The sequence below is a fragment of the Rhea pennata genome, chromosome 4, assembly GCF_028389875.1.
Source record: "Rhea pennata isolate bPtePen1 chromosome 4, bPtePen1.pri, whole genome shotgun sequence".
NCBI lineage: Eukaryota > Metazoa > Chordata > Aves > Rheiformes > Rheidae > Rhea > Rhea pennata.
Window position 1 is genome coordinate 15,669,909 of NC_084666.1, and position 144,179 is coordinate 15,814,087.

Here is a 144,179-nt window from a genome sequence, read left to right on the forward strand (position 1 = left end):
ATGGTAATTGTCCGTCATTATGGGTGAAACGCGATCTATCACAACAACTGGAACATGTCTGGGCGCTAGCAAAAATAATTTGAATGATTAGCGATCATTATGGATGTCAAGCAGCGTCCATTAAGTTGTATGAAGAAATTATCCTTGACGTGCGAAATCAAACTACAAATACACAGGCCTGGCATTGAGGAGACCCTCCCTGCTGGGCCGCGGGGAGGCCGGGAGCAGCCCGGCGGGCGCTGGCAGGGCCCCGGCCGGGTCCTGCCGCGGAGAGGCGCCGAGGCGGCCGCGCTCGCCGGGTCGGGGCGGCCGCGCTCCCGCCGCCCCCGCCGGGGCCAGGGCCGAGCCCAGGGCCGGCGGGGCCCCGCGCACGGAGAGGGTCGGGACGGAGGCGAGGCAGGGGCGCTTTGTCGCTCAGAAGCGTTTTGGCTCAGAAAGGCAGGCGAGGAATAGGGAAGTGCGCTGGATGCGGCGTGTCCCGTGCAGCTCCCAGGTACCTTCCAGAGGAAAGAGGCAAGGAAGGAAACGATGGGTCCTGGACCTCATAGGAGGCGTCCTGGAAAGTGTCGTCTTCCAGGGAACGGCTCCATCCCCCGTGGCTGCTGCAGTCCTTGGCAGGAGCGGGCGCCCGGAGCCCCGCTCGCTGCGCAGCGCAGTGCAGCGCCCGCAGCCTGTGCCGCCGCGCTCACTGCACCGCGCCCGCCTCACCCCACGGCCCTGCCACCGCTCTGGAAACGACAATCTTTCCGAGACGAGATCAGTTTACAAACATTTTCCACTTTTGCAAAGGCTGATTTTTTTTTCCCCTGAGATAAAATATCTTCCCCCGCTCCTTTTTAAGTCCTCCCCTTAAGGCTAGGGTGAGCGATAGGATTATAGGATTTCTTTCTGCACACTCTCCCTTCGGTTCTAACGTTTCTTCAGCAAAATCTTTTGCTCACACCGCAATCAAAACTGGATATTTAAGTAACTTTGGGAATTATTTGATAAAACTATGCTATGCTGATCTCCCGGGCCATAGTCTGCCACGGGCATTTAAGCAGAAATCCCCAAGGTCCTCAAATCCACAGTGCAGACTTAGTTTTTTAAAGTGATGCACAAAAGCTGTTTCCTAAGAGCGAGGGAAAACGGTCGAGTCTTCTAGACGTTTTCTTAAATCTCAGAATTCGGGCAAATCTAAGACAATTAAAGGCACCTTCAGAGACACTTGACAAAATGACAGGCTGCACCCCAGCAGAGTCGTGTTTAAAACCAGGAAAATTAAGGCATATCTTATTTTCTTGCCTCTACTGCTGGGGGGGGGGAGGGAGTAAAATGTCCGTAGATGTTTCCCGTTTGTGTTTATTGTTTACTCTTAACTGGAAAAGAAGAACCACGAATCATCGTTATTTTTTATTGTTAGCTATGGCTAAAATATTTCTTTGCCCTGTTCAGTTTTAAGTTCCGTGCAACAGTGCAGAGCAGAGATGCAACACCGTCACTTCGGTAAATCTGTTCAAGACATCCGCCAAGGAGGAAAACGGATCCGCGGCTTCTTCGCGGTGCATTTCGAGAAGTGCACCCCGCCGTCTGCCCTGCCTCGGGGTGCAGTTCCTACAAGCATCCTGCGGCCACGGTCACTTTTCGCTCGCATTTGCCAAAAGATAAATCCCCGACACAATCTGCCTCTCGTTTTGCTTCTAGCTGTCACAAGCAGCAGAGCCCGCACAAACCTCGCCGTGAAAGCCAGGCTCACCCGGCAGTGAGCCGAATTCCCTTCCCTTCCCCCTTTTAAGTGTAACACGGCGCAGGTCCGAGAGCAATGTGTATTTTCCCCTACCCTGGGGAAAAGCAAGGGCGTCTCGCCATCGGCCGGCTTTAACGGGGAGCTGAACATAGATGCCGAGCAAGGCTGTCAAAGCGAAATCTCCCGTCAGAGCTAAAAGGCAGGGTTAGCTCTGAAACAGCAGAGAGCTGAAACGGTGCTTTTCTGAGCCGCTTGTAAGATTTGCTTTCCCCATAGGGCAATTTAGGGAACGAAGCAGGAGCCTGTGCCCCGAGCAGCGGGCTCCCCCGGCGCCCCTCCGCCCGCCCCGCTGCCGGTGCCCGCTCCCCGCACGGATGCCCTCTAGCCCCGAGGAGCTGAAAACCAGCCCCGTGCTTGCTTTTCCAATCTTTCTACCGTTTTCCAGCTCGGATTTTGTGTGCGATGAGAACCCGTTTTATGGCTGTTCTTGCCACGTCTGAACCACTGCTTTGATTTTCAGTCGGCCGTTTATGAAAAAGCTGCGTGCAGCGCTTTCAGCTCGATGTCTCAAAAAAAAAAAAAAAAAAAAAAAAAAAAAAAAAAAAAAAGCCTTGTTTGCAATACAGAAAACCCTATTACACTATTACACTGATTTATATTTTATTAACTTTGTCCTTAGTCTGGCGGGAGGGACCCCACTCACCAGTCCCGGTGGTCACTTGCACCCTTTCTGTAACGAGCAGGTAGTCACGGCAGGCACCACCCGCCTGCGCCCTAGCAGCAGGGCAACCCCTCCGCAGCCCGTCGCCTGACGGCTCCCAGAGCCGAGCTGTTGCGGGAGAGCAGGCATTTTCCCGGGCTCTGCTCAGATGCATTTACGTTTAGCAGAGGATCCGTTGCCGTGTGCCAGCAGTGTGTTTCGGGAGCCCAAGCGCCAGCCTCTCTGCCAGTGAGTCAGATTTTAAGCAAAAAGCCCCGGGCGCACCTGAGAGCCCAGCGTCAGCGTAACCCGGAGCTCTGCAGCCACCGCTGCCCGGTGTTACTCCCAAGCATGGCAGGAGTGCCCCGACAACTGCGATAACCGCCAGGATCGCTAGTGACCGGCTTTGTGGCTAAGGTGTCTCCCCTCTCCAGCACAGAGCTGGGGCCCTGCTCACCGCCAGGGAAGGAGGCAGGGGTGGCTCTTCAGCCGTCCCCGAGGGCTCTGGGCAGCTCACTGCTCCCAGCCCCGCAAGAGCAAAACTCCTTTGCTCTCAGCAGCGGTTTTCCCTCGCCCCTGCCCCGGGACCCGGCTGAGATCTGGGCAGAGTGGCGTTTGCAGCAGCACACGGGCGGGAGAGTGCAGCCGTCGGCCGCGGTCTGCACCGGGCTGCGGCCAGCCCACGGCCACGATTGCCTCCCGGGAGGGCCGGGCATGAACTCGCTCTCCCGCTCAGCTCTGCGGGCCTCCCTCCTGCGGGAGCGTGCCGATTAACATAACTCTCCCCTCCTTCTAAAAAAAATGAATGATGATACATAGAGTGTTAAAAAAGCACAAGTCTCGCTCGCAGGTGGGATCCCCCATGCCCCGCTCCCGTGTTCCGGCAGGGCAGCGGGCTGCAGCTCCGCGCAGGCTGCCGTGCACGGAGCTGCCCGGGACCGGAGGAAAAACGCGGCCGCCCCCGGAGGCGCCTTTCGGTGCGCAGGGCCTTGCGGACGGCGGTGCCGGCCTCGCCGTCGGGCCGCGGGGGCCGCGGGCCGCCTCGCAGGGCAGCGGCCCGGGCACGGCCTCCGCACCCGCCGGAAAGCCCAGCTCCGCCGCGGGACTCAGCAGGGAAATAGTTAATGGCCTTCTCACTGCTTCGTGCTGCTGCTCACCGCAGCAGCACACCACGCTAAGGCAGAGCCCACTTTTGGGGGGCTTTCGGGCAGGCAAGGGTTCGCCAGGACTGGCAGCGGGCGCAGACCCAGGATGCGGCCGGGGCCGAAGGAGGTGCCTCCATTTTTTTTTTCTTTTTTTTTTTTTTTTTTTTCCGTCGTGGTGGAAAAACTCAAGTTCGGGGCTGCCTCGCTGGAGCCACTGCTGCCATGGCATGGGGCTCTCCTGGCGCGGACTGTTCAGCTTTTCCGCGTCAGCCTGCCCCGACAGGGCAGCAGCTCGCCGTTGCCCGCAGCCCGGGCCCCCCACACCCAGGCAGGCCCCCCCGCACCCCGGCAGGCGCCAGGCTGCCCGTGCCCCTCGCTCAGCCGCGCTCCCAGCGCTTCCCGGCCCCGCGTTTGGCTCCCGAGCCCTCCCCGCGGAGCTGTGTCCTCCAGACGGCCTTGGTGCTGCGGACGGGAAACACCCGGTGATTCCTCCCGTCTGTCGGCAGAGGGGCCGGAGGCCGCCTCGGAACCCCGCGTGGGGAGGTCGGGTCGGGCGGGGGGGGGGCCACGGGCCTTCCCATGCCCCCGGCGGGCGGCGCGGGGCCGTCCTCGGGGCGGGAGGAGCGGAGCGGGAAAGCGCCGGCCCGAGCCGCTCGCCTGCCGGGGGAGAGGGCACCGACCTCCGCGCCACCTTTGCTCCCCGCTCCGCGGAGACTCGAGGGGCCGCGCAGGTGCCGCGCTGCCAGGGCGGGCGCGGGCGCGGGGCTGGGCGTGGGGGCGGCGGCGCGGCACCGCGCTCCGCGCTGCGCGCCGGGGCAGGTCTGCTCCGCGCAGGGCAGCTTGTGCCCCAGAGCTGCTCTTTTTTTTCCTGGGGAAGCACCGCTAATTCCTACCCGAGAAGCCCAGTGTGCGTGCGTGGTGGTGAGGGGGAAAATCTGCGTGGTTTCCTGTTTTATTGCCCTGTGAGCGAGCGGGAGGTATCTAAATATAGGCAGGCTGCTGGCTGCAGAGTTAGCCTCTACGCCTCTGCGAGTGTTTAATACACAAACACAAGCGCCTATGGAGACATATGCAAAGATATACACAATTTACATTATATTTCAACAATCGAATTTCTCGTAGCTGCGGTAGTTCTCTCTCTGTCTTTTATTATTATTGCGAGTCTTTTTTACTTCTTTAAAAATGTAACTTGTCAATGGCCGGATGGAAATTCATTCCCACGGGTTCTCTACGTATTCGAGATTTGGAAAGGAGACCGACGCTGGGGTGTATCATTAGGAAGATTATTTTCATTTTGCAGCTGTGGACGTGCTGATGAGCTGAATGTGTGTTCAGAGAGGGTTAGGGGAATGGAGAAAGGATGCTGGGGTCCAAATTTTTCTGTCAACTTAAACGGTGAAAATCCAAAATAATTTCTTTGACCTTGATACAATCACACAGAATTTACTGGGTATTTTGTCGGGTAAGAAAAGACAAAAAGTCATGGTGTTTACTTTATATTTTAAAATATAAAGATATCAATAAAAAACAGGAAAACAAATACCCCCAAACTCCTGTAAATTTGCATTACAATTATCAATTTATTTTTTCCGATGTAAAATAGCGACATTTCCCAAATATCAGATTTTGTCATTATCAAACGAAAACACTCACGATATTTAAACATTCGATATTAAAAATGGTTCTAACTTCTCAGTAACTCACTAGTGTCATCTTTTTCAGCAATTGCTGTCTTGAGTAAAATGCATCTTAGTTTCTCAGGATTCAAAGAAAAATAGTTTGACACTTTATCCTGCGTTTGTGTTATAACCCAAAGAATAAAGCCCCGGGGAAGGTCTCATGATCGACGCTTTCTTTTCATATCAGGCCATTTCCTACAGCGCTACATCCATCAGCAAGCACGAACAAAAATAGTAAAACGCGGTGACCAACAGGAAAAAGAAGACTTCGAAATAATCCTCTCCCTAGATCATGGAGCGCAACAGCAACAACAGCCAGCTTCACCGAAAGCAGCTCCCTTCATGCAGCCTCCCCATCCCTGCCGGGGCCAAACCTTCCGCTGCTGTAAATTGTCCCAGTTCATCGGAGTCATTGAAGTCAGCGTCCCTCGGGTTGCAATCTAAACTATTTTGGGATGGACACGGGGGTGCAGGCAGAGAAAAAGCCCCGGGGGCAAGAAGAGGAGCAAACAGTCCTTTCTGCGGGGTAGCACCTTCACAAGTGCCTAGAGGGCTTAGTCCTTTGAGCTAAAACTTTTATTTTCCCAGGAGGGAAGTGATCGGAAAGGCGGAAGAAAATATCTAACGGGTGGAGGAGAGGAAGAAAAAAAAAAAAAAAAAAAAAAGGTTTCAGGATCGACCCTAAGAAATGTCATTCCTCCCTGCATCGGCCAAGATCGTCGCTAAAACGCACCCTCCCCCTGGCTTCAAACCCACCGGGACGGCGAGATCTTGAGTGCGCTCCTTTCGCGAGTGAGATTGTCAGCACGCCTGGAGTAATAAAAACAAAAACAAAACAAGCCCCGAGATGCCAGGAGGACTGACGGCTTTGGAAGCAGACAGCTCACCCCGAGCCGCCGGTGGGGCCGGGCATTGCCCCCCGGGAGCCATTCACCCGTTCCGGAGCCGGCGGGCGGGCGCAAAGCGGCCGGGGGGACCGTGCCCGGAGCGGGGGAGATGCCCTCGCAGGGCAAGCGGCCGCAGCCCCAGCACGGCTTTCCCGAGCCGCGGGAGAGCGGCGTGGCGTGGCGTGGCGTGGCGACCAGGGTGGGCCGGGGCAGAGGGGGCGGACGAGGACGCAGCTCGGCGGCCTCGTGCAGAGGGGCGCAAGGACGGCGGCACAGGCTGCCCGCGGCTGGCCGGGGACGAGGCTCTCGGCGCCGCTAGCAGCACCGCCTTCCTTTGCTCGGTTTCCATCGGCGGAAAGTCCGCGCGACCCCGCGGGGCAAGGGGTGGCGGGAGAGAGGCGGCAGCACCCGGGCGAGGCGGCTGCCTGCAAGCGGGGTCGCGGAGCGCTTAACCGGCGCGGCGCACCGCGGAGCAGGGCCGCGGCCGGGCCCGAGCCTCCCCGGCGGCTGCCGCGCTCGCACAGCGGCCCCGCGGCCTCCCCGCACCGGGCCCCGGCAGCGGCTCCCGCAGGCCGGGCAGAAACCAGCGGCGGGGCCGTGCGGCCGCCACCGCGCAGGAGGCCCAGGTTTGCTGCGGAGACTGAAGGCGGTTCACTTGCAGGCGGGAGGCTGCCCCAAGCGGCTGCTGCAGCTCTGCTTGGATGCAAACGGCTTTGGCCGTTTCGCTGAGGGCCGGGAAGCCCCCGCCGGGGCGACCCCCAGCTCCGCGCCCGGGGCCTCCGCCGCGGGCCCCAGCGCCCGGGGCCTCCGCTGTCCCGACTCCGGCAGAGAGGAAACGAACGGCCGAGCCAGGCACGCTCCCCGGGAGCGGACAAGGCTTTTGACCGCGGAGCGGTCTGTGAAAGTGAACTTAGGCCGGGGGCAGCGGCTGGACCGCCTGTCCCGGCTCGCCTACGCGAAAAGCCCCTTTTCTGTTCCTCTGCTGCGCAGAGGCTCTCCCGGCCGCGCCACCTCCTCAGCGTAACTGCAGCAGCTGTGAGAGAAACCCACGGCTCCTTCTCCGCAGCGGCAGGAACCGTCCGTACCCTGAACACACATTATCGAGTACCTCCTACCACCACCGGCCCGAACATTCAGCTCCGGTCCCTGGGCCCCCTCTGCCGCCGCGGGGCCGAGCCGCGCCGGTGCCGCCCGGTGCCGCGGCGCGGGGAGCAGCGGGCGAGGCGGCGGCAAGCGCAGCGGGCCCCGCGGCGGGGGCTCCCCGCCGCCGCCGCCGGCCACGGCCTGAGCTCCGCGGCAGGAGGAGTCGCTGGGGAAATCCGTGTCAGCTCTTAGAAACGACACAAGCGTCGGAGCTAGGTGTTAAACTAACGTTTATAAATTAAAAAAAAAAAAAAAAAAAAGTACAGCGAGTAGCTTACAAACATTCACAATTCATTTGAAGTAAATAATCTAATTGAGTGCACAGTGCCGTTAAAAGAGAAAGGGAGAAAAAAAAAGTGATGAGTTAACTTGAAAAAGAGTCTGTAATTACATTGCTGAGCAGATCAGAAATCCCGCCCCAAAGGAGAGATCTCAGAAAAACTGTAGAAGGCACTGATGGCATTAAAATTCCCTATTACATCGATTTCTTAAAAAGCCTGACTAGAAATATTCACATTGAATATAAAAATAATAACAACAACAACTTTAATACAACTGGAAAGTGCGAAAAATCTGTAACTCCTCCCTCCCCCAACACGGAAAGATCTCAGGAAAGAGAAAAAAGAAGTCTTGAGTTTTGATACAAGTCTCACCCTTTTGTGACATATTTATCCTTTGCCAGGGATCATGGTGTACAGGAATAACATGGACAACAAGAGCAGGGGGGATCTGAAAGAGGCTTCCTTACATTCAGCACCATACAAGGCACACTTAGTTTACAACGAGTTGGAAGAGCAAGGACTCAGACGTCAAAAATAATCTTCCTTACAATCCACCGAGGGAGTCCTTGATCTCCTCTTCTGAGTTGCTTTTGGTTTGTTTTTCCTTTTCTCTCCTTTTTTTTTTTCCTCTCTCTCTCTCCCACATAAGATCGTGTCTCTACCAATCCGAAGCGAAACGAAACAGACAAACAAAAAGTCTACACCAAATACACCGACAGCATGGATACCATGAACTAGTTGTGCCGAACTGCAAGCGTCCTCGGCTGGTGGGGTGGGGTGGGAGCCGCAGGGGGGGGCTGGCCAAGCAGTCCTACGCTGGAAGAGGAGCGGGTGAGGAATCATCCAAATAATATTAATAATAAAAATAACAATAAAATAATAATAAATACTGTCCAAGGCAGCGGCGGTGCCGGATCTGCGGAGCTGGAGGGGCGACAGAGGGGAGCTTGGTCTCCTGGCTGCCAGTGTGTGTGTGGGGGGGGGGAGGAAAGCGTGTGGGGGGGGGCCTGTCACTGGGTGCCGGCGGCTGCGGCGCAGGTGGACAGAGCCCACCCGGGCAGGCAGTAGTAGGGGTAGTAGTAGGAGGGCTGCAGGGAGAGCAGCGAGGGCGGCCGCAGCACCTCGCCGGGGTGATACTGTCTCTGGTCGTCGCGCACCAGCACCTTGACGGCCACCTTCTTGGCGGCGGGGGCGGCGGCCAGCAGGTCGGCGGCCATCTGCCGCCGCTTGGTCTTGTAGCGCCGGTTCTGGAACCAGATCTTCACCTGCGTCTCGGTGAGCTTCAGCGAGGCGGCCAGGTCGGCCCGCTCGGGCCCCGACAGGTACCGCTGGTGGTTGAAGCGCCGCTCCAGCTCGAAGACCTGCGCGTGGGAAAAGGCCGCGCGGGAGCGCTTCTTCCGCGGCTTCGGGGCCGCCGCCTCCTCCTCCCCCGACAGCAGCTTCCCGCACTTGCCCGCGCCGTCCTCCTCCTCCGGCGGGCTGCGATCTGCGGGCAGGGCGAGAGCACGGCGGTCACGGCGGGCAGCCACCGGCACCCCCCGCCCGCGGCCCCGCGGCGCGCCCGGAGCCGCCGCCGGCCGCCGCCCGAAGGAGCGGGGCTGCCGAGGGGCCTTTCCCGCTCCCTTTAGCGGAGTCCCGGCTGGCCGCCCAACGTCTGCCGGGGCCCCGGGCCCCGCGCACGGGGAGGCTCGGCGGGGGCCGGCGGAGAGCCGCGGCCGCCGGTGCCCCTCGCTCGGCGCGGCGCTCCCGCCCCCCCCCCCCACCCGCGGCGCGGAGGCTCCGCGGGCGCAAGCGGCCGGGGCCGCCCCTACCTGAGACGGCGGCCGACATCTCGCTGTCGCTGAGGCCGGCGGCGTCCCGCTCCGCCGGCTCCCTGGGCTGCGGGGCCGGCCGCACCCCGGCCGCGGCCGCGGCCTCGGCGGGGCGGGCGCTGCCGCCGGCGCCCTCCTCCTCGGAGCGCCGCTCGCCCTCGGGGTCCTCGCTGAGCGCCGAGTCCGAGTCCCAGCCCGCCGGCGGGCGGGCGGCGGCGGCGGCGCGGGCGGCGGCGGGCGAGGGGAGCCGCGGGCCGTCGGCGGGCGCCGCCGCGCCGCAGAGCCGCCAGCCGCTGGCTCCCGCCGGGGGCGGCGGCCGCGCCGCCGAGAGCCGGGCGCGCTCCTCCTTCTTGTTGAGGATCGCCTGGATGGAGAAGGGCGTCAGGGCGCTGCCGCCGCGGACGGCCATGGGCCCGGCGGCGGCGGCCCCGCTCCAGCAGCAGCGAGCGCGCCGCGCCTTCAGCTCGGCGACCGCATCGCCGCCTGCTGCCGCAGCCGCCGCAGCCGCGCCGCTGCGCGGCCCTTCCCTGCCGCCGCGGGGGGCAGCCCGTCTGCGCCGCGCCCGGCCCGCGCGCCCATAGGGCCGGGGCCGCCGCCGCCGCCGCCGCCGCGCGCTCCGCCGGGCGCCGCCGCGGGTCGCTGCCGCCGCCCCGCTCTGTCCCGCCCCGCCGCCGCCGCCGCCTTTTCTGCGGCCGCGGCGCCGATCCTCGCCTCGCCGCGCGGCCCCGGCCCCGCGCCGTCCCATTGGGCAGGCCGCGCGCGGGGCGCCCGCTGATTGGCCCCGCCGCCGCGGGGCTGCGCGCGGCGCGCCGAGCGGGGGCGCCTTAACCCCTGGCGGCCCGCGCCGCCCCCGCGCCGGGCGCCGCGCCGCCGGGGCCGCCCGTGCGCGCAGCGCAGCGCGGCGCTGCTCGCCAGGGCTGCGGGCGGCCGGGTGCCCCGCTGCCGCCGCGGCCGGGCCCGGCGAGCGCTGCCTCCGGAAGGGGGGCGCGCGGGGCGGGCAACCGCGCCGGGGAGCGCGAACAGTGCGCCTGGTGCGTGCCCCGCGAGGAAGAGCCCCGCGGCACTGTTCGCCTCGCCGTCTTCCGGGGCCGTCAGCCGCGCCGCAGTGAGGGCTGCGTGCGCTCCGCAGCTTTGCGTTGCGGGGAGAAGCTCCCAGGCTTCTGGCTGCTCGCTTTATATGTGTAATTCCAAATATCGTCAGCTATTTTCTAAAATGAGCTTTTTACGACTTCGTTTGTTTAAAAATTACGGTCTTTTCACATTAGTTACAGTCTCTGGCCAGTGGGACTTTTAAAGTCCGTTTCATGATGGCAGCTTTTCCCAGATAAAAGACTGCGCTTCTTTTCGAAACAATTCTTCCCCTGAAAGAAAGCGGTTCTAAACAAGAACCTTTTGGAAACTATTACGTGCACGTAAAATTGTATAAATGCAGCTTATTGCGAAAACAACACTGTGTCCCAAACATGATCCTTTTCTTTATTTCCACCATTACCGACATGCTGATGAAATAACCGAAGACTATCAGCGAGGGAGGGTATTAAGCATGGACCTAAAAAATGAAATGCCAGCACTTTATGACCTTGATTTCTTGGTGCTGGGGAGACGAGGCACCGTGGATAGAGCATATCAAAGTGACACCCGCTTCCCCCGGGCTCGGCTTCGCTCTGTGACACAAATACATATGGTTTTACATTAACCTGCTGCCTTGGAGGCATGGATCCACCTTCAACGTTTCCTTACTTGATCGAGCAGACATCAGCGTCTGTTTGCAGTCGACGACGAAGCCACGGTAATTGATTATCAACGACTCTGGCACGAAAGAAAGGTTTTCAAACATCATTCTTACCAGAAAATAAATGAATAAAATAAATAAGCCTGCTTTGATACACAGCATGAAGCCGAAGAGCATCTTTGCTTGATTCAACGAGAACAGGACTTATCTTTTTGAGCAAGTTCAGCCCGTTTTAACAAGCTTCCTTGGGCTCATTTATTATCTCATTTTTTTCCCCATCCAGGGATTTCTCCATCGGTTTTGACATGCGAGACATCGGTGCAACGAAACACTCAGGAAACATCCAACGGGGTTTTTTTCTTAAAGCGATTGGGGAGGGGGGGCGTAAGGGGCGCTGGGGAACCTGCGTGCGGGACGTGCAGGAAGGGTGCCCTATGCGGGCGGTTCAGGGGGTGCTGAGCAACCGCGCTCTGAAACCGGGGCTGTGTCCGCAGCTGCGGGGGTGGCAGGGAGGAAGGGGCAGCGCTGCTCAGGCGCGGCGGAGCCGCGGCTTTCCGCAGCGCTGCGCGCGGCGTCGCGGGCTCCGCTCAGGTGAAGCCGCGGTGCCGAGAGCTGGAGCCGCGCGGGCGGCTCCGCGGGGCTGCGGGGAGGCGAGAGGAGCAGGAGGAGCAGCTCCTTCTGCTCCAGCTTGCCCCCGAGCTCAGGCAGTTTCCAGCCCACGAAGTCCGTGAGGTACACGGCTGCGCGTCCAAGCTCTTGGAAATACCTGCGGTTAGTTCACAATGGCTGTAATTCTTGTTTGCTAATTTAGCAAGCCTGCCTCGCAGCCGCCCCCGTTTGTATTTTCCTTTCTTTTTCTCCTTTGTGTGTGTGTGTGTGCGCGCGCGTGTGTGTTAATCTCCCCTCTACACTCACACACACAGAGGCCTCCGTATCCTGGGTCGATCTCTGCGCTCTCTTCCCGACCAGAAAACAAGCGTTTGGAGGAGGAAATGAGTGGGGAGGAGAGCGAGCAGCAGCGGCGTAAGGCGCAGGCAGCGGCGGAGGGAGCGGGGAGGCCGCCGGGGCCGGGGCCGGGTGGTCCCGGGGCCGCGAGCCGCCCGCTGGCCCCACCGCAGCCCCCGAGGAGGGTCGGGCGGCGGCACGGGGGGCGGGGGGGGGGGGAAGCGGCGGCCCCGGCAGTGCTCCGCACGCACCGCCCGGCCTGGAGGGCTCCGAGCCGCCCTCAGCCTGGAAGCTGCGGGGCAAAACCGCAGGGCGAGGGCTCCCCGCCCGGCAGAGGCTCCGCGAGGGCCCGGCGCGGCCCCGCCGTGCGGCAGCGCGTCCCGCCGCCGCCGCGGGCGGGCGCGGAGCTGCCCTCTGAGTGCGAGAGCGGAAACTGGACGTAAATCCTCCCCGCGGGAGCAGGCTGGAGCGCTGCGGCCGCTGCCGCGCAGCCCGGGCAGCGTGAGAAACGGGCTCGTCCGCGGCGCGACGGCTTCCACCTCTCCCCCATCCGTGGTACGGGCTCGCCGCTCCCCCCTGCTCTGCCCCAGCCTCTGCCAACGATAAACACGCATGCGGCCGGAGCCGCCGCCTTACAGATGGGATCGTTAGCCAGAGCGAAACCGCGCTGTAATGGAGAAAAAAAAACAAGCCCTGCCATGCCGCGTAATTACATCCCCGTGGGCACTCCGCTGCGGACCCCCGGCGCCCCCTCCAGCACCTCATCCTGTACCCTACCGAGGAGTCCGGCTTGCCTGCCCCCTCACCCTGTCTTTTCAGACCTCTCCGGGAAGTGCGGGAAAAAAAACATTTGATTTCGCAGTGGAATGGGAAGCGCCGCCGCGGAGCCCGGCCGGCCCGGCCGGCAGACGGGCTGCCCCACCTAGAGGCGTTTCTGCGGCACTGCCCGGCGTCGGGCTCCGTCGGGCACGGGGCGTTTCTGCGGCACTGCCCGGCGTCGGGCTCCGTCGGGCACCGGGCGTTTCTGCGGCGCTGCCCGGCGTCGGGCTCCGTCGGGCACCGGGCGTTTCTGCGGCACTGCCCGGCGTCGGGCTCCGTCGGGCACCGGGCGTTTCTGCGGCGCTGCCCGGCGTCGGGCTCCGTCGGGCACGGGGCGTTTCTGCGGCACTGCCCAGCGTCGGGCTCCGTCGGGCACCGGGCGTTTCTGCGGCACTGCCCGGCGTCGGGCTCCGTCGGGCACGGGGCGTTTCTGCGGCGCTGCCCGGCGTCGGGCTCCGTCGGGCACGGGGCGTTTCTGCGGCGCTGCCCGGCGTCGGGCTCCGTCGGGCACCGGGCGTTTCTGCGGCACTGCCAAGTCAAAGTACCACTTACCCACATGAAGAAGACAAATGTCGCAGAACTGTTAAAAAGAGACTTTGTAAAGAGCGCGTGCAATATGGTGGTGTATAAAGAAAGCTAGATGGTTCTCTGGATGGGAGCAGCCCAAGCTGGGAAAAGGCAATGCTACAGCCTTTCTTCCAGAGGAGAATTTGCCCAACTGGCAAATTAATTAGGGATGTGGCCCACTGTGTCCCAGCTCTTGGGCACTCCTGGAGCCAGGCCAGCCAGAGGAAGGAGTCTCACTTCCGTCCCGGCTATCTTTTCCAGCTCCAAGGGAGGCCACGCTGTTTCGCAGCCAAGGGCTACCCCATGTTGAGGCCCTCTGAACAGCAGTTCCCAAACTGTGCATGGGAGCAGTACCTATGCCATGCCTAATCAAAGGTGAGTTTTTTTTCCTACACAGAAGCGCTCTCCCCAGACTTGTCCCTTGTTTGTCTCCTTTCTAGAATCTCCTGCAAGGTCCCATAGGGGCTTAAGTAGAAGATGGCAACAGTACAAGCAGAGCTGCCCCCTGCAAAGATTTTTCAGCCTCTGGGACCTTGTCAGTGCTGGGGAAGATCTGGTTCGTGGTTTTTACTTTGGCTGTGCTCCTCTTCAGACTGCAGCAAGGTAATGTAGAAGTGTTTTGGACAACTCACTGATTTCAAAAGAAAATTGCAGGTTATCTTCTTTTCAGGAAGATTTATTTTTATTTCTTAAGTAATACCTGATTTCCAAGTGAATGTCACCTTAGCTACAGGGTAGGTCACGTTTGTACACCTCTAAAACAAGTTCCAGGAAGGATTGCTCCTTGTGCTTCAGGGAGATGCTGCATAAGTAACTGCTGCAACAGTCAGCCTTCAGGTTGTTTCCTGTGATCAATGCCAGGATCCTGTGTCATTGCTGAGACATCAATTGTAAGGTATCCCTCCTTCAGTGAGAGAAGGATATATCTCCTACAATTATGATAACTGTTTTAATGATTTTTAGAATCCAAGTTGTTAAACCTGAGGAACATGCAAATATAATGCTGATAATGAGAATTTTAATCTTACTGACTTAAGAAAATCTTACTAAATCAGCTCAGTAGGTTTTAATAGCTGGCATGCCATCTCCTTCTTTGCTCATATACCTGATATGGGAAAAACCTGTATTCTTTTAAGGCTGGGAGACTCAAACACAAATATTTCTGTAGTAGTTTACAACCAAGAAAGAAACATCTGAAGCTTACTGGTTATGTGTGTATGGGATGACCCAGTTTGACCCAGCTTTAGTGCTCAGAGCTGCTGTTTCGGGGTGGGGGGGGAGAGGGAAGAAAGAAAGTCTTCTTCTTGGTGCTTCATCTTTGCAACAAAAAGAGAAAGCCTGGTATGCAGAGTACCAAGAAAGAAAACAAAACTACCAGCATTTCATTTTCAGCATTGCATGGCAATATTTGTCTCATATTATTGCTATTTGACCCTGAAAAAAAGAAGAAATACAAATTACCTATTTAAAATCACCAAGCTCCCAACAGAAAGGGAGATGTATATTCATTTCTCAGCTGAGTGCTTCAGAGGCCACTAGCTGCAGACATACTGAGAGCCTTGTTTTCCGCTGTATTCAGGCAAGATGATCATTTGAAATAAATCTCCTCTTTGATTCTTTCCCTACTTATTACTACATTTTCTACTACTCAAGTAAATGGTATCTTCCTTACTTTCTGAGATATTTTTCTGTAGTACAGAAATAAAACTTTGAGAAGATTAACCTGACATACTAATAAAAAGCAATATAGCATATTCAAAGGGCCACATGGATTTTGTAATCATTAATTAAAGCTTTTCCATTTTTCTGTGAAATAACTATTCTGATATTTAGCTCCTGTGCTTAGCTTTTCATCTGTTTCAAGCCCCTTTAAAAGGAAAGAGAGTATACTATTTATTTGCACTTTTTAATAGGAAAATTGAAATAGAAACAGATTCAGTGACTTGTGCCAAAGTCATTTATGTGTGAGAGTCACTCATGCAGACCAGCTCTCAGTATCTGGTCTATCTACTAACTCTGAACTCCCTCCTATAATTTGCTAGAACATTTTAATGAGCAGTCACTACATTATAGTAGATGCATTGCCATGTGCAAGTGCCTAGGCTCCTGAGAGTGCTCCTAATAGCGATTAATCCTTTGGTGTTTACTGGGCACTAGTAAACATGGACACTAGTCCATATTTCCTTTACCATTGCTCTTTTGCTCCTCAATGTATAATTAAGTAATAACCCTCCCTTTTTTTGGGGGGGGGGGAGGAAATAGTTGAGTTCACTTTTCACCTATGACAGACTAATTGGGTAATTAAATCAATGATTATGTTGGGGCAATTGCTTATATGTTCTTATTGCTTCTGACATGTATATAAACCTGTTTTCCTCTCAGGACACTGGAATTGTTTGCATTTATAAGGTGCTTTCAAATCTTTATGTGAAAGCCATATCTTTATTGTTAGTAGGTCAGTAGTCATCTTATGTGATTTTTTTCTTTCTACTATTCATATCAGGAATAGACATGCATCAGAGGTAATATCTGAGAGTGTTTGGAGTATATCCTTTGTAAATTCATGTATAAATTTTATCCCCAGAATTCAGAAACTTCAGGATTTGGTGTCAATGGCTCATTCATATCATATCATTTTAGCACTGCATAGGAAGTCTAAACTATGGAGAAGGGAAGGAATTAGGGCACAGAATTTTCTGAGCAGTTTTTTAGGCAATTTCTTCTGCATAGTGCTGACTTTTGTTGTACTTCCTCTGAGAAGCAGATCAGGCTCAGAAATCTGGACTCCAGTACTGGAAGCAGGTGCCTCAAACATTATGTGTTGCTGAAATGAGAACTGTGGTACATAAGTCCTGTTTTGGATCCTGGCCTACATGATTAACTTCCTACATCTGAAGCAAAATCAGAGGCGTCATTTCATGAGGTAATTGTATGGGGTGGCTTGTCTAGTTAATGAACAACCTGTTAGTCAGGCCAAGCCAGAGCTGCCCGTTGGACCACCTCTGGACCCAAGTGCACTGAATTACTGCCTGGCAGTAAAAATTGTATGACTTCTTTTCTGGAGAGAGAGCTACAATTTCCTAATAAGTTAACAGCATCTTTTGCTACTAATACTAGCTGTTAAACTCAGGCAAAGGGAAGACCACAGGGAGCCGTGATGCTTCATGGCACTTGTGTCCTGGTGCAGCCCTTCATGAACAGCAGTCACCTTTCGTTCAGACTCTGCTGGTGGCAGTGGCTGAGTTAATAATTCATCTCACTGTGAATTGAGAAGACAGGCAGGTGGGCTGTGTTGGACCTAGGGTCCCTCTGGAGTCCCAAACTGTCACCATGCATCTGCAGTACCCAATCCTAGGAGAAGCACCTATGAGTGGGTGAATTGTGTTCAGGAATTGCATCTATCTCTCTGCTCACCACAGACAGGGTAGATTGAGCATTGCACTTTTTGGTGGCTCATTTCCCAGAAGGGATTCTGGCCTCTCCAAGAGCTTTTTTATGCCACTGGTAGAAAACAAGACACCCAACTCTGTACATGTTCAGTGTTATGGACAGTGGTGTCAGCACCAGCTTGTCCTCTCTGGTTGTCTTATGTGGTCATAGAAGAAGTGACAAGCAGAAGAGGAAGGAGACTTCTGCAGGACAGAGAACAAGAGCCATCAGGCACGACCAGTCTGGGCCATACTGGTGAGGAATAACTGGGGCCATGTTCTCTGCTCTGGCTGTGTCACAGCATTGGCCTTGTTGCAATCCCCAATCATACCCCAATAACCTGAGGTGGAGCAACGAAGCCGAGCTGTTTGAGCACAGAGACCTTGGATCCAGTGTTTGGGTTATGAAATTGGGGCAATTAGCAGGTTCGCTGTGTGAGTTGTTTCCACTGGCAGTGATTTTGTATGAACAGTGACTGCATATTTCATTCAAACACAGCTTTTACATTAGATCACTAATTCTTTTGGCTGGTGCAGTGAGAAGACAAATACTTACATAAACTTTACAAATTAGTGGCTCTGCTTTGTCCAGTCCATATGAAGAGTTAATTAACTGCCTGAAGATTAACAAACATGACATGAATCATCTGCAGGCAATGCAGATATTGTTCATATTTTTTGTATGTATCCTAAAGAATAAAGAGAGACTTAAAACATATCAATTATGGATGACTGCAAATATGCATGACATCTAGTCCTTATGACACTGAATCTCTCCTCTCAAGATTCTCTGCATTTATTACTTCGTGTTTCACAGCCTAAATTTAAATTTTCTGTGCTATAGATTGTCTTCTACTGAGCATTTTTATGATATTGAGGGACCACAGCTTGAGGGGGGAATATCTCAGGATATTACTGTTGTGGAAAAAGCTATTTCTATAATTTATTGGCCAGACACATTTTTAGGTTTACCTATCAGAAAAAAATAATCCCTAAGGCATGTGATAAAGAATAAAAAAGTGTAAGATAACAGAAGCAGTTTGCATCCTATGCATTGCATGAATGAAAGTATGTGAGATGGTTTAGGAAGAGTCCCCAGCATTAAAAAAGTCCTGTGACTAAGAGGAAAACTCTTGAGATGCAAGAGGACCTAGACATGCACGTAGACAAAGTGTCACTTGTGAATCTCATGGGAAAACAAGAAGGCTCTTCTATTTCTCTGGAAGGTTTTTCACACCAAGAGGCCACAGAAATCTTCCTGAGTGTAAAATGGGGAAGACAGAGGGGTGCTGGCTAGAAGGAGGCTTTAGTAATACTTTCAAGATGGAAAGCTGTGATTTCATTCAACAGGGTTAGGTTATTGTTGGCAGGAGGTAGAACAGAATGAAGGCTTTCTGCTTCTACTGGTTGGGAAAGAAGGTAGCATGTGTTGTGGCATTTTGGTGCTTTATAGTATCGTCTGATTTTCCTTTTTTAAAGCTGATTGAAAAGCTCCCCACTTTTCTCTACGCTCCGTATTCCAGTCTCATTTAGGACTATTTAGATTGCTGCCTGTAGGAAGTATCAAAACCTCATCTTCTGTGAACTATCAATGCTGCTATCAACCGTCCTTCTGTATCTCTGGAAGACTTGTGATGTGCTTATATTTCTTTCACGCAGTGCATACTTTGTGTAACACATCTGTATCAATGGAAATCTTTGGACAAGGGTTACGCAGTGGAATATGTTCACACAGTCCCTATGCTATTTTGCATTACATGTGCTCTTTTATCAGGAAATATAGTTCTTAACAAAGCACAGTGTTATGCTTTATAGCTCCAAAGTATGGATTTCAGTATGGATTTAAAAGGATGGAAAATCTTCTACAAATATGCGACAAAATCCTTGTAATCTAACCTCCTTGTACTATCACTATGATTGTCTGCTTGAACGTCCTGAAGAGGAATGCAATATATACACATTGACCAGGCCTGCCATGTTAAAGGTTGTACCTCTGACTTTCCCATGGTTATCATGAGGGGAAAAGAAGTCTTCCAAGGGAAAAGGACCTTTGCATATAATATTCAATTCACAGAGTTAATTCAGCGATTTCAGTGGATAACTGAAATAAGCAGTTAACTGTAATAAGCTTCTCCAGCCATAAGGTATGCTGACTTTGAAGCACTGAAAACTGTTGACAAATTGTAGAAGAAAGGCAGAACACCATCTGTGAAGACCAGCACTGACAGGCCTGGAGAGGAGAGCTGAAGGCAGGACAGGCTGTGGGAGGCTGCTGCAGAAGCCCGGGCGTGGAAGTACCTTCCACCTGCTAACTCCAAATGCCTTTTTCCTCTCTCTGCATTTGGCCAGAGGTGCTACTACATCTCACAGAGCTACTTTCTAATATATGTTGAGTACAGAGAAGCAGGTCTGGGCAGATCACGTAACTACTTTGGTATAAAGTAACAGCTGTTTTTATGGAGAGCGTATTAAATGTCAGAATACCTAGATGAGCTAGCAAGATTGTTTCAGTTCGGGGAAGACAAGACCACCAGCAGTGGAGCTGAAAAGTAGCTTGTCTTCCACAAATCAAAGTCACGGCTGGAATCTGTGTATTGCTCCAATAGCAGTAGTCCTTTGGACATGGTTTACAATGGTGATAATTCTCATGAACATCACAGTGACATAAGCCTGCATTTAACAAAGTCCTTTTGAAAAAAGTATTGACTTTGAGCCCCATGACAAGACCATCTTACAAAAATACTGAGATGTTATTTGCTGTAGCTTGCTATGCATGTGTACAAAGCTAGCTTTGATATATATTGCTTGTGCACCCCTTATTACACTTTCTAGCAGCTAGACCCTAAGTGACATGTAGAAGTCACTTGTGCATTTTCTGCAAGACACAACGAGAATCTTTGATGATTTCTGTCAAGGATTGGCTGTACTTTTCCCTATTCGCTTTTCACCTGCTGGCTCAGCTAGCACTGAGTGTTGACTCCAACTCAATTCCTGCATGCAGCATCCTGGGAATCTGAAAGGTGATTCTGGTCGATCAGAATCAAATGCACGAACCAAGGAGATGGCTAATGAAAAAGTGATTATAATTGCTCTGCCTGATATTTTCACAACAAGAGTAACATAAAGGAGGCCTCTTAACCTGTATCTAACTTTATTGGATGCAAGTCCATAGACCAAAGATTCAAGGCATGTTAGCTGTGACTGACCTAGTCAGCATTCCCTAAAGCCTCAGTATCTTGCTGAGCCAAACAACTCTGAGTCTCTTTTTCTCTTTTAAAGAACTGAGGCATAGAGGAAGAACTTCTGTGCAGGCTTTACCTAAGCAGTGCAGAACATCTATTGCCTGCTTTATATGTTACCTAAGCACATCATGTTTATGAATATTGCTCTGTGGTCTGCAGACTTTTTGGTGATCACATGCCTTCTCCTTCAGTTACATCGCCACTCCTGAAGGATATATGGATCTAAAGGTGTTCTGCTTATGTGGTGTTTGGGATCTTACTGAAGCCCAGCTACTCTCAACTCAGGTAACTGCTAAAATTGCTGGTTGGAAAGTTGACAATAGTTGTTCCAGTTTTCCAGAGAAAAGCCCAGTCAGGCCAGCTGCCTGATCCCAATTTTAATCTTAGAAGAAATGTACTAATGTTTGATAAGTAATACAGTCTTCTTTGATTTCTCTTTTGGAATAAAGACTGGCTTCAGTGAAATCAGAGAGGTTTGATTTTTGGGTTTGATTTGTGATGGAACCTATCACCTCTTTGGGCAAGGTTAAAGGGCTTCCAAGGATTTCAGTAGTAGGTTGCAGCACTCTGAGTAATATGATGACAAAGCTGTCCAGCTGAGAGTGGGTATGAGTTTCTGCCACTTTAATGCAGAGTCACCATGGTGTTTGCCAATGAAATTGAGGCCAAGAGGTCAGTGTTGTCTATTACTAGCTGTTGTCTATTAGTAGTGCCTCTAAATAGTAGAAGATACAGTATGAGTGAGCACTTCTGCTTGTTTTGTATAAATATGGATAGAGTTAGGCCTCTTTAAAATTTGTGGGCTTCACAAAGCCCTTCCACTCAGGCTGCCCACTCAAGGGAGCAGTTAAATGTCTCTTCCCATAAAAACTGGAAAAAAAATAGAGGCCATCCACAGAAGTTGTTCATCATGTGAAGAAGATTGACTTCTTGGCGTGGAAGGAAAATAGAGCAGAAAGAAAGTGTTTTGAAGAAAGAGAAGAAGGACTATGGCAGAAGGAGAGATCAGGACTTGTCTACTCTAAGAACACGCAACAAATTGATAAATGAAAAAAAAAAAAAAAACCAAGAGGGAAGAGGAAAGGAAGGGAAAACAAAGAGCTGAGAGGCTCTGAGAGGGAACCTGTGAGAGAGAGACAGTGGGGCTGGGATGGGAACAAATGAACATTTAGTTGAGAGAGACAGGTCAGATGGGAAGTGAGGACAGAGGGAATCAGATGGGCAAAGTACTAGGAACCAGGAGCTGGAAAATGAGAGAACTGGGAAAGTCTGGATGGGAAATTGTGATTAGAATAGGCAGTTTCTATTAAACTTCCAAATCTAATTTGTTACATTTAAAAATCATCTTAAATGCATTGGTCCTCAAGAAATTTGTTCTGGCTATGAACATAGACCCATATTATATAGAGTCTGCTGTACCTATATATGAATCTATAAACATAACACTAGATGGATCTAGGCTTATGCATTGTATGTTATATTGTATATTTACTTTTTTATAGATGTAAATAGACGTAAGTAGATGTAAATAGACATTTCTGCTGAAGCTGGTGACATTTTGCTTGTGAGTTGTGACCTGCCAGCTGCGGCAGCGCAGGAGCTGGCTGCAGGGCAGGGTGTTGAGGCAGTGGTGGCCTCAGGCTCGTTGCAGCCCACTGCTCCTTGCTCCTCGGCGATGTCCTTGCCTCTGGCCTGAACTCACCATGCACACCTCAGGAGCGGGCTGCTTCCACCTGTGTGTGCATGTGTGTGTGCGCATGTGCGCACACTGCATTACCTGGCAGGCACAAATTGCCATCTAGTGGCTATTCTAGGACATTTGTGCACGGAAAAACGAATTTTCTAACCAACCTGCAACCCAGCAACTGCTTTTCTATTGAATTTGTCTCCAAAAGGCCATAAACCACTGAGCATCTTGCCCAGAAACAAAGAATATAGTTAGTGCATGTAATAATGCATATACTTCTCTTTCTGTAGCATATACATGATTTGAACAAAATTTGACCTATTGATCATAGCCTTGCTATGATTTGCAATCAGACAAGTCACTCATCCAGGTTTTAGGCTATCATTCACCATTAGGATAAGGCTGAGTGTGAAACTCCTGAGCACTACGCATAGCATGACACCTCTTCTCAGCATCGGGTTGGGCCACGGAGAGGGCTCGCTGGTGGCCTTCTGGAAGTGGCTAGCCTCAGGCACAGAGGCTGCTCCGGGAATCAGTACAGACTTTATCCTACTATATTTGTTGCTGCTGCAACACCAGATCCAGCAAGCCTGCCTTAGAAGTAAAAAATTCACAAAACAACCTGAATGGGACCTCACATCTGCTGGCAATATCTGGCTCTATTACTGGCAAAACAGCGACACTTTGAAGCAGATCAGCAGGACCAGGATTTTCACTTCAGGCTCATAATGATTCTGGCCTCTGATAGATTATTGCAATATACTTAGTGTTTCTCATTATATTGTGGTATATCCACCCTTGCCAGATCCCAACCAGACCAAGAGTCAGTATTTTAGTTGTTGGGCAAACATACAGCAAATCTTGGTCTTAGAGGTATGTTGCACTTTGGCTCCACACCATCTTTCACACTCGGTAAACTAAAGTTGAGGAGCTGGTTGCTGAAGAACCCTTTCGAGTCTGACACCCTTGAGGGGAAAAACAAGTAATTGAAATACTTTCCTTTCCTAAAAGCTATCAGTCACTTTTCCATTCTTTCCTTTCTTACAAAGAAAAGAGGTGATAAAAGCTGAGAAAAAAAAACTTCAGAGAGGTGTCAAAAAAGAGACCAAAGGAGTGAGAGCTGGGAAAAATGCTGTGCTCACTAGCATTATCTTTGAGCAATCCAATTATCTCAAGAAATCAAAGTGGCAAATCCCAAGAGAAGAGCTAAGTGAACTTAGATGGAAAATCTTGAAGTGAAATTAAAAAAACAAAAACAAAAACAAAAAGGAAGCATCGTACCATTTTCTTAAAACAGAGACTCTTTTGAAGGGACAGAAGAATTTTCCTTCTCTGTCTCATAGGGTGTCTCAGTACTAGACATGCAGTAGTGTTTGCTTGCTTTGTGTTCACTTACAACAAATTACTCCATTTTGGATATTGCTGCTATAGAGTATAATCATAGTAGCAAATACTATCTAAGCGTACTTTAAGTACTTGGTACTTACTCTTGGATCCTATGGCTGATGTCAAAAGCAAAACTTTCCTACTTCTGAAAATAAAACAATATGAGCGATTCTATTGGCAATTTATAACATTAACTGGATGGTGTTTTGTTCATGCAAGAAAAATGGAGCTAGCAATATGTCCACAACAGTGACGCTTTGTGAATGTATTACATGGCACAGGTGCCCTCCTCCTTCCTTGGCTATTCTTGGTCTGTTAGCTCCAGGCTAACGTGAACTAATATATATCTGCAAAAGCTTGGCTGCAGGACAAAAATCCCAGGATTTTGTAAGAAAAAAGAGATTAAGAAAAAAAATTAAAAATATTTTTGTTTTTCAAAGATAGAAAAGCAAAAAAAAAAAAAAAAAAAACACTAGATTAAATAAAATGAAAGTCTTCAAGGAGGTGATGGGTTGATGAAAAGACGTGGTCATACAGAAAGTAAAAGGCATAAATTGCAACAGATGCATTTAAGATCAGGAAAAAAGGATTTAAAATCTAATTAAAGGCAAAAGTTAGATGGCATGGGAAATCACCACCACTGGGCATCTTTAGGAATTGGTTAGACATTGTATTTTGGAATAACCTCACTGTTACTGCCTGCCAAGAGTCCAGCTCCACGCAGCTGACTTCCAGAAGCAGCAGGGAGTGACTTGATAAAGACCACCCCCTCTCCCCCAGCCAATTACCTCCTAAGTGGAGAAGTGCAGCTTGTGGCTGTCTGTCTGTCCAGTGCCCCGCTTAAGTCTTACCTTCAGACCCACTGGAGCAGCGGGGGAGACCTCCCCGCCACGGAGTCCGGGAGTGGGGCAGCGATGGTGGCCGATGCCAGACCGGACGTCAGGCAACCCCACTGCTCCACTGCTGTTCAACGGAGGAGGCCCACGGCTACCCAGGAGGGAGCAGGAGGTGGGGGAGTGCAACCTCTGAGCGCCTTCCCGGGGCCCGAGCAGCCGGGTACGCCTGCCGGGGAGGCTGCTGCCTTCTGCTCGCGCGCCAGCTCCCCGTCCCTGCCGCGCGGAGGTGCTCCGCTTCTGGGGACGAACTGGCTTCTCTCCACGGAGCGGGCGCCAGGCTCCAGTTTTACTTTGATTCAAGCTTTCCAGAGAGAATATTTCCTATGTACACAAGACTGAAGCTTGAGGGCAGAACAGAGTTCTAAGTTCAAAATTAGTTGAAAGAAGTTTTAGCATTGGTTTAAAAATTTTTTTTAATGGCCTCATATTGCCTGTTTACTTAGCCTGAAAAATCCTGGCTGAATAGAGTTAAATAAGCAATATATTACTGAGCAATTCTTAGCTCTTGTTTATATAAAAAGAGCAGAGTGAAACTATCATTGTCTCAAAAGAAAGTCACGTTCCAGATCTCTGCTTGCTTTGGGCACTGAGACAGGAATGACTGTTTAATTTTAATATTTTTAAAGTTTATGTACTGGAATTGGCGCTCCATGCATTTGAGCACTGGCTGATTTGATCTTCTATGTATTCCTTTTTATTCATTCATCTTAATAAATGTTGGCATACAAATCGTATAGCATGTGCACATCACTGTAAAATTTAGAAAAGGAAGCAATGTAATTGAAGGGTTAAGTTGTCCAGCCAACAAGAAGACTGATGGCTTTGACATTTTTCTGTTATTCTCAATTACATCCTCAGTACGTGACACACGTGAACCAGTTCCTGTGCTCACTGGTTATGTGATCAGGCATGGGAAATGCGTTTAAAAATGGCTCAATATCTGCCCTTTCCTTTCATGTGGTTTTCCAGTGAGGAGGGGCCCAAATTACCCTGAAATACGTGTTAGAGCTTTCTATAGTACAGCTCTAATTCAGTTTGGTCCTGTTCCCACTGGCTGATCGCAGTAGGTAAGACGGCACTGTGGGCGCGAGCCTTAGCTGGCGCTGTATACAGCAGCGTTCCTCCATGATTAAAAGCCCCAGTGGAGCTCAACATGTGTGCAGCAAAAGCGTCATCTCCAAACTGAAGTCACGCTCGATAAAAAGGCCTACGCTTCCCCAGCGGAAATCATACTTATTTTCAATGTATTTTGTTATACCAGAGATCATGGCTCTCGGACAGCTTTTCTGCGTTACAGTTAGTTTGCCAATAAGAGACGTTGATGGTGAAGACACAGACGCACGTCAACAGTGCATATGGGGCCTATGTTCACCGGTGTTTGGGGTATCATGTAAGTGCCTGCGAATACTAAATAAATGAAAGAAAAGCTAAGCTAACAGCAACTCCAAGGTGACAAATTACAGCTATCTTTCCAAGTAAACACATTCTAATAATTTTGCTGTTGAAATTTACTTTCTATCTCTACCCTCTAGTCTACATCTGATTTACTCATTGTATCCCATACAGCACAAGTTCCTTTCATACTGTGCCAATAGAGCTCTAGATCTTAATGCCAGCAGGGATCAGTAAAATAACCTAGAACGTCTCCTGCCTAGTCCAGGCCATCAACTACATCTCTTCTCATTTCTACATCAAGGCCTTATCTCAAGGTTGCAGTTTTCACAAGTGGTTTGTGAGCTGCTGAAAAACATAGTACACCAAAAAGTCAGAATCGCGCTGCTGCTGCTCCTATCATATCTTTCCCTTTCAAATGTCAGTATTTCTTGCTGCCAATGCAAAACAAATACCCAAAATAAACAATTAAACCTTACTGTTAGTAATGCTTTCTTTTTATTAACGTTTTTATTAATAACTTTCACAAAAGCTGCTTCCAACATAGGAAAACTGAGCGGCCCTGAACTAGACTGCATCTCCAGAAAACAGCAAAGGAAGCATTTCCACAGAGCGGAGACTAGAGAAACAAGACATCTGTGCTTAAAGGAGGCTATATGTTTGTGTGTGCTAATATGTGTAACATTGTGATAGCTTCCTCTGAGGTAGATACCCACAAGGATTCACAACCCCTAGGCAAGTATCCTGCACAATGTATGGTGAAAAAGCCAGGAAGAATGGGATTCACATTGGCCAACCAGCTGCCTGAGGAGATGGCTAAACTGGCCGAATAAACCTTTGAAGATTGCTTAGCATCTAATTCAGGGTTGAAGGAGCTGCCTCACTCTGTTCAAGGTCACAGACGTGAAGCCTACTTTGGAGTTAAATGTCTTTCTGACAAACATTGAGGGAGATGGTGGTGAATACTTGCCCCTAACAACCATTTACTCAATATCCTAAAAAGTGGAACAGTCTTCTGGAGCACTGACACTGACAGTGAGACCTGGTCCCCGGTTCCAGCTTCACAAGTACTGACTTGTTGTGGGATGTGAAACATCTTAACAGGAGAGAGAACCGTACCCTCCTTAGAATACCCTACAGCCTCACCTTCCTGAGACCCGTGGGATCAGGCCTCCTTGCCATGCTCTAACCACAGCATAAAAGAAGAACGGCTTTCCTTCTTTGTTTCTTTGGAAGAAATGTTTGGTTTCTTTAAGGCCAACAAAGATCTATTTATAGTGAAGCCTAAGCAGAGGGTAGGTATCATCTTCCAGCACTATATGCTTGTCCTTAAAGAACTAATCCTGGGTGTTTCCTGCAGGCCAGTGCTGCCAGCTTCCAACACAGCTTGCTGAGCTTTGTGGATTGCATCTTAGGCACTTGAGTCTCCCAATGCATCATATAGGAAGCTTAGATACTACACTTATATTCCTAACTTCTTTAGGGAGAAAGACAGCTTAAATTCAGATGTTTCAACACTAGATCCAGTTTCATCTTCGATCATGGCCCTAGCCTTTACACCAGTTTTAAATTTGGGACTTAAGTTCCTAATTAACCCTGAAAAATCTTGTCTCAAATCAGAATGTGAAGCATCACACTAAGGGAAAACCCACTGCATGTTCTGTAAGTCATTCAGCAGAACCCACATTATAGATGGTCTAAATTTACCTGGCTTCAGCTTTCAACAACTGTATGATCTCTTCTTGGTACAAAGGATTAAAAAAAAAAAAAAAAAAAAAAAAAAATTGCACTTCCTGATCCAGCAGCCTTTGTGACTGTACAACTATTAACACTAGCATGGAAGAAAGCGCTGGCCAAGAGGCAGAAGAGGAGAGTAGATGGAAGTTCCTTTGTAGTGGCAGCCTGAACTACTCTGATCGTGAAACCACACCCTAAGTTAATTGTGCACTCAGTTCCAAAAATCCATTCCTGTCCTACTAAAATATGGCCATTTCAAACCATATTTTTCTTCCCCAGTTGTTTGGCACAAGCGTTATGTTTCTAGCTTTTAAATACAGCTATCTAGGGACTCCCAGCGAGACATTTATTTTTATTATGTTTTTCTTATGGACTTTATTCACAAAGCCTGTAAGGGTAAGAGCTAAAAACTGAGATATGAAAAGGTTTTAAATCAGAAATAGCCTTTAGAGGAATTTTGGTGAAACATCAGAATCTGAAACAAGGACTAGAACACAGATAGCTTCCTTGGTGTTTAAACCCTTGCATGGTAGTAGATAAGAACACCCTGCTTGAAACAAATCCAGAATTTTTGAGAAGCTGATGGAGGTAATAGAGTGCGACATACATAGCTGGGACAATGACTCTATTAGAAGAAGCAAGCACAGTATCTTTAAGAAGTTGCCAAAACCTGCAGATGTCTGACATTGGCCATTTGCTCTGAACTGAAGTCACAAACAAGTGAAATAGATGGAGGGCTGCTGAAGTCCTGAAGATAAGAGGTTTTGACTTGGTTTTTGAAATGACTGAGTAGCCATTGTTAAGAAGCCCCAAGACATCAAGAGGTTTTGGCATATGAATGTGCAATCATCTCCCTTTGTTAGGCCATATTAAATCTTAAAAATGAAAACATTTCACATGGAACCACTTTGTTTGATGGGAAAGGAACCAAAACTGACCAGTTAAATTAACTCTTTACAGTATAAATAGGCATAGCTCCAAGGAAATGAGACATTGCTGTGGAAGGAAAGTTGGCATTCACTCCACATTCTGGCTTCAAAGCAGTGATGCTCTCAGTATAAAACAGAGGTCCCACTACTTCTTCAGAAAGCAGTGAAAAAATCTGGAATGGCAGATACTCTTTCTCCTAGCGCGGAATGAACTACGCGTACCAGAATATGAGCACTTCTAATATTGACACCTGAGCCTGTATTGGACTTGCATCTGTTGACTGCAGGCAGCTAATGCAAGCACTCTTGCTCCTGACAACCAGGACTGCTCGCAGCTCTGGATTGCAAAGTTTTATAGGACAAGTTTGGACTGAGAAAGCTCAGGAAAGCATTCAGACTCTGAGTGACCAGACTGTTCTCATTAGTAACCACTGGAGATGACTAAGGAGACAGAGCTTAGTCCTGACTGTCACCACAAGCTACTGAAACAAAGTGGCTGTGAAGAGGGTAAATACAATCTGTACTGTAGGGGGAGAGGAAGAGAGGGAAGTATAAATTACGACCCTGTACAAGGTCATGTAGGGCTTCCTTGGGAAACACCTAAGCAAACCTACTACTCAATCCAGGCATTAAAAAAAAATAAAAATCAGAACAAATACAGAAAAGGGCTTGAAATATTATCAAGAGTCTGGATAACACACCAATAAAAACAAACAAAAAACTCCCACCTAACCAACACAGCTTGGCTTGTTTAGCCTTACAGAGTAAAGGCTGAGAGGAAACCTACAATTTTAAGCTATTTTACTGCTAATATATGAGGTATAGGGAAAAAAGAAAAATAATCACCTCATCCTATAACTGCATATCAAAAATAGATATACATTAGTATTTGTAATATATAGGTATATATTAGGAATATGCTAGCAAAGTTAAGTTGAAAAATAAAAGGAGTTAATTGCCAGAGCAAAGAGGTTTTCTTTTTTAAGCTTTTAGACTAAAGTTTGCTTAGGAAACAAGCTATAGTGTGTGCAACTGTAGAGTGTACTGGACCAAGTAAATGGTTGCTCCTTTCCCCTCTGCTTATACACCTGAAGTATAAGCACCTGTATAAAATGTAAAGACTTTAAAGAAATACTAATCATGTAAACCACTGCTTATAGATGCAGCCCCAACTAAACATAATTGTAAAAACAAGTTTCACAACAGTACAATTAAAAAATAATAAAATATGGCAACTCAGATTTTTGGCAAACATTTTATATTTTTTATATAAAAAAATCTCAGTAAGAAACCAAGCAGAGTATCTGCTGGATATCTGCCTTACAAGAATTTCAAAAAAAAAAAAAAAAAAAAAAAAAAAAAAAAAAAAAAAAAAAAGTTAAGGAAAACTCCAGCCCCCCCAGAATCCTTTTTAATTATAAACCAGAATATGAACAAAACACTTAAAATAATCTCAGATTGTTTGGCAACTCATCACATCATTACAAGAGACACATTTGATCATAAGAAAAGTTTAACTTTATGTACAACTTCACTTGAACATTTGTTCTTACCAGAGTTAATATACATTAAAAAAAGATTCTGGCAATAATACCAGGTTCTATTTTTTTTTTTTTTTTTTTAATACCTGTGTATAAAATGTAACATAAAATGCTGAAGCTCTACAGTTAGGAGAAGTGACATTTGACTTCAACGGATCCCTCTTTGTTGAAAAAGGTGAATACTGAAAAAACAGGTGTTCAGTTGCAAAATAAAACAGTTTGTTTCATTTCAGAGTAGTGTTGGCTGACTGTTAAGTAAACATAACCTAATACTATTTATTTCTTGAGGCTGGTAGTAAATTCACAAATGAAAATATAATCTAGTAAGATTACATTTTGTATTTTATTCTTTGTCACAAATGTGAACAGAAAGGAGCCAAATTCCTTTCACTATGCTAAACTACTTTAATGCATGCGAAAAAATACTTTACCAACTGTCTGAGCATATTTTAGAGAACTTTAGGTTTTTAGATAGCCCTGGGGGTGCAGAGGGAAGTTTCCTACTGACGTCTGCATAGAATGTAAAATATATAATTAAAAAAACCTAAGGTATATACTAAAGTTTACAGACCAATGCTTTCCATAAAATAAATAAAATGTCCATCATTGATTAGATTCATACACAGAGTAAAATACAACCTATTTTTACAAGTTTATATACAAAGTATATTAGTAGGCCCAGGGGTACCTCATGGGTTGGAAGCATCTGTGTTAGAGAGTCACATTGGGAAACCCCAACTTCCAAGTCAGTGATAAAATATATAACTACTTTGTTTTTCATTCAGATACAAAGTAAACTTATTTTTCATCCGAAATAAATGTACATAATATTCTGTATAAACAATAGTTTATAAAGCTGTTTAAAATGTAACTTAAAGGTACTGCATCTGTTAACTTAGAGCTCTGAAACAAGCACGTGCAAATCCCTTTGCTTTAAAAAAAATAGAAGCACAGATGTTTCTTTCTTTAAACTTTTCCACGGATAGTACTTGCTGGTAAAGATTATCGTTTTGCTTTCTTTATTGGTGTCTCCTCTGTTTTCTGCTGGCCTTTTCTGCGTACCAGTGTTGGGCTGCCTTCCCTTTTACGCTTGGTAGACTGCACCTTTAATCTAGAAAGAATTATTATTATTATTATTTTTAATAATAGTGGGACCTGGAAAATATAAAAAGGGTGATAGACCTGGTGATAATTCTGTTCAGAGGATGGAACATAGCTGTCCATCTCCAATGAATCACTCGGACACACTATTTCAAAACTTACCACTAAGACAACATACAGCTGCACAGACCCTAGGGAGACCATACACACTCCCATCATATCTTAGCAGAGTAATACATAATAATTCAGTATGTTGGAAAGTGCTCCAAATGTAGGAGTTGGGACTTGGGCCCTTCCTCTTTCTTATCCTTTTGGGATGACTTCTGGATTAGGACAGAATATAATGAATCGTCTTGAGGACACAAGAATAGAAATAACAACTTAAGTCCCCCATGAACAAGAGGGAATAAAGGGCAGATACCACGTACTCTTATCTCCATTTAGACATCCGCATATAAGCCCATTAAATTTCAGCTGCAACTAAGTACAAGTGTAGCTTAAATTCCTGGCCATTTTCATAACCACGGTAAACAATTTACATCAGGTGAACAGCTGATCAGTGCACGTTACACGGCTGTCACACTTCCTGTACGGCAATGTTTGAAAACATTGCCACGTTTCAGCGTGAAGGACAGCTAAGTGTAAAATTTTGGCATACAATCACTCTTACAGGTAAACTACATGACGGATAACAACTGTGCATCACATTAATTACTCGTTTATATAGTGATCCCAGCCTCAAAAATTAAAAATGTACTAGGGAAGGAAGGAAAGGGAAATATTTTCAAAACTTGATACGAGGACTCTCAAAGCTTCTCTTATCAGCTGATCTTGAAAATGTCTTTGAAGTATCTGAATTACGACATCATATGTTGCTTTAACCTGAACTACAACTGCTCTCTCTACAATTCAGGAAAGAATTGCAGCTCAGGTTAAAGTACTGCATGACAGCATTTTCAGATTCTCCCAAGAGCTTTCCAAGGATGAGGGAAAAAAAAAGCCCCAACTCTAATCTTCCAAATATTAAAGAATCAGAATGGAGGGGGGGGACATAAGAAAATCATTCAAGAGCTTGTATATATCACAAAAGAACAGAACAGAGCAAAATTAGACTGCCATTCAGATTTTGAAGCAGTGTATTATACATAAAGGAGAAAGGATCAATGTAGTGGCATCCAAAACAAACAATAAAAGTGGCTTTAACTTTCATACTTACTGTGTCAATGGAGGAGATTTATTCATTTTTGTATCACTTGGAGATCTTTTCTTTCCTGCTAACTTCTGTTGTTTTCTAGGAGAAACTGAACTTGGACTGCTGCCTTTAGAGGCTGCACGCGTGGTTGGCTTGCTGGGCTGCTTTCTGTAACACAAAAGAATGATGAATGTATATAGAAAAAATACTTTTACCAAATCACTTTCTTCACACATTTCAAGTGCAGAAAATTAGGACTATACAGTATTTGCAACAAATAAATAAAAAGTTACCAAAAAAACCCCCAACATCTGCATGTTGAGGATTCTTATGCTCAAGACAACATCCAAAGCAGAGCTATGTACTTGCATACCAAACATAGAATAATAAAAAAAAACTTACTAACAATATTTAACTAATATTTAACTAGATAAAACCCCTAGTTCCAAATTTGCAATAATTCTGGTATCTAAATGCTCATGTTAAAAATATATGTAGCTTGGAGTACCAGCAGAACAACAAAAGTAGTAATGGAGAACAGATTGCTGAAGAACAGGGAATTTGCTTGTTTTATTGTAAAGGAAGAACTCATACTAGCTTCAGTAACCATCAATTCAGACACATGAAAAACTAGTTACTGGCAATCAACTTCATAGCTCACAAATCAGCCTAATTAGGTCAGAAGAACCAGTAATTCAGCAATGCTAAAGATGAAGAGGCAGCCCCTTCCACATGGAATTATCCAAGAATACTATTAAAAATGCAAAATGTTTGCAGCATTTTAAGATAAAAATGCTTTGCTGCAGTCAGAACTAGCAAAATAATGGAAATCTTATTCACAAAGCTAAGAAATTAAACTATAATTAAAAAAAGTAGATGTTTCTGTAAGTACCATGAAAACACTAGTATTTATGTTTTTATTACAGTTTTAGAGTTAACATATGTTAAGACAACAGAAGGTCACTTTGCCTTTACTACTTTGTAGACAATAAATCTATGGATTTATTGGAGAATTTCCAAATACTAAATAATCTAGGTGAGATTCATTCTACTTCAGTTTGGCCAGAGAAGGCTAGGCCCACTGCTATAATCTGAGGAAGAAATTCAACTCAATAAACATTGTTTGAGAGGGAAATTTAACCCAGTTGGGCAAGAAAAAAAAATCCAGAACAGGAATTAGGAAAACAGAGTCTAGCTAAGCATTGATAAGAAGTATACATGTGCTATAGGTTAAGCATCAGCTCAACTTCTCTTCACCTCTGAAATCAGTGGAGTAAAACTTATACCCAAGAGAAAAGCAAGCTTGTCAAATATATTTAAGGTGAGTGACCCTACTCTTCAAGGGAATAGAAAAAGTATACTTGAGTTCATCAGCATAGTGTTATTCTACTGAAAGATCACAGTTACAAGCTTTACCAGAATTGGAATCTGCTGCAGAATTTTGACTGCCAGAGCTAATACCTATAGGAATTTCATGCGAGACATGCTGCACAGCCTGCAACCTCCTTGGAATCCAATCTAGGCTCTGACAGAAAAAGGAAAGAGTTGTGACATTTCAAGTGAGGAGCCTACTTGAATTCCCACTTCAGCAATTTTTTAGACTGTGACAGCAGATCCATCTTAAGGCCTCTTTGCACAAACACAATGGTGTAAGGAAGTCTTAGTGCCTGTACAAAATTATTTCTAAGTGTGACGTTTCTTTTGTGGGTAGATTCTCCCAGTAAAGATAACCTCTCCACAGAAAGTCATAAATAGATAAACCTATAAAGCCAAAGTGAAACAGATATGTTTAAAACCTAAAGTTGTATTTAATACATGAACATAAACCTTTATAGATTTATATTTAATCATAAGACTATATAACTACTTTCTGATTCAGCTCTAAAATTATGAAGTCAACCATGTACTACCTTGTCAATAGTGCTTTAATTAAGTCCACAAAGACTAAAATACAGTCTGAGGAAAGAAGTAAATCTAGTGAGCATCCGAAGTCTTCATCTAAATGAAGACTACAATTTACAGAAACCTAGTAAAAGAACATAAAACGAAGCCGAGATTCCAATTCTATCCTGGAAGGCAGCAACACAGACTAAGACTTCACAAAGCTCTTATCTTTGTCTCAAAGGCAAGAGGATGACTTCTGCTATACTTCAGTTTGCCTACAAAATTGCAGACACATGCCAAGGGAGATGAAGAATGGCCTCCCAAAAGCCAGGCTATTCTTGGTAACATACTGATTTTTTTTTTGAGCTTGCTGGTCACCAAGATATTGATGAATTTCTCCAGTATTGCAGATGCATGGACTTAAGTAACATTTGGAAAAGAAACTAACATTGGAAACTATTTCTCTGCCTTGTTCCAAGCCAAAATACAAAACGGAGACTGTCAAGGAATCAATTAGAGGCCTCCTTTTACCTACCAGAACTAAAATCTCTTAGGTGCAAATTTTGAGACCTCACTAGGATGAAGATTGCCAACAAGATCAATTCTTACCTTCTGACATATTCAAGTGTGTCTTTTGAGACCCTAACAGCTTCACATCTCCCAGTCATCTTGACTCAAGGTAGAACACTGTCTCTTCTGGCTCTTAATATGACAGTATCCATTATTAGAATTAGGCTATCTTCTGTAATACTGAAGACCTGACCTCCAATTCTTAATGGAGCTTTCTGTTCTTCATGATCAAAAGAAACAAGAGCATTTTCCCCCTTATTATGAAACTTCCCTTTGTGCCTCTTCATCCGTAGAAGACTGTTACCAGAATTAGAACCAAAACTATCTGGAAAGCTCTCATCAACAATAAATAAAAAGAAAAAAAAAATCTAACCCCATCATAACACTCAACTGTGAGCTGTTATGAAGCCTAAGCATATTCAAATCAACCATTTTCTTGGATACAAAAACTGATCGAATGGCCTGGGAAGAACTAGTTTGCAAGAGTGTTACCCCTGGAGCAACCAGAATCAATTTGTTTCTTCTCCTTCGCACAAGCAATGCCTTCTTGTCATCCCCCAAAGCTCCTGAATTTTTGAGGAAGTTTTGAGGGATTAAGTAAGATTTTCACTTAATTCATGTTTACAGCAATCATGCAAGGCAAAATATAACCTAGAATGTTTAACCTTCTTAACTATGTCATCTGACACCACTAAAATCATTTTAAGCACTATCTCTGATTAACCAATCATCTGTACAACAGGAAACCTGTGTTCCTGCTCAATATAGCCACACTCCTAAAATCTAAGTGTTTTGGGAACACAGTCCAAACTACTACCCATTATTATTGCCAGTTACCTAGAGGGGAAAGTCCCAAGATTCACTGAAGAAACAGAATTTGCTTATATTGTTTACAAGAAATATTTTTCAATGTACAACTCTTCCCCTCACCTGGAAGAGGGGAATTCTTAATTTGTACACAGATTACATTTGTAAATTTTGAAATGTTTCTCTGTTGTTGTCCTTTTCTCACCTACTGCTGAGCAGTGCAAGTGCAGTACACAGCACAATTGTTTAAAAGCTTGACTCTATATACTAAAGTCATACTAAGTGTTCCATATATCATTGCTCAAACTATGACATAAAGCTGATAGTTAGAGAGGATAAGCTTTTCTTGGCCACTAAGCAACAAGACTATGGAGGCAAGTACACTAGAAACTTAAATCTGTTGGTTACCCCTTCTGGCAATCCAATGCCAGAATAGTTGATTCAGGTGCTAGTAAGCAGTCTTTGCTATTCAGCACTTCTTCGCCCCGCAGATCTGCAAAAAGCTAATGTATCTTACACACTTCCTTAATGTGGAGAAGGAACGTACATTTAATGTGAGAGTTCGTTTATAAACCTTGTACTTGTAGCAAACTAGTATGATTTTTAGTACTTACTTGACAGCTTTGAATGATTTCTTTTTAAGTGTTATCAAATTATTTTTTCCTTTAAATTCCCACCCCCCAAAACAAAAAAATATCCCCCACATAAGAATTGAGAGCAACATGGGAAAAAACTGCCAGCAGTGTCTCTGAATGGTTACCTTTGAGTCTCTAATCTTGTGGCTGATCTAGTTGTGGCTCCAGAACACGTCTCATCATCTTCCTCACCATCTTCTTCCTCACCTTCCTCCTGCTCTTTTATTTCTTGTTCAGCAGATGTTAGTTTCCGACGCTTTCTTTCTGGCTCCAGTGTTTCTGTACATGTAAAATTTTACACGTGCTATGATTTTCCCAAAGCCCTCCAAAAGGATATAGACACTTTGTTCAGAAAAGGTATTCTGTTCACAGATCCCATTTTAAGTAAGTAATTTTCCATTTCCTTTATGCTTCGATATTTTTAATTCACACTTGTTTGACTTAATCTAGCTAACACATTTGCAATGGTTTACTTATGCAGCTCATAGCCAGAATTCATAGAAAATTCATGAGGGTTTATAGAAGCATCTGGGATGTAGCAATTCTGACATGAGATTATAGCAATTTACACATATTTACATAATATTTACACTAGCTGTAACTCAATGATTTTTCCTCAAGAAAGGAAAATTGAATAAAGCTTATCTTGTTACTATTAGCATACAGAAAGGCACAGTAAAATCTTATTCTGTTAGGAGTAGTGTAATTTCATGTTTTTACCAGTTTCCTCTAACTGAGCCAGAAAACGTCTAGGCTTTCTTCCCCTTTTACGCACAACATTCTCTGCCTTCCTGGCTTCATCTTCCTGAAGAAATAAAATGGAAGCAAGTAAGGCAAGACCAATTAATAGAAGACAGACACTTTTCATTAAATACGCTTACAAACTTAAAATGTTCACACTTACATTTGCTGTTTCTTTTGTATTAGATGACTCTTTACCTAAAGAAAAAAGAACAAAACTTAAATCTGAATTTCAGATCTTTTGCTAATCAGTTTAAAAAGGAGTTCTTTCAAACTGTCAACTCTTCACAAACATGACAGACACTCAAAAAACATTTAAAGTCTTTATCTAAATTAGAATCTGGCTTTGATGTATTTTGTTATATACAGAGACAGCACAAGCTAATGATTTAATCATTTTTAAGTAATAACATGACTAACACCATATTTATTACATTGTAGCATATGTTGTTTTATTTTAATGGAAAAGCCAAAGTCAGTTAATTACCTGTTTTGAAAACTGTCAACTAATTATGGAATCACAGAAATATTTAACTTGAAAGGGGCCTCTGGAAGTCATCTAGTCCAACCTCCTTTTCAAAGCAGGGCTAAATTCAACATTGAATCATACTGTTCAAGATCTTTTTCAATCAAATTCTGAGAGTCTCCAAAAGTAGAGATTCGACAGTGCCTCTGGGCAACCTGTTCTAGTGCTTAACTACTTCCATGGTGAAACAGCAAGATGGCAGTACCTCAAAAAGGCTCAAAAAAAACAAAAAACAAAAAAAAAAAAACAAACAAAAAAAACCAAACAAACAAACAAAAAAACCTGCCTAATACTTGGCCTGCAAATTACGGCATGTGACTTCTGTTGAAGTCATATACCCCCTCAAGCTGCTATTAACCTCTTTAGTCTGACATCCACAGATAATTATTATGCCATGTGACTTCTGATTCTCAATCCAGTACTTCTGGCAGACTGGCTTGGGTATTTTAAAATACATTTTATGAACCCTTTCACCCATGCTGTCTCAGCTTGGTCTTTCCCTATGGCTGATGCTTATCACTTTGACTCTGACTAACTCTATGATGAGAAAAAATCACTTTTTAAAAACTTTTTGATGTCTGACAACTGGCATTATCCGCAGTACCATAAAGATAAAAATCCGTAGCAGTAGCAGGACAGAAGCAACCTAAACAAAAGTAGACATTTGTGCTTTTTTCTTCCTGTCATAAAACTGCTGCCTATTTTTGCTATTTGAAAGCTACAAGGACAGGCAAACTCTGAACCATTACTGATTTTCTGCTAGAACATAGAAGGATATGTTAGTACAATGGACCAAAAACAGACCGCAAAGAATAAAATATTCTAAAATTCACACAGAGCTATCTTTCTGGTTGTTAAAATTAAGGGAAAAAACATTACATGAGTAAATGAAACAATAAAATACAAAGACAAGCAACTAATTCAATAAAGAAATGCAATAAAATGTAGGCCTGTCAACTGTATAAAATATTTTACCTTAAATCTAATTAACACAAGTTTACTAATTCTGTCATGTGCCAAAATAAACAAAGATTTTAAAGTACTTGTCTTTTGAAAATTCACAGCAAAATGTTTTGTGGCTTAAAAATAATGCATGCAAGTATAGCACATGCCTTCTTAAAATGTACAACACTCTCCTTAGGAAGTGCAAATGTAGTACTTTTGCCTCAACATATGAAATGAAAATAATTATCATAAATCATAAATTGCCTTTAAAATCTTACTAATTTTACAACAGTAAGCACTGATTAGTGTAATATGATTTTAGTTTCAGGTTCAGTGTCAGTTGCTTCTACTTATTCAGGGAGAATTTAGCAGAAAAGGCCTGTTCCAGTGCTGAGTTTACACCAGAGGAAGTGTTATGGAAAGATGCTGTGAGAAAGCAGTTGTCTTTAGCTGCATGAGTTGTAGTGAATTAATTTCTCTCTGCTTACCGTTCTGTATGCCAATCTGTCTCTATCACAAACCCTCGTGCAGAACACCCCAAAATTACCAGAATGAGTGAACTACACAGAGGGATTTCACTTTGTTTTTTGTTCTCTGCCAGGGATTTTCACACCCTTTGCTCACATGAATGCTAACAAAGTGTTTCATGAGATATTCCGCTCACACTCTTCACAGTATCGCTGTGACGTAACAGCCTTTTACCTAGAAAACTAAATATTATGTAACATATTAAATTAACCTTTAAATAAACAGTCAAGTGTCTGTCCTCTTTAATAAAAAGCAACGCAGAATGTACTTTTACACCTTTCCTCACATTCTTGCCTGTTCATTTTGCAGTTGATAGAAACCAAGCACTACACAATCAGCCAGCTGTCCACAGACCATAACTCTGAAGTGTATGGATTAAAGTTGACATTTAACAAATGCAAAGAAAATAGGAAATAGTCCATATGTGCAATGCAGCCAGAATAACGTCTCTGTAGAAGCATAAGCTTTTGGAAACTCCTGAAGGTTTGTTTCTTTCAGATTTTATTGCATGTTTTGTTGCATGTTGAATGTTTTTCTTCATTCCTAAACCAATTTTTTTAAACCTTCTTTTCAGGTTTATCTGCTTCCCGAAAGGATTTTAAAATAGGTTATGAATGGCCATAATTAAGACGACACATCTCTAAACAACCAGCACAGATTCAGACACCATACTTGTGGAAAATTTACTATTAAAAATTCAAAGTGACCTCTTTGACCTCTAACAAATCATAGAGGTCTGAACAGAAGAAATATAAGAATATTTGATCTTTCTATTTAATTTTTGTTTAAAGCATCCAAATTACATTTCTAAGCAAAGTGATCATCTTCTAAGGATCTTACAGTTGCCATGAAAGGGGAAAGAAATATCCCCTCAGGCTGCTACTAACTTCTTTAGTTTCACATCCACAGACAACAAAATTAAACGAAGGAAAACTAGAAGAAAAAAAATTATCTACATGTATTTTAGAATTTTTAACATAACCATGATTTTGATGTTTACTATATGAAAGGAAACAAGCAAAAAATGGATTACAGTCACTAGCAGCCAAGAACCAGTTTGACAAGGTACCCACCTGCTTCTGTGCTGTTCTGCCATGTGCCTATCCACACACTCAAATGTCTAGGTACATTCTTCAATATATTGTTTAGCTCTTAAAAGATACAGTAGCACTGGTGAAATGTATTCTTACCAAGCTGCTACCTTCTTGAAGGAAAACCTTAGCAGGAATTAGGGACAAACCTTCACTGTTTACTCATAGGCTTTCACAAGGTTATAATATTGACTATCAGAGATGACACTTAGGAAGGACCCATTGGCTTTTCTTGAAAACTCTCTTACATTTCTCCCACCATTTCTCTGACTTGTTAAAGCCAATAGTCAATTTGCTTACCTGTTTGAGGAGATTTTCCTTTACCCACAAAGGCAGGAGACTGCTGCTGGAATTAAAACAAAGATTTTTTTTTTTTTTTTTTTTTAAGAAAGAAACCCCCCCCAAAATGCATCACTGTATTAATTAATGCAGAAAATTGCTTCTATTCATATCGAAACATATCTCCAAGTCCAAGAAACTAGAATATTCTAATCAGCATGCAGAAAGTTTATATCTCCATTCTTGAATTAATGGTAGCCTGCATTTCTTTCTATTTGTGGTAAAAATTTGGAACTTTACTATAACACTAAGCAAAAAGCAGTTTTGGTCAAATGAATTTCTGACAACAATTCTCAATTACATAAATAAAAATTTAGTACATTCACTTTCTGCAAATCTGTATGTGTTATTACATAATTTTGATCAACAGAATTTTGTATTTACCCATAATACAGAAAAAGTGGTGTATAACTATATGATCTCCTATGACAACTATAAATATATAAAAACAGTTGCTTTCATTACTTAAAAGGACTGTACTAGGATGTCTAAGCATCCTTATAATTTCTGGAGGACGGCTAAAAAAGCCTCTTCTGGAGCCAGCCTGTAACTGACTGACAAATCTGTCAAAGCCATCACCAGAGGTACTAGACCTTTGAAATGGTCAAATCGGAGCAAGAAGATTCAGCTCCTGTTCTGAGCGTCTAGATAAATCTATTTCAGAAGGGACTTTAAAATTAGTTTTAATTCTTATTTGAAAGAAAGTCAACATTTCACATTATATTTCATAGAATTCCTGAGAGAAGAACTTCTACCAGAATAAATCCAACTACTTCTATTTCCCAAACATTTCTGATTCAGCATACACTGCATGCACTGTAATGCAACTGGATTGCAAAAATCCTTTCAGCAGAACACTTCCTTGGCAGTGAATGCACTTCATGTGGATTAGAAAATTAAGATATCGCTGATATTTAAAAAGACAGAGGTATACTTTAGGAATATTTGCTATCAGCATGCCTCTTGTCTTCTGAATGAACGGCATAAACTGCAATATAGACAATACAACTATATTACAAAATATTCTCTTTTACAGATACTATGAGCTACTGTTAGGTTAGGCCCAGCTGAGAAACAAAATTCTCAGTTTCTTTGAACTAAGTCACCCTTGATCTTCAGGCCAAAACGACCCTCCACACAAATTAAGAGACGTGTGTATGCAATCAGAATTCCATCCTGTATACAAGTATATTACTAGACCTTGTATCATTTGCATTAAATAAGTATTGCTACGTTCACTTCAGTCAAGCTATTTGCCATAATCAGACTTTAAATAAACTCTGTTAGCAAAATAGGCTATATGTTAGAAAACATGGAACTCAGTAACAAAAGACACTTTCTATAGTTTTTGTATGCTTAGTCTGAACTCAGATTTTTCCGTAAGTGATAAACAGAGAAACAGCTCTTGAATTACCAAGTTTAAATTTACCCCCAAAATAAAGGCACTTACATTCCCAGTGCTCGTATCAGCTTTTGATTCCCCACCTGAGGGAAGAAATACAAATTAAGAATTTGAAAGGTGACCATTTTCATTATTTGCCCATACACGTATTATGAAATACTTACCACCAGGCTGTACAGCTTCAAGGGGATATTTACGAGGCCTTCCCCTTTTCCGTTTCACTACTATAGGTTGATTTTCCTATGAAAAGGAAAGGACAAAAAAAAAAAAAAAAAAAAAAAAAAAAAAAAAAAAAACACGAGTAAATACAATTGATAGTTAGCATGGATTTCTGTTTGAACAACATAATACAAAGAATGGAATAGTAGCAGAAGTAGTGCTTGTTTGTTTTAAAATATAGATGCGCTAGGCTTCACAGGGAGAGATACTGATTTTTATGTCATCCATTCTTAGAGCTGAGAAAAAAAGAAAAACTACAGAATATATAGACTGTAGCTGGCCTCAGGTACATGGCAATGCCCGAGAACATAATGCTTTTTCCCACGCAGTAACAGTATCTCTTAGTCTAACAAATGATACTGTCTTGCCTACGAATCCTACTGTATTTTTTCCACTCTCATGAGAGCTCCAAACTTTGCATCTTGGCAATCCTTTTTACAGTGTCATATAACGTAGGCTGCATTTCACAACAGTTGAGGAAGTGCTTATTTCAGCACCTTAATTATCCCATTACTCAGATCAGTGAAGTTCTCCATAGGAGCAAGGCCTTTAGTAGAAAATGTCCCTTATTTTCAAGTTTAAGCTTTGAAGGCAACCTGTAAGTGATTAAATTGGTCAGATCCTCAGATCACAAAAATCTTTGGTAATAGATTCCTTCCTTCTATTTGTAAGGAAAGCAGGTTAACTTCTCACTCAAAATTTAGTGAAGTCCAATGAAATTTCTTTCCCCCATGGATCTCAGTGACTCAAACCTGAAGTGAACAAATGTTGCAATTTACTCTGTAAATTTTAAAAGGTCTTTTCCTATCCCCCCCCCCCTTTTTTTTTCCTCTAAAAGCCAAATGATGCAACTAAATGTCTTTATGAACACTAAGTCATTTCTGGAGCCAAGCAACTATTTTTATCTTTTTGGGTTCAGAAAGTATTTTACATAGACCACTGCAGAATATACTACTGATATGACTAAATAGATGATACAAAAGGTTTTAACATTTTTGAGTAGTAGTATTTTTGTAAAGCCTTGAGCAGTTGAAGTATCAGAACTCAGACATACTGCTGTTCTGAAACAGACCCTGACTGATACACTTTTAGAGCATAAATATTACTTTCTGAGAAAATAAAGGAAAAAGATGTGATCAACTGTGTTAAGAACAGAGGTATTTAAAATTACTCATAGGGATTTCAGGGGCAGTCTTGGTACTGATTACTTTGGAACATGAAGTAATGTAATTGAAGCACATATTAAATGAAGTTCTTTACATCAATGTCTCTTTAGATTACTTTTTAGTATTTAAATGCAGGAAGAGAGTACTTCTAGTTCAATAATCAACCACCAATGGCTTATATTGTGAGTTTATACTTTGTGAGAGAGAATTACATGAATGTTTGTTACTTCACAGTGCCAACAGACACAAATTTTCACGGCTATTTTTGTTTTGGTAAAGTTTTATTACTGTTGTCAACAAAAACAGAAAGACAAAAGTACTTTTTTCACTGTGAACCTGCATTATCTCAGTTAGTTAACTGAAGACCACTTACCTCTACAGAGCTTGCATTTGATTCTAGATTCTGCTTTGCCTTTTCAGACACTTCCTGCTTGATGATGAATTCACCTGCATGCATATACAGAGAGAAAAAAAACCCTCAACATTGTAAATCTTTATTTTAGACAATGGAAGAGGTACATGAATCTTGGCACTACTTTAAAAGCATTATTTCATTCAACGGTCCAAAATGCAGCTCCCTTAAAACACCCAGACTAAAAACTTGATTTGCCTTGCACCAATACATTGAATTGCCAGCATACTTCACTGTCATAGTCATGGACTTCAAATTTAAGGTAAAAACAACAGCTTTAAGGCATGACTCATCATAAAACGGCAAGATAAAGACAAACCACTATTTCATTCTCTCCCACGTTCCATAAAACAGGAAGCTGAAGATGCACTCAAAATCAAACAATGTACAAAGATGTATTGCAAAACACTTTGATTGGTCAACAGGCTCACTGAAGAGACAAAACTATTAGTAGGGCAACTGATATTAGAAAAGAGACTCATCTTATTCACATGAAAATAGACTAATGTCAAATTAAAGTCAACATATTCAGGACATGCCATTTCTACTTATTTGTTTTAGTGCAATTAATGAGTCATCTACAACAGTGAAACCTGCACTTTTTCCTGAGTGGTTTCCCTATAGAAGCAAAAAGTACTGCTTTTAAAGGTGAGCACATCACAGTTCTTCCAAGGAAGGCCTTATCTTATTTGTGGTCAGAGTTGGAAGGTGATCTTCTCATCATGTGCCCTGACTGTGCTATTCTCCAGCCAACTGTTTATTTCTGATGGGCTGCCCTACCCAGGCCACATATTGAAGCTACAATAACAAAGGTGGTATCAGTGTACTCCTCCTCTCAGTCAGACTACCACACGCAAGAACATCAATGTTACTCTCACTGGTAAAGGACCTAAGAATAATGCATTATTTGATAGACGTAACAGAGCAGAAAACAACTACAGAATATAGGCAAATATGTGATTAGGACTGAGATTCTTGTTTTGTTCTCTCAGAATCATTCAAATTAGAATATTAGCATTCAGCACAGATTCAGGAAATTGCCCTGAAAAATTCATTTTCATTACCTTTTTCTTCCACATCACTTTTAGGAGATGTACATTTTGCATCAATTCCTTCAGACACTTCTGCAGTATCACCTAGAATAGCTTCCTGCATTATTTTGAAATAAAAAAGAAAAGAGCACTTTACTACAAATGAGAAATCATTGTTGAGTACTTACACTAAAAAAAGAAAGTACACAGTTTTTAATTCATCAAGATCTAGTAATATCTCTTAAAAATCCTGACGCTGAGCACCTTCATCAAAATCAATAGATGAGATAATTCAAAATATCCTGCATTCAATCCTACAAGGAACATCTATTTTTCCTTGAATTCTGTTTTACATGGAAAGGGATCATTGCAAACCCAGAACTCAAGTAAAGTCTGATACCCTGTAGCAGAGCTCTGATCAGTATAGCCCTGAGGTTCTGAACTTGTAACTATGATGCAAATTTGTCCCATGTATCTCACAGGGACCTGGCTGCTATACAGATGTTATGCACATTTTTTTTTAATCGATTCCCCTTGAAAAGTCATTTTCTAGTCACAGTAGTTTTATATTCAAAGCAACATAAAAGTAACTTAATGATGAAAATGTCTCCCAAAATAACTTACTATAGAAGTAAAAACTTGAGATTTCAGTATTATTTGTGTTACAGTTACACACATTAAGTAAAACCAACATACCTTGATATTATTAGGTTTTGTTTTGGAACACTGACTTTGTTCATCATATTTTCTAACATCCTGAGCAATCATTTGGTTGCCTGAAAAAACAAATAGTTTGAATTTTAAAAAGTGCCTCCTGCATTTTTCTAAGCTTGATCCTATTGTATATCAGTGCATCGCTAGCATGATTCAAAAGATTTTTTAAAATAGTACCTTATTTACAAAATAGAAACATTTACATTAACAGCAAGTTATGTCAAACTCTTTTGAAGAAACGCAATAGTTATAAAAAAGAATTCTATAATTCCTTTGTTTGTCATGCATGACCTTAAAATTGAAATTTGAGAGATACTATATAAAGAAATCAAATATCAACCACAACTGCAACCCAACAACAAAAAGCAGTTAACGCTATATACAACACAATAGCAAACACTGCATGACTTTAATTAGTCTCTTCATGAAATCAACATTCTTAGAAGCAGAAGAATCAAAGAAACAACATTATCAATTAGTCTAACATAATCTTCATCTTTACTATTCCAGTGCTGAAGAGAGTAAAGCAAAAAGTTTTAGTAAAAGTTTGGGCTGCAATTGAGAGCAGGCCTTACATAGTAACAAATTTAATTATTGCACAGAAAAGAGGTGCATGTTGTCATTTAGATATTTTGTTAACATAATTTTTATAAGATTGACTATATAGTATCTAAGTTTTTGACAAATGTATGAAGTGAAATATTAAAAAATATTCTGGAAAGAACAGTTTTTTGGAGTATGGAATTACCCCTCCATTCTTTCCTCTGTATAGTATTTTTTGGCTAAATGGATTGATTTTTGTTTTTCAGCAGAAAAACTTTAAACAGATATGGGTAGATATGTACCACCTACATTTTTCTTTATCCGCTATTCCTGAAGATTTAGATTTCATTTCTCTACTTTTATGTTGTTCAGTTTTCTGGTGATCCATGTTTTCCACCTAGACATAAAATACAGAGAACAATAACTCTATCTTCATTTTTCTCATAAAGATTACAGAAACAGAATGGAGAAAGTTTTTCCTACTTGCTACTTTCAAATACAACATGCATTAAAATGAAAATCAGTAGTTAATAGAAAAAGGAATTTGTTCTTACTATCAGACAAAATCATGAAAAAACTTCTAGACTTCTAGCAAACTCAGAATTTCTAACTGCTGTTTTTAATGAAAAAGAAGCACTCAGTTTTATTTAGGCACCCTACTATACACTTTAAAAGCAATAGAGCACAGCAATTTATTTAAACTATTTCTGGATTTAAAAGAACAACACTTTCCTGTGACCAAAAAACAGTTTAACATAGTACAGAGAAAAGTAATTTGTGTTAAGAAAGCAACACAAAAACAAAACAAAAACCTAAAACCCACACACATTTGTATTGTTTCTCCATGTTCTTGTGAGATCACAGTGGATTGCATTAAAAGAACAGCTTTCTAGTCCTGATCAAAGCCTCAAGTACAGTCCCTCTTTTTGTCCTCTATTCTTGAAGACAACAAAACAACAATTTTGAAATAGTCATATCATACAATACAAGATGATGTATTTACTGGCAAATTCAAAAGAATAATTAGACATCAACCAACACAGCTGCACAATCTCAACATATATAGGCTCTGCATATACAAGGAATAACATTTTGCCTTAGAGAATATTTAATGTAAATAGAAATGCAAGTAAGAAAAGCAGCATAACTTAGTAAGTAAATATAAAAACAAGAACTTACGCGTATGGTTTCTTTTTCTAGAGAAATGTTCCTCTGCTGTAAGTCTTAAAAAAAAAAAAAAAAAAAAAAAAAAAAAAAAAATCAAATAAGCTCAGCAAAAGCAAGTATCACATACTTCATCTCTCTGAAATCATGTAACTTACTTTTGATATTGCAAACTAGAAGCAGCCAAGCACCATCTTCTCCATACTGCTATTTAAACAATAAAAATAAAGAGTATGGATTTCTAAAGTGTAGAAGAGATGATAATCATTTAATGGCTAAAATATAGACAATCATTAGGCTAGGATCTTTGAGATATATTATAATTTTCAAATTTCAAACACAGGATAGTTCTAGCATTTGAATAGGTCAGAATTTTATCCGTAAATTAAAGTCGCTAACTGAGATGCTAGATCACAGGATAAAAAAAAGTAGACTACACTGTAACATGAGGCTTGGCAGAGAATTCAAGTTTGCCTAATTCTGGTAGCAAGACTTGGAGCTGATGCAATGCATATACAGAAGCTGTCTGATAGCTTCTGATACTGTTTTCTAAGCTCAGCTCTGATAAAGCAGAGTTTTAGCCTTCTGTGTCACAAAAACATAGAAAAATAATTCTTCATAAATAATAGAAACTGATGGGTTCTCCGTGCTTTCGGAAAATTGCAAACTTTTCAAAGTCATTTCATATAGGTACAAAAAGAGAGAAAGAAAATCCTTTAGAAAGCTGTTCCATGAGACGGTTTTATGACACTTAAAATTTGATCCATAAAAGATAATGAATTAGTCTTTTCATTTAAAAAGGAAACAACAATAATACTAAACTACTTAAACATTCCAAGTATGTAATAAGAATGTACGTCTATGATCCAGTAAAAACAAACTATATATTTTATATAATTTGTAGTTCATTTCTGAAATTTACATGTTTTAAAAACATTTTTTCACAGTTATACACCCTGGTTGCAAAAAATCTTTCAATTTTTAAAGTAGTGTCAAATGAAGAGCTAGATCCTACCCACTCAAACAGCAATGATATGTTTACATTCCAAGGAATCTTGGACTACTAAACTACTGTGTCTGCTGTTCATACTTATGACAGGACACACATTTGTCTTTTAAACAACTTCCTTTTACGTATGTTGAAATGTGTATATGTATTTATATATACATATACATATATTTATATATTAAAAAAAGAGATCATTGAATGGTGAGGGAGAAGAAACTCTACCAAGAGAAACAAAGCGTTATTCTTCAATGTGTATCATATCCAACATGATTTACACAATAAATGGATTTTTGTTAAACATTTTACAAAAACAAGATTATCACAGCTAATTCAGTCTGGACATCTTAAAAAGTTAATTATTGTCTGTCTTGGTGACTGAGTGATCTGAAGTGGCTGAGTTTTTTTTAAGGCACTTCCAAGAAACCTCATGGTAAAGAAAAACTTGTTACAGTTTTGGATTTGCTGTCCTGAAGATCACATTCTTCAAATCCATTCTCAGAGTCTGTATTTTCTTTCAAGCAAAGCATGTCTCTTACCACTTACATGAGCACATTACAACATTAAACTAGGTATGCAAATTCAACCTACCTCAAAGAAAAAAAAAGAAAAAAAAGAAAAAAGTAAAATCACATTCTAAAATTATGCCTGTGCTTGTAACTTACCTTACTGCCAAGTTCTGTCTTTTGTTCAGTGAATACTTATTTCAGTATACTCGTCTAAATAATTTAAAAGTAAGCTTTACATCTCAGTGTGGCCCTTGCTGGCATTTATGCATTCAGCTGCAGACTTCCCATAGGAGGAAATGTGTCTTTAACCTCTTTGGACTACATATACAGCAGTATTGCTGATATCTCATGGAATTCACTTCAGTTTTGCTTGTTACTCCATTAACTGAAGATTAACTCTCATCTGGTACTGCTATAAACATCTTTGTAAAGCATCTGGAGCACAAAATCCATCAAGATGGGAACAAAGTAGGAGTTAGTTCCTGCTTTAACAGGAAAGCCAAACAACTGCAACACATTCTAAAGTAATGTATTTTTAGGGAGACAGGGATTGTTTTTCCCCTTTGTAGACTAATTTCATATCTTTAAAAGGAATTACTGAGCACAGAGACAATCTGACTAATTAAGATTTCTAGTTAGGTGATTACCTACTTATACATGCTCTTCAAACGGCCAGAAGCACTTTCATCTTCTGAAGCCAAGACCACAAAAAAACAAAAAAACCCCAAAAAACTCTGAAGACTCAGTGACTTAGTCATACAGTACTTACTGTTGTCAAATCCTTGAAGGGCCTGTCACAACACCAGAAACAAGAATGTTCTAAGTTTAGAAAAAAGAAAGTCGTTCTCTTGGGAAGTTTCTGTATCTTGTCAGAACACATTTCTTTCTATTTATTGATTTTAGATAGAATGTTAGCAGTTTTTTTTTTTTTTTTTTTATGAAAGCACTGAACACTTCCGACTCTTCTTTCAATATAATATATTGAAAGAGAAGGAGGACCTCTCCCCAACCAAATCCACACGAGTCCATTAAGGTTTCAAGAAGGCTTCTGGCTGACTTTGCATCAACCCGTCTAGACATAGTATATATTAAATCTACAAAGAAACTCATGAGCAATAATCAAAGCAGTATGAAAATGTAAACTGCTATCTACCTTTTTGAAACTCTTTAGTATGAAGATTCACATACACTTCTTCACTTCTTGGACTTTCAGGCTGTTGTAGCTACATGAAAATGAAAGGAGACAAAAATATTGTAGATATCCAAAGTGGAAGTATGTCTCACTCCCCTTCCTCATGTAAAGGAAAATGTTATCTTATCACAAGGCTTTTACAAAAAAAGCCTTCAAAGTTCTCTAATTTGATAGCAATACAAATATTAGTATAGAACTCTGCAAGACTCACATTACTGCCAAATAATGCACTGCCATGAGCTTGATCTTAGAGTTAAAACTGATGGAGTAACAATAGGTAAGTTTAACAAGGAGATTTGAAGAGAATTCAGGTTGCAGATATTACGGATGCATAGATAGCACACCTAGCCTCATATAGCAGAAAATATAGATCTGGATATTGTAAACTCTGAGAAGTACCACATGAACATGGCTCTGCTGACTTCAGGACCAGCTTAGGCTGGCAAACAACACAGCCATTTACATGAATTCAAATCAATAAATCCCATCAAACAAAAGCTGACTTGTTTTTTTTTTTGCCAAAGTGCAATCCCTAGTACCAAAACCATGGTTCACAAATACTCGACTGGTCTGCCTGGGAGCAGGGGGCCAATAGCCTGGGCCAGATCCAAAGGTGATAATTTGAGTGTCTCTGAACCACATTCCCCCTCAAAGAGATTATTACGTGGGTTTGGCAGGATATGCATGTGGACCACCTCCTGCATCTGAATGAATTAACCCTTCTGGACCTCCTGGCCATCACAGCACAGGTACAAATGGACAGGCTCAACTTCAGCTGAATATTAGTCTCCAGTGCCTTCATCCAGGGTGCCTTAGTCTTTTGTTACTACAGATAATGGACTGCAGTTATCGGAGTGCAAAACTACAGCAAGTCTTCTTCAAATGCACACAGAACGGTTGAATCTAAAGACTGGCATAGAAGTGACAAAACAGAATGAACAGCAGCGGACATTCACTATTTCAGAAGACCAAACTCATGACTATTAATTGTGAAAAGCATACATGACTTTTTACAAGTACTGTCACAAGCAGCATATTGACAGTATGACTAATTTTAAAAAAGCAAACTTGGATATTATGGTCATGGAAGGGACATGGCTGAAAGAGGTAATTGGTTATATCACTGAGTAACAGGGACAGTCTATACAATTTAAACACTAACTACTTAGAAAAAATGCAGTTAAATATTCTGAAAAAAAATCAAACCTTTGAAGGTTTCTAAGTTCAAATGCAGTTCTTGTTGCACACAAATCAAAAGGTACAGTAAGAAACCCTAAAAAGATGTATAATCATACAAGAAAGTATAATCAAAACTTATAAAATAATATAAATACCTCTTCAGTTCCCAAGTTGGTTTCAAATTCTAGTTCTTCTGCCAAGTTTGGTAATGCTGCATTATTGCCTAATTAAATAAAAATGTTAGAATTATTGTTACATAATATTTATCTCATGCTACAGTAGGATGCTATTTGTTAGTAGCATCTATGAACAAGATACATGAGTTTAATCCTTTCCTCTATGCAATAGATACAATAGCATATCTCTCTGCAGTATAGCAGTTCAAAAAACAACCTGGTTTCTGCAGAAACACAAGTAATTTTATGTTTTCCTTGAGTACAGAAGTGCTGTAAAATATGGGCTAACAAAATTTACCATGGCTTATTTATGTCTTCTGACTTTAACAAGTGGAATGTATTTTTTCTTGTTTCTCTTTAAAAACACTAAAAGATTTCCTGTCAGAATTTCAAACAGTAAGTGATATCTGTATTAATAAATGCATAGTTAAGAGTTAATACAAGGAATAACATTTTAAAGTGAGAATTATACCTAAAGCCATATCTAAATGCATAACCACTCAAACTACCTGATTTCTGTAAGGACTGAAAGCTCAGTAGCTCCTGTTACTGCCAAAGATAGTTGTTCTATAAAATCTTGAACCTTACTTGTTTTATTTCATAAGGGAACAGCAGTATACTTATAATGTCTGAAAAACAGGCCATGCAGATGATATTCTGTTATAACTTCCACAGCCTTTTTAGGCACCTATTTCAGAAGCTGAAATAATTAAGCTGTGGTTACAGTCCACAAAATTACCTAATCTAAAATTGCCTAACCTACTATTGCCACTGGCATTCACAAAAGCTATATCAAAAGATGACATGATATTTAAATGTGGTAGTTTACATTTTCATGGCTCATGTTTGCCCATGTTGAACAATGTTGTTCAGTATGCATACAAGTTTGCTAGTTCACCATCTTCTCCTGACCTAAAAAATCGCAAAATTCCTAAAATCCCCAAATCTGCAGAGCGAGCTTTCTCCTTCCAGGTAACAATAAAAGCAACTAGATATCTTTGTAAATCTGGACCTAAATTCACATTACAAGATTTTAGTATATTTTTTGAAACAATGGCAATGACAAGGACACAAGAGGGAGAAAAAGTTTTGAAGTAGTACTTGATCAGCATAATTCAATTTTCTTTGGTTTAAATGAATATAATTGGATTTCTCTATTACCTCTTTTACAATTCATTTTCTCCAAAATCTATAATGAAGTCATAATTCTGAATTCTTTATGGCATCTACAGTGTTATTTCATAAGTTTGGAGCTTTAATTACTCTGGATGATCAAAGAGGAGGAAGACTGGAAATAGCAGGATGTTTATTGCACAGTATTTTAGGGATTAGCAATTGTGGAAGTTCATTTCACATTAGCTTCTAGAAAAACTGACATAGAAATAAAACATGATTAGTGTTGTATATTACTACAACTTAAGTTTTAGGTTTAAAATAGATACCTAAACCACTGCTTTTGCTAAGTATTCATTCACTTAGTATAACTTTCTGATTCTTTTAGTAACATGAAGCAGAACTCCATTTCAAGTGTATCCACATGATAAATTCAGCTAAGTGAGTGAATAAGACCATTAAACAACTGTTTGGAGAAAATCTGTAGTTATGATTAAGGGTGGCCACTCATTTTTCACAACCACTTATAAGTTGCCATTTTAAAATGCTGAAGAGATGTCTACATGAAATGCATCTGTAATTTTGTTGTCACGCCTACGCTCAAAGAATCACAGGCTTTATTAAGCACTTGTCATCATCAATTCTAAAATAAACTATTAACACTTATTTGGCAACCTAAATAAGTATATTTAAACAGTCTAAGTTATTTCTAAATTTTACTTATGGTAAAGTGTTTGTATCAGCTTATAAACTGAAGAAAAAATAAAGAAAGCCTCACCTGAATTAAAAGTTGTGTTACTTTTTTGGAAAGTAACTTCAGCTCCAGTATCATCTATTTTGACCAAGTTCATCTTGTCATCACTGTCATATAGCTCTTCTACATGCAACACAGGGATATCACTTTTTTCCCCTAATTCTGCTTCTACAGTCACTTCATCATGGTTGGCATTTACAGTAACTGCATTTGCAGAAACTAAGGCACTAAGTGCCTGTGCGCTAGGCGGTGGAGTCCTTATTTCAGGAAAGTCACTTTCTAAAAGCAAGTTCGAATTAAATTTATAGCTTATATTCCTCAGAGTTTCATTTTCCATTGCTGCTTCTGAAATCACAGAAGAGAGTTCTGATGCAACATCCTCATGTGGAACATCAGCTTCAGCTTCCTCATCATCTTCATTTGCCTCTGTGGAAGGGCTTGCACTCGCAGCAGTCTCTGTACTAATCTCCACACAGAGGGCTTCATCTACGCTCAGAAGGTTCACTGAGTTTTCATCCGTTTCTGTGATTTCACTGTCCACTGTGGTTTGAGATGGTAATGATTCTCCCCTCATAATACTCTCAGAGGTCTCATTTTCTCTACCAATGACAAGCAAAGAATTATTACTTTTTTCTGGGCCTGTAGTTGACAGGATGCATTCAATCTGGTTAGCAGTATTAAAAATTTCCTCACTTTTGTCTTTTACTTCTGTACTCTCAGCAGCAAGCTGACTTTCTTCTATGACTGCAAAGGTGAAGAGACTATCGCATTCTTCCATCGTGCTCAGAGTGATCACTGCCCCTTCCTCTTTATCTTCTACACTTGACGTAGTGTGTTCACCTTCACTGTTGGTGGCAACCCTAAGCACAGGAGCTCCGCATTCTCCCACAAAAATCACAGAACCTTTGCTTTTTGCATCTGCATTGAAAGCTGCTAGTTCAAACTGTTCATCTACAGTTGCACTGGTCTCCACAACCTTACATTCCTCTAATGCATTTGGAGAGATAACGGCATCTTCGTCTCCTTCTGCTACAATTAGCTCACTTTCAGCTTGTGGTGCTGCACTAATCAGGACTATCTCACATTCTTCTGTCATACTTGTAGTGATCACAGCAGCTTCATATCTTCCTTCTGTTTCTGAAGCAGTGAGTTTGTTTTCATCTTGCACACTTACACTAGACATTGGAGCTTCAAAGCATTCTGCTGTACTTGTAGAGATCATTACTGTTTCATTTCTTGACTCTGTGTCTGGGACATGTTGAAGTGCTTCTTCTGTGACTTCACCAGACATGAGGATTACCTGTTCTTCTATAATGCTTGTGGAAATCATAGCACACTCATCTTTTTCTTCTTTACCACTAGCAGTTGGGTGACTTTCATCATCATTTCCTCCCACACTGGATGCACTGGGCATAGGAACCTCATATATTTCTGTATCTATAGAAACCATAGTATTCTCATTTATTTCTTCTGTTCTCACAGAGGGGAGCTGGCCATCATATTCAACAGCAGCACTTGACATAGGAGTCTCAAATTCCTCCACAATACTTGTGGAAATCATAGTGCACTCATCTTTTTCTTGCTTACTGTTAAAAGCAGGCACAGTCTCTTTAAATTCTGTAGCTGTACTGGGCATTGGCACCTCTGTGTCTTCAGTATCTATTAAGACCACAGATCTTTCCCCACCTTCATTTGCTCTTGCAACAGTGAGCAGACCTTCCTCAGCATCCATGGCTGAATGTAAGGGAGCATCACTTTCTTCCACTGTACTGGTAGAGATAATATCACCTTTATTTTTTTCTTTCTTGTCAGTAGGAATAAGAGAATTCTCATCCTTCTTTGGAACAGCACTACTTATAGAGCCATCGAGCTCTCTCCTGCTGAAGGACATCACAGCATTCTCATGCTCTTCTACAGTACCAGACTGACTCTTATCTTGCACTGTCATAGCACTAGTCATAGGACCCTCACATTCCTCAGCAACTAATGGCATCAGAGTATGCTCATGCTCTCCAACATGTGCTGTCAGGGCACCCTCCTCTGCAGTACTTGCACTGGTTACACTGCTTTCAACAATGCCTTTAGTATTTTTGCAGCTTGTGTCATGATTATCTTCTTTCTCCACACCTGTCATGCTGTCAACAGTAAGCTTATTTATATTTGTGCCAGCTACTCCTGATTCAGCTTCCATTTGTTCAGCAACTATGCAGATAATGGAACTTTCACCTTCTTCTGCACCTATACAAATTACTGCATTCTCGCTTTCCATTCCTGTACAAGTAGAAGCATGCTCAATTTCTTCATTTCCTCTTCCAGTACTCGTCACAATACCCTCATCTTCTTCATCCTCCTCTTTTGAGCCTGTACTAGTTACAAAACCCTCATCATCACACGGGCCTATGCTGATCATAGTGATGCTGGCTTCTTCCTTTACTCTTGTACTGTCCATTAGACTTTCACATTTTTCAGCATCCAAACAAACTGCAAATCCTTCATTGCTGTCTTCTAGCCCTGTGCAGACTACTGAAATTTCAGCATCATCTTCTGGAGTTATGCCTGTGCTAGTCACTGCACTTTCACCATTTATAGTATCCTCACACTTGTCACTACTAGTTCCACTTGTGGCACTGTTGTTTGTGTCCATCTCAATACACGCACCTGTTACAGTGCTTTCTCCTTGGGCATCTGTGCCAGTCACTGAGCAGATTATAAAGTTATGACTTCTTTCTTCTGCACCTGTGCAAGTCACAGTACCTTCATGTTCTTTCACTTGGCCAGCTCTTATTGCACTGCTACTAAATTCACCTGAATTGTCACTACTTGTGGATCCTTCACCTGTTTCTGTTCCTGCACTGGTTACGGCACCATCGCTCTCCACTTCACCTAAACAGGTTACAGAACTTTCAAATTTGCCAGCATCTCCACAAGTTGATGTTTTTCGCTTTTCTTCAGAGCCTGCACTAGTTACAGCATCATCTTTTTCTTCTACTCCAGCACTATTCACATTGTCTTCAATTTCTACTCCACTTGCATTAACTGAATCCTTACCACTTTCTTCTGCATCAACCATGCTGCATTCATCATTTTCTTCTTTTGTACTAGTTAGGAAACTTTCACTTTCTGCTAATCCTGCAGTGACAACACCACTACCTCCTTCTTCAGCTGCTGCAACAGTACACTCACCAACATCTGCTCCTGTGACGAAACTGCCTCCCTCACTACTTTTTACCCAGATGCCTGTTGTGAAGCCTTCATCGGCTTCTCTGCTTGTGCAAATTACTGTCACTTCACTTTCTTCTGAGCAAGTGGTTGTAGCATCACTTTCCTTTTCAGGACGTGATGCATCCTCAGCTCTTCCTTCTCCTGTGCTAGTGGCTATTACAGTGCTCTCAATTGTTTCTGTGCTAGTTCCTATCACAGTGGCTGTAGTTGTTCGAAGGCTGCTGTGCAACAAACTAGGTTTACTACTTCCTGCACTGGTACCTACTGCATTGCTTTCATTTTTATCTTCTGCATCAGTCATGTCATTCCTTTCTTCTCTACTAGCTATAACGCAATCTTTGACTTCTTCTTCTGGAACTCCTACGGACACTAACACAGAGGAAGACTGTATCGTATCACCAGCATGATGCACCTCATTATTTTTCATGATTTCCATCATTGTGCTTCTTTCTCCCTTTGTAGAAGGGCCTGTATTCAAGCATTCTCTTTCCTTTCTTCTTAGGTTTATTAGGATGTGTTCTTTTGCTGTTGCAGCTCCACCATCTTTTGTTACATCAGTCAAGCTTTCATCTTTTATTTTAAACTCATTTCTTTGAGGGCTCACTAACTTACTTGTTTTGTCATGATCTTCTTGAATACATAAGTCAGCTCTATCTTCCATTGACTGTTCATCAAGTAGAGGTACATCAGTACCTTTTTCTATGCTGTCCATCACAGCATTGTTGCCATCACCTTTCATAAAAGAACTTACTGCAGCACTGTCTTGTTCCATGTAAACAGCCTGTGCTGCATCATTCTTCAAAACGAAAGCATCTTTATTTAAGGAAGTCCTATCTGAATTATGGTATTCTTCTTTAAACATCCTACCCAAGGAATCTGTAAAATCTGAGATACCTGTATCCACGCACTTCACACCAGCAGCATCTTGTCTGGAAGAATTAATAGCTAAAGGATTGTTATCTACATTAGGATTTATCACAGTTTTTAAATTCTTTGGTTTTTTGCTATCTTCTGAAGCTTGATCCTTACTAGGAGCATTCAGTAAGATTCTACCACTTGCTTTGTACACAATGCTCATTTGATAAGCCCCTTGTTTATTGGATCCTTGATCCATGGAAGTTTGTTTGGACAAAGTGTCTAAGGCACCGTTGTCTTTATTAGGGATGTTTTCTTGTTTAATATTCTTTTCAGCTGCAACCAGAAGCTGAGATTCACAAGCCTCAAGATCTGCCAAGCTGCATTTTAACTCCTTATTTGAAACAGAGAGAGAGATTTTTTCTTTAGTTACATTTTCAGCATCTGTGGCTTGGAGTGAGTTTTGAACACTTTTTCCTTCATTTTTAGATAATTCCTGTGTTTTTGCTTGTTCCAAATCAAGTTCCATCAGCTGTCCCTCATGGGTGGAATACAAGTCACCACTATTTGTACTTGACTTTTGAGGGGCTGGAGCATGGCTGGTTACAGCTGTGCCAGCTGACTGCTTTTCCTCTCCTGCTTGCATATCTTGGTTTGATACACTGCCTTTTCTACTTTCACACAGTATCTTCTTACTTGATTTCTTATCCATTGTCACTACGATGCCCAATACTTTTTCATGATTATCTGTTTCTTTAATGTCTTTATCCTCCAATTTGCTGTTCTCTTCCTTCTTCTTTATTTCCTTGTTACTATGCTTTAAGCTTCTGCTTTTGTGACTTTCAGAGAACTTTTTTTCTAGTTTTGAGTTGTTTGAATCTTTATCGCTCCTGTATTTCTCTTTTACAGATCCTCTTTCTCCTGAATGTAACTTAACTCTGTGACTAAAGTCTTTTTGTGATCCCTGAGCTGACTGCACTCCACTTTCAAACTCAAACGCAACACCGCTTTCCTCAAAATTTTTATCTTCATTTTTGGATTTGTGTTGCTTTTCTGAGTCATTCTCTTCCATACTCTTATCTTTGTCCAGTTTCTGAATAGTCTCTTGTTTTGCTAAGTTTTCCTGTAATTCTGTTTCTGTTGCTTTGGATTGTCTGTTATGACTCTTTGACTTAGATTTTAACAAAAGCTTGTCTTCTACAACACTCTTACATCTTCGTCTATCTTTGTGAACATTATCTTCTTGTTTCAAAATAGAATCAGAGTTAGGCAACTCTGCTTCATGTTTATCTTCTGAGTAACTTTCACTCCTTTTGTGTGATGTAGAAGCAGGTTGCTTTGAGGCACTTATGGAATCCTTTTGTGGCCTAGAATCACTCAGTGACCTTTTGGATTTGTATTCTGCTCTTGATTTTTCTGTTGAGAGATGTCTGTCTTTTTTATTTTCTTTACGCAGTAACTCTTCAGCTTTTAAAGTATATTCAGAAATATTTTTTCCATCTTTTCCAGTTACTGATACTTTCCGTTCACTTCTATGTTTATTTTTTCTTTCAGATTTATCATCTGAAGAAACCTTTATTTGCTGATTATGCTTCTGAGCACCATCCTCTCCTTTCAAGCCTCTCTCAGAAGAATGGAGTTCAACATCCTCATTTGATTTATGAATACTGTCTCCTTTATATTTGTGTTTTAAAGAAAGTTTATCTTCTGAAGCAGTTCTCTCCTTTTCGTTTTTATCTCTGTAGGACTTGGCTTCTTTTTTGGCAGCATTTCTGACATGTTGGATTTCTGTATCACTATCTTTTTTGGGATGTTTTTCATTTTTAAATACAGACTTCTGCTTCTGTAGTTCTTCAGTACTAATATCTGCTCTATCCAGTTGTTTTTTTGAATCCTTTATTTCACCGTCCTGCTGGGTTCCTTCAACCTGAAGAGTGGTGGACATTTTTCTTTTATGTTCTTTCTCCACTTTAGAATCACTTTTGTTTTCTTCATTTGAATGCACTGATTCTGAAAGTCTTCTAAGAGGTTTAGATATTTCACTTTTTCCATGATTATGCTTCAGTTCTTTTAAAGAATTTTTTTCACAAGTCTACAAAAGAAAATTGTGCACAAACAGATGTTATAGTTTCTTCACTCAGTAATTGAACAGAACTGTTCTCCACAAGCACAGCATGCTTATTGTAATAAAAGCTAATTACATAATATGATCAGCAAGAAAATGAAATTTGGGATTTTTACTTCAAGTATTTGCTGTTACAGGAAAATTACTAGTTTGTGAAGAAACAGAAATTAAACAGTCCAAAGCAGAATATCATTTTCATTCTTTTAAAAATGATTTAAATGGATTTTTAAATGGACCACTGAGAGGAGAAATATTTCAAAAATTATTTCAAAGAACCATTATGTTACCTGGTTAAAAAAAATCTGGACTTCCAAAAGATAATTCTATCACTGCTTTTTGGTGACAACATTATTGGTAAAAAGTCTCAATCCAAAAATTCTTTTCTGTACTGTTCAGGCTATATTCAGTTTTTACTTTAAATTTCTCTGTGAACCTAAATAAATCAAGGGTATAAGACATACTGTGCTCTTTTTTGGATGCTATAGATGTTGCAAAACAGGGTCTTAAACTAGGTACTGTGTACATATCAGCACCAAAAATGTGGACAATAAAATAGGTTATGTAAGTCTACACCAGCACTTCTAAGAATTCGGAAAAGATTCACTAACTCAAATAAAAGAAGTATCAGAAAAAACCCACACAATTTAGTGTATGCATATGAACAAGTGTCTTCACAATTAAAAAGAAATAGAGCATAAAGCTTATTTGCATTAAACGTTTTTTAAAATGAATTCTAATAACTTAAGAAATACATACTTCATTTGTCTTTTGCACTTCTTTAGAGTCATCTTCAGATGGCTCGTATTTCTTTTTCCAACCATCTTCAACATGTCTGAAATGGACAATCAAGGCAAGCAATTGAAAAACAAACAAAAGTAAAAATCTTGTAAGTTTTCAGCTTTTAAACTAAAGCGGAAAAAAAAAAGAAAGAAAAGAGAAATGCACTCTAAGACACAGAAGCAGCATGGTCACACAACTTTAAACTATTTAATTTTTCCAAGCTTCTTTTACCTTGGGAAGAATAAAGCCTGAACATATACTCTCAGAACAGCAGCACTATAAAGGACAGAATATTAGTATGACAATATTAGCATTACCAGTGTTACTGAAGAAAATAAGAGCCCTTCTTGCCACAGGAAAATACCTCTTATCCTCTTTCCCCTCTGTCCTTTTCATACAGAAAAGAACTTTAAAAATACTCTTTTCATCTTTCAGAAACTCAGCTCATTTTATATCTATGTGCACGTGCTGACATACTCGTACACATGTATACAAAACACAATTTAAAGACCAAGCCAACTTGAAGACTGACTGAAAAAAATCCAGCATTAGTTTGGCAAAAGCTTGATCTTTAGAGAACAAGTCAAAGGATTTAGGATACAATCTACTAGAAACCCAACCAGATCAGAAAAATAATAGTTAATGAAAACATATTACACTAGTTTTTCACATTAGATACACAAACATCTAACAATTGCCCATTCTCTGTCTTTATTACCACACTGCATGAAAAGCCACACAGAGGCTGCTACTGCAGTACGTTAAGCAAACACTACATATGCCTCAATTTCATGCTTATTAGCAGCAAAAGTGTTCAAATATTTCAAGAGGAAATTGTTCAACAGATAAGGCTGCTTACAAAGCTGAACAGAACTTTCAAATGGAAAAAATGAATACGCAAAAACTTTATGCCTTATGACGAAACATACGAATACCTTGAATCTCTTTTTCTTTTCCTGCTCAAGGCCACTTTCTTTTCTAAAAATTTCTGTTCTTTAAGTACATCTTTAATGCTGGTACCAGTAGCTTTTGATTCAAGACTTCTTGCTGAAGATTCTTCTAAGTTCAAACCACTTTTTCCTAAAATAATATAATACATAAATGATGAACAGAGAAGCACGTGTTTATATCATTGTTTTAATTCCAAATGCAAATTGTAAGCAGTTAAATATTATATATCCCTACCTTTAGCATTTTGACTTCCAGCTTTCAGTGACTTTGTTTTTTCTGCAGCTTTCTGTTTACGTTTTTCTTCAAGCCTCTCCCTGTTAATTTGTCGTCTTAGGAGTCTCTCTTCTTTTTCTTTGGCCTGAAGATAAAAAAGAACAAGGAAAAGATAACTTGTTTTTTACCCTTAGGCCAAACAAAGAGTATTCTTTGACTATACAGACACACTTTCAAATCCTGCAGAAATCAGATGTTTTACCTTGAGGCAAAAAGAAAGAAAAAAAATAACTAGTCCTTAAAGAGCACTGTATGAAAGTTAACTGAATCCTCTAACACTTTTGTGAGGTGAAATTATGCTAAGCTCCATAAAGTTTCATCGCTGCTTGACACTGCAGAGAGATGGAGGCTATGAGACTTTCTCTAAGTATGTATCTAAGATATGGTGTCCACAATCAGACTGCACAGTAATTTACAGGTCTCATGGTGCACATTTTCCTCTAGACAGATTTATCTTTATAATTATTTTTACAATTGCTTTCTTTCATCTTTGAATTATATCATACTAAATTGTGCAAGTATAACACAGACCCTCTTGTTCCCACTGTTACTGGGGTGAATAAATGTGGGCAAACTATATTATCCTAATGGTATGTATTTAACCAAAGGAGAAAGACTTCGAAAAGCACTGCCGGTCCTTCTTCCATGCAGCACAGTGAACATGCTTAAACATCTTTACTCAGTCTAACTGCCAATAGGTATGAAACAAATGACTGCGTTCATGGACAGGAAGAACTGTATTTGTAAAGCAACAGTGTTAGAAAGTAGCCTGCAGTTAATTCAAGCCTACTCTATACAAACCGCACCAAAACCAGGTAAATAGATAGATAAGGGCTACTTTGTCCACCTATACTGTCACTGCATATTAAATCTACTGGAGACCATATTTTTCATATGTGCAGTAATTCTCAATCTCCACACCAAGTGATATAATTGAGAAAGAATTAGAATCATAGAATCAGTAAGGTTGGAAGAGACCTCTGGAGATCATCTAGTCCAACCTCCCTGCTCAACCAGGGTCACCTAGAGCATGTTAGACAGGGTGACATCCAGGCGGGCCTTGAAGATCTCCAGAGAAGGAGACTCTGCAGCCCCTCTGGGCAACCTGGTCCAGTGCTCTGTCACTCTCACAGGGAAGAAATTCCCCCTCACGGTCAGGCGGAACTTCCTGAGCTTCAATTTCTGCCCATTATCTCTTGTCCTGTCACATGGTACAGCTGAAAAGAGTTTGTCCCCATCCCCTTGACACCCTCCCTTCAGGTACTTGTACACATTGATAAGATCCCCCCTCAGTCTTCTCTTCCCCAGGCTGAACAGGCCCAGCTCTCACAGCCGTTCCTCGTAGGGCAGGTGCTCCAGCCCTCCGATCATCTTCGTAGCCCTACGCTGGACTCTCTCCAGTAGCTCCACGTCTCTCTTGGACTGGGGAGCCCAGAACTGGACACAGTCCTCGAGATGAGGCCTCACCAGGGCTGAGCAGAGGGACAGGAACACGTCCCTCCACCTGCTGGCAACCCTCTTCCCAATGCACACCAGGAGACCATTGGCCTTCTGGGCCACAAGGGCACATTGCTGGCTCATGGTCAACTTGTCATCCACCAGCACTCCCAGGTCCTTCTCCACAGAGCTGCTCTCCACAAGGTCAGCCCCCAGCTTGTACTGGTGCCTAGGGTTATTTTTCCTGAGGGGCAGGACTCTGCACTTGCCCTTGTTGAACCTCAGGGGGTTCCTCTCTGCCTAACTCTCCAGCCTGTCCAGGTCTCTCTGAATGGCAGCACAGCCCTTGGGTGTGTCAGCCCCTCCTCCCAGCTTGGTATCATCAGCAAACTTGCTGAGGAGGCACTCCGTCCCCTCATCCAGGTCACTGATGAAAAAGTTCAACAGGATGGGACCCAGTACTGAGCCCCGGGGGATGCCACTAGCCACAGGCCTCCAACTAGACTCCATGCCACTGATGACAACCCTCTGAGCTCTGCCTTTCAGCCAGTTCTCAGTCCACCTTACTGTCCACTTGTCTAACCCACACTTCCTGAGCTTCTCTACGAGGATGCCATGGGAGACAGGGTCAAAAGCCTTGCTGAGGTCAAGGGACACAATGTCCACTGCTCTCCCCTCATCTACCCAGCCAGTCATTCCATCATAGAAGGCTATCAGATTGGTCAAGCAGGATTTCCCCTTGGTGAATCCATGCCGGCTACTCCTGATCACCTTCTTTCCCTCCATATGTCTGGTGCTGACATCCAGAATGAGCTGTTCCATCCCCTTTCCAGGGATGGAGGTGAGGCTGAGTGGCCTATAGTTGCCTGGGTCCTCCTTCTTGCCCTTCTTGAAGACTGGAGTGACACTGGCTTTCTTCCAGTCCTCAGGCACCTCTCCAGTTCTCCAGGACCTTTCAAAGATGATGGAGAGCAGCCTGGCAACAACATCCGCCAGCTCCCTCAGTACCCATGGGCGCATCCCATCCGGGCCAATAGATTTGTGGATGTCTAGCCTGCCCAGATGATCTCTAATCCTTTCCTCCTCAACCAAAGGAAAGACTTCCCTTCTCCGGACTTTCTCCCTCACGTCCAGGCTGCAGGATTCCTGGGGGCTGTCCTTAGCAGTGAAGACTGAAGCAAAGAAGGCATTCAGTAATTCTGCCTTCTCTGTATCCTATGTCACCAGAGCCCCTGCCCCATTCTGTAGCAGGCCCACATTTTCCCTAGTTCTCCTCTTGCTGCTGATGTATTTGAAGAAGAATTAATCTACTACTGTGATAAGCTGAGTAAAATAATAATATAAACTTCGTAAATCCTCTCTGAACACCAGAGGAGCGTTCATTTTAGAGAGGGAAAAAGATCAGGGGGAGAGTGCATCATGGCTTTGACAGCTAGAAGCCTTCAAACTGCATCCAGTAGAGCACTTCTCTGGAGTGCAGTGCTTCAAATTATACAATACTGGTCAAAGTTGCAAGGAGGAGTACCTGTAACACAGGAAACAAAACAAACAAGAACCTCCCCTGCAAAGAAACAGGATATTATCCCACTTAAACCACCTCAAAATAAGAAATGGAATTTCCGTACTTAAAAATTTCAGATATTAGAATTTGAACAGTAACAATATCCAGACTTACAATGGATTGACGGCGTTGCTCTACAGTTCGCTCATCATCAGAGTCACTGAAATATTTGGAGTACAAAAACGGCTTGCGAACATAAGCATGACGAACAGGCTTGGCTTTCCCATCATTCAGCTCACTAGTCTGAGACTTTGTCTTACTATGACTGTTTTTCTCCTCTTCATCTGAAAAAAAGTTAAAGTGTAGAGATACACTGATAAATTATGAGAGAATTTTCAACACAATGTTACGCCAAATGCTAACTTACGACGAGGTAGCCTATTCTCTTATAATGTATATAAAAAAAAGCAATATGATTTACAGCTATTTAGCCACTTATTCAGAATTTCCGAATGGTTCTGAATTAAGCTAATACCGTGTAAGAAATCAGAATATAATTTCTGCCATGCATTAAATTAAGCTTCATTCACATCAGAACTTAAAAATTAAACAGGTTTACTGAAATGTACAAACAAATTTTTTTTTCATACTCAAATACTATTCAAGTAAATTAATCTATTTCAATTTTATCAGGATTATTATAAATAGAGCAAAAATATTTCTGCTCCATATTGTACAATAAATTTGCATCCTTGAAAGTCACTTAAGGCTTGTTTTCACTTCACAAATAATCATACCTGTATGCAAACTGTTATGTTTACAGGTAATATCAAAATCAGACAATATGTGAGTAATTCAGTGCTTCTAAGTAATATTCCTAGAGTAGAAAAGATAAGCTCATAGCATACTAGAGACAATTCACACAGGCTTTAAAGCACTATCTTATGAAGTGGAAGGCCTTCTTAACTCTGAAAGCCACATATTTCCAAAAGCTATAGAGTTCAAACTCTGCTCCAGACAAAGATAACATACAGAGGTAATCTGCTTGGCAAACAGATCTGGTGCTTCCAAGCTCTTACACCCAGATCCGATTCACATTCCTTCCTCTACAGCCAGGTAGAATTTGGAAATCTCTGCAGTCTAAAAGCTCAAATAATGGCCTGATCTGCAAAGCGAGCTATACACGCTACCATAAGGCCACGGGCAAAGCAGTCTAATGTTAGACCAAATTCACAGGGAAGGGAGGGTAAAAACCTCCAAACAAAGCCAAAACTCATAATCACTAAGTGTTTCTGTTGCCTGTGAAATAGTGCAGGATAAATAAGATTTACAGTTTTAGACTATGCTATTAAAAAAAAAATAAAAGCACAATTACTCAGCCTTGCTAATTGCACAAGCACCATCAATTCCACATTCAAAATTTTTTGCATAAATAAGCACAATAAAATATACTGCAAAATGTGACGTTTACAATATGATTTACTCGAATGGCAAAAGTGTTACATACTCTTCTTGGTTATTTTACCATCAGATTTAACAAGCTGGTTATTTTACCATCTGATGTGATCTCCCCTTCTTCAGTACTGTCAGAAATTACAGCTTCCTCTTCACTCTCCTCCTCAAAGGAAGAAAGGTCACTGGTATGGACAGAGCTGACAGTGATGTCACTGAGTACATCCATATCTGAATCTACCAAAGTGTGTTCTTGCAAAAGAAGAAATAGAAAGAAGTTGTAATGCAATACGCTGTATTTGAGAAACTTTTCTTACCAAAGCATTTATTTATCATATTCAAGACTTAAGACTACAGTATGTTTCACTGGCAAAATAATTCTTAAATATACTATACTTTAAATATATCTGCAGCATTGGAAAGAAATGTTGTTAGACTGACTCCTTTTACTCAAAAAGGAGATCACATTGAGGTACAACTACAAACTTTATAAGAAACCAGGCTTCTTGGTCATCTGCCTCACTCTGGTGAGCTCTCTCAGCCAACGCACACTTGAAGAATCAAGGATGATCAGATTCCCAATGCAAGTTCCTCAGTTAAGTGCAATAAACTACAACCTGTTTTGTGGCCAGCTAGACAAATCTGTTAGGATCAGCATAGCACCTTGTTCCAAATATAATTCCAATTCATCTCCTGAACACATTTTTGGAAAAGCAACTTATTCCTATATTTATTAGGAATAAATATACTAGGAATAAATAATCTCATGTTAAGGAAAAGATTCACCCACATCATACCTTCTTTAGTGCTTTCAGTTGTTTTATGTTTATTGCTATTTTTCTCTAGAACTAACTGTTTCAGTGGTTCTGACTCTCTCACTTGCTTTTCTTCTTTTGGCCTTGTAGTATCATCGCTTTTCTTTGAATGGTCAGACTTCTTCTCAAGTTTTTCTTTCTTTTCTTTTCTTCTTTCCCCTTTCTCACTGCTGTCTGGTTTCTTGTCACATTTATCTATTAATTTACTCTTTTGATCTTCACTTTCCAGTTGAATTTCCTTACTTGTGGAAGTTAAATTATTAGTTTCCTTTACTACATTTTTTATTTCTTCACTTTGACAGGGAAGCTCATTTAAATCTTCACACTTTTCAAATGTTTCAGTTCCTTCTCCAGAAAGATCATAGATTGCTTTCTCTCTGTCTGGCAAGTCCTCTGCATTTCGCTCTCTCTCAGTGCTACTATCAACACTCTGCTGAGAGAAGAGTCTTTTTGCAACTTTGTCATTGCTCTTAGAATTCGAGTTCTCCGTTGAAGCCCTGGCAGCACTTGCTTCTTGGTTAAGAGATGTTATTGTTTCCAAAATGGACATCGCATCACTAGCTACATTGCCACTAGGAGCAGTAGTAGAGACACCTTGAAGAATAAGAAAAAATAGTTTTAGTTCATCTAAGTTTCTGTAACTTTTCAGAAAGGAAATATTTACTTCTATAGAGCTTACATTTGAAAGGAAGTGGCCTTTCAGATAGGATACGCATCCAGCAAAACAAAAAGAAACAAGAAAGATTGCTTACTCCATTTAAAATAAAATTAACCAGAAGGTTTGACTAATTTTGAATCTAATCATATAGAGTGTTTGGATTAAAAAAGGAAAAAACAGGAAGTTGCAATTCTAAAATCATTAGGCTCTTGTTACCCGAGATTCATTTTGCGCTGTGTAATATGGCTGTTCCTGAAATCGCTAAAGAAAGTAGGAGTCTATGAAGGATGTTCTGCACACAACCCTTGCTCAACTTCACTATCATCCCAAATGAGAGGCTGACTTTGGAGAAGCATGAAATAGAATAATGCAGTTACAAAAACGAACAAACAAACAAAAACCATAGACTTCATTGCTCCAGTATCTTTATAAATTATCTGAAAAGTAGATTCGGTATATCATGTTTTCAAACTTCGTAAAGACAACAGAACTATCAAAAATCCTGTATTACTTTCCAACTCTCTTAAAAGGAACTTTGAAGGTGGATGAGAAAGAGTTAGCTATGCGAGCACTAGGAACTGCAGCTGGCTGGTTAACCCACTTACTTTAAAGGAAGTGGGCCTCACAGGAAAAGGGCTAGGATTTAAATAAAAGGGTCTGGTTACAACTAGACAGATTGCTCTGGAGTCTCTAACGAAGGAAAGAGCAGACAATTACCCATGGCATATACCAGGCAACATAAATGAAAATCATAAAGCAAGTGCTGTGTTTATAAATAAGCTAGAGATTGGCTGATTTAGAGTAGAACTTAAGCTCTTAAGAGAAGCTAAGCCATTCAAATTTTACTGCACACCGTAACCACAATAAGACAGTTAATGTCTTGTAGATGGCCTCTTTTGAGCTAATAACCCATAAATAAAGTGATATCATTGTTTTCTTATAGCTATTTCTCATCTGACACTATAATACTTACAAGGCCAAATCCTGAGATCAACTTTCCTACAGTAGATTGATTCCTTGTAACCTCAGATAGAAGGGACAGATTTTGGTACATGGTAACATCTTTCATGCCTTCTACATCCACACATACAGCAAGAGATAAATATTATGGTATGCTGCCTGGAGCTCAGCTTGTTAATACTGATGCTAACCTTTTGTGCTAGCAGCAAACCTAATCAATGCTTCCTCTCTTGAGTAAAACAAAGTTCTGGTAACCGACTGCCTAGAGCAATGGCAGAATACCTTGTACTGTAATAGAAGCATCTGTTTTCTCCTCACTTGAAGCTGTACTGGGGCCTGCCTCCTCTTTGTGATTCAACGTAGCTAAAAATTCATGGACAGCTTTTTCCACCTGAGGTCTGAATGTGTGGTTGATCTTTGGGTCCACAACCTGAGAAATAATTCTGTCAATTCCAGATTCCAACATTCCAGACCTGGAACAAAGTTACATTAATACTTAATAAGGAAATGTCTTTTCAAGAGCATCTTAATGAAATATGCTCATTTAGGTGTGAAGCAAACACTTTTAAGAACTCCCAGTGAAGCATTAACATTTTTTGAGCATCACTTCAAGTGTATATTTAGCTATTGCTATTTCAATAGCTCTCACAATGTCTTATGAACATAGAAGAAAAACATTTCTTTCTCCCTAAAAAACTTATGGTGAAGAAACAAAGTGATCCAAACACATAGAATAACAGCCTGTTCACTGTTCTTAAGCCACTACTGGCTATGCCTACAAAAGTCAACTAATTGTAAAAGTGATGTTCATGGAAGAAATATGATCTTACTAATCTGTTTTGTTCCACAGGAATTAATTATAGGAAGCACAAGGGACAGGTGCATACTAAACCAGTCATCACCACCATAAGTTATTTTTTCCTAATACTATTTGACAGCTTAGAGTTTTGCTGCTTTATACAACTGTCTTTATCTTCCAATGAAATCAAATAAATCACAGACAGCTTTCCATCTATGGCTTATCTTCATCCAAGATTACATTATCTCTTGTCCCCGTTGCTTACTAATAGAAAGCCCCACATACTCTTTACCAATTATCAATGATATCACTTCACTATCAGTGAACAAACTGCTCTCAGATTTCCTTTTGATCCAATTCAGTGACCAAAAATTTGCTAAAGAAATTTTCTAATGTTTCTTATGATTTTACATATTCACGACAAAAACTAGAGGAACACTGGTGAAATAATGTAACATCAGATAAGTGTTTGACGTCACTTTGGCATTGCTGAACAAAAACTCTCCAGCAAAAACTCTTCTCTAGCTGGATAGGTTTACATTCAGTGTTCTGTGAACTTAAGTTCATACTCTACAAATCTGAAACTGTCAAACACTATTAACTTCACTTAGCTCTAAATTAGAAGATAATAGGAACTGTATTAATTTCTCACTTTAAAAAAAGGGAGAGTAAAGTCAAATTTTCTAGTGAGGATGTTGCATCCTGAATCAGAAATAAGCTTTCCATTCCCAGAACTTGGATAAGACAAAATAATATTTGCAGTCTAACTTGGACTAATGCTAGTGACAAGCTGCTACCTAAAATAACACCACCTTTTAAACATTAAAAAATGCTTCTTTAGAAACGCGTCTGAAGAAAGCAAGTAGTTTACAGCTCAGCCTCAGTCATCATCACAGTACATGAGTGTGTTCAGAGAAACTCACATATTCCACTTACTTGAGAACCTGCTGCCTAATGTTATTTCTCAGCTGGTTCTTGTTGAGATGAGGGCTCCAGGTATGAGTTGCCAAATGATTGGAAACAAAGTTGTCAACACGTTGCCTCAAATTCTGATAGGCAGGCTGGAAGAAGTAGAGAAGTTAGACACCAGCTTTGATAAACAGCAACCCTCCCAGAGACTCGGCTGGAAAAGCTAAGAGCCTCTCGAGCTCTGCCTCCTGAGCACACTACCGGCTCCTTCCTTCCTGCGGCGAGAAAAACACGCCGAACACCTCTACGGCACCAGGAACACCCGACAAGAGCAGCCGCGTTAGTACCGCCGCGCTCCCCTCCGAAAACGCCGGCTCCGGCTTTGCTCCGGGAAGCCGAAAGGAGCCTTCACCTCCGCAGGGGCCAGCCCGAGTCCTCGGCGGGGCCGTGCCGCTGCCCGCGTCCTCCCGCCGCCGCCGCCGCCCTCCCCGGCCGGGCCGCGCTGGGCCGGGCCGCCGGCGAGGCTCCCCGAGCCGCCGCCGGGACCCCCGCCGGGCCGCGGCGCCGCCGGCCGCCCCCACCTTGGTGTCCACGTCGGCCAGGCAGTCGCGGCGGAACTGGTCGAAGAGCCCCTGGCTCTTGAGGTGGTTGACGATCATGGAGACCAGCTCGGGCTCGGCCGTGCCGCCCCCTCCGGCGGCCCCGGCCCCCGGCAGCGGCGGCTGCTGCTGCGGGGGCGGCGGCGGGGGCGGCGGCGGCGGGGGCTGCGGCTGGGAGTTGCTGGCCATGGCGCGGGCGGGAGCGGGGCGGCGCGGCCCGCAGCGAGCGCGGCTGCCGCCTCTCCCGGCCGGGCCCCGGGCGGGGGCTTGTTACCGAGCAGCGGCCGCGGCAGCTCTGACCCCGGAAGCGAAAGGGAACGGAGGGAGGAAGCGAGAGGCAGCGGGAAGGGAAGCAGCGACGCGGCCGAGAGCGGCGCCATCGGCGCGCGCTGCCGAGCCGAGGGAGGCGCTGCCGCGGGCCCTTTAAGGGGCGGGGCGGGGCCGAGCCGCTCTCGCCCCGCTCCGGCGGCGCCGCAGATCCGGCGGCAGCACCGCGGGAGGGGGGCGAGGCGGCCCGCGGCCCCCGCCCGCCTCGCCGGTGGCTCCCGCGCGGCGCGGCCGCAGCTGGGCGGCGCGGCCGCGGCCGCCCCCGCCGAGCGCGCTCGCCCGCCGGCGGCGGAGCGCGGCGCGGCGCCGCCGCTGCGCGCTTCCCGGCGGTGCCCCCCGCAGCCCCGCCCCCGGCCCGCCGCCCCGCCCCTTCCTGCGCTGGCCGCCATGATGGTGGGGCCGGCGCGCGCGCTTCCTCCCCGGGGCGGGGCCGCCCCTGCCGAGCCCAACGGCCGCCGCCGGGCCCAACGGCCGCCGCGCGGGCTACGGCGTCCGCGCCGGTCACTGTGGGGCGGCGCCTTGAGGCCGCTGCTCCTCGGCTGCCGCTGCTTCCCGCCGCACCGTGGGCCGGGGAGACCCGGTCCGCGGCGGCTGATCGCCCTGATGGGCTGCGTGGAGACGGCACTTCCACAGATCCCCCCACACCCCAGGCCTCTCTGCTTTTTGTTTTCGCCCCCCTCCCCCTCGCTACCCCGGAGGACGCTCCTGCCCGTGCCGTGGCACCTGAGCTGAAAGCTCCTGACACCCGTCCGCCTCCTCGCTTTGCTGAGGCCCCGAGCGGCCGGCGGGGGTCGGTGAGGCGCACTGGCTGGTGGTGCCTAAAGTACTCGGGGTTAAGCTTGTCGCCTTTCGATTTCACGGCATCCTCGCTTGCTCCTCTAGTATGATTGTTTTCAAGCTGTTTGTTGCCTGCGGCTTGTTACGTTTTTCCTCATTTATTTCTCTTATGTGTTACGGTCACCACATTTTAATACTGTGCATTGAAGTCTCTTTAGTGCGTCTAATTGCTTTTGACACTCTCCTAGATCTCTTATGTTTCCACGGTCTTTGATTTGAACACAGCCTGGTCTAGTGGTTCCCCAGTTGTCTTGTTCTGACTGAAACAGTGCCACAGAATCAGCAAATGATAAATCGGGAAATGGAGAAATCAATTTTGTCTGGGACAAATTAATTTGTACTAATTTCCCATGTTTGCGAAAATAATCTGTAGGGACAATAACTGAAGGGCAGTGCTGGGTGTGATTTGGTCTGCTAGTCTTTCCCTGCCTAGCCAACAGAGCTCCTTTCCTAACCAGGTTGGATAAGCATGAAAGGAAGTGTAAAAAGGCACTTAAAAATATAAAGACTGGCTTACAGTGAAAGAAAAAGGATTTGACGGTAATAATGTTTTGAATTACACAGATTTGGTGGTGCAATGAGTGGCATCCCTGTTCAGCTACAAATGTTGGAACATCTGCAGCTGTAGTAATCATTAAAAATCTTTTTGATCATCAGAGTGAGAGTCTCAGGATTGTTATTGAAGACTTAAAAGTAAGTTAGAAGTCTAAAGCTTGCCACTAGTTTTTCTATTGTAAAATAAGTATTCTTAGTCTATTCAGAACTGAATGGAAGGAGCCAGATCATAGAATCATAAAATCATAGAATCATAGATCTGACAAATATTTAAAAATATTATGTGATTTTTATCTTTGGAGGCCAGAACAATTAAAAAAAAATCAACCTGTAGGTAGTTTAATATTTTCTACTTGGATGTCTAGAAGGATTAGAGCACCAAGTGTTGGGATGGGTGGGGAATCTGCAGCATGGAGCCTGGTGAAGCCTGCTACCAGTGTATGCAAATATGTAGTCTGCTGAATCTGCTAGAAAGATCTGTTCATCCTGAGGGATGAAAATAAGGAAAAATTTCTTCACTGCTGACTGAAGATCATATAACAGTAAACAAGAAAGGGCAGAAGAGAAGGGTGTCATTTTAGTAAATATATCTCCTAATTTTAGAAATTGTGTGACCATGATAGTGGATGAAATTTCCAGAGTTTGCAGGGAAGTCAGCGAAATTTCTCAAACAGAGTATTAGGGAAAAACATTGCTACTCCTTGTTTTTTTAGAGGAAAAAGAAGAAAAGAAAAACCCACCAAGCATAATGCAAAAAATGGAAAAGCATGCTTCTTTAACACCACAGGTGAGATACCTGCCTCACAGGGTGATGTACCATTTGCATCACAGACAACCTGGAACACGTCACCTTTGTCTCAGACTACATCGGTGAATATGCTGTCAAGGACACCAGAAAGCAGGAATCCAATAGTGCAACTTGGGAATTTAGGGGCTATCAGGGATCAGTTATGACCAGTGGTCTGAAACTGTTGCAACAAGCAGTCCGTGTTCTAATTGATTCCACAGCTGAATGTGGAGGACTGTTCTGTGCTACGCATAATATACTCAGGCTGCCTGTAACTTGCTGTGTGTTCCAGACTTGTCAGATCTCTTATTTCTCAAACTCAGTAATCCAGCCCTGGAGAACTTTAATCCTAAATACGATCTGAAAATGGCTTATTTGTTGTTTGGGTCCAACTGTACATTGTCCTGTGGGAAGATGCTTTAGGGACAACTGGAAGTCTCCTGAAAATAAGCAAAACACTAGTTTAAATTAAACTGAAATCTGGCCTCAGTTTATTCATTTTAAGGATGCTTTGCATGCTTATATTAGTTGAGATTTGGTTACAAGAAGTGTTGCATGCTAATAGATACAATATTTGTTGATTCCACTATAGCTTAGCTGTGCAACAGTGAACTCACTAAGGAACGTGATTTGCTTATGTACATAAGTATAATTTTTTAAATTGTTCCAGACCATTCATACTATTCAGTTCTTGTAGTTACTTATTTTGTACTCAGTATTTATCCTTGTAGCTTATTGTAGTTATTGCTGTCATTTAATGTAGTCATTTAGTAATGCCTGATATCCAGTACTAGTCAAATGTCATTATTTGTGAGATAACATTGAGAATGACTTGTCAGATAATAAAGAGATACAGTTTGAGCTGAAATACTGAAAGATACAAAAGATTTGTTCTTCAGTATTTTGTAATTCTTTCTGAGTTCAGTAATCTCATTTACCTTTATAGTCCCAGTTAATTTTCCAAGCCTATATTTCTGTTCCTATTTCTGTTTCTAGGACTGCCCAGAAAAAAGGATTGTTCCAAGCACACACTTAGTGTATTCACTTGTGCTTGGACCAATTCTTTTTCTGGACAGTCCTAAGAGTACCTCTTCTTAACTTTTGTGTCTTCTATATTCACCTCATTCCTCACATCTTCACTTATGTAAACAGTTGAATTGCAAATAGTGTCTGTTTGGCTAATGTCTTGCAGTACTGATTTTTCTGTACTTTGAATTGTACTTCTATTTTTTTCTAAAGTAAGTAGGCATTTTTATAGTGTTAATGTCTGTGATCCCTAATCACAGTCTGATAATTTTCAATCATATATACTCTAGTTTCTAACTATTTTACTTTATTTGTGAACTTCTATTGAAATCTAGTTTTTGTTGTAAGCATTATTACTTTTTCTAGTTCATATTTTCATATCCTGCAGTTGCCACTATAGGAATATACAAGCCAGTAATGACTACTGTTGCTTTCCAAGGCTTTCAGGGAAACAGCCTATTTACGTAATAAAGTAGATCACTTACCAAATATTTCTCAGTTCCAGATGCTCTTCTTAAAATCTTGGCAATATTTAAAGTACTGAATAAATACTAAGATTCAAGACAAACAAAAGGAGGTGTACAAGACACGGGAACTAAAAGTTTATGTGTTTGCAAGAAGAGACTAGACAATTACATGAAAGAGTTGTTGAAAGCTATGACATGCCTTCTGGCCTGGATATACTTTCCGTGTATCTGTACTGTGTGCTGGCAGAGGCTGGGAGAGTATTTGCATATTGTCTCTTTTACGTCCTCCCTGCATGCTTGTGTTTTGTCTCTTTTCAGACACAGGACTCTAAGGCTAGACTGACCCATTGCAGCCATAGTCGTTAGGACAGCAAGGCATGCAGCTTGTGGTTTCAGACTAAGATTTTTTTGCCTTAGGTTTATGGTGGAGTAGTTGTGGACATCAATGGAATAATTCAATAGTAATAAAATCATATGTTGCATTTGAATTTGGAAAGATTGATACTAGTGTAAGTCAAAATAAAGCACCGGCTCTTTCTTTTTAGACAATGTTACAGGAATCTTACTCTGTGAATGCCTTCCACTAGCATCAGTTTCATAGTGGTCAACATCCCTAGCTGATTGCATGGGTTTTCATAAAATTAAATGCTCTTGAAGAGAGTTACATCATAACAGAACTGACAGAAGTGGTAACAAAACTTGGCAGGCTAGCTGATGTTTTCTGTTCTTTCAGGAAAACACTTTCTTTTTTATCTATCTCAAAACCTTATGTTTACTCAGTATATCCTGGTAAGGTATCTAAATTTATGAAATGTCTGAAATTGAGCTGACTGGTGCTTGTATACACTGTTAACCTAAGATGAGTATGTTCTTTGTCTATGTACTTAGCTGAGGGCAGCTTAGAGACTTAATTCTAGTGGTGATTATCTGAGACTAAGGAATTCAGATCAGAAGAAATGACTTTAAATTGCATGTGTAAAAGCTCTATACAGGGTTCTAAAATGTAAAGGTAAAAAATCTCTACTTTGCATAGGAGTAGACTCCCAGTCTGGATAAGTTTTTTCAAAGATGTACCCTTCCTCTGTGATAAGCTCTGTGTTGCAAGGTTTTGTGCTCTATAAAGATAAAGGATTGTTGATTGTGTTGAACCGTGAGGCTGGACGCCTTACCAGTTGGACATTCCTCTTAAGTATCTGTATTGGTTACAAAAAGGGGCACACAGAAAAGACAGCTATTTAGAAGAAATTTTCTAGGGAAAAGTAAAGACTTTTAATCAGGAATGATTGAAATGTCTGAGCAGACTCTTGCATAGTGAAAACTGCAAAGCTGCCTAACACCAGCTAAAGAAAGATCTGCCTGGGATAAATTGCTCAGTTCCTCCTCTACATATATGGTAACATGTCTGTGCTTTGCACCATCCACATTGCCACTGTTGTTTCATTCTGTGAAGATTATCCTCTTTTTCTGTGTAGCCTATGTATTGTTTATTGTGGTACAATAAACCTAGAACCTACAGTGATGAACTGATTTGTTGAATGAATGTACGTCTGTGGATGCATATTTCACATTTGCTTCTCCCCTGTGCATAAATCGTATATTTTTTGATTGTTTGTAGTTAAAGAAAGTGTCTTAGATTTTCTGATGCTTGCTGATGACAATTTTTCCAAAAGGGCAAAATTATTATGCCTGGGAGCAACACCAGTAATCACAGTCTAGTCCACCCTCTTTTGAAACAGCAGAGAAATGCTGAGGTTTTATGCTTTGTTGATAACAGCAAATGTGGTTTCAGCTAAGCTGTGGCTTAGAATGCTCTATTTATAAGACTAAAATGTAGCCAAGACACAGACTACATTGTTAGCTGTGACATGATCTGCTGGGTGTCCATATCGTTATATGGTAATAGTCTTGATACGTGAAATTCTCTGAGACTGCCAAGACCTAAGGGTGTGATTTTGTCATCTTTTCTGGATTAAAAAAGAAAGTATGGATAAACTTTTAGTTGTTTAATAAAGCATTCTTGATGCACTCCTAGCTTCAAGATCATTTCTTTCCAGATTCTTACTGGTGTTTTTATTTGTTCAAGTATATGTGTTTGTGTGTATATATATATATCTGTGTGTATATGTATCTGTGTGTACATATATATGTGTGTACATATATAGAGATATACATATACACACACACACACATATATATATTTTCTTTTTCATTTGGCCCTGGCAGGTAGGCCTTACGTAAACGGTGAAGCTTGATGGCTTAGGTGTATTATCCAGCAGAGCGGCAAATGCAGTTTGAGTCAGTGGGAGATTGCCTGTCCTAAGTGTTTTCTGAAGGCAAACCTTTGGCAAGCTAAATACTTGGCAGAAGTGAAAAAAGTCACTGGACAACAGGTTTTAAAGTGATGAAAGAAAAGCTTTTATTTAAACTAGCATGTCATGACCTTGGTGCTGACATCTCTAGTACTTTCCAGTCACTTCTAAAGAAATTCCTAGAACAAAACTAAAATTACTGGGAAATCCTGGTTCTCACACAGGAACTAAACGGAGAGATTGTTTTCAGTGACAGTTGAGTTCAATGAATACAGCACATTGTAACTCAAAGTGGCAAGTCAAAACGATTTACTTAAGTGCTTTTTAAAAATATTATAGTTTTCATGTTCAGTAAGTAATCCTTTTTGGTTGTGTTTGCTGGGAAGATTAAATGGTGAAAGTTTGAAAAAAAAAAACTTGGCAAGTGTTCTAAGTCACAATTCAACAAACTAAATTTCATAGTAGTTTTCCAACTCGTGCAATTGAATGAACTCATCTATCTGGCTTTAATATGTAAAAGTGATTTAAAAGATACTTCTGATTGTAACTTTATCTGAAAAGTTAAGATTTTTTTTTCCAGTTTCAGAATGTCAATGTGACAGCTAGTATGCTTTTAAAATACATTATTTTGGAGATATAACTAGGCCTCTTTTCCCTTTATTCTCATAGTATGTCTCTCTTAGGGCCGAAGAATGAGATCCTGGATCCCCAGGTTCTGTGAGAAGGTGAGCAGAGCCTGTTTAGTGGATGACATTTAGAAACAAAATAAGATTTCAGTAACAAGTAACTACAATCCACAGAGTTACTTGATTATTTTTTTTCTCTAATCAAAAAGAGATCTTTAATGGCAGATGCAGTCTTGACCTGACTGTGAAAGGAATGCATATTTGTGTGGCCATCACCATGTCTCATGAAATGGTTATTTGTGCTGCACTCTTCTGTGGTAGTAAGGAAAGGGAGAGAAGCACTAAAGCTTTCTTACTTCTTCCCTCCACATTGATTGCTATCAATGACTAATTGATGCAATATGGCTAGGATTGTTACTGGCATCTGAGGGATTGTACATCCAATTCCCTCAAACTTGATTGATGATTTCAGTGTATCTCTTCTCTTCTCTTCTCTTCTCTTCTCTTCTCTTCTCTTCTCTTCTCTTCTCTTCTCTTCTCTTCTCTTCTCTTCTCTTCTCTTTTTCTTTCTTTCTTTCTTTCTTTCTTTCTTTCTTTCTTTCTTTCTTTCTTATTTATTTATTTGTGAAATGTAGTTGCCTGTCTGCTGGAGAAATACCACCTTATTTCTCCATTCAGATGAAAAATGTTAGAATGAGTGACTGTGCGCCGTGTAATAGGCTTTTTATTTTGTTGTTTGTTTTTGACTGGGAAATACATGTTTTTTGCTATTTGTGTGTAAGGAGACAAAGTTAATGGAGACTTGTTCTCCAGAGAGAGCACAAGAGATGATACGGTCTTTCACTTTTGCCTAGATGTAATTTTAATGGTATGGTAAAATGGTACTGCTTAAACATATGAAAGCATAGTGAGTAGATACACAAAAGCAAGATGCCTTTTATATCAGCATTCTTTGCTGACTGCAGCAAGGTGAAGTCAAGGTGGAAGCTTTGCTTAAATGGGATGCATGAAGCCTAAAGTAGAGCTGATGGACTGAATTTTGCTTTAATTATACCTCGGGTGGTTCCATTGAAGTCAGCAGGGAGACGGATCAAAGCAGGACTTTGCTGCTAAATAATAGGGTGCTCAAAATTGCTCATGCCATCATTCTGCAAGCTTGGTTGGAATCCTCAAGAAAAAATTAGAGTTACCGTATCTAGTACAAAAATAGCATTTTCCATGGAAAATGTTGAAAAAATTGTTTAGAAAAAGAATTTAAAATGGAAATACTAAAATATTAAACATTTACTGAAAGATTAAATATTTCAAATGGGAACTCTGGGTTTTTGAATTGTTATTTTTGGCTGAGGGTACACACATGTTCAGATGAAAAGGGACTGTGAATCATCTTCCAGCAGTATACTTTTAGAAGAAGTTAAGAGGTGGAGGGAGGGAATGAGACAGGTCATTTTGGTGCTGTTGACCTACTTTCCATGCCTCCTTCACCGTATTAGCTAGGCAATTAAAAGAGCTCTCTCCTAAGTCACTGGTGTGATGGAGCGTGCACAGAAAGTGTTGGCATGAAGCGAGGCGTGGGCAGAACACGCCGCTCTGGGGAGCCAGGCTGGGACCGGGGACTGAGGGTCCGGGGCATTAGCTAGTGTTTCCCCATTCCCATGGAGGAAGTGATCATTTAGAGTGCTGTCCCTCCCCCCGCCGCTCCTGGCAGCGTGCTTGGCCTTCCTCACCTTGGCCTTCACCAGGCAGAGAGAGAGGAGTGTTGCACGTGGGAGGCTGGCGCCCCTGTGAATCCAGGCGTTATTCCTGGACGGGGAGGCCGCCGGGTTTACTAGCTCTCCAGGGAAGCAGCCTTAGGCGTTACACTTCACGGCTACCTGCAGCTCTCAGGACTCATTCTGAAGAAGAAGGTGGGACACAGGAAAAAAAGCATATTCCATGAAACAGCACGGAGCGTGCTTTAAGCGTATGCTTGCTTAAAGTGGGACTATGTGCTGAAGCATAGCCAAACACTGACTATCACATGGCTTCTGGATGCCGACTGGCTTGTTTACAACCAGTTCGAGGCACAGAAGACTGGTTTATCTGCAACCTGCTCTGCAAACATTGCCTCAGGTACCTCTAACCTGTTATTTTCCTATTTTACTCTGGTCTTCGTTGCTGTGTGTTAACTACCACCACTGACTAACTTTGTTAACGTCAAATGTACAGTTTGTTTTGTAAGAGTAATTCTTAGAGCAGTGTTGCACTACAACTCATTTATTTTGTAATAAAAAATGTCTTAAAACTATCTCTGCTTGCTGTAGGCCCTTATATCCAGCTATATGGTATATTTAACATGAAGACAATTTTAATTTCATCTTCATTGTACACAATACTGACTTAAAAGGCAGTATTCAGGTATGTATCCGTAAGGCACTGAAAATTTTGGGTAATGCCACACTCTCCTGTATATTGCTATGTGACAGCAGATCAACAAAAGGAAACCTGATCATCCAGGGTACCTGCTTGATGGGGATTTGTTGGAACATCTTTAGAAGTTCCAACTTCAAGAAAGGCAGGTTTAGAAAAACAGCTAAAGGCTTAGAAAACTAACATACAAACTATGTACCAATAATTCTCAGCTTTCCTCTGCAGCCTAAGGACTCCTAGTTCCTCCAGCCTCTGTCCTAAGAAGGTAAGAACCCGCTCTCCGTCTCTGTCTCATTAGCCATCACGTAACACCAGTGTTTCCAGCTTTTCAAGGAGTGCTTCTGTGTACTGCAGTGTATTTTGGCCTGATGTAAATGTACGTGTCAGAGTCAGAGGCCAGGAGATGGGGCAGCTACCTTGAGAACCCAGGACAGCTTTCTCTCAGACTTCAGACTGCTGCCCTCAAGTGATACGTGCCATGGTCCATTTTCCAGGATTTATCATTGATAATAAAATATTCCAGTCCTGCCAAAGCTGCTGGCATCAAAGAAATAGATCTAAAATGGTTATGATTTTCTCCGCCTGAATGTCAAGTATTGATGGAAATCTATTCCTTTGACTTCTCCCTGAATTTTAATGGCTTTCCCAGGACTGCTTGTGTCTTGTGAGAAAGTATAGACTGAAGTTTTCCAGCATTTTGATTGTATCTACTTCTGTCTGCTAATGTGAAAAGCACTAGTTCCTAGGTCTTTCTTCACTGAGATAGAATAAATAATTGGCTAAAGCCATACTGGACAAGAATGAACTAATGATAGCAGAAATAATCTTTTCCAAAGAGTAGTGTTTTTTATTGTAAACATTATGGTTAAAATTAATCTGGATCTAGAGAGAAGATATTTTTTCCCTTTAGTGTTTTCTCCTCCTATGTAGCTGCGGCAATAAAGAACTTTGTGTTCCACCACTTCTGCTCAGATTATTAGCGTAAAATAGCAAGAACATAGCGTATTTTTATTAAATGTTGTTGTTGATCTCCACTGATTTATGACTCAACTTCATTATTACACTCTGTAGGTTAAGAAGGAAGCCTTTCATTCCCAAAGCACTAACTCCTCTATAGTACTCCGGCTAAAATTGTCTCCTCAGTAAAATCAAAACTCATTTAAATTCTCTGTCCTGATTCATCAAAGCTAGCCCAGCCACAGAACTGGGCCTAGTTTCTGAGGGAAATCACCTCTCCCTGGGTAACCGTGTCTTCATAAAACAGTCGAGTTCAGCTGAGATCAGGAAGCACACCCTCGGGATGACAAAGCTGTCAAAGCCAGATGAAAGGAGACTCTCTCACTGACTCCCTTAGAATGATAAAAAAGCAGATTGACTGTGGATTGCAAACCTGTTTGAACAAGTTAAAAACTTACTTTGACATAGCTTTGCTTTGACCAGTTGATGTAAAATACTTAAATACAGCCATCTAAGTTATCTTCTCAAGTGACTATGAATAAAGGAACATTATTGATGCCATTTTCTGTATTTAATTGCAGTAATAGAAGTACGAGTAGAAGTGAGAGAGGTGAGAGGAAAAGTTGGTCTCTTGTGTCTTGGTTTCTAAAGTAGAGGGGAGGAGAACCCTGAAGCCATGCAGCTGTTGTGAGCAATCAAGGGAAAACAGTGTCTAGGAACTGGTGATACCACAAAGTCTCTTCATCCAAGCAAATCTATTAGATTGTCCCACTATCTGTCTACTCATTTGAACAGCACTAATCTCTGTACCCTGGTTTGTGTGCCTGTCATGGCATAAACTCTGGAAGTTTATTCAGCCTTGAATGCCGAGTGACTGCTAAAATCAATTTTATTTAAAAACTAGCACTAATCTCCTTGGCAACATCTGGAATTTTTTGGGGGTTACTTAGTAAAAATATTGTTATATACTTGCTTGTTTCAGCCAAAATTCGAAGTAGTCTTGAGATACAGTTTCATGATTTATTGCTTGATGAAAAGAGTCTGAAGAGACATGATGATCACAAATAAGATGTACACACACTCTCTATAAACTAAAATCCTATACAGCATAACAGAACTTTCTTTACAAGCCTGCAATAAAATAACTCGAGGAGAGAGATACATGAACTTTCAGAACTCAATAAAGCTGGTAATATTGAAAGTTTGAGAAATCAACCATTCCTGAGGAACATATAGAGCTAGATTATACCTTGAGTCATTGTGCTGTAGTTCCATTAATTTTAGTAGTAGAGTACAGCATGTAAATCAGAATGAGATTTTACCTTAACATATAGCAGAGGAAGGAAGGACAGATTTGCCATATGCCAAATTTCTCTATTCAAATAATTTATTAGACAGATAATCCAAACCTCTGGAGTAGGTGAAAATATTTCTAGATCCTCCTGGGATCTAGAAAAATCTAGATCTATACATGCTGGGATGTGTATTATAGATTACTCCTCTGATATTAACACAGTCTGAGTAAATGGGAGACTCTCCCACAGCTGTTTCCTGTATACAGCTATTTTGAAATTCTCTTCCTGTCTCAAAACAGTGAAGAGAGAGTCTTCTGACTTAGTATTTCAAAGACCCTTCCTTCCTGCTTTCCTGCCTTGTTTTCTGCCTCTTTGTATCTCTCTTTTCCCTTTTTCTTTTTTCTCTCCTTTTTTTTCCCAATTCTAAGTTTAACTGCAATTAGAACTTTGTTCTCACAATTATATTTTATTGAAATATTGCTCTGTGTAATTGGTCATTTGAGATGGTTATTTGCACTAGCATATAAGCAAGCTAGGAAAATGTATATAATACATGAAATGACCAGGAATTTTGGATAATTTTAAAATACTAATTTTATGCTTTTTTGGATCCTTTTGCTTATGGTGAAACAAAAGAATCTTAAATTATGAATGCTAAAAATAGTCAACGTATTCATCCAGGCTTATTTTCCATTCTCCAAAACCAGCTCCCCACAGACACATTTGTATAAACAGAAGCATACTAATTAAAATTGCCAGGGAGAGATGATCTATTTAGAGTCTCAAAGCACAATTTTACTTTTAGGCTTCATAATGTGATAGTGCAAAGGAGCAAAGTTTCTCTTCAAGGTCTAAATCTAATGAAGTGAAAGTTTTGGTTAAATATGTGGCATTTGGCTGCATGCTGCTGTTATCTCCACTAACATGCACCTGATTTCTTTCTTCTGTTCGTTGTTAAATCTCCAGTGGTCTTTCATGTTTTTTAAAGGACTGCAAAACTCATTAAAACTTTGCAATTGTTTATTTCCTTATGCTCTCTCATTTAACCCTCCCTTCCCAGTTCCTTCAGTTTGACGTAAAGTAACAAACATGAAACAGTTTAGCTATACTACTATCTCTAATGAAGATATTTACGTGTCTATTTATTATAAACCTGTGTATTTCCACTGCCAAAGTGTATGCTTAGATCTGATGTGTCTTTTTTCACTATAATATCTTAATTTTCCAGAAGAGAATCATATAATTCTGTTTCTTCTGTTCCACAATAACGGTCATCACATTTTCCAGGATGACAGTTCCCTTATGCTTTTTTTCCTTATACCTTCTCCAAGACACGCTGAATCAAAGTCTGCCCTTAGTGACACTTGTAAAGCTCAAAAGCTAAGTATATTTGAACCTAATTTCTTAGGTCTTTGGAGGAAGAAATTCTCCAGTATTTATATAAAGGGGCATATTCACTCCTTTAGCCTGAATATTCAAGCCAGAAAACTTAGGTTTATTACGGAGGAAAGTGTTCCCATGTTCCCTGTAATGTAGCATGTTCGTGCAGTACGTGTAGACAGGTACTAACCCAGCACTCAGGAGGGTGCCGCTGGGGAAGGAGCGTCTCAAGAACAGAAACTCTGCAGAAGTCCTACCTGTCCTACTGCAGTGGAGACCTGTACCTCCTGGGATGTGTATTACGGGTTACTCCTGTGATGTGAACACAGTCTGAGTAAATGATCTATCCAGGATGTACAGATCAACCTTTCCAGGCCCAAAATCCACCTACAGGATGAAGTGCTCTGTTTGCACAGTGATGTGTAGCTTACGCTTTTTGGATAGATCCTCTGAAGTGGGCAGAATTTTTAGGCCCTCGTCAAAAACATGTGTAACGGCCAGTTTGGGATGTGTGTGGCACTGGCTGCGAAATGGGAACTCTGAGACGAGCATCAACCGCTTCGGTGGGTGGTAACTCAGTTGGCTGCGGGGACAGGAGGAAGCAAGAGGGAAGAATGAATGACTAGCACATACCTATCCAAAACAAATAACTGGCTTAAAGGTTATGAACACAAACAATTGGCATTGGGAAACATGCAGGTTCAGAACATATGCTTGTGCCTGGAGCACAGGAAAGTACTTTCTCTTGGAATATTACTGCAGTAGCATTTTTTAAAATATGAATAAATTCTTTCCTGACAGTTTGGAAACTCCTGGTTTTACTCAATGTGCATATGAAACACATGGCACCACAATGCCCAATTCACTGTGCTTTTTGATTTGAGATCTATATTTTATGTTTTGAGATATATATTTGTACTTTTAGTATAACTGAAGTGAACTTGATCCATTTTACCTTACAATATAGAGTCTGAAAGGATTTTTCTGAAAGGATTTATTAATAGTCTCTACCTCTCTGCACTCCTATTTGAAGTGCAGGGCAAGCCTGGAGGTAATCCTTCAGATTATTAGACTGTGGCCACAAATTTTTGATCCCATGGTTTCACGATACTGTGACTTTGGCAGTGAAGCAGGTTTGAGGAATTTAAGGAGTTTCTGCCAATTTAGGTTGCTTTTTTCTATCTCTGCATCACTACTTTATCTCCAAGCATATATGCAATAGTGGGGCTTTGCTGTATGCCAGATCACTGGACATGAGGGAGAAAGTCCGGAGAAGGGAAGACTTTCCTTTGGTTGAGGAGGAAAGGATTAGAGACCTCCTGGGCAGGCTAGACATCCACAGATCCATGGGCCCAGATGGGATGCACCCATGGGTACTGAGGGAGCTGGCGGATGTTGTTGCCAGGCGACTCTCCATCATCTTTGAAAGGTCCTGGAGAACTGGAGAGGTGCCTGAGGACTGGAAGAAAGCCAGTGTCACTCCAGTCTTCAAGTGCAAGAAGGAGGACCCAGGCAACCACAGGCCAGTCAGCCTCACCTCCATCCCTGGAAAGGTGATGGAACAGCTCATTCTGGATGTCATCTCCAGACATACGGAGGGAAAGAAGGTGATCAGGAGCAGCCAGCATGGATTCACCAAGGGGAAATCCTCTTTAACCAATCTGATAGCCTTCTCTAATGGAATGACTGGCTGGGTAGATGAGGGGAGAGCAGTGGACGTTGTGTCCTTTGACTTCAGCAAGGCTTTTGACCCTGTCTCCCATGGCATCCTCGTAGAGAAGCTCAGGAAGTGTGGGTTAGACAAGTGGACAGTGAGGTGGACTGAGAACTGGCTGAAAGGCAGAGCTCAGAGGGTCGTCATCAGTGGCGTGGAGTCTAGTTGGAGGCCTGTGGCTAGTGGCATCCCCCAGGGCTCAGTACTGGGTCCCATCCTGTTGAACTTTTTCATCAGTGACCTGGATGAGGGGATGGAGTGCCTCCTCAGCAAGTTTGCTGACGATACCAAGCTGGGAGGAGTGGCTGACACACCCGAGGGCTGTGCTGCCATTCAGAGAGACCTGGACAGGCTGGAGAGTTGGGCAGAGAGGAACCTCCTGAGGTTCAACAAGGGCAAGTGCAGAGTCCTGCCCCTCGGGAAAAATAACCCTAGGCACCAGTACAAACTGGGGGCTGACCTTCTGGAGAACAGCTCTGTGGAGAAGGACCTGGGAGTGCTGGTGGATGACAGGTCCACCATGAGCCAGCAATGTGCTCTTGTGGCCCAGAAGGCCAATGGTCTCCTGGTGCGCATTGGGAAGAGGGTTGCCAGCAGGTGGAGGGACGTGTTCCTGTCCCTCTGCTCAGCCCTGGTGAGGCCTCATCTCGAGTACTGTGTCCAGTTCTGGGCTCCCCAGTCCAAGAGAGACATGGAGCTACTGGAGAGAGTCCAGCGTAGGGCTACAAAGATGATCCGAGGGCTGGAGCACCTGCCCTATGAGGAACGGCTGCGAGAGCTGGGCCTCTTCAGCCTGGGGAAGAGAAGACTGAGGGGGGATCTTATCAATGTGTACAGGTACCTGAAGGGAGGGGTGGTAGGGGGACAGAGGCAAACTCTTTTCAGTTGTCCCGTGTGACAGGACAAGAGATAATGGGCAGAAATTGAAGCACAGGAAGTTCCGCCTGAACGTGAGGAGGAATTTCTTCCCTGTGAGAGTGACGGAGCACTGGACTAGGTTGCCCAGAGAGGTTGTGGAGTCTCCTTCTCTGGAGATCTTCAAGGCCTGCCTGGATGCAACCCTGTCTAACATGCTCTAGGTGACCCTGCTGAGCAGGGAGGTTGGACTAGATGATCTCCAGAGGTCTCTTCCAACCTTACTGATTCTATGATTCTATGATTCTACGATTCTATGTTAAAAATATCTTCATCCTCTGCAGAAAAGAGGCCTGTAAGAATTTATTGACTTGAATTACAGTAGGGACCGACAACAGGCAAAATTTCGTTGTGCTGCAGGCACAGGGGTAGGGAGGTATGATTGAGAGGTGGGAGAAGGGCAGGAGCTCCCTAAGACACTTAAAAGTTGAGCATGGTGCAGCGTGGTTTAAAGCAGTGGTTAGAGGCTAATGATGTTATTAATACTAGTCTACACAAGAGCTTGTAGGGTCATACAAAAATAATCTCTCTCCAAACCTATTCTAACTTTCTTAGAGGGGGAGCTGCGCTGGGTGGCATACAATCTCTTAAGACCAAGGTCCTGTGTCCGGTGGACTCTTGCAATAACTGCTGATTGCAGCAGTCTCAGGTTAATAGAAAACTGTGACATTTTGCTTTTATTTTGATCCTGAATGAAAAATGCATTTCCAATATCTGAAAAAAGAGTATTTTCAAACTTAAAGTTTGGGATTATATTTTTACATGTCTTTAGCAGTGCACACTATGCATGTAGAGTTGAAAGAGCCTCTTATATTTCTAAAAGAAGGCAAAGTTAATATCTCCTTGATTTTGTTCTCCTTTATTCTGCCTTGTAAGTATGGAAAGGAATTAGCAGCACAAAGTAGCGATTGCCTGATATTCCTGGTAAAGTAAGAAGTTGTTCTCATGAGCTACTTGAAAGTAGTCTGCTTTCCTATAGATTAATCCAGAAATTGATTGTCTTTGATGTTTAAGAAGATGTGAGCTCTGATTTGAAGTTTCTCCTGTGGCCAAAGCCACAGGAGGTCCCTCTTCCATGTGGATTTTCTGTTAGCTAATAAGCGCTGATATGCTGCATACCCCCTCTTAGGGTACTAACAGAGTCCCTCTCTCCCTTCCCTTGCCATTCAGTTTTAGAGAACTTGTAGGAACTCCCTCTCTTTGAGACTTTGTCCTTGTCAGCTTTGACTGAAACGAGCCTGTAGGTTCAGAAATTATTACGGATACACTTTCAGACGTGGTTCCCATTTGCTTGTTTCCATATGAAGCCAGGTAATAAATATCCGGGCAGTTCTGAGACATCTTTTACCCCCTGTGGTTCCACTGCTGCCCTGTCCCTTATAGGCACAGTTCACATCATTTTCTTGCCATGTATTGGAAGTGAAAGCTCACCGTTGCAAACACAGTCACTGCTGAACTTCAAGCCCTGCCTTGTGTTTGCGATTGTGCTTGTGCGCTCCCCGTGCACGGGCCGTGCAACTCGTGTCGGTGTTTCCCACGCGTTTCCCAGCAGCCAGGGCCCTACCTTGCACCTTTGCAGCCCTCGGGAGGCACTGCGCCACTCCAGTGCTGAGCAGCAACATGCCCTCCTGATGCAGCCTAGCATTACGGGCTGTCCCCACCAATGACCCCATATGGATCCCTCACACCACCAGAGGACCCTGTTTATTGGCTGTTCCCTGACATCTAGTTAATAGGACCTCGTAAGCTGAAGCCAGCAAAGCTGGAGATCTGCTGACTGAATATATTTCTTGCTTTGTCAGCTATTTTCTTCCACAGATAACATTTTGTAAATACAGAATTTTGTAAATATGGCTCCTGGTTTGGCTAGGCAAATTAAGAGCAGAAGTGACATCCGGAGTCTGTTGAAGTTAATGGCAAAATTCCCACTGATTTCAGTAGAGCCTGGATGGTACTGCAAGTGCTTCTTTCTCTAACTTGTGTTGCTACCTTCCATTTTGTCAGCAGATGGCAATATCTACTTTTCATCGGAACTTCAGAAAAGTTTTGTGCAGAAAACACAAACTCTTTTTATTCAAATAGATGCTTCTACTTTGCAGAGCATATTCTGACTGGGAGCTAGGTAAGTTCTCATTCCAAATCTCTTTTAACATTTAAGTGCTTACTCAGTCATCAATATATTATTGAAAGCACAACTTTAAAAGCCTATTGCTGGATGATAGTTCCTTTCCACAGCTTTCAATTACATGCAGGAACTCATACAACGCAAAACCAGAATATATAAATTCATTTGTGTGTATCTTATTTTCTACTGTGAACCGTAGACCTTAGTTAATATGCCAGTACACAAACTTCAAACTTGCATGTTCCAGCATCTAGACTTAACATGACTTATTAAAATTTCATAAATCTTGTAAACAACTGCTATGAACTGTAGATATTACAGACCTCAAGAAAAAAATACTAGTATTTCCATGTCTGTTGTTAAGTGTTTTCCTGGCCTATTAGCTCCAAGCAATCTAATGTCCTTTCCTTGTGGAACAGTTGGCCAATAATATACCCAAGGTCAGCCAGTCCTTGAGCTCTCTGCTGTGTAAGTGCCAGTCTTGCAAAGCAGATCTGTGTGAGGCTATTTCACTATTGACATCCCCTTTCCCTGCCCCATTCTGAGACCTCTTTTGCATACCATATTGTAGAGCAGTGCATGGTTTAATGTGAAAATGAATGAATACTGATTTGTTTGCCTAAGCTCAGTGGGAAATTTGAATTTCTCTTTGAAATCGTGAGAGAAATATATAAGTCTTTTCACAACAGGTATTTTAGCCTGACAGTCTGAGGGACACAGCAAACTAAAATATCTTGTTGCTTGCTGTCTATTAGCAGTGACAATAAAAGATATTGTTCATTGTCTAACTGTCATTTACTCTGTAGTATTAATACCTAGAATCTGCTATTTAAATACAGTCAATATTCCGAAAGCTTGAGGAAATTTGATGAGGATAATTAGGAAATTAAGTTAGGTTACAGCTAAGTTAAACAATTCCACTAAGGGCATGCAGTCCACTAGAGCAAATGAACCTGCACAGGTTCATTAAGTCTGTTGGTTGAAAACAGAATATGAAACATTATTTTTGTTCAGTTAAAAAAGTAGTGATGGCCTTCTGGAGTTTATGTACTTATAGGAACAGCAGAAGAAAAAAATGCAGGTCACTCCATTTTCAAATGTAATTTCAGTCTTTCGAAAAGAGTTGCTATTTTTAAGAATCTCGTCTACTTTGTTTATGACCTGCCTCATCTCTCTACCTACCTCTGGATGTATTTATGCACTACTCATTATGATATCTCAGTGCCTTATCCCCTGGCAGGCTTTGTAATCTGAGTTTGCAGCAGGCAGGCAGCCTAATGTTTCCATGCAGAAGCTGAGTCACCCGGGCTTGGACTGAAATAACCGAGTGCCATTAGCGATGGAAGCCTGCAGATGCATGGGGCACTGCGTCACCCTTGAGTCCTGTGAACTGTGCTGGGAGCTGCTTTGCAATTTCCATGTTGTCCCTTAGGTAATTGATCCAGGTGTTTGGATAACACGGTGACAACTTCTGTGAAGACAGATAAGTAGGAACGTTTGCTGACTTAAAAGGAGTGGAATATTGAGGCCTTGAAGTATTGCTGTTCTGAGGCAGCACTTGAGCAAATGTTTTAAATGTGTATACATTTTGATGAGGGAGGTTGTGCAGTCTTTGTTCAGTTTGGCCAGAGGGATTGTGTAGACTCCATCACTGGAGGTTTTCAAGACCCAGTTGGATAAAACCCTGAGCAACCTGGTCTGGTCTCACAGCTGACCCTGCTTTGAGCAGTAGGTTGGACTAGAGATTTCACAAGGTCCCTTCCTGCCCGAGCAGTTCTGTGGTCTTGCACATGTACTGCCATGTCTCCGTGTGGCTTGAACTTGGTCAAAGCCCTGTTGTGCCTCAGTCCTGGCCCTAAGAATAACACTTTTGCAAGTACTGTCCATTTTCAAGGTGTGTTTCAGAAAACAATTGACCTTCAGGAGCTCTGTGAGCTATTATCTTGTATTACTCCACATAAACTGTGGAGAAGGTGACTCTTGCTGAAGGTCCCCGGGTGAGGCAAGTGCTGAAATTAGAATTTGGTAATGGAGCTGGAGAAGCAACTCTTTTCTTACCCCATTTTATTTCCTGTTTTGGACTAGAGTGAAATCAGGACATTTCAAAAGAAAGATAAAGAGAGACACTTTTCAAAGAACCAGAAATAATTAATAACCAATTGGGCAGGTCACTTCTGGGACATAGGAGAGACCAAGTTAGCATCCCTGGTCCAATGAGGCACATACAGATCTCTTGACTTCTGAGCGTTCCCGGATTGTCTAGTCTTTTTTTAGCGGTGACAGAAGTTTCTGCAGGGAAGGGAAAAACAACTTTGCTTTTTTTTTTTTTTTTCTTTCCTCTGAAAACAATATAATTCAATTAAAAATTTCCCTTATAATTAGTTTGGCTTTTTGTTAGAATATGTCCTTTATTACATTCCATACCACTTTTACTTGGGAGAAACCAGCTCTTAATCATGAGCTGAGAGCATTAGACAGCATAGTCTCTTTCACCAGAAATGGCATTGCTTGAACTAGGTGTCACATGTAGGTGGAAATCATGGTTCATTTGAACTAGCAACTCTGGTTGTCAGTAAATGAAATCCAGACACCAGAGAGTTTAGCAGATTCAGCATTCAGGTGAATTAATATCCCTTAAACCCAAGTCTTGCTCTATTTCTGGTTTGCCTACAGACATTTACTGCAGTAATCACTCTCTCTAAGAGTGAAAGACAAAACATCCCTTTTCTGATTGGAGCGATTTGCCTGTAATGCAAAACAGAACAACCTCAAGACAACTGCTCTTGTCTTTTACACATTTCTTTTTAATTTCCTTTTGAATGTACTCTTTGGTGCAGAATATTTCCTTAAAAATACATAAAAATCACATATAGTCATCCTTTTCCAGCAATCTGTTCATGCAGTTATACTGTCTTGGTAGTAGATCACATTCAAAATCTAACTGCAGGGTCTTTTCCTGAGGCAGTGTCAGGTTCTACAAAGGGGTTTCAGGTGAGTTTGAACCAAATGAGCACTAAATGGTCACAGATTTCTCTCTCATATTTGAGCCTAAGAAAGGCAAAATGGGTTATAATGAAAGAGGCTCACTAGGAATCGATTCGGGTGGATTCCCCTGATGCCATGCATTGATAAATGTTTGCTATGGTACCAAAGGGAAAAATACTGGCTTCCTGAAGGAATTTTTAAGACAGAACACATAGCAACAGTCACCAGTACTGGTAAAGGAAGTATCAGAAGAGAGAATCAAGTATTAGTCATGGGACTCATCTGTTTCTTACTTTCATTAATGCTTTCTTCCCAACACAATGACTGCCCAGAGTTAGGGGGCTCTGTTAATACAAAAGGACTGGGATAGTATATGGAAGTGAGAACTGAAATAAGAGGAATGGGATGAAATTCAGTAGTCCAAAATGCAGTGTCATAATAGTATACAAATTTTCCTCACCTAAAGTTTATCATTTTAAAATGCCTGAGGAGGAGAAAGATCCAGGCATACTACTTGGATATCTTGGCTTCTAATCTGATGAATCTATGAAAAAAAAAAGAAATCTGTGATGCATCCAAAGGAGTGTTTCCAGTGGAGATAGGGAATATTCTGGAAGAACTGAATACTGGAAGGGAATGTGATTGCTCTCTGTAACTGTGTGGTAATAGGGTGTCCGTGACTGGTTCAAACTGCTGCTGTAGGCATCGTTTCCTATGGAAACGCTATCATTTGAAAACTCAAGCTTCATGCTTTTGCAGAAAGCTCACTAGAGTCAGAGGTCTGTGAAAAGGGGACAGATTTGCTCAGGGTTTTGCTACCTGTTCTCTTTCTGGAGCCTGTTCAGGAAACTTTGGAAGATGAACCATGCAGAGTTTCATGAAAATTCTTCTCCCACAGGAGTGGAACAGTTTGACTAAGCCTCAGATTCATTAACTTTTGGGTGACCTTTTCACAGTAGATACATGGCTGTTGCAGAAGCAGGTAATGAAATGCTAATAATTTTGCAAACCTAGAAAGCATTCCATAAATGTGGCCAGAGGCAACAATGTGAAATCTGAAAAAATAGGTTTTTTTTTAACTTAGTTCAGAAAACAAAGCTGAATGCAAAGACAAATCAAATTGTGCTAGATGATGAATTTGATTTAAAGAGTACCGGTGCTGTTAGAGCTTTGTTTTGTACTTAGCATGGGGACAGAGTATTTTCATTAAACGGATGAATAATAAATGGATTAACCTGTCAGCGAGGCGAATGGCATACTATGCTCAAATTCTACAGCTATTTTGGGAAAGGTGACAAATAAGTGAGTGGTGATTAGGATTTTTTTTTTAACCCCTTTTCCCCCTCTCCAAAAAATCCAGTGTAACTGCAAGCAGAAAAGATAGACGTTTGCAGGAAGGTGGGAGTAACTGTGGATGTATATATTATTTTTTAATGGGAGCACTTGCTTGTAAGTAGGAGGTGACATCTTCAGTAACCTAGAATTCCAGGAACACAAGAACAGGAACATGCAGTGCTACAGAGCATCTGATTATATCCTTATCAGGAAGAGCCCCACAGATCTCTTCTCTTTGACAGGGCTTGCTGACGCTGTGCGTCTAGCAAGGCACACCAATGATTAGTGTAGCCCAAAACTTACAAATCCAAGGTATGTCTATTTATTCTTGTGGCCAGCAATATGCAACAGAACCATCAGCAAATTTACATTTTCCATCTGTTTGAGCCCAGTGAACCAGAAGTCATTAAAATACATTAAATATGATGTAAAGCACATTTTTAGCTGTCCTGTTTTAAGTAGAATAATTATTTTAATTTAAAGAAGTGGTATCTCCAAGGTATTCTTTGTTTGCAATGGGTCTGGGAAAGGGTTGAAAAATTCTAGTCTGAATCATGTACATTTTTATATGCAACTTCTTAGGAATTAAAGGAAAGAAATACATCTATATCCTCTACTCCTATAACAAGAAGTTTTAAAGAGCTCTCTTCCATCAGTGAAATTCCATTTAGGGCATCGTAAGTAAGTGTGAAGGTTTTATGGGTTTAGGATTCTCCTGTAGAATTCGGAGGTCTGCTCTGAAATTTGGTGGAATGATACACAGGTCCTTGGGAAATGGATCTTTTGCTGTAAATTCTGCAGATATATCATAATAGAACAGTGTTTCCACTGCAGTGAAAGGAAACTCTGATAGCCTGATTATTATCATTCAGGTCACAATCATCAAAATACTAAAATTTCTACTTTTAAAAATTAATAAAAAATGTGCAACTATAGTCAGAGGTGGGTCTGAGACATTGTCTCTGACCTCTGGGGAGTCTTTGGCTGAGGCTGTGTTGATCAGCCTTCTCACCACAGGTTTTCAAGCAGGAAAGAATGCATTTAATGTGGAAGAGAGAGGAAAAGGGATTACAAAAATCCCAGTGAGCCATCCTAGATTTCACATTAGTTCATTTAGTTTACTTGTCCTGAGTCACTCTGTGGGCAATGGCTAAGAAATGTTATAAGTGTCACCTTTTGTGACCAGACCATTTTTGTTTTTTATTTGTAGCTGAATTCGTTATAGAATGAGCTATATGGTGGTAATTGGCCCTTTAAAAAACTTTCCCTGAAGTGTTCCTCTCCTAGGAACATTTTGGGTTGAATTGGTTACAACGTGTTAGCAACCTTAAAAGCGGAACTTGCAGCTTCCACTATATCCTTCACAAGCTTTTTTCGTGTTATACTGAAGGCTCATAAGTTTTATAGCCTCCTAATTCAGAGTTCTAAATTGCTGTGTAAGAATATTGAAAACAAATTGAACCGCATTCAATCCCTGTGTGAATGTTCTCAGCCCTAATTTAAGTGCCTTGAATTTTCTTGGCAAAGTACAGCAAGGGTAAGTCAACATAGATGAATTCAATAAATCCAAGCCCCTCTGCCTTCACAAGTGGGCTGTATGGCAACGTTAGCCGCTCGGGCATTGATCGCACTGCTCTAAGCTTTGTCAAGATGCTTTGTGGATCAGAGCTGGTTCATGTTCACTCAGTTCAAGCATGGGCAGAGAATTTCAGGGACTCCATGGTAAACATGGGCCAAGCACCTACTTTAGGCTATGTTTGTGCAGTTTGTTAAGCTCTGGTTTGGACCCTGGGCTTTGGTCCAGCAACCTTACTGAAGCAGTTATTGCATCCTCAGACACAGGTCTCAGCTGGGAGGAGATAGGTATCTAATATATGATTCAGGCATAACTTTGAGTATGCTAGAAAACTAACTCTTTCCTGACATGCTGATGCACATTTCTAGGTCTGAAATTTGGTGTTTCCTTTTGTTCTTTCTTTTTCTTTAAGTTTTGAAACCAATTTTTCATTGCAGCCAAGGAGAGCTTTTAATGAAACAAAATTAAATTCTGACTGCTGAGTCACTTGCCAGATTGGACCCTAAGCGGGGATCTTGTCTTTAGTACAACAGTATGCAGGTTTTCAACATTTTAAAAATATTTTGATTGTTTTAGAAAAATAATGCCTAGTTATAACAACAATGAGCTCCTTTAGAAATACACTTCATTAAACCTGAAATTTTTAAGAAAAATATATACAAGAGATGTTAATAGGCTATGTCCTACAAGGGTGTTTTATAGATGTTTTGTGATGACATATAAGATGGTCCATTTTTGCATGGGGGCAAAAGGACTCACATTTTTAGGACATACCTGGAGATAATCACAACCCTGTTAATGTCAGGGCAGGGAGGTGGAATTGAACTGGGCATAGATGAGTGACTAGAGAATAGAAGCTCATTAAAGGCAGTGATGTCCTAATGGACAGGAATTAAAGAGGGCAGAAGAAAATTAGTGGGTGGCTGTATAAAAGAAAATCCTACTTGGAAGAGGATTGCGGAGCTCTGCTTTTATAAAGAGGTTGGGCTTTTACCAGTCTTTTTTGTAGCAAAGAATGAGGAGAATTTGCTTTTTTATTTGCTTAATGGGATCATATCACGGTGAGACTAGAGAAAGTAAGGTTTATTTTCCACTTGAAAGTTTTCTCTTCACAGCTGAAAATCCATGTTGTAGCTCTCTGCTTTGTTTCCTCACCCTCTGATCCTCCTGCTCCAGATTGCATCCTTGTTGCCTCTCTAAAACTAGAATTAAGCACAAATAATGTTAGAGAGAATGGAGTTTTGCTCTGCAGTAAACTTACACAGGCATTGCCAGATGGCTTTTACAGTCCAGTTTGGCCCACGAGCGTTTGCTCGTGTGAGTGCATGTGTGTATTTAAAAAAAACAAAACCAAAATCTAGTAGCTGCTGGTAACCGGACCATCTGGTAGTTGTTCTCTCCAGTATAATGTCATTTACTTTTTTGCTTTTCAAGCAGGTCTGTTTTTAAATGGCTTATTTTAATCACTAGAAACCACATATGTGCCAGTCAGTCGTCTAGTAGTTCCCAGCACTCGTCCCTCTATGCAGTCTCCTTCTGTCAGCTGGGGTTTTCCCCAAGATGCCACTCACACTGATACCAACTTTGTCTTTTCCCCTAGGCATCTTCCAGTTTTGCATATGTGGTACATTCTTTCTAGCAGAAAGCAGTTTCTGTCTCTGTCGTTTCCTCTTTGAAAAGAAAATGTCTATTCCTTCCTAAACAGAAATATCTTTTAGCAACAATTGTTTGGTCTCATTCTTTCTTAGGATGGGATCTGATCTCATCTACCCCGATAAGTGCTTTAAAAATTTAAACAATGACACACATGTTTCTCATAGCTTTCCCTACGTGCAGCTGAACCAGTTACAGACCGTGCAAGTCTCCAAAGCAGGTGCACGGAGAATCATCCCTAACTGCTTTTACTGGTGGGGAAAAACGTTTCAGTAAGCAGATCAGGAGGAAGGCATAAATGGCCGTTGGCTAGAGAGTTTCTCCCGTATCACCCTTGAGCAAGCTCAAGCTCGAGCACCTGAGGTTTCAGTAATGCTATCGTTTAACTGCTTGTGCTCTTCCCTAATAGATTTAACAGCATTCAGGGTCTTGCAAGGAATGCCTAAACTCAGTATGCTTTCCTGTCTGATCAGACTATATGCTCTAGCTTCTTCACATTTCACATATGCGTTTAGCGTCTGCGAGACATTGCTAAGTCATACTTCCCGTCGGTGGAAGAAAGCTTCCAGAATGGGGCTTCTACTGGGAGCATTTCTTTTTGACTTTCCCAGATACAGACAGGGAAGAGGACTCTCAAATTAGATACCTGCTGTATGTCTTTGGATGCCTTAGATCGTTATTCTTATTTCTAAACAGCACAGCAGATTTCAGATTCTGCTTATTCTTGAAAAAATACACCATTGCAGGAAATTTTGTTAACAGGGCTCAGGATATATTTTCTTCTTCCTTTCAGTCTACCTGTAATTTTTATTAGCAAAATACTGTGAAAGGCTTGTGAACATGGCTGTACCTTTGGTATGCTCTCACCCTGCAGTATCCCTGCAGTCACGGCTCCGGGCTGTGTGATGCAGAGGTTGTAATGCGCAGTGTAGCTCCTAAGATCTGCTGTCTTGATTTAACAACTCTGCATTACTAGCTTACCCATAGGCAAGTGTGGGCTATATCAGCCACCCCGGTTTACCTTTCTTAAACTATATGATTTCTAAAAGTAAACAGGATGGATGATTGTTTGAAGTAGAAAACCAAGAATTTGGAAACCTTCATTTTTAGACAGTCTCTGTAGGATAGCAGGTAATAATAATCTGAATTTGATACTCTGCTAATATTTTCTCCATTGTAACATATATAATTTCATGTTAATATATTATATGAGTTCTTTAGTTTAGTCAGGGGAAACTGTGTGCCATTTTGACATTTATTCACATAAAATACATTTCATAACACATGTTTTTAATTTTTATTTCCTCTCAAAAACTAGCATTATTGTCAATATTCTAGTATTGCAAGAAAAACTGAAATACGTGATTGCAGTTCCATATTTTATTTTAAACTATGTAATGTTTTATCTTTCTGTGTGAAGACAAAGTTCATGTTGAATGAATATAAGATTAGATAATTATAAGTTGAAAAATATATCCTAGGATGGAACTGTATGAAGTCATTTTTATAAGCAAGCTTCTTAACAACAGCTCTCACTGTCATTAAAATACCATGGCATTACTATGAAATAGAAATGCATTTTTTTCTTACTATTCACAGCATTGTCCAAGACAATCAACTGCTATCAAGAAATTGAATTGGCGGCATATTGTATTTATCACACTGAACTATTATTTAAGCTGAAAATTATAGCTGATTCATTTAGGAAAAGGATTCATGAAAGTTTTCATTTATGAAAAATATTCTAGCTGTAATTCTGAAGAAATGTGTGTAGGCTGATGCATTTGCTGGTATCTGGAAGAAATCGATGAGTGCAGGTCCATTGCTTTGTATATGTATATATTTGTGTTGTCTAGCAATTACATGTACATCTCTTTCATCAAAATGTAGTCCTCATTTTAGATGAGATAATCATTGGTGTAAGAAGCTACCATTCTAAAAATATGCTTCTACTGCTTTTGTGGTATTTATGAGCAAATTACCCATAGTGTATGGCCTTAAATTATTGTTAATAATAGTCTCCATAGGTGAAATCTAATTTTCAACATCTACTGTGGTGGACAGAACTTGAAGGAGAAAGATGAAGTTCTTCACTATGTATTTTTGCAAAGCATGGATGTATGCAGAAAAAAGTAAAAAGAATCAAATTTGGATCTTAAATACAGGCTGTTACATAAGGTTACAGTTCTCAAATGAAATAAAAGATGCCGAAATAATAATTATAGCAGTATATGTTCATCAAAAATAACTTTTTTCCAGAACTCAGAAATGAAAGCAATATTTGGCTGTTATATTGTGTCTGCTGTTTCCCTAATGCTGAAAGTTTCATTTACATACACTCAATCCAGAATAAATGCAGCATTATATCACAAATTATCTCTGAGAAATATATATGAAGCATTATATCTGATGCTAGTTGCCAAAAAGAGATAATAAACTGTAAAAAATTGGGTTCTCTTAAAAAAACCCAGCAGTGTGAGCATGCATTGTATACAGTATTTAACAGCAAAAGCCTTGAGGACTAAATCTGAGACCTAACAGCAGGCCCCACAAGACTTGTTCACTTGGAGAGTCCCTGAAGGATTAATTCTGTTTTCCATCCTGTTTAACAATATTTACAGCCACAGAAGCTGGTTAGACCATAGACACCTGTTAGACAATAAACACCTGTCTATTATCTAATCAGCCTCAATGGGTTTATTGTCTAACCAGCCTCCGTGGCTGTAAATGTGCCAGCCATATGTAGATGTCAAAAAGCTCTAATGAGCTCTTGCGTATCAACATAGTGGTAAATAATGCTTTCCGCCATCTCCAGTTATCTTGAGGACCATAGCTCATCCTCAAGATCGTTGGCCAGTTCCCCATGACTCATACCTTTCTCCATTTTTTATGTAGATAGGGGCAATCCAATGAGCCTCTGCAGAATGGCTTGGCACTGTGGACGTTCCAGCAAGCATAGAAAGGAGCAATGTCCTGCCACAGCAACGCCATCTGCCATGACCCCACATAGTCTATATCTTTTCTCTTTCCCAATCCAATCTATAGAGTTCCAAATAAAATTCAAGGCTTTAGATCTCATACTCCAGGTTTCCAGTGGCTGAGATTCAGTTTACGTGTAATGTTTCGATAAATACTGTACTCAAGTATTCTACTTCTCTGGCAAAACAAAGCTTTCCACAAATAAAGGTTAAGTTTGGCTATGTTGGATATAGAGTTTTTCTTGATAGGCTAAGATTAGGCTGAACACCCACAGGAAGTGAAGATCAACCCAAGCCTACTATCTTCTACCTCAGTGCAAGTCTTTCTTGTCTTCTCTAAGTGACATAACAACATTTAGAGATGATGTATATAAAGTCCTACCAAAACGTAACACTGAACACATACACAATATGTGTGCACAGTATTTCAGGAGTGAGAGAGCAAATGGTCTGTGACTCCCTCACCTAGGACACTTCTGCTTGGAGCTTACCTAGAACTGTGTGCAGTACGGTCCCAGTCCTTCTTGCAGCAGGACTGGAGGGAGATAGCAAAGGACAACGAATAATAAGCAGCATATGAAAAATCTGTCTTAAGATAAGTCTGTTAACATTTCAGTATGTTGCTGGGGTCTGTAATCCCCCTCTCTCTTCAATTTATGGCACCTTCTTTCACTTTAATCTCAGACCTCTTACTCCTCTCAGACTTTTAGTGCATACTCTCATTTTCCCACCATATTCCCGTGTTTATATAGATCCATGTTTTTAGATTGGCTCCCCCTTCTCTCTCACTGCTCATGTCCCCTTTTAACATCATGTTCCTTCCAGTCTTGCTTCCACTTCTGTTTCCCCAAGTTCTGCTTCTCCCACCCATGCTTTGTGATTCCTCTCGGTTCCTCATTCACTCTGCCTTCCTAAACTGGGGTGCTCCTGCATTCTCCCCACCCTGTGTCGCCTTCTAGGGGTGTGTGTCCCTGCAAAGCAAACAGAAGCCCAGTGTATTGCTTATATCAGAAAACATATGAGAAGAACAATAAACTACTGAGGGAAGAGTTAGAAAATAGTGTGCATTACCTGCTCCCTAGAACTGGCCCTGTATGGCTCTTGGCACACCCCCAGTATAGTGGTAATTCCTCCAATAGCTAAATTACTCTGTATTTACAATGGAGTTTCTATTACAACCCAGTTTGCTAACCCGTTGTTAGCCTTCATATGGAAAAGGTTTCATTTTCAGATGATAAAAAGAAGATACAACAATTTATAACATTTCCATAATGAGGTATCATTCTGTTCCATGCCTTGAGGCAGTTTAAAAGAGGCAGACTATCAATTTTCTTCTGGGAAAATCCTATAGATATTAGTTCAGGGTTTTGTGTAACCATTTTACATAGTCTTTTGAGATTTTTTTTCACTGCTGAATCCCTTGCAGGTTTGTGAGGACCAGGCTTTGCCCAGTTTGCACCTTTCTATAGTCTTTTCATCAGCATAAAGAAATGAAAAAAACCTAGCCCAAAAGAAGTATAAAAGGAAGCTTCCTTTATCCCTTTGTATATAAAAAATACTCTGCTTTAGAAATCTCTTAGTTTTAATCATGCAAGAAAGGGTTGTTCTACCTCAACAGTCACATCCCTATTTCATCCATTCTATGGATGGTTAGAACAAGGGGAGCTGAAATCAAGCAGTTCTTCCAGTGAATTACAAGAATGTCTGTTCTGAGCCAGCAAGCTATAAAAATGAGCAAAATGATATAAAAACCTATTAGAGGTAGCAAGAGATAATGATGATAATATCCATAATGTACTGTTTCTGCCACTTCATTCTGCTTTAGAGACTATTGTTGAGAATGATCTGCCTCACCAGGTTCCTGGCTACTCTGCTTCTTGCGTGACTGCAGAGACTTGCATTCGTTCAGTGTACCGTTCACTGACCAGACACAGTAAATCATAACTGCTCTGTTGAACCCAAGATGGCACATGCTGTAGGTAGATGGTACAATGCTATTTATTTCATACAGCATCTGCCAGACAAAGGATCAAAGAGATTAACTGATAGTGGGTCCAGTCCAGGTGCAGACCTACAGAGCTCTGTATTGTTTGCATCCCCAGAGGAGAAAACGTCCTCTTAAAGCTATTTTGCGTCTTTCCTTAAGTGCTAGAGCCAATTACCTACCTACCTGATTGTTTCATGGTTGATATTTTCTAAGGATCTCAGCTTCTTAGAAGCTGGGCTTCTGTTTCTTTTCATGAACAATATGCATATGTGTGTTGTGTAGCCTATATATGGTGATTATTGCAAATGACAGAAGTTTTACATACGATTTTACACTGATATGATGTGGACAGTAATACCATAATCCAGGTAGGTGTAGCACTTAACGCAGAATGTCCAATGCAGTAAAGATAGTGCATATAAGCAGTAAAACCAAAAAGTGTTAAGCTTTTTCTGCAGACACTGTAGTCAATCCATATACCTGAAATTTGCATTTTCCAGAATTTCCAGATAGCCTCAGCTACCACAGCTAATTGAATTTGCCAGGCATTTCAGGAAACTCTTCTTTTTCTGCCTAGGCTTGTGGTAGTCCAACTTTTTTTTTTTTGGGGGGGGGGGGGCTCAGATATCTCTGGAGAAGAGGAGACTGCACAGTCTAAAGATCCCATCAGACTGACAGCTCTGAAATGGAACTGAACTGGGCAGCAGAGGCTCACTGAAATATCATCCAGCTTCCAATCAAGGAAAGGGAAGAAATAAAGGAGAGACTCCCACTTCTGCCCAACTTTTCTCAAAGGCAAACTTTGGTAATTAACTGTAAAGCAAAAAGATCTTCAAGCCCACTTGATCTCTTCGCCTACTGGATATGAAACCGCTATAGCTGTTAGGTAAAAGGCTGTTAGGACATGGAGGTTTTGAGAGATCAAGAGCTCAGTGGCAGCACTGTACCTACTGAAAGGGCTGGATTAGGGAGCTGAACAAGTACTGAAGTTCTCTAAGAGGTCATGAAGGTCCTAACTTTCTTTACTAAGATAAATTGGTTAGCTAAACTGGGATTACAGAAGACAGCTCCAAAAGAATGATTTTTATATGCTCAGAATGCTTTTTCAGCCCACATTTTGTTGTTTATTGTATGTCAGAAGAAATCCAATAGTTTTGTCTCACATGTTTGTAAAACCAAGTACAATATTGGTTAAATTTCTGTTTCGCAATAGCTAGTCTAGTAACTTTTGAAGCAATTTATAAGCAAGAGTCTGTAAGTGACTATACACATTTTTGTTGGTGCGTTTTTTCTCCCAGCTACCCTACATCATGCAGATAGCTCCATGGCTAAGCTCATAAATCCTGCAGAGATTTGGGAGAATTTAAAAGAAACCTGGAATGGCCCGAGATGGAATGGCTTGTAATAGGCCATCCTTCATCTACCCGTTTAACTACCCTTGGAGATCCCAAGTAGGGATTGCTTCTCAGGTCTTAGAGATGCTGGCAACTTCAGAGCCAGCGAAAGGCTGCTGGAACTTGGCTGTAGGATTTTAACAGTATGAACTGAAAGACAACATGCAATATTCTTGTACAGCTTCTGGAAGAGAACTGAACTGTGTGTGCCCAACACTGCGGAAAGAGAGATCGGCCTGCCTGCACCCACAAGTAAGTTTTATCCTTGCCTTGGCAATCAGCAGACATGAATCTTAATCCTGCCTTTTTTTGGTATTAGCCTACAGGCTGCATACATATATTTACCATAAATGCATCATTTCTGTTCTCTGTGCCTCTGCTTGCTGTTCTTTCTGTTGGCTGTTACATATATTCCTGTATGTCTACAGTTTTTTCTCTCCAACGTGGCTATTTCAAAACTGACACTGTATTTGTGTAGAAGCTACTGTAATATATTAATTAAAAAAATGTAATCAGCATTAAAAGCTATTTGCCCTTCACAGGAGTTCCATCTGAAAGACAGAGGGAGAGGGTGTGGTGTGGTTCAGGCTGTGGTGTTGTTTGGGGGTATTGTTTTGTAAGTGTCATTGTAAGTGTTATTAAGATACTTATCATTAAATTCTGGATTCACCTCCTTTAATTACCCAGCTAAAAGGACTCACACCTAAACTACTAATCTAGGTTGTGTTTGAATTGCAGTATATAGCCCTGCAGTGCACTCCACTGCCCTGTCCTCAGCTGTCTGCATCCCAGCCTCATCTTGGGGTGACACCTGAGTGCTGGCTCTCCCTCTGGGTGCGCTGGCTGTTTCTGAAGGAGACCCTGGGCCCATGGGCTGGGAAGGAGCCACAGGATCTCCAGTAGTTCTCCAGGCAGACCATAGGGTGACCAGGACTAAAGGACATGCCATGGATTGTAGCTGTCTTGCAGCACAGACATGCCCAAAGTTGGGTGCTCTCAAAGAGAGAAAGAAACATCTCCAAACCATGAATCATCCGATCTTAAGGCACGTATCTGAGCTGCATGGGATAAATTGTCCCTGGAAGTGTCTTTGTACTGACAATTGAGAAACATAGGTCCCTTTGAACAGGCACCTAAATTTCAGGCAGCTGAAATTAGATGAGGTGAAACCCAGCCCAGCTGACCAGATGTATTGTTTTTAATGGCCCACTGAGAGAATAAGAGAGACAAGTGTGAAATGTGTGACTCTGGTTTGATTTTGCTATTGATTTTTATTGCCAGTGGCTGTTCTCCAAGTGTCCTAGCTTGATGCTTTGGGTCTTTTTCTGAGAAATTGGTTATATAAGCAGCAGAGATTTGAACATATTTCCCTTGATAGCCAATGTGAATGATCCAATCAGTATGCTGTCTGCTGTGTTTCGGGTACTTCTTGCCAGGACCCTGTAGGGCCTCACCAGTGAGAGAAACAGGGAAACTTAATGTGTGAATCCTGCTGGGAATTAGGTATGAGTTATATGCTGAGCTCTTCATTTCTCAGCACAGTTTTTTGCTTAGAAGCAAAATGCTACACGCCTTGGGGAGGTTATTGAGAGCAGCTGAAAGGCTTCAGGACTAGGTAGGAACTTTCAAAATTTGTTCTGGGTGTATACAGCTCTCAACGGATGTTGCCCTCAGCTGCTTTCTGGGAAGCTCCTCTTCTTTTCAATGGCCAGTTATTCTCGGTCTCTTGGGTTTCTGCCCCATTCCTGTGTAACACCTGCTATTACTACCTTCTCCCATATCAGGCATGTAGGAATTTGTTGGAGTCCTTATAACTTTTTTATACGTTTTGTCACCTGAGAATGAGGACTGACGCTGTCTTTTACTACTTACAATCTGAGGCAATAAATCAAGTCCACTGTCACACAAAACAATCCTCTTGGTTTTGTCGCTGTCTGCTTTGTAGTTCAGCTCTGACTGGATGTTATTTCTGACATTATACCAAGTGCAACAATTAGATGCTTGCTACACTGGTAATATTTTAGGATGTAAAAATATCAATCGCTGTAGCCCTGGATAGCTATTAGCCAGCATGTTCAATGTGGAAAGCACAAATGACAACCTATTAGGGTGGAAAGTAGCTGCTAGATAGTAAGCACCACGTTTTATCGCAGGAGAGGCCAGCTGCTAAAAGATATGCAGACACAAATCAACCTGTAAAACTACCCTCAGTCTGAGAGGATGATCTGATAAAATGTGGATCTTAGAACTGCCATCAGTTGCTCTCCTGCTTGCTAAAGGTATTTCAAAAATCAAATCACCGTATCTGTGACCTGTGGGTAGCTTCTGGTACTCTGTTTCCCCATGCTAGTCTAGTAATGTCTGCAGGATACAGCAACATAATGCCATGGTGTCTTCAGCTATTTTTGACACAATTCTTTAATACTGGGAGCGCACACTATTTCCTTCGGTGTGGCTTGTGGGGCACTGAACAGTTGCAGTGCTTGCCAACATATAATATCCTACAGAGGAAACAATTTAATAAAAATGCAGTCTACACATATGTGTTTTCTTTGTCTGATTGAATTATAGATTAGATACACCAGTGTATCTATTACAAGCTGGGTGCTCCTTTTGTGTGTTCTTTTTTATCAAACATCTATGGAACAAGATTAATATTTTTAGCTGCTCTTTTATTTTATTTTAGAAGAAATGAGTCCTTTCAACACTATTTCTTGTAGAATCACACTGCCTAATTTCCCATGTTTGAAGTGACCTTTTCCCCTACTCCTCTTTAAATGAAATTACTGCAAATTCATTATTCATAGCATCAAGACACAGACCCAATTGTAGAAAGTCATGGGGTTTCTTTCCTTGAAAGTCTTTTGAAAACCTCAGGCTTAGCTTAAATATATCAGTATCTCATGACAGTATCGGCAATGTAGTCCTAGAAAAGTATAGTGTAGGATAATTTGGGAATTTGGGGCATGCTATCCTTTATGGAAATATTTTTGTGACTAAGGCGATGCCTTTTTCCTCTGCCATGGCAAGTTGTTGATTAAAGTTTCTGGAAGCTGCACACACTAGATAATCAACTAGCATTAAAATACTTTGCCGTAAAGATGATAGTTTGCTGGCATGTATGTGGTTTTTGCAATGACCACCTTTTTTTGCTGGGAATAATTTTAGAGATTAATGCTTGTTTTCTGTATAGCTCCTAAGAAGATCCAAACAGTGATTTCAAATGATGAAATATCATGCATTAAACTGAAATACAGATGTATTAATGTTCTTTAGGTCTCGTTTTCAAACAAATACATTCAGAGCTGTTTGTTTCATACTGTACACTGATGAAAAGGAAATCTCACAAATTTTAGGATTTAGCTCAGGGGCTTGGTTCAGATGAACAACCACAGTCTTTGGCTGAGTGGTAGGCGAGCTTGTTTTCTTTTAATTTGTTTTCATCTCATAGGGAATACTGGGCATGTGAATTTTTGACTCAGACTAGTGTGCCACGTCCACTCTTCTGATAAGATGCTGTGATAAATAAAGGGGAAATAAATCCCCCAACTCTTAGAAATTAAAGCTGTATACTAACGCAACATCTACAACTTTCTTGTATGTATGTATATATATATATATGTATACATATACACACACATATATGTCTGTTTTTAACAAAGAGAGGAAAAAAAGATTTTCATGGAGGGTTTTGATGAAAAGTGAAAGAAAGTGCTCCAGATTTTTGGCCAGTATAGAAAGAAAATGTGTCTTTATTCCTTCTTGTAATTATGAAGTCAAGACTGTCTTGTACTTGACTGTTTAAGCTACATATTTGGGTTGTCTGAAGTACTGAGGTTTTGGTTCACTTGCTAAGCCAAAATTAAAAAAAAAGATCTCTATGGCTCAGACTAAATTAGATGACCCACATCCTGGGTGAGTGATCTAACCCTGAGGTATCAGCAGAAGCAGGGGCACCACAGCTTCAGCAGGCCTTCAGAAATCCTTTCTAAGATTTTTCTGCCTTGCAGGTCTGGATCAGTGTTGCAAACAGTTTGGCAATAACTGAAACCACAATTGTTTGTGAATTTAGTACTAGCTTGAATTTTCACTTAGTTCTGTTACATACTGTAAGTGCAGGTAACTGGATCTTTGTAACAAAAACGTAAAACTGTTTTTTTTTTCTTTGTTGCCTAACATGACGGGTCTATGATAATTGTCACTCTTCTTACTTGTGATGTACACAAAGCCAGTAATATTATAATACAAAAAGAGTTAAAACTGTTGTTGAGTGCCAAAGAAGTGACTGCTCATTTTTAATAAGCCATCTGTTTCATTTAGAAATTGGCTGTTTATAAATTTCTTTTAATCTGTAAAATATTGGCTACTTCTAGTAATATTGAGAAGAAACACAGGATCCAACTAATAAACTCTGTTCTCTTTCCCCTGTGAAAAAAATCACAGTAGAACAAAAATTACCTAGTGAGATATCATATTAAATATTTGCTTCCAGGTGAAACTATTAGGGAATTGGAGAAGGTGAGTGAGCAGGGGATGGGACAGCCCCTTTACCACCCTGGTGGAAAGCTCTCATGGTTGGGGAAAGTTACAGAAAGAGAAGGAGAAGGAAATGGGAGACTGAATGATTGTGGTGATGGTATATATTTCCCAAGACACTAAAGGAAGATCGAGTACACAGTGTATTCGTACAATGAGATTTAAAACACATTAGTGGTTTTTTAAAAAAGGCATTGGTACTGAAATAGCTATAAAAGTCTATTCTTATCATATCATTTCAGGTGGCAGGGAAGACACAGTAGAAGATCATATTTCAGCAGTTAACAGCTGAGTTTCCATGAGATGCTTGCTTGGGAAAGTGTACTGACTGTGGGTTTTGGAGACCCTTGGTTTGCGTGGATTGTGCACAAAGGAGAGAGAGAGGCTGCTGGACAAAACAAGAATATTGTTTAAAAGCCAGTACTGAAAGAGCTAGGAAGCAGAGGCCACAAACACGATCCGGTGGCTGACACTGAAGTGCCGTGATGCGAGAAGCTGCGAACAGATTGAACTCCTTGTCAAAGGGAAAGCTGAGAGATGGCTTGAAGTGAGGTTGCTTAACACATAACAAAAAAAGCAATGTGGTTCTTCAGCAAGAGTCTTGCTGAGGATTTTTCAATCTTGCTGAGAAAGGTCTAACAAGATGGCTGCAAATTGAAGTTAGATAAAATGAATGCTGAAAGAAAATGCAGTTTCTTAGCAGGGAGAAAAAGAATAATTTATCAAGGAGTGTGGTAAATTCAGCATCTCTTGATGTGTTTATGGCAAAAGTAAGGCACATCTTTTAGGAGAATATTTAATCAAGCACACAGAAGAAGTTATACAACTTGCTTGTGCGAGGGGTTAGGCTGGATGTTTGTGATCATTTTTTCTTAGCTTTTTCTTCCATGTAAAGAGAACAAAAACTTCCATATTGTCCCAGTGTATTCATTGCTACTGCCATTCTACATTAAGAAATGCCTATAATCAAATCTCATTATTCACAGTTTCTGACAGTTGTCTGCAGTGGCCAGAATTTCTTCCCTTCGGTACATATTTGACTAGAAATAGTCTATTTGGGACCGTGTATGGGTGGCAATTATTTGCCCTCAGAAGTCAGTGTCATTCTCGGAGGCTGGCTGTGTGCTCCATCCCCAGGCTCAGCCTGACGGCCAGTTCCGGGGCCGGTCGGCCCGGCCTTCCCATGGAGCAGCGGCGCGGCGCTCCCGCTCCGGCTCCCGCCTTGCCGTGCATCCCGCCTCCTGCCCGAGCCGGGCTGCCCTGCCTGCCCAGGGCACCCGCAGTGTCCCGGCAGCGCGGCACTGGGCGCACGGACGGATGAGACCCCCCAGAGACGGACCCGCGTTGGCGCGGTCGTATCTTGGTGCAGCCACCGCGTCCCACCCGTTTGCAGCGTGAAGCACGCTGCGATCACCCGGCCACCCTTTGCCAAGTAATTCGTGGCTCTTGCAGGGTCGTAGGAGAGAGGCAGCACGCCAGCCTGCCCGGCGCGGCAGGGCACCTTAGTCTCTCGAGGGCTGAAGCGCTTTATACAAGTCCGAGTTAGTAGGCAAAGGGTAAATGTTGCTGCTTTGCGACATAGGAAGGCAAGTTAGATGATCTATTTGTCTGTTCTTACCGAAGCTCTATCAAGTGACTAGAAAATCATAACCTTATCAGGGGTATAACTGCCCCATGAAAGAATATGCAATTCTAGATCTCTTACAAAATTACTTAAGATGCAGAAAAACTTACAAAAAGTAGATTATTCTGTTAAACACTATAGATTTTTAAAGTACCTTCAGTAAAATCCTATTGGTTTCATTCTTAGGTGGAGTTTTCCCTAAAGAAACAGATATTTTATCATGATATTTGCACTGGACTTTAAAAAATTGCAGTTTTAATGTGCCCATTTCCTTTTGTCATTCAAAAAGTCAGAAAGCAACCCAATTAAGACATTAGACATTCTGACTTTACTATCCAAACAAATTCACTTGGCTAGCAGAAAATCTGGAATCTAGATTTTACTGGCAGCCAGTAGATTTGTAATCAAATTCAAAATAAGCAGCATATTGGTTTGAGAAAAATAAGGACAAAATAATTTGCTCATGACTCTGTACAATTTGTGCCTTTGTATCTTCTGAAGTGAAGGTGTTTTCGTTTGTTTTTAAGGAAACCTATGATAACCCTGCTATGCTGTTCTGTTGTGGGAAAAGTGGGGAAATTTAGTTATTGCAATACTTCTGTAGACAGCAAGAAATCAGACAGTACAGAAAAAAAAAAAGATTTTGAATGTACATTAATTTAGAAGTACTGTTGTTATGGACACATTAATTTAAATACTTTCCACAATTCAATTGATTTCTTTGTTGAATGTAGATCTTAATAAATCATGTAGGTTACTGTAGTCCATTAAATGAGATCTAGAATGTAGCCAACTTAATGTTCTCACAGGAACATTGGATGGAATCTTGGCCCCTTGAAGTCAATGGGAGTTGTGCCACTGGCTTCAGCAGCTCCAGGTTTTTCACATCAGTTTTGAATATGCGTGACTAGTGTGCCTGATTTTCAACCTTAATGTTTGGTTTTGCACTTACATTGGGAAAGAACATTTTAAATCCTATCAGGAAGGAAGCCAATGCATGTTCTTAAACCTTTGGTATTATTTCCTTTGGAAGAACTAGACAGAGAATAATATATTTTTTCTTTATCTGATGGCAACATGCTGTACTGAAATGAAAAGCATCAACCTGAATTCAATTTTATGTTTTATATGTGTGTGTGCTTACGTGTGTGTCTGTGTGTATACTACTGATATTATTTCATATCAAATTCAAATACAATTAAATGTGGGAGACGATCACAATAAGATTTTTTCGTGTCAACCTTTGCCCATTAGAAATTGAAGGCTGGTAAAAAACCTCCCACTTTTTCAGTTCATAATTGGTAAGTGTCTGGAAATTCACTGCAGATGGTATATACCCTATTCTCCTCTCATTTGCCCTGTTCTGTCTTCATCAATTTAGGTCGTAGTAAATCCTGATTATCCAGCTGTGAAAGCAGGAGCAGGACCAGTATTTTTGGCAACTGGCTCTCATTCCATAGACAAATACTCAGCACGAAGGAGCAGTTTGTGGCCCTAATATAATCTGCTTGAGGTTTGCCACTTACTTCACAGGAATCAGGATGTCACCAAAGAGTGGGGTTCTTCCACAGTTAGCTCTATGTTTGCCTGTACTGAGTGACTGATAAAATAGCACAGAGAAATACAGAAAATCAAAAAAGCCATCACTTGCCAATTATAAAGCAATCTGATGTACTTAGTGTTTGCAACTTTTGCAGAAGTAGGTTTTGATTATGTGATTTTTTACTACTACTGCAACTTCTGTTAGGGAAGAATAGTGAAATCTATGCCTAGCACACCAGAGGCAAAGTCCTGATATAACAAAATAGAACAGCAGATTTAATTTCCATTTTGTGTGAGAGATATTTAGTATCTTTGCTAAGCTGTAATATGGCACTATGCTGAAATCCATAAATGCATAACTTCCCTAAACTGCAAATTTATTTATACTGAACTTGCTGGGTTTCCATAAAATTGCAGTAGAAGCTTTGTGGCACCAGAACTCTACATAAATGCAATTTGCAGGTTTGTCACTTTTTCAGCTATATTTTCCATCCTTCTCATCTTTGTGTTATGGAGAGATACTGACTTTGTGGAGTCACTGCAGAAAGTTATAAATGATGTATGAAATGAGAAATCTTTGCTCAGAGCACAGAACTTAATCTATGCTATTTGCTGTGAAAGTCAGCTCAACTGCAAGGAGAAAAGCCCACCAAATCCAGAAGCTACAGGCTAAGAAAACCAAAGCCCACTCTAAGTATTTTTTTCACTTACTTTGTACCTAGGATAAGTAAGGGCATAGTATTGTAGGCTACAGAAGGGCATGAGAAGGGCAGGCGTTCAGAGCATAGCTCTGAGCAGGGATACCTCTGCACAGGCTGCGGAGTGAGGAAAAGGGAAAGCAAGACCATCTGCTGCTGAGGGAGAAACTTCTGTGCCTGCACTCAGACGTGAAGGGGTGATACAGGGGCAGCAACTGAGCTGCAGAAGAGAGAACCGGCTTAATTCAGTACCATACATGCACACTTTCTTCCAGTCAGATAATTTCCCTGCTGACTCCAATGGGAGCAGAACTGCACTTTGACATAGCAGCTATTTTCATTATGTAAGTCTATTCCTGCTGCCTCCTGTGCACTGCTTTGTCTCGTGTCAGAAAACCTGATCATGGGAGGACGTCATTGCAGGGCCACTAATAAACAATTTTATATAAAAACCCCCTAAGATTTCCCAAGTGCTTAAAGATGCTTTATCTCCCAAATTAAGTAATGGGCACTGTCCTTTTGTCAGACTGCTGGCCAGCAGAACCTACCTTAACTCATGCCACTTTGGGCTAGGGCTGATAAAGCAGCATGTGCGTAAGCCACAGCAAGTACTGTCATCCTGTAGGATCTAGTCTCTTTGGAAAAATAGGTGCTGGAAGAAGGAAAAATACTCCTGGAAAGATTCAGTGATTTCCCTTTCCTCCTGCACTGTAGATTTTTTTTTTTTGACTCCTACATAAAAAGTCTGCATTTTTGAATTTAGGCCAGAGAAGTTTCTGTTGGTCAGGCAAATCTATCTACAGAAGAAGGTACTTCCTGTGGGAGAATGTTTTTTGTATTTGTCAGCTAAAGCACTGTTTTCCAAGAAAACTACTTCTGCAGAAAGGTAAATTAGCCCTATCTATGAATAGGAAGAATCAGTTGCTGCACAATACCTAGGACAAGCAGTGTGCAAATAACTGATTCCTAAGAAACAAGCATCTCTGCCGAACAGTTGTAATGGAGAATGCAATATACAGGTAACAGCAAGCCTTGGCTTACTATTTGTTTCCCTTGCCCTTTCTATCCAAGAGTGGACTTACTGTCCATTGTGACTAGATGCTAAGGATAGCAAGGGAAAACTGGGAAAACTCTGCTCTTGTAATCCCAGGGTCATACCCAGGCAAGAAAACAGAGCAGTGATCTAATGGTCTGAGGCAGAAATGGTCAAATTCTAATTCTGACTTTGGTAAATAATCCTTCTGTGAAGTCTTCTCTGCTAGTGTCCCCAGTACTTACCTCCTTACCTCACAGGGCAAGCTAAATATTAATTGTAATTGTTCTTGCTTATTAGCAACCAAATAAAACAGTGAAAGTTGCATGAGGAATATCAACAGCAACTTGCCTGGAGCCATCTGGTGAGCTTCCTATCCTCTTCACCATCAGCTCTGGCTTTGGCATCTGCTTGGACCCTCTTTGGGGAGGCAGGGATGGTTGTCTGTGGCTGTAGGCTTCATCTTGTAGACACTATGCATCATGGTGCAGGACCGAGTCCTGGAGAATGAAGTGTTTAAATGTACGCACAGGGTCAACTTGAGAAGAGCAGAATTTATTTGCAGGACAGCTGGCCTGCAGTTGGCCTGCAGCACACAGAGCTGCTGCTTATATCCTACGTAAAATAGATGACTTGGCTCTTGGCAAGTGCCACAGGTATTGCTAAAGAGGTGTTTCTTAGCTCATCCATCTCTTGCAAGGTGCAAAGTAACTGTGGCAGCTATATAAAGAGTTTGGGGAAAAAATAGAGAGACACATGAGTAATGGGGTAGTAAAACTCAGTTCAGTTACTTGGCGCTTGCAAACTCACAGCCACGTCCTGCAGCCTTAACTTGGGAAAAAAACATCCGGAAAATCAAAGGGAGTTTTAGCTTCTAGAGACTCTTGCCTGGGCTGCCAGCTTTTACTGGGGATAGGTGTTAAGCAGTGAAGTTCCGTTTCTTTGCTTATGTGGATTGTGACTAGGGGCAAATATCTCCTCTTGGTGTCATAACTGATACAAAATTAATCAGAAACTTAATTTAACAGCCAGATTAATCTGTCACGTTGTGAACAGCTTATGAAATGCTGAGAAAAACTATAATCAACTGCTAAAGCACAACTTGGGGAACTGAAAGGGTTTATAAATAATCACTGCAATAAACTGTTCCCTGTAGTGAGGCACTCTCTTCTTATGTCTAGTATGTCCCTTTTGGCTTACCCACTGCATTGCCAAGCATGAATTATGGTCAAATAAATTTAGGATGAATATGACAATCCTAACTAAGTTTCCAAAAATGTGGAGGACTTGATCCTGTGAGAGAGCAAGTGCGATATATTCAATTCTGCGAGAATACTCTGATTTCAGCAGTAGTTCAGTAGAGAATTTCTCAGAATAAATATATTGACAACATCACTCTCTTAATAAGTACATATATATTCTGTTTAGAATACTATGTATCATTATGCAAATATAATGAAGAATAATCATCGTAGAACTGAATTTGCTTCCTTCTTATTTTTTTAAATAGTTTACACTGCAGTTAATGCAATCACATTTTAAATTGTATCGGTTGTATCAGGTCTGGGGAAAATCCAGCTTCAGGCAAGCACAGTGTTACATAATCTTGTTCTTTAAGTTTACTGACTCTTCCAGTTACTTAGAATCTTAGCCCAGTCTTGATTTCATTTCCAATGTGATATCGTTCATGTCTCATTACAACCACAACATTAGCACCAGTTCTATGTTTTACTTTGTTATCTCTTTCTCATGTTTGTCCTCAGATATTTTTCCAGCTAGTTAGCTCTCCAGTCACTTGTTTGCTAAGACTGGACTCTTTTAGCCCCTATTGTAAAATTTTAACAGATGATGAAAGACAGGATGTAACTGTGCCTTGGAAGAAGTAGAAAAAACCCCGTCAGTAAGACCTAGAATGGGGAAGGAAGTGAAGCCAGAGGAGCAGGCCTATGGCAAGGCCTTTCTTAAATAGCACTAGCGGAGCTGCTCAGACTGCATCGGCACTAAAACAGAGTAAAAACCTGACAGCCGCATGGGGAGGAGAAGGATGACCAAACCGAAAAAACTAAGCCCGATCAGAAGACATAAAAAAGGCTCAAGGAGGAGCTCCCTAGGCAGGAAGAAAATGAAGCTTTAGGGAGAGAAAGAGAAAGGAATGCGAGTAGGGCAAGATGCCAGCCGCAAGCAGAAAAAGAACTCATTGCAGTGTCTGCAAAAAAGAGCAGTGCAATTTCCCCAAAGAACCAGCATTCAAACAGCGCTCTGGGCTTCCTTGGCGTGGTCAGAGGGACACTTCCTGATGGGTGAACGGTCACTGCTGAGATGAAAACGCCGGTTCCCTCAAGACTGCCCGTGATTGCTTGCAGCCTGTTTGTGTTCTTCGGGGGAGTGCTGAATGCATTCTCCATTCTGGTCTTCTTTCAGCATTGCTTCTGAGCTCCTAGACTTTTCTTTACCTCCTACGTACTTTGCCTTACACTCTGGTTTCTTAACTAATCTTATTTATTGATGTATCTCTTTTTTTTTGAGAATAGGGTCTGTATGCTTTTTATAGCTGTGCACACCAATCTTACATTTCATAGTGCGTACTGCATTAACAGTTGTTAACTTTAGATGCCGCTGTCTGTTTGTCAAATTACAATAATTTTTTTCTTGATTCGTTCTAATAGCCAGAGTGATTAAAATATGGAGGTAAAATGTGTCCCAAGTTTCAGTGCAAGGCAGATATATACATGCTGTGGATAAAGACCAATAATGTTTCCAGTGTTTGCTTGGACTTTTTTTTTACATTAGAAAAATTTGATTTCAAGCACAGGAAGGGAACTGATTGCCATAAAAGCACAGAAGTATTTAGAGTATGTTCCTCTTATAAATAAAGCTGTTTTGCCAAATAATGTAAGACATGGCATGTTGCATTGTTCTGTTCCTTTCATAATCTATGATGCCATACAGCCTTAAAAAAATAAGACTATTAAATAGATTTCAGCAAGATAATTGGCATTCACACATATATTGATTAAATAAATACAAAAACATGCACAGTTCTGTCAATCTTTGCATATTTGTAAGATTACAGTGGTGATGATTCTATGTCAGCAAAAAAACTCTATAGGAATTTCTAATGAAGCCAAAGCCAGTTCATTAATATACATATGTTTGAAATTGCAGCCCTAACAATTGAGTTCCCTGCACTGAACACTATAATATATATTGTCATGAGCTATATGCCCTCAGATCATTTCTGTGAATTACAAGAAAATTATGTACTGGAGAACATTTTATTATTGTGCGTTTCATCCAGAAATACAGCCTTTCACTGATGAAAATTGAGAACAGTGAAAATTAAAATGTAAATGCATTTATCAAAAGAAGAAGAAAAAAACTGAACCCTGGGCTTTAACTGCTTTAGGATTTTACTTTTTCAAAAAGCAATTTTGCTATCTACATCTCAAAAGCATAAGTAGTCAGACTCTGCAATATCCATTTGGATTCTTACTAACAAGTGAGTGGCTGTTTGTTGCTCGGGGTCCGAAGGTTTGTTTTTGTAAGACAGCACTGAAAACTGTCGAGGGAGACGGAGGTAAGAGAGAGACAGACAGGCAGACAGAGAGAGAGAGATATTATTATTTTGTGTTTCTCTTCTTCCCATTCCATTAAACATGTTCTTAGTGTTTTTTACAGATCAGTTCTACACTAGATAGGATGTGAATTACTTGTGTCTTTGTAGGGAAAAAAGAAACGAGAGAAAAGAAGCAATATACAAAATAAGCTTATTTACAATGAAATCTAGCATTTAATAAACTGAATAAAATGCCTATTTTAAGTTCATTGCTGGTGGTTTATTTTTTCCCCTTAGCTTCAGGAAAAAGAATATTGCTTTTTAGTTGGCATCCTGACTTGACTGATGAGATGTTAACAGTTCCTAAGAAGAGGAAAATCCATATGCCAAAGCTGACTGTGGGCTCAATTTCCTCCAGAGGAAGAGTGTTGGATGAAGCATGGAAACAGGTAAGCTACGCAGCAAACTGAAACAACATGGGTCACTAGTGCCATTCAGTTGTACAAAGGAACTAGAGGTTGATTGTATTATCTGAATAGAGACTATGCCCATTTGTGCAGTCTTTAATATATACCCAGTCAGACTAGCTGACTCCTTGTAGCTAAAATCCATCCACATCTTCGGCAAGTGACACAGGTAGAGAATAGATATATTGTTTGTATAGTGTTTCCAGCATTCTTATAATCTTTTTCTCTCTTTCTTAATATTTGAAAAATACTTTTTCCTGATGGAGATTTTCCGAATTTATCCATGCTAGAATATAGTGCTAGGCCCTCCGGGCTCATGTGGCAAAACGTGCCTCTCAGCTTGGCATGGTAACAGGACTTCCTGATGAAGCGCCCACCCTTGTGCAAATACCAAAGATGTACTAGAGGAAAGATGGTCCCTACTCTTTCTTCCTTTCCCCTTTACTGTCCTACGCAGATCAGTGGTGGCTCTCACTATGTAGCTGGCTGCAAGTGTTGTAGGAAATGGTCAAGGAGGGGCTTTGTGAGCTGTGCTGTCTCTTCCAGGCCTTCTGTTCCTTCTAGTCTGACGCCCAGGTCCTCCTGCGGCAGAAGACAAGGAAGAGGATTGGGTGATTACTCAGACCGATGCTACAAGGACCATGTCCCTGGTTATAACCTCTGAGTGATACTATGACACAAGTAATACCTCCATGTGATTAGACAGGAAATCCTGTGCTGGGCAGTTTTTATAAGTTTAGAGACACTTTGATCAGCTCCTTATAATAGTTGTTTTTATCCATTGACTTCCACAGGCTTAAATTATCCTCCATCACTGCTGTGAAGAAGGCCAGATGCTGATTTTGATTTACCCTCCCACTATAATGTGGTGAAAAGGGGAAGCTGGCCTTGGATGAAGAGAAGGTGGCCTTGGATGGGGAATGGTATTGAACAGAGTGAATTCATTTATGTTTCTCCAGCTTCCTCCTCAGTGTCCTTGAGTAAGTCATTAACATAGGCCCATTAATTTCAGATGCCTCTTTATTTCCTGTACTTAGCTTGGAAGTATTCAAACTGGGCATCCAAAGTAGAGTAGGCTTTTTGAAGCTTTGATTTCACCTAGCTGGAAGGTAATTTTCCTTTCTCCTTAGTGTAGTTAAATAAGATTGAAATTCTAAAGTAATGAACATAAGAAAAAGACACAGCATTATACAAAGCAGAATGGCTATCATAGAGAAATTGCCACTGCCCAAAATTTATTGCCATTTAGGATATCAAATACTGAAATGGTTGAGAATTTTCTGGGTTAATATGTGAAAGAAAATATCTCCTCAACTGAGCAGGTTTCTAAATTAATAGCTATTTATGTTAAAAATGTTCATGGCTTTTTTTTCAGAATGAAAGCAGAAAATTTAGTTTCATTTTCTTTCTTTAAAAAAATTTATTCAAAATTATTGTGACTTTTTTGTAGAAAAAATCCTTATCATTAATTCTATTTGCATACCTGATATTTCTTTTTACTTTGAAAGGATAATGACTTCAATACTTCAGATGTTTCAGATTGTGGAATATCTGGAGCTATCAAAACATACAATAAATACAGCAGTCACAATCAGAAACATTTTGCTTTAGCATTTAAGCAATTATTTCTATAAAATCATTGATATTCTTAGGATTTAACAGGCATGCTTGGCAAATTTATTTACATCTTTCCAATGTTTTATGCATTTTCTGTTCCAGCTTCATCTTTGCTATTTCTGTTCCCCTATCTTTCTTGAATTTATGATTAATATTTTTTTAGATAGCAAAACAATACATTTTAGATCAACAGTTACACAAAGTCATAGCATTTTTGAGAAATAAAATAAGTCAATAAAATATCAGTATTCACATCAAGTTTTCTCCCTATGCAGGTGAGCTTGTAGGCAAAAGCAATGCTCAGACTAAAATAATAACTGCCCAAGCAGGAAAGAAAAATGGGGCAAGAAATAGGTGTTTACAGAAAATTTCCGTTACTACCTGGATACAAATGATAAACAGGACAAAAGAACTAATGGCATGGATTTAATGGTTCAAGTTTCTCTTCTGCAGTTCATCTCTTCATTAATGGCCCATGAAAACTGAAGACCAGGAGATTTGGACCAAAGAACTGCCAAAGACTAAACCAAGCATTACCTCTTGAAAGACTGTATCACTGATGCTTTAAATTAAAACTTTATTGCCATTGTAAAATATCTGAGTTACCCAGGGAAAATAAAATACAGGATTTTCAGAAAGTGGTCATTTTTTCAGCTAAAAAAGAAATGTCCTTCCTGCTTAGGAGTTGTGTGGAGTCATCTGTAGGCCTTCCTCAGCTTCTGTGGCCAAAGACTCTTCAATCGTTTTCATTCACATCTATTTTCTTGTTCCTTTTGTAACACATGAAGCAAGCTTTGAGTCACATCCTAGGTCCCTACTCTAACAGTATAGAGCTAGAACCATTTTTCTAGGGAATTAAGACAATCTTTTTCCAACTTGTCTAGGACAAAGATGATGTTCCTCCTGCATCCTACATATAACATCCCTGCCATGGGAAAAATACCCTCTGCCTCAGACAGATCCCAGCTACATTTTTTTTTGCATCTGAAATGCAAATATCTTGCAATTCAAATATCAGCATGAATCACAGTGGTTTTGGCCAGTGGTTTTTAAATGGTAACTTAAACGAGTAATGAGTGGCTTAGTGAATAGGAATATTAATGGTTTGGTGTTTGGGAATGGGAGGACCCAAGCAGGTATCCATAGACGGAATCAACTGCCCATTCAGCAACCAAATATACCAAATACATTACAGAAGGAAACAGTTTAATGAAGAAAGATTCTGAAGCTTGGACCTCCATGTGACCCATGACCTAGGATAAAACAGCTCCAGCTTTGAAGTGTTGGTGTGCAAGGGAAATGTCTTAATAAATTCCAGATGCTATGGCACAACTTAGCTCCAAAGAACTACTTTAGCTGAATAAAATTGCCTGCCCTGGCACAAAACCGCAAGACCTACTGTTTCTGAATAACAGAAGTACTTTTAGCAAAGAAATTTGTTTACCTGTAATATCCAGGCAGCTTGAGAAACAGCCAATTCTCTGCTGATAGCGAGGAAGCTACATTCCTTCTACTACTTCTACATACCTCTTCTACTAGGGTGGTTTCCAGGACACAGTGTAAGGGACTCATCCAAAAAAGACATAGGTGTCAAAGATGGAATATAGTCCCAGTTAAGGTGCATATATATTGAAAACCTTAATTTTGAAGTTCTTTACTCAGCCCTGATTTACTCAGGGACAGACTTAAACTCCATTCTGATAGTATACTTCATTTTACTTTACAGTGAAAACTGGATCACTTGTTCAGAATCTTAGAGACTTCACGTCAGTTTCCTGCCCTTCTGGAGATGATTCAACCCCAAATCTGCTGTTTTTCTCACAGAAGAGAGGCCCAGACATTATGATATAGGCAACAGGAGACAGAGTGGAGTAAGAGGAGGCAGAGAGCATCTATTCTCACTACAAATGGAGCTGTTCCACTGTGCAAAAACTCCTTAAAAAATTCAATAGATCAAAGGATGACCAAGAGGAAATATAGTCATACATAGTGTATAATCTAGTACTTTGTGCCTTCCCCTGGCAGAAGGACATGTGCATACCATCCCTGTTCCTGCACCTACCTACATGCTTTTATATGAAAAAATTATTGGACAAAATAATAAAAAAGAATCTAGACTTACATTATTTGTTTTCACTTTTTGTTTAATTGGATTGTCTGTAATCCATCTGTGTAGGAGGAGCCCTTATCAGAAGTATGAAGCTTTTCTTGCTGAATGGAAAGATGGAAATGTTCTCAGAAAGTTGCTGTATCAATTGCATGAGCTAGGTTCCAAACTGACCCGATAATCCCACAAAACAAAAAGCTGCTTATAAAATAGATCTTAATTGCACAGAAAGCAAAAATTCAAAAGCAGTTGTTTTTATCAGTGGCGAGATCTTCCATGGATCTTTGCTACTCTCTACAGAGGAAGAAAGTGTATTCAGCCTGAGAGATTACCCAGTAGTTTATACAAAATACGGACCTTCTCAGAAAAAACTCAGAAGGATAATAATACGTAAAATCCTTCCTTCCCATTTCTGTCTTGGTCTGTATCTAGCTGAAGCCTAATTGCACAAACACCCTGGCAAATGCAGCTGAGAAATTCAGGTCTCAGTGCCTTACTAGTTTTGTGCAAAGTTTTTATTTGGGTTCTGCTCTGATTCTTAAATTTGAGCCTCCTGTGCTTTACTGATGTGCATGTACAGCTGGACAATTCCCAATATTGTGAAAAGCAGTATGCAGAGCTTTTCATGAGGTTAGAAAATGAATTCAGAATTTAACAAACCATTGTTTATCTCATTATACCCATCTTCAGAGAGCCAAGAGCAACCTACGCAACGCCACAGTTCTGGGGATTAATTCACAGCTGATGAAAACAGATTGTTCTTAAAAGCAAAAGCTCTATTGTTCAAATGTTCTGTCTTGAGTCTTGATACACTATGTTACCCACTGCCCGTAGGAGTCACAAGACCTTAGATGATGCCATTGCCAATCTCGCCTCAGTGAGCACAGTACCCATTATGCCTTGCTAACAAATTTACTTAAAGGAGCATTCACTAGTTGGCTGGTACTTTTTTTTCCATTTTGTCAAATAGATGAATGTCATGGGAGCCAAGGGCAGATGAAGGTTTGAAATATTACAAGCAGAAGCCTCTTGCTAAGATAATATAAAACCAATTTTTGCTAACATATCTCTGAGGAGGGAATAGGCTGGAGATTATCATGAGGATTTTTTTTTCCTAGCTTTAAAATTTTGTTAAGATACAACCAAAAAAAAAGATATATATATATATATATATAAAATCAAGCCTATCAAACAACTTAGTGCTGAAACTTCAGTCTTTCATAGGACAATGCTGTTTGAAATTGCCACATCATTCAGTTTAAAGTGATTTGCATACCAAATGCAAAAAAATGATTAACTGGAAACTTCTCCCTCACCCCCCACTGAGACATATGGTAAGACAGCAACAGAAATGATGGATGTAGTGGATGATTGCTTGAACCAGTGTGTGAGAGACTATGCTAGGAATAATTCATATAAAGACACAGTCTTAACTAAAAGACATATTAAAAACAACATCTTGACAGGTTTAATATCTCACATGATATACATAATCCATGACTTCTAAGGCATGTGGTTATCTCAAAACATGGTATTTCAGTAGAACTTCAATTTCATAAAAAAGATCTCAGGAGAAGCTTGATCTAATGTTAAATCAACCTTTCATAAAATAAAGGGAACTTACAGTCATTCTGAGGTACGACACAACCTGGTCTTTATCTGATACTGCTTCAAATCGATAGTGATTCACTCATGAAACTGGCATAACAATGATATAAAATATGTAAATGTGATCTGGTAAACAGCATAATAAGGCATTTTGGATGAAAAAGATTTTCATATAAACAAGGGATTTACTAGTTTGCTGTGTTGAGAACCCACTGATGCCAAAATGTTTCCATATGGGTTTATTTTCCCACATGTAGCATCTACAATGCACCAAGCATATTTCACATGTATTTCTTTCACTTCTCTTTTGTCAAAGGGTACATTTTACAATACTGAAAGTGACAAAAAATTAAGCTAGAAGTTTATCAAATACTGGCATTGTTCACCACTTGTGCTTACCTTTTATGTGAAGAGCATCGATTAAATGACAAAATGGCATCATGATTATTGTAAAAGATATGAAACGATGAAAAAAACTTACACTTTCTGGAGAAACACTTAGCGTAATGGATGTTGATCAGGTGGGAGCATCTATTTTCTTCAAATGAGCTAGTATCATGAACTGAAAAGTACGGATGCTTGTGGATTTATTGCGTTCCCCTCTGAAAAGCCTGTTGATTCTAATGAGCAACATTTTTATCCTTCCATAAATTAGGCGAGAGCTGAGATTTACATTCTGATGAAAGCCTAAGATACATTCCTGCAAACTAAGATAGCCATAACATAAGCCCTGCAGCAATATTCAAAATGTCCGGGTCTTTTTTATTGCTGTTTATCCATGAACAATAGTCTTGAAGTAAGAATCTAGATCATAAAATGGCAAATAAAAAGATTATTTCCTATCTATAATATGTCTTTCTATCCAGCAAGTAAAGTCCCAACTTCCTGTCTGTTCTTTTGAAATGGTGATTTTTCTGTCAATGGCCATCTTGCCAGTAGCTTCTTATTAATACCTTATAATCCTTTTCTATGAAGGCTTCCAACATCTCGTAAGAAGCATGTATTTCTGCACACTAGAAGTTAGACACAGCAGCAGAAGGGAACATAGTTTTAGTGGCTCCGAAGAAAACAGTTTGATGGCCAACAGACACAGCTTTTGAAGATGATTTGACTTACCTGTAAATCAGCCCTTAACCTAAACTAATTGCTGGAAAAAATATGCAAAACTCCAAAGAGTAATAGATAATAATGATAATGGAATGGCAGCAGACAATTCAGAAAACTGAACAAATCAATATCAACCAGAAGTGAAATAGTAGCAAACTAATCACATATTGTGATTACTGGAGTCTATAGCATGCTCACTGTGATATGAAGGAATAGTTAAAATATTTGGCATCACAAACTTTGCTAAAATCACTTCTCCACTCATACAAGAGATGAAAATTATTTCCATCCAGTCCTCAGAGGGAACTTAGACATTCAGAAATTAAATATTGGAATCAAATACCATTTGAGAACCTAATTCAGTCAAACTATCTTTTTGATGTTTCCCTTGGAACTTATTATACAAGAATCCTTGTGTGCTACAGGAGCCCAGTGTATGAGAAAAATAAAGGTATGAAGAAGCCCAGATTCTCAGTTACTGTATAGCTTTTGCTTGAAGTCCATGGATTAAATCACTTACATTACCAAAATGTCTGGCTCTAATTAGCTGCAGAGCAACCTGGGGAGATGATTATGTTGCAGGCAGAGGCAAGCATAGAAAAAGGATAAAAAAACCCCATGGAAAGTAAAGAAGAAAATATTAGTTTGTTAGCTGGAACTTTGCTGGTAGGAGGAGAACCCCAATGACAATCACACTTTAGTTCATAGATTGGGGGGATATACAAATCTAAGATTAGTCAAAAGTTTGTTCATCTTTGAATTTCACCTTTAAAACAACGAAGGTCATTACTTCTTCCATATGAAATAAATTGAAAGGTATTCAGATCGGTAACATTTCTACTCCACTGTGCAAATTTTGATAATTTTTTTCTCCTCCTGAACTGTGCAAAATGACATGTGGGACCAGTAATGAATTTTAATTCTTTCCAAGTTATCTTGCTGAGCACATGAGCAAACTACAGCTCTTATAAACCAAGGAGTAATAACTCAAAGCAAAAAAAGAGAGTCAATTCTCTCCATTACAGGGACTCCATTACATTTCTGAGTAGGACTTCAGTAAGCTGAGATGGCCCATTCTTTCACAGACACATTGTTCTATGTTTTAGGCAATTCAACATATCAATCAATTTATATTGACTCAAATAAAATGGAAAACAGAAGCTAAGGCAGCAGCATCTAAGCAGTAAGTAAGCACCTTTCCATTTTGTTTCTGTTTCACATGAGGCAGAAACAAACAGAAAGAAGTTAAGAAGTAACAAAAAATGGAGTGAGAGGAAAGAGGTCTGTGTTTAATGCACTCAGTAATAGGCTGAAGCCAGAAGATCTCTGTGGATGCAGAGGATGTATTTCTGTGAAATTAGAAAGGTTTGAAAACAATGCTTTGGTTTTCCAGCAGTCCTGCAGGATGGGATACAGAGCTGAGATACATCAATAAAAATTGAATTAAATTTACAGCTCTGCCCTATTACCTAATTATAGCATGCTTGGAGATGTATGGTAATTTATCAATAAAGAGAGACCTATTGAATATGTTAGTCATAGGCTTCACACTGAAGACAATTTTCATTAATCAAGCAACCAGATAGTTACTGTCACTGGTTTACTTTTAAAGGAAGGTAAAGTAAGTTCTTCCACAGAGCTAGTTTGGCTCAGTCCCCAGCCAGAATATACATGAGGTGGGAAAAAAAAAACATTCTTTATTTATATGCAAGCCACGTTTGCAACTTGTGTTAGTCTAGTGACTCCAGCGAGTTTACAGCAGACTGGAAGTTAGCTTTCCATGTTATGTTCTGTATAACACCAAACCTTCACAGAAAAAGTGTTCTGGAAGTTGCAAATCAAACAGCTAGATGCTTAGGGAGGGTAGAACAAAGACTATCCAGGTATCTTTACTTCTGTCCCTTTGTGTATGTGCTTTATGATACAACCTATAATTACATCACTGTATAGAAGGAAGTGCTGTGTGAGGAGAGTATATGACCATATAGTTCCTGCTTACATGCCTCAGTAGGCAAGAGGTAGTTTTTCTGGGCAAACTTAAACTGTGGCACTTTCTGAGTGCCTAATTTTGCCATCAGCTTTCTATTTAAATGTTATTGAATCCCTTTAAAGATTTTTTTCTGTGAACTGAGGACACAAGAGTACAGTCAGTACAGCTAGACACAATGTAGTGCTGCATACCCTTTCTACTATGTGATACGGATTGTGCATTGCACCTGTCAGGGCTCCCTTCCCTTTAATTTCTCCAGAAATTCGACTTTCAGCAGCCTTTCTTGTCACTGTCCTGTAGGCTAGCCAGTATGCACCTGGACTTTACCTCTTGTCTCTCTGCCACAACGTTCCTCCAGATTATTATTTTACTTTGACGGTAGGAATCGCTGAACATATGGTCTGTGCCAAGGATAGAGAATGCCAAAACTGAAAGGTGGTAGTGCAGCTGCTGCAAAAAGTGAATGTAGGGATGATATTGTGGAGATTAAATTGTTTGGGACACAAAATTTACAATTGTAATGAGGATTTGTCTGTTGATTGTTGTCATATCATCCATCAGCTATTCCTGGCCTTAGGCAATGGCCATGCTGTTAGCCTGTTAATAACTTCAGTCTGCTTCCTTCTACTTTAGTTCATTGCTTTATTTTGCTTCAGTAAATTTCAGTGCCTAAAAAAATGAAGTTAAAAATGGATGTGAAGCTTTTATTTGTGGGTACTTCATACATCGAGATTCCCCTGCAGATGTGCAAAATATCAACAGTTAATTTATTTTCTTCTTACTGAACTGATTACATAAGGCTTGACTGAAAAGAAGAATAATTTGTTCCTCTTCAAACTGTCACTTTTTTTTTAAGTCTGAAAAAGCGTTTCTTTCTCAGCTTCCTAGTATATGAAGCACAACACACTCCATGTTCTTCAGATCCAGCCTTGTCATTTGCTTCCAGAGCAAAAGCTTCCAAATCCTGGGACCTTCCCGGTTTCTGAATTTTCCTTCTAATTTGTCTGTGAATGCAAACTTAACATTCCACCATCTCTTCAATTGCTCATGCTCAGTGCAGCACTCTCTCTAAAACTGAAAAGCTTAGTCTACTGGCAGTTCCTGTGTACCTAACCGGTCAGATCAGAGTGTTCGCTCAGTGCATGGGAAGCTCCTGAGAAGGACACCCAGCTCTGTCTCCTGTGTCAGGCTCAGGTTTGGAGAGCAGTAGTGAGGATGGCTGAGAGTCAGCACTGGAGATGAAGAAATCTCTCTCTACCCTCATCTTTTGAAGCTACATAAAATAGTTAAACTTTCATTAGGTTGTGAATAGAAAGGCTGTACCAGCATGGTCAGAGGTGCTCACATAAGGGAGAGGAATCCTGGCTACCTGTTTCTATTTCAAAAGCTTTTTTTGGGGGGATATTTCTTATGCAATGGTCACAAACACACTACCAGTCTTGCAGCAAGGGTTGGAATGGAAAACCACTTTGGTTTGCTTTGTTCATTTATTTTGCAATAGTAGGATCTCTTTAAGGTGTGCATCTGAACAATTTTTTGATTACAACTTGATTCATTTTTATTCTTTTATCATCATCTGATGGAGGAAAATAGTTGAGTAACTAAATGTAAATTTTTCTCTTGAAGATGGCATTTGCCGGGGACAAGTCAATAGCACTATGAGGTATGACTCTATAGTTACACAGATAGTTTTACATTTATTAGTTCCTGTTCTTTCCTTCAACATTTATAGCTGAAAACATTTTCCCAATTGCTCTAACAAATCATTCTGCTTCTCCATTAGCCACAATCATATTATTCTTCTATTGGAAAACTCTGTATATTTTGCAAGTTTTAAAATTCCAGCCTGTGGAAAGTTGGGCTATTATCCATCTGCAGTGCTTTTGAATTCTGGAGTTGGAAAATACCTTATCAAGTGAGGTGATTATTGTCTAATATTTTATTTTCAGCTGGAGAACCGTAAACACTCATCAGTAATGACTAATACATAATGTTAGAGTCCTAAACACCAATTTCTTCCACACAGTTCACAAAGCATCACTAAAAGTAAGAGAAATGAAAAGAAATCTCTCCAGATTGTTTCTTCGTTTCAGATGCTCAGTATATCCTAGTTTTGCTGTTCTATACCCTCTTGGATAAGGTCCATCTCCATTTCTCTTTTATGTGTTAACTATGTTGTTTGTTCCTAATAAACAGTAACCAGAATTGCAACAGCTATTTAAAAATCTGCAAATTTGTGAATACATACTGCTATACATGGTCTCTAATTTCATCTTTCAGAATTGGTGTGTGAAGTAATGGAAGCTACAGAAACCTAGCAAAATTAGGCTATTTATTCAGGACACTAAATATAAAAGCAGAGTCTGAAATTCAGGCATTCTTTTCTTGAAAGACTTATGGCTAGTTTTAAAAGTTTGGCCTTAGCATGTAAAATTTATTTGTGAAGTTTTGCATTTTGCTCTTCCTTCTAAGGCATCTCCATCTACTTACAAGCACTGATCAAAGTAAATCCACTCCTATTAAAACAAAAATGTTCTTTTTGTCTTGCTCCTAGAGCTTTTGTATTGCTAATTACTAAGCAAATGAATCAAAGCTGAAGGAGAACAGTGGATGTAAGACATTTCCTGGTGTAATCTTTTTGCTTTTGAAAGTGCTTGGTCATTCTGTTTTGGAAAACTAATCGAGAATAGAATGGCTTGATCTTTTCAGAATAGAACATTTTGATTTCATGTTTTGATTGTTTTTCACACTCATTATTTTAATTTAATGAAATATCAAGCAACAAAAAGTTACGGTAAACTAGAATTAGCAGTTCTAAGGGACTGATACACCAATATCACCAAGGGACCCAACAGCTTTCTATCTTGTGTCTGACAGTAGCTATATCAGATATCTAGGGAAAAGTTTAACTGTTCCATTTCCAGGAAACACTTTGGGACATTTTCTCAGAACATTTTCGCAGCTTCTAGCAGTTTCCCTCTCAGAGACTTCCTGAGGCAGAGCTGGTATCTCTCTGTGGATTCTTTTTCCATGAATGTATCCAATCACATTTTGCACTCGCATGAACTTTTAGCATCCACAACATCTGCAGTAAATTAAACTCTAGATAAAATGGTTTAATTTTAATTCTAAAAGGACCTTTCCATTCAATTTTCTTTCTGAATTTAATTTCTCTTATCTTTTTGTTTTTCATTCCATCTTGGATTAGGATTCTTTAAATTAAGTTCTGTACAAGAGAAATCCAGAGCATGCTCAGCTCTATTTATGAGATTATATTATTTTATTGAAGGAAAAGATAGGTAGTCTTACAATTATAGATAATTTGCTGTAATGCTCTTATTTTGTAGCAATCAATGGGAAAAAAGATGGAATAAATTAATAGTCAGAAAAAATCCTGTATTATAATCCATATAATAGAGCAAATGTGAGAGAATTAATGGTCAAGTTTGCCATAATTTTACTGTTTCCTTATTTTAAAGCATTATTGTTTGTAACCTGAATGTTACATTAATGTGAATTTTCATAGTCTAGTAACTTATATAACTCAAAATTTAATATGCTAGATTTTACACCGGCCTAACAACCTCAATCTACACTGATATGAAGAGTTTCAAAAAGGGGCAAAGCTTGTATTAAGTTCTAATGAGCAGCACTTCTGCTGCTCTTCTCTGTTCAGAGAAGTCCCAAGCTGTTTCAAACTCCTCAGTCTGAATGTGAAGCTGAAAGCTGAAAGTGAACCCAGCAAAGCTTTCTTTAAATTGCTGACATTTCCTGATTCTTGAAGGAGCAGCCTTCTGTGATTTCATAATTTTCTCTCCAAAGTCAGAAAAGAATTGGAAAGGCATAAAAATATGAAAATAACAAAAAGTAAATTTAACTATAGGTTTGTTTCTAGGGCAAATCTTCAGAGAATTTGTATTTTTTCCCAATGGTTCTGTCTCCACAGTAGAGCTGACATGCAGATGCGTTGGTTACTCCATGCAATGAAAATTCTTAACATGCCTTGAACATTGGCTGATAATGACAAACAGCTCCAGTTCAAAATCTAGCTTTTTTTTTTTTTTTTTTTTTTTTTTTTTTTTTTTTTTTGGCACAGGACAGGGATTGAATTTGAATTTCAACATATGCTAAGGAGAAAATGTCCATCAGGACATACTGGAATGACACATTGCCTGCTGAGATTAAATGATTCAGTGAAGACCTGTAAACTGTGATTCAAAGAGACACAAGATTATCTGTGTAATCACTCAAATTTAAAGAAACAGCAGGACCATTTTTTTGGTACTGTTGGCTTCTCCCCCAAAATACATGTATTGTCCTGTCAGCAAGAACTGTCTCTTTTTGTTACTCTTCTTATGGCAGAAATGCATATCTGTCACTGCAATAATACAGCAGAAAGCAGATATCAGCCTTTTTACACTGATGTCATGTTTGTCCAACCGCTTTGTCCTTAAAACCTATAATCTTGAAATGAGTGACAGCATCAAAAACCTTGGGGAATTCTATCATTATTGAGGCAAGAATTTGATTTTTGTCCAGTCCATTTGCTCCATCTATTTATTTGTTGCACAGCTGAGCAGCATACTGGTCTAGGTTGCACACAACAGAGCTAGATTCATCCATAATATTCAAGCCAAGGGTACATTTGGGAGGCAGATACCCCATCAGCTGACTTGCAGCCTATCATCTGCTCTTGAAGGGACTAGTAGCGCAGTAGAATGTAGCAAATACCCTTGAACTTCCCATGCAATGTTGCTATTAAGTGCAGGGTATGACAACACGGAATGAGTATGTAAAATACTGTGTTCACAGTAGTTGGCATTTTAATTCAAAAATGTTTTAGCCCAGTGAAAGTCTGAAACTGGGAATAACATAAAAGCCATGAAATCTTTCTGTGACAGATGTTGGGTACAGGGTGCAGAACCTCAAGTGAGTTCACATCAACATTTTAGTGTCCTCATGGCTCCCAGGGATCTTAACAGACGGATTTCAACCTCAGTCAAATATTTTATCACAATCATGCATGATCCTTAGTTCATGTTTATATCTTTTTCTTTCATGTGAATTAATGGAGCACTTTCATTGTCTGCCACTATAACACAGCCTGCAGCTCCATAGATTAGCCTTTGTATACACTGAATTAGCTCTAGATAATCTAATCAAGGAGGTTAGATTTTTATATGATATTTGTCATTGTGGTCTCTGAGACCCTCCAAGCAGATCTATGTTTTTCTGCAATGTCCTCTCTAATGATACTCCCATTATATTCCAAGATCTGCAGTTGGTTTGTGTCCAGTAATTGTGCTGGAGCTGCAGTATATGTATTTTTGCTATAGCATTTGACCTGCAGTGACCTAGGAGATTTTTTTTTCTCATATTATTGTCATGCCTGCTTTCTTTTGGGCTCTTTTGCAATGGTAATCACTTTTATCCAAATCGTGTGTCTCTCAGCAACACTGTCTCCTGGGCTTACTGTATTCAACATTCTAAAATGTGGGAAAATCTGTGTGTTTTTCTACATCTCTCTTGTGTAGCTAGGAGAAATATAGATTAGGTTTTGGTTTCACACCTGTCTGTTATTGTGACTCTGTTGGACAGTGGTGTAATAAAGCAAGTGAAGGGTTGGAGATTTTAATTTCCCTTCATCTGTCTTGAGACAAATATAAGGGATTCCAGGCATTTCAAGAGCCTGAAGATCCTCTATACCATTCTCTGCTGCTTTCTCCTAGCTTCTTTCGAAAAGACTCAAGATCATCTCCATTCAGGAAATCCCACCTAGCTTATTTGAGATTCTTCCTGTTTTACAGTTGCATCACAGTCTGGTCTATAGTGACGTGGTAAGGCTCTAAGGCGCTGCACAAGGACACAAGATGTGCTGTGCCACACCACCAACTTGTTAAAGTTCTTCTTTAGGTACATAGATCCACCATTTACATGTAGCTAATGATGGCTGCTAACTGCCATCTAACCCAGCAAAACTTGCTGTGTGGCTGAAATTCTGTTCACCAGGCCCTCAAAACTGCACCTGCTAGTGAAATGCACAGAGCTATATTTCAAAGTTGCAATCCTGAGGCCCTAAAATTGTTTTTTTTTTGGAATAGCTGTTCCCACACACTTTTTAACAATGTGCCCTGAGCTATCAGAGCTATTCTCCATGGGTATTCCTCCTATTGGAGGTGTTCTGCTAGATTTGATTTGATCCTGTTCAATTCTAAGTTAAATCATTACTGGTCTGACTGAGTCTATACCCTAGTCTAAGCACACCGAGTCCCTGATAAATATTTAATATTATATGCACAATGAATAGCTCCCACAGGAGAGATCCCCAGCAAAAAAGTGACAAAAATAAAATCATCCCAAAATGTGGTTTGAATCTAGTCCTCTGACACTGCAAGGATGCCCTAACTAGATTATTAGATGCTGAGATGTGGAACCTCCCTTTCTTTTCTTTTTGCAAATGGGATTGAAAGAGTTAGTTCTAGGTTCATGGATCATAATCCCAGGCAAAAAAGAGGGAACCTCCACATCTCTCATTAACCAAATGAGCATTTTGCTCTTTCCCTCTATATTTTACTTCTGGCTGCTGGAGATGACTCCCTGTTTGGTAAGTGTCTGACAATGCATATGTCTCCCATGCAGCAGTGACCAGAACTCAGAACTGAGAAGTCCTTTGGGTAGCACATCACCCAAAGGCTGGGCATAGCAAAGCACAGAAACTGCAGAAAACTTGGGGAACTCTGCTTCCATTTTTGTTCAGGAAAATCCTGAGAAATTTGCCAAAATACTGAGTAAAGTAGAAGTGAAGACTTCAGGATTTGGTCCCTTATCAGAGTCCGGCAACCAGTATGTATCAACAAAAAGATGGAATTAAAGAAATCCCTTCTTAATGTGACAGGGAGAACGTATGGGAGATGTCTTCTACCAAACACTGCACTAACTTATGAGCATTTATTTGGATATTTGTATTCATATTTAATAACTTAAAAGATACCTATCATGGAATCTAGGTGTATTTTCACATTACAAATAGCACAGCAAAGCTCAGAGAAATTTAAGTGCTGTGAGAAGATCTCTTGCCAGTCACTGCTGGAGTTCCATCCCATCCTTCATCTGCAGGGTACTCCCACTCTGTCCTCATCAAGCCCAGCTAATCTGCAACACACCTAGAAAGAAAGGGTGCCTGGACTATTTCAGAGCAATATGGGAGCAAATGACAGAATTTTAGAGCAGTCACACAGTCTCTTGTAAGGACCATGCTAATCACTTGCTGCTAGGCACTTGGCTTGCATGGAGAGCAAAGCTTCTTAGGATGTTAAAAGACAAGGACCAGCTCTTTAGCTCAAGGTAGCCTGATAAGTAGCATGAGAAATAGACACCTGTCTATTTAGTGCATTTCATGGTACATTTATCATAGCAGGAAACAAATGAAATAGTGTGATGTTTTCACGTATGTCTACATTCATGTTTAAGTTTGGCTCAAAAAAGTGTTTTTGAAATTATTTTCCCAGTTGTTCCTACTTCATACACTTTCATTAGCATCACAGAGCAGCCTTGAGGCATAAAAATGAATTCCTTTCAAATGAACCTAAACTGGAAGGTGCTCTCCAGAATCATCTCTAGCACACTCACATGCTAGCAATGAACCTACCAGGATTAGACTAGTGTCTGCTTAAGGGAAACACCCAGAAACATATTTTGCACCTCAGCACCAGACACTTTGATCTGTGGCACCTCTTCTGCTGTGCTCATAAAGTTATTTCAGACTTCATCTTTCTCCAAACAGCCAGTTCCCTCACTAAGCTCCTTGTGCTACTGTGTGTATAAGGGCATTATTAGCAGCATGGATTTACTGAGGAAGCTGAGGGCACTATCACCTTGCTGGTATCATCTGCTGAAATAGGGATCATTCTTTCAGTCTCATACGGTGACAGTGATAATGGAACTGTGATTTTTCCTTCCCTAGCTCAATTTCCCTGTACCAACCATGTAACAACCCTTCTGGAAAGGGGTCTGCTGTGGTAGCAAGTTTGTTCATGCTCAGAATTGTCATCTTTTCAAAATTCAACTCCACCTGCTATTTGCTGTCTGGCCACATTCAGTAGCCAGGGCTACTGGCTGACTACATCCTATGTGAACTTGATGTCATCCTTTTTGTGTTAAGTTTGTGTGCTTTCAATCAACCTCTTATTTCTGAACTTCTTTTCAAGAAGAAAGGGACAAGATAAGAAGGAGCAACTTAATTGTATGGATTTTTTTTTTTTTTTTTTTTTTTGCTTTTATATAGTGCAGGTATTGAATGACTAAAGTTTCATCTTGAAGTGCTGAAACAAATGAGATAGATAGATATATAGAGAGCTATTTAGCTATCAGGCACTCTTAAGGGTCATGGAATAATTAATGCATAACCTGACTATAATTAGAATTTTGAGTTATTCTATTGATATATTTTTTCTTTGTATATTGCAAAAGTTAAAAAGAGGAAAAAAACCCTTCTTTTTTGTTGTAGAGTAGCTACATAGCTACATGCACAGAATGCACAGAAGTGTCTTTGTGAAGCCAGGGAATTTTCTGATCAATCCTAACATGATATGCCATTGACGTAACTAAAGACCATGAATGCAAGATGACATCTGGCTGATAATAGCAGAATTTATATTAAATTAGAAGAATATGCATATTAAGAATAATATGTTGAAGACTCCTTAATCAGACTTTTGTTCAATAGACACACAATTCTGTGATTCAACCATTTGAATAAGCAATGAAAAGTGGGTTAAAAAAATAAATTAGAATGAAGATTTTCTTCACTTGCTACTGACACATAAAATTGCAAAGTAGCAAATATTGTATTATCATAGATCTTTCAACAGACTACATCAATTTTGGAACAATTGCTGACTATTACGCTTGGGCTGCATTCAAGAGAGGACAATATTTTAGAACCTGGTTATCTCTCCTAACTTGCTGTTTATCTCAGTGAGTAAAATAGATGTAATAATTAGAGAATTAAGCTTTGCTTGCTCAGTCATGAAGTGCACAAATTCACTTGCTGTTTCATATTTATTTTCCAGCTGGAGGAGTTTAATTTATTTTGCTTTCTGCTGAGCCTACACCTGACCGACCAAAGCAGTTTCACTAGGGTCTCACTGATCTCTGCCATTTAACTCAAATAACTCTTCCTATTGCTTTGCAAAGCAAACAGCTTTCCTCTGAGGCTTGTGCCAGATTTGTTTATATATAGCCAATAGGAGGCAGTGGAGTGGCCAGTAGTTGCCATCCCTGTTGACCCCTGAATCTGATAGCACATCCGTTGCTTGTGCATTCCTTCTACCTGCCAAAGGTAGGAGAACCATGAAGAGAAACCTTGTACTGATGCCTGCGGCTGGTTTGAGTTCAATAACTTGTAAATCTTGTTTGTATCCCTTTAGCACCACAATTTCTGCTTGTCAGATGCACAGGTCACAGTCATTCTGCTTTAAAAACCCGAAAGCATTGTTTCCAACAAGCAGAAATAATAATATACCATTGAGTGGTACTGAAGAACAATAATAATGTGTTCTCTTTTATTGTTATTTCCTATCTGAATCCAGATGTTTTCTGTGGTCCCTGCAGGCAAAATGCCCTCTCTGAGAAAGTCCCTGCTGGCTGTCACAGTGCAATGTTATCTTGTGAATGGCTCCTTAAATATCTGCAAGGTCAGAGAGATTAAATGTTCTCCCGGGAAACTCAGGAAAAGTAGAATGTCAGCATCACCTTTTGTCCAAGTGAAAAGTTAAATGACATTTCCAGTGTTATTGATTAGAACATCTCTTGAGTGTCAAAACAGAACGGTGATTTCAATAACTGCAATGAAACACAAAAGTTGAAGCAGAGATTGCAAGAGTATACAGTATTTCATTTCAGAAGAAATTCAAAACTGTGAATCAGGAAATCTCTTTTCTCATAGTGGGCTCATATTTGGGGAGCCAGATCTTTCTTTTTATCTCCATTTGCACAGGTGAAATTGTGGACTGAGGAAACCATGGAGAATGCTACCACTCTTTTCTCATGTGAGGTACCTTCTTACTTGTTTCCCAGGCAATGGTGCTGTGGCAGGGCACTTCATCTAGCATGCTCCTGTGCTGCCCACTGCATTGACATAAATGGCACTCCTAGGTGTGTATGAAAGTCAGCCTCTTTTAAGACACCTTCATCTCATTTCAGTTCTTAAAGCAAGTCAAGTCACTTCCAATCCCCCAAAGTTGGATCTCTGGCTGTTAAGAGAACTTCTATTACATTACAGTATAGACTTCTGAATATAGTCTACTAAAGCTCCTTTTACTGACTCAAGATTATATATAGAAAGAAGGTAATTTTCTTTCGCTTGATTGTTTAGTATATAATTGTTTCATCTCATACATTTCATACAGAGTGTCCCTACAACATTTCTTGCATTAGATACAGCACCAAAGTGAAGAATAACCAAAGAAGGTAGAAATGAGGCGACAAGGAGAATGGACAGTGAACAAGTTTTGACCCGGTATAAACTAGCAGTCAGCTGCATGGAAACCAACGAAGCTATCCTGACTCCTGTTGCAGATTCTCCAGCCAAAGACCTGACCTACTATTTTTTTTCTGAGGAGATCAGAAAAGTGTTGAAATAGGGAGTTACAAACTCTGTTTAAACTTGCAGAGCTGCAAAGGAGAATGTTCTGGCACCAGAGATGGTTGGGGTTTTGCCTATTCACAGCCACTATTCACTATTCACAGTCAAGATGACAGTGCAAGAGTGCTAAAAGAGTACTAGAGAATAATAGTCAGTCAGTAAAAAGGTGCTGAAACAAATCTAGAGAGTGCGTTATTTTAAAATTGTTTTATCCTATAATTAACACAAATATGTCTTAATCACTTTGAAATACTTTGAATATCCTGCAATTCTGAGGCACTAAAATCGAAACAAACCCATTTAACAATACAAAGAAATTGTGTGCACATTCTGATTTTTTATAAATTAATTTGTCCTCACTTTTAAGAAAGTAAATAGTAAAATAATCTTATTTAATGTTCTGGTTTTCTGAATCCTTGCATGATTGGTAGATGATCTGTGCACCTCACATTCTTCAGTTTCAAGATTATCTCCAAGTTCAGCTCCCAGGCTCTCATTTGAACTTCTGTTGTCCTTCCTGACTTTAGTCTGCATACTCAGATGGTCATTTAGAGTCTTCTGATTGCAGCCTAAGAAAGAGAAGGGAAAGAAGGTTTATCTTTAGCTTGGCCTTTCTGTAAACCCATATTGTTCCTTTGCTATTACAGAAAGAAATTTGGGTTATAAAAGTCTGCATTGCATTGATCCTCTACTGGGGTTCAGGGACATAATGAGTTTTATTTGATTTCACTTCCACCAATGTAAATGAGAAGGATGTGCATTAAGGCTATCAAAGAGGCAGTTGCACCGTTATATAAGTGTAAGTGAAATAATAAGACCTCTTTCCTCTCCTGCAGCAGTAACTTTTCCTCATTGCTTTAGTCCCCTCTCCGTTGGTGAGTTAAGGGGGAAAATGATTTGTTGCACAAAAATAATTTTTCACATGCTTGTATGCATATCTGGCAAAATTCAGTCTAGCAAACTATCAGGGTGATTACTTAAATCTTATGCAAGGATCACTGCAGCAGAGGGATGTGTTCTTGCCAAAAGCAAAAGCTTGGGAACAAATAGAGAAGGGAACTGACAGCCTGGCAAGATGCCATTTTTTATCCTCCTTGGTTTTCTAGGACTTTAGTAGTAAGGTAGGGTCTTTTTTTTTTTTTTTTTTTTTTTTTAAGAAACCTAAATATACAATTTATGACATGCAAGTCACTGTCCTGAGAAAAGTTGATTGCGAATGTTCTGTTTTGCTAGAGAGGCTATTAGCAGGTAGCAGGACGGAGGGATTGCACAATTGCACACGGGTAGTGGCCAGCCTTGTTGACTGGCAATGACAGATACAGCCTTTCAGCTCTAAGTTTACTGATGGTATTTAAAACAGAAACGGGTCTCACACATTTTTCAATCTCTCAGCTTTGAGAAAGTTTGAAATCTGAATGTAGTTCCATGGCTGAATTAATCCTTACAGGCAGGGTACACTCTCTGAGGTTAGGATCATACTGAACAGATACTGAAATATATGGCAGAAGGCCAGTTCCTGAGGGTTTGCTTAGACACTTGGGGCCTGTATGTTTTATCAGTACTAAAATATAAATAATGATATTGCATTTTTGCTTTAGAAAATTCTGCATGGAACCCTTAATGATTTTAGTACTGCAGAGTCAGAGGCTAAGGAAATATATGAGTATGGACCCATGCCAACTGTTTTACATCATATCCTAATACTTGTAACAATATGAAAATGCAAGGTAAGTTTTTTTTTTTTTTTTTTTTTTTTTTTTTGGTTGGCTTTTGGAAGCCATCCAGTGTAAGAGTCATCTCTCCTAAGTTTAGCTATCAAAAACTCATGCATCTAGTTTCAGTCAGTCATCTCATCAATGGAGAGGGAAAGGCACTCACAGGCAGCAATTCATCTAATTCTAAAATAGGGGCCTGAGATAAGTGACCTGAATCACCCTCTAGAGGGATCTATCTGACAAAAGACAGAGCACAGACAAGTAGTGTAGACAAAAGGCTTAATTTCAGCTCTCTGAAGTTAGGGTAGACAAATCTATTCAGAGTGATTGATGATCAAAAATACTGAATGCATATAGAAAATACAGCTGGACTTGGATGTTACTCTGTATAAGGACAATTTGAGATTACTGTGGAAGCTAGTAAGAACTGAAGAACCAACATGCTGTATATGCATCATGAAAAGCTTCCTGACTGCTCTGGCACTTTGGAATATCTTATTGCCCCTGACTAAGCTAGGTACTACAATGGAAAATAGAAAAAAGATGCCTGCATAACCTTTTGATGCAGAAGAGAGTGGAAAGAATTCCAAAACAAAACTAGAAAGAGAAACTTCTTCAGACAGTCTAAAAATAAACACTGATACCAAGGGACTCACTGCTACCAGGTCTTGCTAGACCAAAAATATAAGATGTTTCACAGAGTGATGAGATTAATTCATGGAGGTTCACAGAGCCAGATGTAGTGCAATTCTTTTACCAATGTCCAGCTCAAGAAGTCCCTGAAACCTAGAAGGTGTAAAGGGGAAAGACTTACTTTAAACATTCCCTGTTTTCTGCACTCTACCCTAACCGCTGACTGTGGTTAGAAACAGGCTATTGGAGTCGGTGGACTTTTCCTCTGTTCCTCTACAACTATTCTCATGTCCTTAGACTAGACCCCAGTGGATCATCCATATCAGCAAAGGGTGTGTCCACAGAGCCCCACCCTCCAAGGAGTTTGCAAGTGCATATGGACAATGATGTCAAGACATTGTCACACAATAATAGCAGTTCACAGAAGGATGATGCAGAAAAAGGGTTTTGGCGGTTTACATAAATGCTTCATTTGGGTAACTTTTTGCAGATACTGATGGGAGTCACAAAACATGTTTAAGGTCTCTTCTTCTGTTGGCAAATTATTGCTGTTTGCAGCAAGGCACTTGTATAATCATCATAGGTCATCTGTACTGTAGTCTCTCATGCTGGCATATCTTGGATTTGTAATGGTGGGTTGTGGCAATACAGGAGATCTATCTCATTCAAAGATTTCATATCACAGGGCATGCTCTGAATTTCTCAATATACCTTTGTAGCCATTAGCTTTTCCAAGCATTTATTTTCTTGTTGTTCTGTTTATTCAGCATATCAGAGGATTTTTTAGCAATATGCATTGGCATTTGATTTGAAGGGTAGATTTTCTCTGTTTTCAGAAATAGAATTCCCCTTTTGGTAAATATCAATGCTTGAGATAAAATGCTTTTGTCAGATCTTCATAAACAATGAAGCCAATGAAACTTTAATTGGATTATTCCTCTGATTTGTCATTACCTGGTATTTTTCTTTTTCCTCAAAAGAATGTTAATTTGTGCTTGGGGAAAACAACCTATTTTAAAATCCAATCTTCCTTCTCACAAAATATCCATTTTCTATGAATAGCACTATTTATTGATTCTTCTTCTTTAACTGAGGCTTATGAATTAGAGTGGTATTTGTGAAGCAGAGTGGTGAATATGCTTCTCTTAAATAAGATTAGTTAGGCAAGTTATTTCTTCTACTAAGTCTAATCACAATAATTTTATATAATTATTTCTTACAGAATGGTCCCCCATATACTCAAAGAGTGACCACACAGTTTCATCCAGTTCTTCTTACTTTTATTGTGCTGTGAAATGACAAATTAGGAAAGATTAAAAGCAATGCATTCATGAACAACTGCATAGACTTTATTCTTTTCCAAGTTACTTTTTGACTAGATTTCTTTCACTGACTGATCAGCCATATATGGAGCCATCTCAAGAGGGTCAACATGTGAGAACTAGGAAGTAAATAGAACAGGGCCTGATAAAAGCAGCTGGAGCAGCCAGAAGAATACCTGTATATCCATGCAATTTATGTAATGTATCCACCTTTTCTAAAACATGAAATTGTGATTTGAAAAATGTTCATAAAGGTACAGACTTTGAAACCCTTATGCACAAATTTATAAGGATATGTAGATGCCCAGGGCTGTACCTCAATGGATATTTAACTCCTACTGAAATCAATCATTATCTACAGGAATTCTGATCCAGTAAAATATTTTGCCACCTAACTCCCCCTTACTATTAGATATTGAGGCTTATCTGCATTTAAAGGTGTTTGAACAGTTTTAAAAGTGTAGCTCCTGTGAGGTGCAAAGACACTGAGAGCACCACGGCAGACAAGCCACCCAATGAGGGGCTTGGTACAGCGCTTGGGGTGAAATGAGCTCAGAGAGAGCTGTGTACCCACCGTGTGCCAGCATTGGTGCTTCTCTGACAGGTGCTCACTCAGTAAGCAGAAAATTTCCTTTTTGCATGCATGTGTGGGCAGCAGCTGGATTAGTCTTCTGCTGGCTGAGAGAGCTGAATTGACTCTCTGGAAGATCAGATGTCTCACTAGGGAATGAGACAAGTACAAGAAGTGGTTAAAAGTAGAGTTTAGGAGCATTCAGAAAAGTAGAGTTTAGGAGCATTCAGGTAACTGTGGCGATTTAAACCACTGTGAACTCACTTAGTGAGTCGGGGACCAGATCTCAGCTTGGCTTTAGAAATTTATTGTCTTTTTTTTTTTCCCACATAGCTTTGTGTCTTCAGTGCAAAGCTATTCTCCCTGACCACACATGGATGTCTGCTTTGTGACATGAGGAAACTGGGTGCCTCTCTGCTGCCTGCAAAGACAGCCCTGTGCGACTAGCTCAGGTACAGACAACTGTTGCAGATGTCTGCATTTTGTCAAATGAATCCAATCGTGAAGTCTGACTCTGTGTTAGGTGGCTAAAGTCATCACTTGGATCATCTCCACAAACACTAGTCATGTATCGTAATGAGGATAATACAGATTTCAGGATAAAATAACCTGATAAGGTGAATAATATATACAGGACTTGGCTTTCATTTGCACTAAGATCATTTTACATTACACAGGTGTTAATAGAGGTGCCTTACATATCTATTAAATGCAGATTAATCACAGTTTAAAGCAGTCTTACATGGCCTAGGTGATGTATGGTGGATTTAATGTAAAGGAGAGTTAGGAACATGCCACTGCCTTGCTCATCTTTTAAGAGCAACATGTTTCATATGGCAGCCTGCCTTGATGAACCTGATTAGAGCATATCTCTGCACCTCTGCTTAATCTAAGCCATGACTCAAACCACTAGAAAGCTGGAGCATTTACTCACTGTCTAGGATGAGCAAGTTAAAGAATGACCATTATCTTAAAATGTTGGATAAGGGGGAGGAAACTGTGTAAGGCTGAGCAGCTCAGATACTTTTCTTCAACCTATAGCTGTAGTGAGAAGCAAAATCAGGTAATGACAAGAAACAGCTGCTAGAGACCTTGAACTATACCATGTTAAGAGTCGTTGGCTCAAAGACATATCTGGAGAACAAAAGCTAGAATATGTATAAAATGCGTAACGAGAAATGCGTAATGGTTTCCCTCTTTTCCCCAAATTTGGGTAGGCTTTATAGTTACTAAAAATAAGAAAACCAGGATAAACTGTGACAATGTGATCTGTAACTGAAGCCTGTAAGTGGAAAATGACTAGCATTAAATTATAATTGTACAAAGGCTTATTTATTACCACTGACTACATTAAAAATCTGCAGTGCACACAGAAGCCAAACTTCAGATCTTGTCATGCTTAATAAAATATTGAATTAAGCAGTAGTGAAACTACCTGCCATATCTAAAAGATAGTCTCAATGCCCTTTCGATGCTTTATTTTAAGACCAAGTACAAAAGGTTCTCACCTTACCGTAATTAACTTTTTATCATTAAGATTCAGAAAAATTGAATTGTGTTGGACACAGGTCATCATAATGAGAATTTAATGGATCTGTATTACTATGCAAGCTAAGCTTTGAATATGTGCTAAATGCATTACATTACCATTGACCTATGCAAATTTCCATCTCTGTGACTCTTTTTCTTCACTGCTGCTGCATTAAGACCCCCCCTCTTTTTCCTCATCTCCTTAAACAATGATTTCCTCATTTTCATATTAATTGCATCAGTTAACTGAGATAATGCTCCTGCTGAAATGAGCAATAGGATGAATCACTGAAATGGTGCAGTTATTCTTTTTGCTTAACCAATTTCACAGGACCTTCACAAAGAACTGCCTTAATTTGACTTTATATAATTGCTTATCATTAGGCACAGCAGCCCCATGAAGTACCTTTATTTATTTAAGTCTCATCTCTGATTGATGGAAAATTAGTCACTTGCATATCTGAGGAACACAGATTGTTCTGCTACCAGGCAACTTCGTTGTAGAATACCCTGGAGAACTTCAAAACAAGCAACTGCTAATGCATTCTGAATATAAAATATGGGGAAACACAGTGCAATAGCTAATGACATCCAAGAGTTTCTGTAGTACAACCATGATGTCACAAAACTGCTCTACCTGCTACTCACTAAATTTCTTACGTGAAAGAGAGAGATGTTGTTCCAGAAAAGATTATATATCTAGTTGTAGCCATAGATATATTATGCATGTTTTTAACACTGATGATGCCTGTCTGTCAGCCAGTGCGAGCACTGAAGGTTATAACATTCCTCCTTTTAAAATTAACAAAGCACACTACATGTCAGGTCTTGAAATTCAGTCAGAAAGCTTTAATCCTCTTCTCATTTTTAATATTCTTAAAGTATTTATTCAGGACAGCTCAAAAGGAATATTCACGCTTTTCTTCTTTGTAAGGAAAAGGGTGTGTGTGGGGGAATTAAAATTTCTAAGGAAAATTATGCTGTTATCGTCAACTGACATACTCAGAAGGAATCTAGAAAGGATGCCACCTCCAGCATAAAAGGAGCCATAGCATATTATCCTATCATGGGATTTGAGCTGAAGGATTGCCTCCAGGTCTCCTGGAAGCACACTGTGTACTTTTGTCCCTGTGGATGAGACTACCTGTCACTGAACTAGATATCAGTAGTCATTAAATGCATATAGTCATAATATTGCTCTTTCCAGACATCAATACTGTGATTCATTTTTCTCCTTATATTTGCTCCTACCCTAATTTTACACACAAGTCTATCATCTCCCCAGCAGAAGCCACAGTTAACCTTTCCAGTCTTGCTGATGTGTTGTGGCTCTCTAACAGTACAGCAGCTGAATGACCCCACCAATTTATGCCTCAAATCATCTTCAGCCACTGGTGCTTGATTCAGGAGAAAACTGCTAATGAGCTGAAAGCAGCAGCAAAGACTTATATTGACTACTTTTTTTAATGTGCTGTGTTTGGAGCTGTATCAAATTCAAACAGTAAACTATATTTCCTCAAGGGGCTTACAGTCAGAAATATTAATCCTGGAAAAAAGGCTGTTTTCAGTTGTTTGGAAGGGTTACATTTTGGTTTAATTCTGTTCCTATTGAAATCCCAGGTAAATGGAGAGCATTTTTGTTTTCTTTTATTTTGTTTTCCTATATTAACACTACCTATGATGCAGACAGGCAGGACAGTGTATCCTTGCCCTATCCTTAGCAACATCCGTAAGTTTACACAAAGGTTCATGTGAATTAGCTTGTCTATGCTGGCAAGACTGAGGCCCAAGATACTAGTTTTTCATATTAGCAACAAAATATAACTTTTTATAAGAAAGTTTCTATTAGAAAATTTCTATAGCAACTTTCTAAACATTGCATGATGTTGAATTACATGTTTGCAAGCTCTCATGCTGCAATACAAAACAGGACATGCATTGAAAAACCCAGAGGAAAAATATCTGTCTTCATTGAACTGATTTCAAAGTTCTGAGTAACCTGCGATCTTAGTTCATCAGAAGTTGGCAAACCCTTGGTTCTGGCCAGGAAAAGGTGCATTTCAGAAATAATGCCAAGAAAAATACCTCACATGCTTTACCCAAATGCTATATCATTCAAAGTTTATTTAAAGTGAATAAAAAATTTCCTTATTATTTGGCATATTATTTTATCCTGTGTCACTAGTGGTCTCATACATCAGAAATATAAAATCAAATGCACTGTCAGCATAATCACATCATGGGAGTCAGTCTAAGGCCATGGATGGACATGTATACGCTTTGTACGAAAAGAATGTAATTATAAACATTTCCAATGGGTCTTAATGCTAGTTAAGCAGCCTGCATGCTAGCTGACAGGGAATACTATACAAGTGTTTATCTTTCTCATGAGTTTTCATAGCTCATCTTTGCTTGTAAAACAATTTGGTGCAAGAAATTAGGAGAGCATTGCCCACACAGAGCACAAAACATGGAGCTACACCAAGAAACAAGTGTTTGCAATCAGGAGATATCATAGTCTTAGGTATGCTTAAGTATCCTATCGTACACCGTCATTTATCTGTAGCTGCTTATTTTAGTCTAAAATGGCTAAAATTAATAAAGTTGCAGGAATAGAGACACTATTCCCCACAAACCCTTAACAGCAGCAATAATGACTGTGTTAAATCAGATCTCATTGCAATGTAATGAAGCCTGACTGACATATTGCAGGTATGATACTAAGTAATTTCATAAATTATTAAACTGTAATTGAAAGTAATTGTGCAGATTACTTTTTGACATGCTTTAAAAAAGACCTTGGCTTGAAAATAAGGACTGTAGCATGGCTTATTGGAAATAATGATCAATACTTTAAGAATACCCAAATGTTCTAAGTTAAAATTAGAACAGAATAAAATCTGAATTTTTTGCTACTTGAGCAGCTCTTGACACCTCAGCTTCTATTTTGCCTTTAAGTAAAGAACAGCAGCAAAATATCTTAACCTCATACAATGGGGATCTCTAACAATTTTGGATCAGAAATGTTTAAACCCTGATGGAAAACTGAAAATGTACTTTTCCTAGAGAATTTTTGATTTTAGAGACACCAGTTTTTCTCACTTATGGCCACCTCAAATGAGCCAGTTGCACTTTAAAATCTTACTACTGTATGAACCGTACCATTTTACGCCTCAGGACATCTTGTGCTTCCCACTTCAGCCTAGTAAAAGGGTCTTTGCCATTACACTTGTTTATTTATGCTCATGCCTTATGAAACCAGCCATACCCCTGGCACTTCTGCTCACTTAATTATATTTACTCTACACCTAGTGACTTGATGCATTTGATACAGAACAGCCCAATGGTCAGGGTACCCAAGTAGATGTAGGATGCCATGTGTTATGTCTCTGCTTCCACTGAAGTGAATTTTTGCCATCAGAAGATGGAGTTCTACTTTCTAGCAGTAGACTGTGAGCTGAAACCACTGTCCTCCTAATTACATGGAGACCTACCGCATTAAAAAAAAAAGTCATCCCTCTGAAGACACAAAAAATATTGCCTATTCTAATGCAATCATGCTTCACAGTTTCCTGCTCAGTTTATTGGATTTCTTAAAGTGAAGCACTTTCAGTTCAAGGACATCTTCATCTTTAGTTCTTGTTTATTTTTCTTGTCACTGGTCTATTGCTCTCCAGAGGAACATTAAACATCTCAATGGCATGGCTTATACATGAAATATACAGTTGGTTCAGCACAGAGGGCTTCATTTTAGGCCTCATATTAGTGGGTCCCTTGTGGGCTGATATTATGCCATTTTTGTCCTTAGATCTTCTGGGGAAAGCTATCATCCAGTAAATTGCCTTAGTCAGATAAACATTACCAGATAGATCTCTTCCTGCCTCTCTTAGAAATGGGCTCTGCAGAAAGAAAGGTCATTGTTCATTCTGTTTCACTTTATCCTGCTCAATTGTTTCTCACTGTATCGAGGCACAGACTGTTAGTTTTTACCAAGGTGAACTTAGGAAATAATAGTAACATAAACACACAGCTTAAGTGAACCAAAATATCCAATGGTTCAGGGAGAGTGCATTGACTCTTCCAGGAAATTTCTTCATTCGCTTTAATTCTGCCCTGAGTTCACAAGTGTATAAACCTTTTCCACCTTTTTACTTTTCTACCTTCACACTTTGAAGCCCATAGAAGAACAGGTTTGCAACGTCTCCATGAAAATGTCTTGAAACTAGCTTCAATTCACATCTGCCAAGGGGTCAATTCTATTCAATTTTCTTTCATAGTAACAAAAAGGGTACA

The 144,179-nt window shown here is 40.9% G+C and overlaps 2 protein-coding genes and 1 long non-coding RNA gene across 5 annotated transcripts; 1 reads left to right on the forward strand and 2 right to left on the reverse strand.

Annotated features, from left to right (window-relative positions):
• Window positions 1-8,571: 8,571 nt before the first annotated feature.
• NKX3-2 (NK3 homeobox 2) lies at window positions 8,572-9,825 on the reverse strand. The gene is made up of 2 exons (XM_062574922.1): window positions 9,373-9,825; window positions 8,572-9,047 (listed from the first exon to the last, which is right to left on the reverse strand). The coding sequence occupies exons 1-2, from the start codon at window positions 9,779-9,781 to the stop codon at window positions 8,572-8,574; spliced, it is 885 nt and encodes a 294-aa protein (XP_062430906.1). The 5' UTR covers window positions 9,782-9,825.
• Window positions 9,826-29,523: 19,698 nt separating this feature from the next.
• Window positions 29,524-70,137, reverse strand: BOD1L1 (biorientation of chromosomes in cell division 1 like 1). Of its 2 annotated transcripts, none has more exons than XM_062575344.1 (25): window positions 69,931-70,137; window positions 69,377-69,501; window positions 67,924-68,114; window positions 66,006-66,617; window positions 65,311-65,460; window positions 63,931-64,100; window positions 60,780-60,903; window positions 60,530-60,674; window positions 59,571-59,646; window positions 52,637-58,781; window positions 50,725-50,792; window positions 49,352-49,421; window positions 46,699-46,742; window positions 45,829-45,916; window positions 44,959-45,038; window positions 44,296-44,380; window positions 43,193-43,266; window positions 41,599-41,674; window positions 41,483-41,517; window positions 39,994-40,036; window positions 36,767-36,801; window positions 36,583-36,667; window positions 35,988-36,141; window positions 31,991-32,134; window positions 29,524-30,784 (listed from the first exon to the last, which is right to left on the reverse strand). In XM_062575344.1, exons 1-25 carry the CDS (start codon window positions 70,135-70,137, stop codon window positions 30,676-30,678), a joined length of 9,135 nt encoding a protein of 3,044 aa, XP_062431328.1. In that variant the 3' UTR covers window positions 29,524-30,675. The 2 variants fall into 2 exon arrangements, with proteins under 2 accessions (XP_062431328.1, XP_062431326.1); XM_062575342.1 differs by having other exon boundaries at window positions 39,994-40,039.
• A 17,492-nt stretch (window positions 70,138-87,629) lies between these two features.
• Window positions 87,630-118,779, forward strand: LOC134139908 (uncharacterized). 2 transcript variants are annotated; one of them, XR_009958284.1, is made up of 5 exons: window positions 87,630-87,674; window positions 101,767-101,837; window positions 114,872-115,023; window positions 115,836-116,021; window positions 118,385-118,779. It is a non-coding gene; the product is annotated as an uncharacterized LOC134139908 (long non-coding RNA). The 2 variants fall into 2 exon arrangements; XR_009958285.1 differs by lacking the exon at window positions 118,385-118,779 and adding an exon at window positions 117,112-117,280.
• Window positions 118,780-144,179: the final 25,400 nt, after the last annotated feature.

Bases quoted from the DNA above. Each gene is read 5' to 3' on its own strand.
- NKX3-2 (XM_062574922.1), bottom strand. From the start codon at position 9,781: ATGGCCGTCCGCGGCGGCAGCGCCCTGACGCCCTTCTCCATCCAGGCG. The intron at 9,048-9,372 runs GTAGGGGCGGCC...CCCTGCCCGCAG, and splicing joins GATGTCGGCCGCCGTCTCAG to ATCGCAGCCCGCCGGAGGAG.
- BOD1L1 (XM_062575342.1), bottom strand. From the start codon at position 70,137: ATGGCCAGCAACTCCCAGCCGCAGCCCCCGCCGCCGCCGCCCCCGCCG. The intron at 60,904-63,930 runs GTAAGTCTGGAT...TTTTATCTTCAG, and splicing joins AGCAACGCCGTCAATCCATT to GCCAAAGAAAAAGAAGAGAG. The intron at 32,135-35,987 runs GTAACCATTCAG...TTTGTGTTACAG, and splicing joins ACAAGATTAGAGACTCAAAG to AAAGCAGCCCAGCAAGCCAA.